The 144,179-nt window shown below is 46.4% G+C and overlaps 1 protein-coding gene across 1 annotated transcript; it reads left to right on the plus strand.

Annotated features, from left to right (window-relative positions):
* Positions 1-4,251: 4,251 nt before the first annotated feature.
* On the plus strand, positions 4,252-97,905 carry LOC115462759. Its single transcript, XM_030192743.1, has 5 exons — positions 4,252-4,742; positions 8,402-8,479; positions 10,830-10,883; positions 85,714-85,767; positions 97,131-97,905. The coding sequence occupies exons 1-5, from the start codon at positions 4,424-4,426 to the stop codon at positions 97,532-97,534; spliced, it is 909 nt and encodes a 302-aa protein (XP_030048603.1). The 5' UTR covers positions 4,252-4,423; the 3' UTR covers positions 97,535-97,905.
* The last annotated feature ends 46,274 nt before the right edge of the window (positions 97,906-144,179 follow it).

A 144,179-nucleotide genomic window follows, 5' to 3' on the forward strand; every position in this document is an offset into this window, starting at 1 on the left:
CCTAGGGGGTGATGCGCCCAGAGGAGGGGGGTGGGGTAATTGAAATCTGCAAGGGGGGTACAGGGCAGCTGCACGGCTGTGGGCTCCGCCAGTTCCCTGCTCCCTCTGACGTTGCTTCCTGTTCCAGGGCAGGGAACCGGCAGAGCCGACAGCTGCATGACTGCTCCCTGCAACCCTAGGGGGTGATGCGCCCAGAGGAGGGGGGTGGGGTAATTGAAATCTGCAAGGGGGGTACAGGGAGCAGTTGCACGGCTGTGGGCTCTGCCAGTTCCCTGCTCCCTCTGACGTTGCTTCCTGTTCCAGGGCAGGGAACCGGCAGAGCCGACAGCTGCGTGACTGCTCCCTGCAACCCTAGGGGGTGATGCGCCCAGAGGAGGGGGGTGGGGTAATTGAAATCTGCAAGGGGGGTACAGGGAGCAGCTGCACGGCTGTGGGCTCCGCCAGTTCCCTGCTCCCTCTGACGTTGCTTCCTGTTCCAGGGTAGGGAACCGGCAGAACCGACAGCTGCGTGACTGCTCCCTGCAACCCTAGGGGGTGATGTGCCCAGAGGAGGGGGGTAATTGAAATCTGCAAGGGGGGTACAGGGAGCAGCTGCACGGCTGTGGGCTCCGCCAGTTCCCTGCTCCCTCTGATGTTGCTTTCTGTTCCAGGGCATGGAACCGGCAGAGCCGACAGCTGCGTGACTGCTCCCTGCAACCCTAGGGGGTGATGCGCCCAGAGGAGGGGGGTGGGGTAATTGAAATCTGCAAGGGGGGTACAGGGAGCAGCTGCACGGCTGTGGGCTCCGCCAGTTCCCTGCTCCCTCTGACGTTGCTTCCTGTTCCAGGGCAGGGAACTGGCAGAGCCAACAGCTGCGTGACTGCTCCCTGCAACCCTAGGGGGTGATGCGCCCAGAGGAGGGGGGTGGGGTAATTGAAATCTGCAAGGGGGGTACAGGGAGCAGCTGCACGGCTGTGGGCTCCGCCAGTTCCCTGCTCCCTCTGACGTTGCTTCCTGTTCCAGGGCAGGGAACCGGCAGAGCCGACAGCTGCGTGACTGCTCCCTGCAACCCTAGGGCGTGATGCGCCCAGAGGAGGGGGGTGGGGTAATTGAAATCTGCAAGGGGGGTACAGGGAGCAGCTGCACGGCTGTGGGCTCCGCCAGTTCCCTGCTCCCTCTGACGTTGCTTCCTGTTCCAGGGCAGGGAACCGGCAGAGCCGACAGCTGCGTGACTGCTCCCTGCAACCCTAGGGGGTGATGCGCCCAGAGGAGGGGGGTAATTGAAATCTGCAAGGGGGGTACAGGGAGCAGCTGCACGACTGTGGGCTCCGCCAGTTCCCTGCTCCCTCTGACGTTGCTTCCTGTTCCAGGGCAGGGAACCGGCAGAGCCGACAGCTGCGTGACTGCTCCCTGCAACCCTAGGGGGTGATGTGCCCAGAGGAGGGGGGTGGGGTAATTGAAATCTGCAAGGGGGGTACAGGGAGCAGCTGCACGGCTGTGTGCTCCGCCAGTTCTCTGCTCCCTCTGACGTTGCTTCCTGTTCCAGGGCAGGGAACCGGCAGAGCCGACAGCTGCGTGACTGCTCCCTGCAACCCTAGGGGGTGATGCGCCCAGAGGAGGGGGGTAATTGAAATCTGCAAGGGGGGTACAGGGAGCAGCTGAACGGCTGTGGGCTCCGCCAGTTCCCTGCTCCCTCTGACGTTGCTTTCTGTTCCAGGGCAGGGAACCGGCAGAGCCGACAGCTGCGTGACTGCTCCCTGCAACCCTAGGGGGTGATGCGCCCAGAGGAGGGGGGTGGGGTAATTGAAATCTGCAAGGGGGGTACAGGGAGCAGCTGCACGGCTGTGGGCTCCGCCAGTTCCCTGCTCCCTCTGACGTTGCTTTCTGTTCCAGGGCAGGGAACCGGCAGAGCCGACAGCTGCGTGACTGCTCCCTGCAACCCTAGGGGGTGATGCGCCCAGAGGAGGGGGGTGGGGTAATTGAAATCTGCAAGGGGGGTACAGGGAGCAGCTGCACGGCTGTGGGCTCCGCCAGTTCCCTGCTCCCTCTGACGTTGCTTCCTGTTCCAGGGCAGGGAACCGGCAGAGCCGACAGCTGCGTGACTGCTCCCTGCAACCCTAGGGGGTGATGCGCCCAGAGGAAGGGGGTAATTGAAATCTGCAAGGGGGGTACAGGGAGCAGCTGCACGGCTGTGGGCTCCGCCAGTTCCCTGCTCCCTCTGACGTTGCTTCCTGTTCCAAGTCAGGGAACCGGCAGAGCCGACAGCTGTGTGACTGCTCCCTGCAACCCTAGGGGGTGATGCGCCCAGAGGAGGGGGGTAATTGAAATCTGCAAGGGGGGTACAGGGAGCAGCTGCACGGCTGTGGGCTCCGCCAGTTCTCTGCTCCCTCTGACGCTGCTTCCTGTTCCAGGGCAGGGAACCGTCAGAGCCGACAGCTGCGTGACTGCTCCCTGCAACCCTAGGGGGTGATGCGCCCAGAGGAAGGGGGTAATTGAAATCTGCAAGGGGGGTACAGGGAGCAGCTGCACGGCTGTGGGCTCCGCCAGTTCCCTGCTCCCTCTGACGTTGCTTTCTGTTCCAGGGCAGGGAACCGGCAGAGCCGACAGCTGCGTGACTGCTCCCTGCAACCCTAGGGGGTGATGCGCCCAGAGGAGGGGGGTGGGGTAATTGAAATCTGCAAGGGGGGTACAGGGAGCAGCTGCACGGCTTGGGCTCCGCCAGTTCCCTGCTCCCTCTGACGTTGCTTCCTGTTCCAGGGCAGGGAACCGGCAGAGCCGACAGCTGCGTGACTGCTCCCTGCAACCCTAGGGGGTGATGCGCCCAGAGGAAGGGGGTAATTGAAATCTGCAAGGGGGGTACAGGGAGCAGCTGCACGGCTGTGGGCTCCGCCAGTTCCCTGCTCCCTCTGACGTTGCTTCCTGTTCCAGGGCAGGGAACCGGCAGAGCCGACAGCTGCGTGACTGCTCTCTGCAACCCTAGGGGGTGATGCGCCCAGAGGAGGGGGGTAATTGAAATCTGCAAGGGGGGTACAGGGAGCAGCTGCACGGCTGTGGGCTCCGCCAGTTCCCTGCTCCCTCTGACGTTGCTTCCTGTTCCAGGGCAGGGAACCGGCAGAGCCGACAGCTGCGTGACTGCTCTCTCCAACCCTAGGGGGTGATACGCCCAGAGGAGGGGGTGGGGTGTGGAGGTGACGCGCTGGGGGTAATTGAAATCACTATTCACTCAAAGTTCTACACACCATACACCATAATCCCCTCTCAACCCCTTGTATGGTGTGTAGAACTTTGAGTGAATAGTGGTAATTGAGATTCTACATATTCCATATAAACTAGTTGGTAATTGAAATCACTCGTTATTATCATGTTGCCCAGTTTGTTAGCCTCCCTAATTTCTGATAACATTTCTACATCTGTCCAGGTGGACAGTAGCAGTGGCGTACCAAGGGTTACTTCCTGTTCCGGGGCAGAGGGAGCTGCAGCGAACGAGCAAGTTAGCGAACTCGGACAGGCGTGTGCCGCGGCACCCCCCCCCCCCAGCGGCGTGCACCCGGGAGGGTGTCATTTCGCCGGAGGGGGGAGGTGTCATTTAGCGGGGTGGGGGGGGGGGCACATCGGTGATCCGCCCCGGGTGCCATCCAGGCCAGGAACGCCACTGGACAGTAGTACACTCCTATCTCTATCCTTTTTCCCCTTAACACATGGAATTTCAATCCATAGGGATTCCAAGATGTGTTTTGTGTCCTGCACAATTTTTAGTCTAATTCGATTCAAGGCCCTCTTTAACATACAATGCTACCTCTCCACCCATTTGATCAACCCCTATCCCTGTGTTTTGCGCCCTTTATCTTCAGCACTGTGGGCCAGAGTCTGGCCCTGCCTTTCTTCTTACCCCCTTACTCGTTTGGGAAAAGGAATATGTTTATTGTGCTAGACTTTTCCACCCTGGTGTTTTGTTCTTAATGTTGTTTTTGTTACGTGTGCCCTGGATGTAACTTGGTTTTGTACAGCACCCTCTTTGATATCCGGGAAGAAATATATCAAATGTCAGCAAACGTTAAAATAACTAAATAAATACAGAATAGTTGCTTGGTATTGCTATAATTCTTTCTACCAGTATTTTTTCTTTCTTGCTTCATGCTTTCTAATGTTTAGCTGCACGAATGAATGTGTGCTGGGGGTGGAGAATATATGTAAGAAGGAAGGAGCATTTCCTATTGTGAGGGTGGAGCTCGGAGGCTGCACCTTTGCCAGTTGTTGAGTGAGCAGATTTTACTCACCCAGGCAGACTCCTCAAAGGCACAGCCCGAGCAGTGAGTCTAGTCCCTATCTACTTATCCTTTCTATAGCGCTAAAGGCATACGCAGCGCTGTACACCATAAGCAGAAGACAGTCTCCCTGCTCAAAGAGCTTACTGACCTGGAGACTTGGCAGTCGACTCCGCAGAATGGTCCAGGCTCAGCGATGGCAACAGCAGGAGGTAGCCACCTTGCTGGACTTGATCCACGAGTCTTCCAAATGTCGGGAGATGATGTTTCGTTGCAAGAAACCCCAGAACCTCTTGCGGAGCATCAGGAGAGAGCTGAAAAACAACGGCTACCAGCGCACCATGAAGCAGTGCGGGAGGAAGTGGCAGGAGCTGAGGCTGAAGTTCTACGAGACGAAGAGTGGGCAGCGAGGGGGACCCCTGACCTCCACCCAGGCCAAGAAGATCAAGGAGATCTGGGAGAAGGCAGGGCAGCCTCTGTTCAACAAGTGGCTCCCAGGTGAGAAGCGGCGCAAAATGCAAAGAGGGTGCAGGCGGCCCGGTGGGTGGGGGGAGGGGGGCTCCACTCCTGCAGATAGGCTGTGGGCACTGCTTATCAACCGAGGAGCAAAGCAAATACTCTTTGCTTGGGTTGTGTAAGTGACACCTGGGTCAGAGATGACTTAAACCAAAAACTTTCTTGCCAGTTTTCTGCATGACTTTTTGTTGTTGTTGTTGTTACATTTGTACCCCGCGCTTTCCCACTCATGGCAGGCTCAATGCGGCTTACATGGGGCAATGGAGGGTTAAGTGACTTGCCCAGAGTCACAAGGAGCTGCCTGTGCCGGGAATCGAACTCAGTTCCTCAGTTCCCCAAAATCAGAAGGTGCAACTAGTTTATTGCTTCAGATGAAACTGTCGTATTACCTCTGTCTACCATTCTTACACAGATCTTAATACATTTTAGGGACGAGCAGAATTTTCCTATTGTAGCTGTAGTCCTTGGGATTGTCAGACTCGGCATCAGCATAATTGGCACAAATTCATAATTCATCCATAAAACAAAAGCAGGCAAAGTTCCCACCACAAACCATTTATCTCTTTTGATCTAGGCTCAGTCAGGAAAAATAAAAAGATTTTACTTCTCCCCCGGGACTCAACCTAAAATCATGTTTAATGTGGGATATAAATGTTGTAAATAAGTAAATAAATAGATAGACTTGGAATGATTTACCGAGAAAAATCTCTTCACGATACAACACATGCCAGCCTGGTGTCTCTATAACCAGCCCCTCCAAATGCCACGCTGATAATGATTTATAACAAACTAGGAAAAAAAAGCCCATTTCTCATTGAAATGAAACGAGCGCTAGCAAGGTAATCACCTTATCCCATTAATGTTTTTAGGGGAATTGTTTGGAGAAATATGCTTTGATGGTAATAATTAATTTTCTGTAGTATATTTTAAGTACTATCATACTGCATAATGTGATCTATATTGTTTGATTTAGTGGTATTCTTTTATGTGTGTTAGTGAATTTTATGTATAGAATATTTTAAAAGGTATACAGTATACATATTTTCATAAAGTTTTATTCTGACCATAATTGGTTGTGTGTGTGGGTGTGAGTGACAGATGCTGATTCTCCATGGTTAATCTTGTGTGTTTATTTAGGAGGGGGGAGTGTGTGGGTGTGACTGAGAGACAGATATCTCCATGGCAGAGTTTGTGTATTGTATTTATTTATTTGTTACATTTGTATCCCACATTTTCCCACCTATTTGCAGGCTCAATGTGGCTTACATAGTACCGTACAGGCGTTCGCCATCTCCAGCAGAGAAACAAATACAAAGAGTTATAGTGGTCGAAGAAGGTTCACATGTTATAGACACGTTGGGGATTCATAGAGAGGAAGAGTTATGCAATGTCTGTTTCAGGCTTTGGTTTCGTTGTGTTGCAAGGCTTAGGCATCTAGGTTGGGTCGATGGGGTAGGCCTTTTTGAACAGGTTGGATTTTAGTGATTTCCGGAAGTTTAGGTGGTCGTACGTTGTTTTCACGGCTATTGGTAGTACGTTCCACAGTTGTGTGCTGATGTAGGAGAAGCTGGATGCAAAGTTAGTTTGTAATTGACTCCTTTGCAGCTTGGGTGGTAGGAGATTTAGATATGTTCGGGCTGATCTGATTGTATTTCTTGTTGGTAGATCTATCACTTGTATATGTGAGGGGATATAAGTACATAAGTAATGCCACACTGGGAAAAGACCAAAGGTCCATCGAGCCCAGCATCCTGTCCACGACAGCGGCCAATCCAGGCCACCTGGCAAGCTTCCCAGACGTACAAACGCTCTATACATGTTATTCCTGGAATTGTGGATTTTTCCCAAGTCCATTTAGTAGTGGTTTATGGACTTGTCCTTTAGGAAACCGTCTAGTCCCGTAAGATTCTGATGACTTCTATGGCACTACTAGAGACGTACGCAGTGCTGTACACTTGATGAGTGCAGCGAAGAGCATAAGTTGGTTTATAAGGAATCAACAAGTTAGAGGAATGGTGCATAGCCAGAGTAAAAGAATTGATGTACCAGCATAAGGGTCTTGAAAGGAATGTGGTAGACTATTGGAAGCCAGTGGTCTTTAATGGGGTGACTCTCAAATTTTTTGGCACCATAAAGAGTTTGATGTAAGTATTATTATTATTTATTATTTGTAGCATTTGTATCCCACATTTTCCACCTATTTGCAGGCTCAATGTGGCTTACATTGTTCCGTAATGGCGATCGCCAATTCCGGAATGAGAAATACATAGTTATAATGCAGGTGACAGGGTGGATTAGGCAGTCAAGTAAATAGAATTCATTTTCGTAATGCGAAATAAAAAGGTGTTACGTTAGATTTCAATCATGATAGCTTAACTTAAGCAGTCAAGAATAGAGAGTTCCGTTTTGTATAGTTCTGGTGTTTAGGATGGATCATATTTGAACAAGTTGGAACTTTCTTATTTGAACCTGGGGCAAGTCTTGATATAGGGAGTTACAGTAGTCTAAACATGATAATACTAAAGAATGAATTAGAAGATGAAGTGCAGAAGAAGACAAATAGTATGTAGTTGTCTAATTTTGCAATACTAGAAATTTGTGCATTACTTAGTAACATAGTAGATGACGGCAGAAAAAGACCTGCACGGTCCATCCAGTCTGCCCAACAAGATACACTCATATGTGCTACTTTTTGTGTATATCTTAAAAGTTAAATGAGAATCCTGGATTTCTCCCAGTACTTTGGTGTCCTTTAATTGAATTGTGTTGTTTTTAATAACAGGAGCGATACATTTGAAGATTTTCTCTGCACAAAACCCCTGAACATGGACCGTGTCGAATCTATTTAATAAAGCACTGATTTGACACCCCCTATTCTTGTACTTCACAGACTTAATTAAAAGCAATTTCCAAGCACACCTTGATAAATTGCTTATATGTGTTGCATCTTATGAACTTCGGAAGGAAGTTCTCTTTCGCATGACGCAAGTACTATGGTGAACACTAGCAGTACTGTTATGGTATGTGGAAAATATACCCAGTTATGTATTACCATCTAACAGCTTTATGGAGATAGGTATTAAAGTAAAATGCTCAATGTGATGTAGAAACATTGCTTCAAACAGAAATCCGCAATAGCGGAGAACTCAATGATCCCATGTGGATACACAAGACAACAGGTGAAAGTAGGAAAAGGATTCCAGAAGCAAAAGAGACAAATCTCGAGTTGTAAATGTTTATTGATTTTAAAAACTCAACACAACACTGTGTTTCGGCCACAAGACCTGCCTCAGGAATCTTACTATTTGTGGAATATACGTCAAGATTTCTGAAATGAAGCACTTCCAAAAGAATCAGATAAAAAGTGGTCTTGACAAAGACCTTTTGGGATAAGAAATGCGCTTCTTCTTGTCTAGTGAGAATAATGTAGAGAAACGTTGCTAACAAATGGTCATTTGAAAAATTCAATCTTCCTGTAAAGGTCTCCGTCAGCACAATGACTCCTCTAGGAAGGCAGAATTTACTCATCCAGGCAGTTGAGACTTATGTTATCTCCCCTCATGTCTCCTTCATATTATACAATCCTCAAGTTTGATTGCCAATTTCCCATAAGAAATGCAAATTCACTTTTTCATTTTCAGAGCACACTGTTGGCCAAGAAACAGCAGAAGCTTGTACTTCACCAACACATCCTCACGTGAAGAATCAATTTCAGTCTTGTAAGTAACACTAACTCTGAACCAGATGTATTTTACACTTTTGTGTCCATAGGAATAAAGCTTAGTTATGAATGCGTCAGCATATCAAGGCTTGGTTTTCTGTTAACCTTAGAAGTATTTGCAAAGGGGGCAATTCTATAAATTTTACCAAGATGTAGGCGCCACAGTGGGGCATGTTTAGTGCCAATTCTATAATGGAGTTATAAAGAGGCATTATAATATTCTTGGCATTATAATATTCTTGGTCTTATTTACCATCCCTTTCCTAATAATTCCTAGCATTTTCTTTGCTTTTTTGACCGCTGCCGCACACTGGTCAAAAGATTTCAGTGTGTTGTCTACAATGACACCTAATTCTTTTTCTTGAGTGCTAACTCCTAAGATAACTATGATTCGGATTATTCTTCCCAATGTGCATGTTTAGTAATACGCCCATGCTCCACCCACATGTATGTTCCCCTTGCAGTTACGCACTAAGTGATTTTGGTGTGTACTTTATAGAGAATAGTGCCTAGCACTTAGGTGTGTAAATGTCAATTATTGGCGCCTCTGATGCGTGTAAATATTCTATAACCTACGCTCGCACTTGTTGCCCGACATTAGGCGCCAAGGTCTAGAATGAGAGGGAAAGCAAGTGACTGCTCTGACCTCCTGAATACAATCACAGGAGACTTGTGCCCTTTACAGCCGCACCCTCAAATAGTCAACACACTTTCTATCGAGTCAACATTTTTCTTCTAAATCATCTCCTGCATCCTGCTGTAGGTTGGAAGACTCTCAAATACCACACAGCTATAAGAACTGCTTTGGACTTTATAACTGAATTGTCTTTTGAAAATTGTCATTAAATCTGTACTTACAGTTTTTATAATTGTTGAACTGGATTTTCTATGTGTTTATTATTTTCTCATGTACTAATTTCTACTTTTTCTATGGTCATACAATTGATCAGTTTGAGATCTGAAATTAGTAGTTAAAATTAAATTTACTTTGGTCAGACTTATGTTTGCCTTTTAATTTATAATCCCATCTGTAGACCCATGCCACACCCTGTTTTTTTAATTCCCAATTTTTGAGAAAGTTAGCAGTGCATATCCAAAGTCTAAAGAGTAAGAGCAATGCCCCCACTTGCTCCTTGCAGCTCCAGACTGCTATGATTCTGCTGCTAGAAGTCATGGCAGCCATAGCTATGATGGGCAGGAGCAAGTCAGCATTGCTTCTGCTCTTAAGAGAAATGGGACTTCAGATACCGCCTTTCTGAGGTTTTTGCAACTACATTCACAGCGGTTTACATATATTCAGGTACTTATTTTGTACCAGGGGCAATGGAGGGTTAAGTGACTTGCCCAGAGTCACAAGGAGCTGCAGTGGGAATTGAACTCAGTTCGCCAGGATCAAAGTCCACTGCACTAACCACTAGGCTACTCTTCAACTCATTCCACCAATAAGAGCCAACCTCATCAGTGATGTCACAATGGCTTGATTGCCTGATACTTGGCTCACTTCTGATATTGTGATGTCATAAGGGAAAGGGAAATGGGACTTGACATACTGCCTTTCTGAGGTTTTTGCAACTACATTCAGAGTGGTTTACATATATTCAGGTACTTATTTGTACCAGGGGCAATGGAGGGTTAAGTGACTTGCCCAGAGTCACAAGGAGCTGCAGTGGGAATCCAACTCAGTTCCCCAGGATCAAAGGCCACTACACTAACCACTAGGCTACTCCACTAGCAACAGTCCACTAGCAGGACGTCAGACTCACAGAAACAGAAGCCTGTGCAGCCGCGTTGCTGATCTACAAGGGCCGGCTTCTACATGGAATGTTGCTAGTGGAATAGCAACATTAACATTCCATGTAGAATCTCAAAAAGGGAAAGGGAACTTGGACTTGACATACCGCCTTTCTGAGGTTTTTGCAACTACATCCAAAGTGGTTTACATATATTCAGGTACTTATTTTGTACCAGGGGCAATGGAGGGTTAAGTGACTTGCCCAGAGTCACAAGGAGCTGCAGTGTGAATCAAACCCAGTTCCCCATAATCAGAGTCCACTGCACTAACCACTAGGCTACTCCTCCACTCCAGGACCACTTAAATCACCAGGGCTATCAAAGGTAGGCCTGGGAGGAACTATAAGGGATGGGGGAGTGGGGGTCCGGTCAGGCTCCACCCATGAACTGCCTCAGCAGGGGTGCAGGGTGGTTAGTGCTAATATTCAGCAGCAATGTCTGAATATCAGCAGATTGGCAGGCACATGCAAATTAACCAGGAAGGAGGCTCTACTGCCAGCTAAATTGCTTTAAATATCAGGCTCTGAATTTTAATTCCTGTTTTTGATTTTTTGCAGTCAGATACTTAACAGAGATGCCAGAGGATCGGGATGCTGCCTCTCCTCTCCTAGGTAAGAATAGCAGCTCGGGAGAGCCCCTGTTTCTTTCCAGTCTCCTGAACCCCTACTGCCCTCCCAGGCCTCTCAGGTCTTCCCAGCTTGATCTACTCAACGTTCCCTCTTTCAGAGCCCTTGCTCATGCCATCATGCCACTGTCCCACTATCTACCATTTTATCTTTTCGGTACAGGGCCCGGATCTTTGGAACAAATTGCCCCAGCATCTCAAATTCTGTTCCTCCCTTCAGCAATTTAAGTCAAAACTTGAGACACATCTCTGTTCAGATGCCTTTAGCTGACCCCTGTCTCATTTTGGGATTCTTGACAGCTTGCCTGAAATAGACCTTTTCCACCACCCCCTGCTTTCCTATCAATTATTCTAGTTTCACCCCTTCCCCGCCCCCCCCCCCCCCCCCCCCCCCCCCCCCCCCATCCTCCTACCTATCTTACTTTCTTTTTTTTAAATTTGTATGAAGTCTTTATTGTTCATTGAAACAACACAAAGAATGCAAAATACTATCCATCAAGTCACATTTTCCTATGACTAATACAATATTCCGCTAATGCTTCATACAGTATAACTCGTCATAGTTTCAACTTTCCAATATCAACATCATTGAACTTCAACGTTTTTTTCAACTTTTTAGTAAAGCAAAGGTTACCCTCCCTCCCACCCCCCTACCCCACCCCACCAAGAGATCACCGCTGAGCACTACCTTTTTTTTTTTTTTTTTTTAAATAAATAAACACTCTCTTTTCAGACATACTAGTTCGTCAGAGCGTCTATAGGAATGTACTTCCAAACAGAATGCCATTTCCCTATTTGTTGTGTATGCTCAGCCACCAGTCTCTCCATTTCACGTACATACCTCAACTTATTAAGCCACTTAGCTAGCGGGGGAACTCCCTCCCTCCTCCATTGTGAAGCTACAACCACCCTTGCTGTACCAACCACATGCTTAGCCAAAATTTGTTGACAGGATAATAGGCCTGCGATCCTAGCAGAAAACAGGAACACCTCGGGGGCCCAGGGCACTGTACACCCTATCCAGGCCTGCAACCTATAGTGTACCGCCTTCCAAAAGGCACGAATTTTAACACAATTCCACCATATGTGCCCCATGGTGCCCTCTTGGCCACATCTTCTCCAACACATGCCCGAGGCAGTCGGAAAAATCCGCCGCAGTCGAGCAGGCGTAAGGTACCACCGATATAATACTTTCACAGCATTCTCCTGCAGGGGTACATGGGTTGACACCTTCACAACTGCTTTTTCTATGCTCTCCCACCCAGGGTCTCCCAAGCTCACCCCCAGCTCTCGCTCCCAGCTTCTCCTATGTACCCCGTAACCGGGCGCCTGTTTGCTTATATTATGGTACAGGGAACCTATCAGTCCCCTAGAGGAAGCATGTCGCTCACATATCTCCTCCAGTTCTAATTTCTCACGCTGCATCACCTCCCTCACCGCCTTACTTTTAAGGAGAGATACCAATTGACGATAGGCAAAGTCACCTCCCTCCACCCCTGGGTATCTATCCAGCAATGTGTCAAAAGATACCAGGGTATCAGCTTCAAATAATTGGCCCCAGGTTCTCACCCCTATCTCATACCATTTAGTAAAAATCCCCGTTACCGTCCCAGGTAAAAATAAAGGATTAAAGGCTATTGGAGTATACCGGGTCAATATACATTGTCTCTTAGGGAACATACTATCCCAATAATGGAGCGTTACAGCTATGGAGGGACAAGCTCTTTCAGTCATACTTCTAAAAGACTTTGGCAACCACATTAGTGCACTCAATGGTTTGTCACCCACTGAATGTTGTTCTATTTGCACCCATTGGCGATCCGGGTATTCTTGGTACCATTCAAGTGCTGCTTTCCCCTGCGCTGCCCTATAATACCATGCGAGATTAGGTACCCCAAGTCCTCCCCTTTTCCTTTCCTTATATAGGAGCGATCTCGCTAGCCTAGGACGTTTTCCTGCCCAGACGAATCGCACCAGTTTATCTTGTAAATTAGCTAAGAATCGCCTGGGCATTATCACAGGCAGCACCTGAAAAAGGTATAACAGTCGTGGCAAGACATTCATTTTAAGAATAGCTATTCTGCCAAACCATGATGTTCCCAAATCTCCCCACCTCTCTAGATCTTCCATAATAATTTTGCCCAGCCCCTTATAATTTGCATTAAAGAGCTCCGAAGGATCCCTAGTCAGATTCACCCCCAAGTATTTTAAATGTTTGTGAGCCCACCGAAAGGGAGATGAAATCTTTAAAGACTCCACCACGTCCTCCGGAATTGTCACGTTCAGGGCCTCAGATTTTGCCACGTTGACCCTAAATCCGGACACTGCAGAGTACTGCTGTATCATTTGTTCTAAGTGCGGGAATGTGGTCAAGGGTCGAGTGACAAACGGCCATTTTATGAGTTCTATCCGCTATCTTGGCTCCCGAGATATCAGGATCAGACCGCACACGGGCTGCAAAGGGCTCCATCACCATTGCAAATAATAAGGGAGACAAGGGGCAGCCCTGCCTAGTGCCTCTATGTAGAGTGAATAATTCTGAATTTCCACCATTGACCCGGACACAGGCCTTGAGGAACTCGTAGAAGGCCCGAATCCAGCTACGAAACTGTATTCCAAACCCCATATTTTCCATCACCCTATACATGAAGGGCCAGTGAACCCGGTCAAAGGCTTTTTCCGCGTCAAGGCTTAAGAGACATAACGGCTTCTGGTTGTTTTTTGCCAAGTTTATTATATCCACCGCCCTTCTAATATTGTCCATCGCCTTTCGATACTGTACAAAGCCCACTTGGTCTGGGTGAATAAGTACTGGTAAAATAGGGGCCAGACGATTTGCCAGTACCTTAGCCAATATTTTGACATCTGCATTAAGCACAGATATAGGTCTGTAGGATCCGCATTCAGAGTGATCTTTACCTGGTTTAGGCAGGACCGCTATCCATGCCTCCATCATTGACTGAGGTAATGACCCCCCTCTCCCCACCTGATTAAACAGATCTGCTAGGAGCGGAGCTATCTCAGGGGCAAACTTCCTATAGAACTCATTGGGCAATCCGTCGAGCCCGGGCGATTTATGTGAGGGGAGACTACTAATTGCCTCCTGGATTTCCCCAGGGGTGATTGGCTCATCTAACATTGTCTGCTGCTGGTGACTCAGAGAGGTAAGCTCACTATCCTGTAAGTAATGATCTATCAGGTCCATCGAAGGGTTGAGCTCCTGGGCATATAGTTCTTTATAAAATTCCCCAAATCTGTTTCGTATTTGTTCGGACGTACTTAAGGTACCTCCTCCAACATCTCGTATCTTTATGATATTCCGCTCAACTTTTTGCCTGCGCAGCTTTATGGCGAGAAGGCGCCCTATTTTGTTAGCGTATGCATAGGAGCTCACCCTATTCTTTGCCTGTAGCATGCTTAGGTGCTCCGAATATATGGAGTCAAGGCGCATTCTCTGGGAACTAAGTTCTCTCAGAACCCTAGCTGAGCCATTGGCCTTATGCTGTTCCTCTAGCAAGCGAATGCTTTCCAGGCAATTCGCGATCTGCGCCCTACGAGCTTTCGATTGTCTACTGGCCAGTTGTAAAAAATATCCCCGGGTCACCGCCTTCATAGCATCCCATATTGTGCTAAGCGAGGGCCCTGAGCCTAGATTAAATTCAAGGTACTCTTTCAACATTTGTTTATAGCCATCCACCACTGCCCCCTCCCGCAGAAGACCAACATTCAGTGTCCATCTTTTATTTTTTTTTTCGGCCCTAATATTTGGTAGAGTCACCCATATTGGAGCATGATCCGACAGAGTCACATTACCTATCCCTGCTTCAGGACCATGCTCCACCAGGGTTGCATCCACAAACATATAGTCAATGCGTGAATAAGAATTATGTACAGCAGAGTAAAATGTATAGTCTCGTACCCTCTGGTGTTTCACCCTCCATAGGTCCACTGTGCCCAACGAAAGCGCCAAAGACCTCAAGGCCAAAGAGTCCCTCTGACCCTCGCCTCTGGGGAGCCCTGAACGATCTAGGCTTGGGTTCATCACTGTATTAAAGTCCCCCCCTATTACAAGTGAGCCCTGCGCAAAAGTGGCCAAGGAGTTTCTAACCTTCTCCAGGAACCCAGCCTGTCCTGTGTTAGGCGCATATATAGAGGCCAAGGTTAAATCCACATTGTCAATCGTGATATGCATAAAAATATAGCGTCCACCCATATCCCGCTTTACCTTAAGAACCTGCACCCCAACCGCAGCATGAATCAAGATCGCAACTCCTCCTTTCTTTGACCCAGCTGCTGATGCAAAATACACCACTGGGTACTCTGGGTGAGAGAGAAGCCTTTCATGCCTACCCACCAAGTGCGTCTCCTGCAGGAGAACCACGTGTGGGCTATGCTGCTTTATTTCCTTATAAAACTTTTGCCTCTTCTGGGGCATGTTCAGGCCCTTTACATTATACGAGAGTATTTTTAAGTCTGTATTCATCTCCATAGATTGTAATAAAGCTGTTCTATCGCACCCCTACGTGATATCTCTATACAGTGCCATAGTGCAAAATGTGCGCCCTTCATACCCAGCAGTGCCCCGCTCTCTCCCTTATTTTCCCATATCCCACTATCCCCCCTCCCTCCCGCCCCCCCCCCCTCCCACCCCCTCCATTCACACCAGTTGAAAGACCAATGTCCTCCAAGTGGGTCTTTAGGAAGTTATTCACCCACCACACAGTTCCCAAACCCACATCTATCCCTCCCCATCTATATCAGCTTACACACGATCCCGCATACCCCTATCCCTTACATGCTTCATTACTATTCCCTCCTTTCAGTTTACCGTTTCAACACTCTTCAAGGTCCTATAGTTTAGGGCTGTTGTCAACCCTAACATCAGTGTTCAAAGTCAAATGGCACATGCAGCTATGCCTACCCATCAAGGTAATCTCCTGAGAGCATATCTCCAGTGTCCCGATCCAGCCTGATTCAACGCTTCTGGTTGTTGTGCTTTGCGGGTCCCGGGGTTCTCTGCCATCGCTGAAGCCTCGTCTTGGTAGCTGGCGCCACCACTCCAGGTGCAGTCTTTGCGGACACCATCTCAACAGCGTGCAAGGCTTCCCATGCCTCTTGAAGAGTTTGCACCCGATATTTGGTGCCTTTCAGAGTGAAGTTTAATGAGAAGGGGAAGCCCCATCTATATTGTATCTGCTGTTTGCTCAAGACTTCCAGCGCCGGTCTCATCTGCCTCCTCATCTTGAGCGTGTATAGCGAGAGGTCCTGATAGACCTGAACCGGGGCTCCACCGTACTCCAGGCTCTTTGTCTTCCTAGCTGCGGCTAAAACTCTCTCCTTAATCTCATATTTGTGAAATCTCACAATGATGTCCCGTGTCTGCTGCTCTTTTCGCGCTCCAAGAGCTCTGTGCGCTCTGTCCAGCTCACATCTCATTTCATCTGCCTCAGGGCCCAACAAGGTAGAACATAATGTGTGCACTATCTCTGCCGCGTTCTCCGTGTCTCCGCCCTCTGGAACTCCTCGGAAACGGAGATTATTTCTTCGTCCCTTGTTTTCAAGATCATCTAGTTTGTATTGCAGGAGCTCATGTTTTTGTTCCATCATCTGCAACATGTTAGTATGCTTATCAAGCAGTTCGGCGTGCTCATCTATTTTTAACTCTGCCTCCTCCACTCTGCCGCCCAATTCTCTGAGATCCGCGCTGAGCGTATCCATGTGCTCTAAAATTTCCTCTTTTGACTGCTTAATCTCCGACTGGATCGTAGCAGATAACTTACGGAGCTCAACGGACAATCCTTTCTTGGAAGGGGGGGCTCGCGCCTCAGACATAGATAGCGCTGAGTCCGAATCCGACGGAGACCCGCGCTCCGGGGACTCACGGTGTCTGGAGGCCTTACTCGCCGTGCTTTTCTCTGTTTTTTCCGTCTCTTTTTTCCGGGTCGAGGCCGCTTTACTCATAGCGTCTGTGTGTCAGGAGGTAATTTCTTACAATTTCGCGATTTTTATCGCCGTTTGGATCGGAGTGTTTCCAATTTTGCAGCTTTGGGAAAGGGAGCTGTGAATTCAGGCTGCCATGCTGTCGGCTGACGTCACTTCCTCCTACCTATCTTACTTTCTTCTCTCATCCCTTTGATTATTATGTAGCCGCTCAGTTATTGCCATTGAATGGGCGGGGTAGAAGTCTTCAATAAACCACCACCATTTCTTACCCTGCTTAAACTCATGGCTTCTTTGCCCCCGACGAGAGCTTCCCAACAGGCAGCTTCCACCACAAGAGGCTCCTTCAATGTCACTGCAGCAGGCAGACGCACCGGGGAGTTGAAGACCGGGGGGAGACAAGGCCACCTCAAGCCCCAAAGGGTCGGGGCTGTCCTTCACCCGAATCCAACGTGGAGACCATCTTCCTGGAAACCTGTAATGGGGTTTTGGTGGCATACCTCCAGATTGATGGCTGCATGGGGGAATAAGTCTTAGTCGCTGGGGAACAATCATGACTACCCCCTTCTGTTTCTTTCAGGGAGAGAAAACTAACAGCTTATAGCAGCAGCAGCTTCAGAGAACATTTTCCATCTCACAGATAGGCTGCAGAGAATACCTTCTCCTGCTTTAGACTTAGTCCCACCCACCCAACCCCTCTACCCACCCACCCCTAGAGTGACATGTCTTATAATAACCTCCCTATCAACCCAATCATTACTTTTACCTCACCCATTTCTATTCTTCTATCACCTTCTCCCACTATTCCAGCCAGAGTTACACCTGATCACACTGACCACCCTTCAACATCTTCGGTCCTTCTGTTACTGTTCTACTACTACTACTACTACTACTACTTAACATTTCTAAAGCGCTACTAGGGTTACGCAGCGCTGTACAATTTAACATAAAAGGACAGTCCCTGCTCAAAGAGCTTACAATCTAAAGGACAAGTGAATAGTCAGTTCGATAGGGGCAGTCAAATTGGGGCAGTCTGGATATCCTGAAGGTAAGAGTTAGGTGCCGAAGGCGGCATTGAAGAGGTGGGCTTTAAGCAAAGACTTGAAGATGGGCAGGGAGGGGGCTTGACGTAAGGGCTCAGGAAGGTTGTTCCAGGCATAGGGTGAGGCGAGGCAGAATGGGCGGAGCCTGGAGTTGGCAGTGGTGGAGAAGGGTACTGAGAGGAGGGATTTGTCCTGTGAATGGAGGTTTCGGGTCATCTTTGACTCTTCTCTCTCCTTCTCTGCTCATATCCAGCAGATTGCCAAGACCTGTCGTTTCTTTCTTTACAACATCCGTAAAATCCGCCCCTTTCTTTCCGAGCACTCTACCAAAACCCTCATCCACACCCTTGTCACCTCTCGTTTAGACTACTGCAATCTGCTTCTTGCTGGCCTCCCACCTAGTCACCTCTTCCCTCTCCAATCGGTTCAAAACTCTGCTGCCCGTCTCGTCTTCCTTTCTATAGCGCTACAAGGCATACGCAGCGCTGTACACCATACGCAGAAGACAGTCTCCCTGCTCAAAGAGCTTACTGACCTGGAGACTTGGCAGTCGACTCCGCAGAATGGCCCAGGCTCAGCGATGGCAACGGCAGGAGGTAGCCACCTTGCTGGACTTCATCCATGAGTCTTCCAAATGTCGGGAGATGATGTTTCGTTGCAAGAAACCCCAGAACCTCTTGCAGAGCATCAGGAGAGAGCTGAAAAACAACGGCTACCAGCGCACCATGAAGCAGTGCGGGAGGAAGTGGCAGGAGCTGAGGCTGACGTTCTTCAAGACGAAGAGTGCACGTGCAGGACGTCAGACTCACAGAAACAGAAGCCTGCGCAGCCTTCTACATGGAATGTTGCTAGTGGAATAGCAACATTCCATGTAGAATCTCCAATAGTAGCAACATTCCATGTAGAATCTCCAATAGTATCTATTTTATTTTTGTTACATTTGTACCCTGCGCTTTTCCACTCATGGCAGGCTCAATGCGGCTTACATGGGGCAATGGAGGGTTAAGTGACTTGCCCAGAGTCACAAGGAGCTGCCTGTGCCTGCAGTGGGAATCGAACCCAGTTCCCCAGGACCAAAGTCCACCACTCTAACCACTAGGCCACTCCTCCACTATCAACATTCCATGTAGAATCTCCAATAGTAGCAACATTCCATGTAGAATCTCCAATAGTATCTATTTTATTTTTGTTACATTTGTACCCTGCGCTTTTCCACTCATGGCAGGCTCAATGCGGCTTACATGGGGCAATGGAGGGTTAAGTGACTTGCCCAGAGTCACAAGGAGCTGCCTGTGCCGGGAATCGAACTCAGTTCCTCAGTTCCCCAAAATCAGAAGGCGCAACTAGTTTATTGCTTCAGATGAAACTGTCTTATTACCTCTGTCTACCATTCTTACACAGATCTTAATACATTTTAGGGACGAGCAGAATTTTCCTATTGTAGCTGTAGTCCTTGGGATTGTCAGACTCGGCATCAGCATAATTGGCACAAATTCATAATTCATCCATAAAACAAAAGCAGGCAAAGTTCCCACCACAAACCATTTATCTCTTTTGATCTAGGCTCAGTCAGGAAAAATAAAAAGATTTTACTTCTCCCCCGGGACTCAACCTAAAATCATGTTTAATGTGGGATATAAATGTTGTAAATAAGTAAATAAATAGATAGACTTGGAATGATTTACCGAGAAAAATCTCTTCACGATACAACACATGCCAGCCTGGTGTCTCTATAACCAGCCCCTCCAAATGCCACGCTGATAATGATTTATAACAAACTAGGAAAAAAAAGCCCATTTCTCATTGAAATGAAACGAGCGCTAGCAAGGTAATCACCTTATCCCATTAATGTTTTTAGGGGAATTGTTTGGAGAAATATGCTTTGATGGTAATAATTAATTTTCTGTAGTATATTTTAAGTACTATCATACTGCATAATGTGATCTATATTGTTTGATTTAGTGGTATTCTTTTATGTGTGTTAGTGAATTTTATGTATAGAATATTTTAAAAGGTATACAGTATACATATTTTCATAAAGTTTTATTCTGACCATACTTGGTTGTGTGTGTGGGCGTGAGTGACAGATGCTGATTCTCCATGGTAAATCTTGTGTGTTTATTTAGGAGGGGGGAGTGTGTGGGTGTGAGTGAGAGACAGATATCTCCATGGCAGAGTTTGTGTATTTTATTTATTTATTTGTTACATTTGTATCCCACATTTTCCCACCTATTTGCAGGCTCAATGTGGCTTACATAGTACCGTACAGGCGTTCGCCATCTCCAGCAGAGAAACAAATACAAAGAGTTATAGTGGTCGAAGAAGGTTCACATGTTATAGACACGTTGGGGATTCATAGAGAGGAAGAGTTATGCAATGTCTGTTTCAGGCTTTGGTTTCGTTGTGTTGCAAGGCTTAGGCATCTAGGTTGGGTTGATGGGGTAGGCCTTTTTGAACAGGTTGGTTTTTAGTGATTTCCGGAAGTTTAGGTGGTCGTACGTTGTTTTCACGGCTATTGGTAGTACGTTCCACAGTTGTGTGCTGATGTAGGAGAAGCTGGATGCAAAGTTAGTTTGTAGTTGACTCCTTTGCAGCTTGGGTGGTGGAGATTTAGATATGTTCGGGCTGATCTGATTGTATTTCTTGTTGGTAGATCTATCACTTGTATATGTGAGGGGATATAAGTACATAAGTAATGCCACACTGGGAAAAGACCAAAGGTCCATCGAGCCCAGCATCCTGTCCACGACAGCGGCCAATCCAGGCCACCTGGCAAGCTTCCCAGACGTACAAACGCTCTATACATGTTATTCCTGGAATTGTGGATTTTTCCCAAGTCCATTTAGTAGTGGTTTATGGACTTGTCCTTTAGGAAACCGTCTAGTCCCGTAAGATTCTGATGACTTCTATGGCGCTACTAGAGACGTACGCAGTGCTGTACACTTGATGAGTGCAGCGAAGAGCATAAGTTGGTTTATAAGGAATCAACAAGTTAGAGGAATGGTGCATAGCCAGAGTAAAAGAATTGATGTACCAGCATAAGGGTCTTGAAAGGAATGTGGTAGACTATTGGAAGCCAGTGGTCTTTAATGGGGTGACTCTCAAATTTTTTGGCACCATAAAGAGTTTGATGTAAGTATTATTATTATTTATTATTTGTAGCATTTGTATCCCACATTTTCCACCTATTTGCAGGCTCAATGTGGCTTACATTGTTCCGTAATGGCGATCGCCAATTCCGGAATGAGAAATACATAGTTATAATGCAGGTGACAGGGTGGATTAGGCAGTCAAGTAAATAGAATTCATTTTCGTAATGCGAAATAAAAAGGTGTTACGTTAGATTTCAATCATGATAGCTTAACTTAAGCAGTCAAGAATAGAGAGTTCCGTTTTGTATAGTTCTGGTGTTTAGGATGGATCATATTTGAACAAGTTGGAACTTTCTTATTTGAACCTGGGGCAAGTCTTGATATAGGGAGTTACAGTAGTCTAAACATGATAATACTAAAGAATGAATTAGAAGATGAAGTGCAGAAGAAGACAAATAGTATGTAGTTGTCTAATTTTGCAATACTAGAAATTTGTGCATTACTTAGTAACATAGTAGATGACGGCAGAAAAAGACCTGCACGGTCCATCCAGTCTGCCCAACAAGATACACTCATATGTGCTACTTTTTGTGTATATCTTAAAAGTTAAATGAGAATCCTGGATTTCTCCCAGTACTTTGGTGTCCTTTAATTGAATTGTGTTGTTTTTAATAACAGGAGCGATACATTTGAAGATTTTCTCTGCACAAAACCCCTGAACATGGACCGTGTCGAATCTATTTAATAAAGCACTGATTTGACACCCCCTATTCTTGTACTTCATAGACTTAATTAAAAGCAATTTCCAAGCACACCTTGATAAGTTGCTTCTATGTGTCGCATTTTATGAACTTCAGAAGGAAGGAAGTTCTCTTTCGCATGATGCGAGTACTATGGTGAACACTAGCAGTACTGTTATGGTATGTGGAAAATATACCCAGTTGTGTATTACCATCTAACAGCTTTATGGAGATAGGTATTAAAGTAAAATGCTCAATGTGATGTAGAAACATTGCTTCAAACAGAAATCCGCAATAGCGGAGAACTCAATGATCCCATGTGGATACACAAGACAACAGGTGAAAGTGGGAAAAAGACCACGGATTCCAGAAGCAAAAGAGACAATCTCGAGTTGTAAATGTTTATTGATTAAAAAAAACTCAACACAACGCTGTGTTTCGGCCACAAGACCTGCCTCAGGAATCTTACTATTTGTGGAATATACGTCAAGATTTCTGAAATGAAGCACTTCCAAAAGAATCAGATAAAAAGTGGTCTTGACAAAGACCTTTTGGGATAAGAAATGCGTTTCTTCTTGTCTAGTGAGAATAATGTAGAGAAACGTTGCTAACAAATGGTCATTTGAAAAATTCAATCTTCCTGTAAAGGTCTCCGTCAGCACAATGACTCCTCTAGGAAGGCAGAATTTACTCATCCAGGCAGTTGAGACTTATGTTATCTCCCCTCATGTCTCCTTCATATTATACAATCCTCAAGTTTGATTGCCAATTTCCCATAAGAAATGCAAATTCACTTTTCATTTTCAGAGCACACTGTTGGCCAAGAAACAGCAGAAGCTTGTACTTCACCAACACATCCTCACGTGAAGAATCAATTTCAGTCTTGTAAGTAACACTAACTCTGAACCAGATGTATTTTACACTTTTGTGTCCATAGGAATAAAGCTTAGTTATGAATGCGTCAGCATATCAAGGCTTGGTTTTCTGTTAACCTTAGAAGTATTTGCAAAGGGGGCAATTCTATAAATTTTACCAAGATGTAGGCGCCACAGTGGGGCATGTTTAGTGCCAATTCTATAATGGAGTTATAAAGAGGCATTATAATATTCTTGGCATTATAATATTCTTGGTCTTATTTACCATCCCTTTCCTAATAATTCCTAGCATTTTCTTTGCTTTTTGACCGCTGCCGCACACTGGTCAAAGATTTCAGTGTGTTGTCTACAATGACACCTAATTCTTTTTCTTGAGTGCTAACTCCTAAGATAACTATGATTCGGATTATTCTTCCCAATGTGCATGTTTAGTAATACGCCCATGCTCCACCCACATGTATGTTCCCCTTGCAGTTACGCACTAAGTGATTTTGGTGTGTACTTTATAGAGAATAGTGCCTAGCACTTAGGTGTGTAAATGTCAATTATTGGCGCCTCTGATGCGTGTAAATATTCTATAACCTAGGCTCGCACTTGTTGCCCGACATTAGGCGCCAAGGTCTAGAATGAGAGGGAAAGCAAGTGACTGCTCTGACCTCCTGAATACAATCACAGGAGACTTGTGCCCTTTACAGCCGCACCCTCAAATAGTCAACACACTTTCTATCGAGTCAACATTTTTCTTCTAAATCATCTCCTGCATCCTGCTGTAGGTTGGAAGACTCTCAAATACCACATAGCTATAAGAACTGCTTTGGACTTTATAACTGAATTGTCTTTTGAAAATTGTCATTAAATCTGTACTTACAGTTTTTATAATTGTTGAACTGGATTTTCTATGTGTTTATTATTTTCTCATGTACTAATTTCTACTTTTTCTATGGTCATACAATTGATCAGTTTGAGATCTGAAATTAGTAGTTAAAATTAAATTTACTTTGGTCAGACTTATGTTTGCCTTTTAATTTATAATCCATCTGTAGACCCATGCCACACCCTGTTTTTTTAATTCCCAATTTTTGAGAAAGTTAGCAGTGCATATCCAAAGTCTAAAGAGTAAGAGCAATGCCCCCACTTGCTCCTTGCAGCTCCAGACTGCTATGATTCTGCTGCTAGAAGTCATGGCAGCCATAGCTATGATGGGCAGGAGCAAGTCAGCATTGCTTCTGCTCTTAAGGGAAATGGGACTTCAGATACCGCCTTTCTGAGGTTTTTGCAACTCCATTCAAAGCGGTTTACATATATTCAGGTACTTATTTTGTACCAGGGGCAATGGAGGGTTTAGTGACTTGCCCAGAGTCAGAAGGAGCTGCAGTGGGAATTGAACTCAGTTCCCCAGGATCAAAGTCCACTGCACTAACCACTAGGCTACTCCTCCACTCATTCCACCAATAAGAGCCAACCTCATCAGTGATGTCACAATGGCTTGATTGCCCGATACTTGGCTCACTTCTGAAATTGTGATGTCATATGGGAAATGGGACTTGATATACCGCCTTTCTGAGGTTTTTGCAACTCCATTCAAAGCGGTTTACATATATTCAGGTGCTTATTTTGTACCAGGGGCAATGGAGGGTTAAGTGACTTGCCCAGAGTCACAAGGAGCTGCAGTGGGAATCCAACTCAGTTCCCCAGGATCAAAGGCCACTACACTAACCACTAGGCTACTCCACTAGCAACAGTCCACTAGCAGGACGTCAGACTCACAGAAACAGAAGCCTGTGCAGCCGCGTTGCTGATCTACAAGGGCCGGCTTCTACATGGAATGTTGCTAGTGGAATAGCAACATTAACATTCCATGTAGAATCTCAAATAGGGAAAGGGAACTTGGACTTGACATACCGCCTTTCTGAGGTTTTTGCAACTACATCCAAAGTGGTTTACATATATTCAGGTACTTATTTTGTACCAGGGGCAATGGAGGGTTAAGTGACTTGCCCAGAGTCACAAGGAGCTGCAGTGGGAATTGAACTCGGTTCCCCAGGATCAAAGTCCGCTGCACTAACCACTAGCCTACTCCTCCACTCCAAAAGGGTAGGTCATTGCAGAACTTTGCATATGATTTTTGCTCTTTTTTTCGTTCTTTTTTTTTTTTTAAGGTAGGTTTGTTTGTTTTTTCTTAAATTAGAGATGAAAATGTCTTATCGCCCCTAAAATTCTCACACTAAATGTTAGTACTTATTAGAGAAGAGAACAAACTTTCCATTGTAGCCATCGGGATTTTGAAACTCTGTGATAAGATTGTAAACTGGGTCAGAGAAAATGTCCATAGATGAGCCCTGGATCTTGTCTCAGACAGTGGCCATGATTGGCTCTTTGGTGGCTTTACTGGATTCCCCTGTTCTACTACTACTTAACATTTCTAGAGCGCTACTAGGGTTACGCAGCGCTGTACAGTTTAACAAAGAAGGACAGTCCCTGCTCAAAGAGCTTACAATCTAAAGGACGAAATGTCAAGTTGTGTTATGGTGTCTTTATGGTGGGTGGGCGGTGGTCAGTTGTTAGAGACGCCCATCTCAGGGCTGCTGAGACTGCTTGCATAGCCTAGAAGCCTCACCAATCTGTAGTTTCTCAGATCATCTTTAGAACACTTTTTAAAAATTGGTATTATGTTGACACTTTCCAATCTTCAGATGATTTTAACAATGGTGAACAGATTTCCAATCATAGATCTGCAATTATTTCTTTTTCAGTACCCTGGAGTCTATATTATTCGATCCAGGTCTTTAGCTTATTAATTTGGAGGGGGATAATCGAACGGGGGCGCCCATCTCTAAGGACGGCCCTGTAGAGGGGTGGGGCAACCTGTATTATCGAAACAAGATGGACGTCCATCTTTCCTTTCGATAATACGGTCGGGGATGCCGAAATCATTAAATTTAGGTCAACCTTAGAGATGGTCATCCCCGGTTTTCGCCGACAATGGAAAGTGAGGACGCCCATCTCAGAGGAAAGGAACGGGCATGCATGAAGGAAATTGCATGCAAATGAGCTGCTCACTGTTAGCTCATTTGCACACGATTTCCTTCCTAAGGAGGGGAAGCGACGGCAGTTGAGGACGTCCAAAATCGGCTTTCGATTATGCCGATTTGGGCGACCTTAGAAGAAGGACGCCCATCTCCCGCTTTGTGTCGGAAGATGGGCGCCCTTCTCCTTCAAAAATAAGCAGGCTGGTCTCTTACATCTTCCAAGATTTGTTTCAGTTCCTCAGTATCATCACCTTTAAATACCGTCTCTGGCATCGGTAGCTCCTTTCTAAGAAGGAAAGCCTGAAGCAAAGGATTCATCTAGTCTCTTCATTATGGTCTTGTCCTCCATGAGTGACCCTTTTACTCTTTGATGATCCACTGGTCCAACTGATTCTTTTCAGAGGTTTTCTGCTTCTAATGTGCCTGATAAAGTGTTTGTCTCTTTGAGAAATTTCTTTTCAAATTCTCTTTTAGCCTTCCTTATCAGTGCTTTGCATCTAACTTGCCAGTGCTTATGCTGCTTCCTGTTTTCATTTGGTTGCTTTTTCTATTTTTTTAAAGATCTTCTTTTAGCCTCTTTTACCGCACCTCTTAACCATGCTGACTGAAATATATTTGGTGTGGGCTTTCCTTATCAGTGCTTTGCATCTAACTTGCCAGTGCTTATGCTGCTTCCTGTTTTCATTTGGTTGCTTTTTCTATTTTTTAAAGATCTTCTTTTAGCCTCTTTTACCGCACCTCTTAACCATGCTGACTGAAATATATTTGGTGTGGGCTTTCCTTATCAGTGCTTTGCATCTAACTTGCCAGTGCTTATGCTGCTTCCTGTTTTCATTTGGTTGCTTTTTCTATTTTTTTAAAGATCTTCTTTTAGCCTCTTTTACCGCACCTCTTAACCATGCTGACTGAAATATATTTGGTGTGGGCTTCCAAGATGGTATTTTGAAACAATGTCCATGCCAGCATTAAGCTCTTAATCTCTGCAGCTGCACCTTTTAGCTTCTTGCTTTACCATTTTCTTCATTTTATTATAGTTGGTCTTTTGGAAGCTACAGGTTCTGGATTTCTTACAAGATGGCCTAGAAAAAAGTCTGGCCTTGGCTTTGCTTTAGGTTCAGCTGGTGGCTTTGGCTTCTTTTCGGGAGCGATTGAAGGGCAAGCCCTTGAGTAGTCATCTGGACGTGGTTAGGTTCTTTGAGGTGTAAATGTTCTGCGTCCGCCCCAGCGGCCTCCCTTTCCTTCTTGGCATGTTAGTCTGGTCCTCTTGGCGCTCATTCATTCTCCTTTTGAGCTGTAAGTTTCTATTTCCATCAAGGACGTACCTTGAAGGCAGTGTTCTTTGTAGCTATATTGTTGGCGAGGAGAGTGTTGAAATTGCAGGCTTTGTCCTGTAGAGAGCCCTTTTTGGAGTTCCTGGCAGATCCTGTAGTTTTGAGACCGGTTCCCTCATTTCTGCTGAAGGTTTTGTCATCCTTTCATGTCAAACCAACTTCTTATCCAGTCAAAGTCTTCACCCATTCATTTACGCAGATGGTGTCTTCTGTAATACTACTATCTCGTATTCCTAATGTCTGTCAATGTCTTCTGTAATGCCACTTATCTTGTACTTCATGACCATGTAACCCAAAATCCTTCTGTAAAACCAAATGTATATCTCTTGCTATTTCCATTATCCATGATATATCGTAAGCCACATTGAGCCTGCAAAGAGGTGGGAAAACGTGGGATACAAATACAATAAATAAAAAAATAAATAAATAAATGTTGGTGCAGTTGATTTCTATAGTGTGCTTTCTCCATTTATTAACTCAAATTTGTTCATGTTATGATCACTGTTGCCAGGCGGATTCGACACTGCATTCCACTAAGGACCAGCTATAAAATAATTCCTCGTCTTGTTGTTTCCTGAACCAGCTGCTCCATGAAGGCAATTATTTATTCATCTAGGAACTTTTCCTCCCTAGCATTTTCTTTTTTTTTTTTCTTTATAACACACCTCTTTAACAAAGCTTACAGTAACCACCCTCAATGATACAATTCATTCCCCAAATCACCCAAACACACCTAAAACATTTCTCACACAACCTACCCAACATCAGCCCATCTATCACCTCTCTTACCTCAGCTTATGATCAACTGTATTTAAATCCTGTACTGACTTTATCATAACCTTACTCAGACCACATTGAGCCTGCAAAAAGGTGGGATAATGTGGGGTACAAATGCAATAAATAAATACATTTAAATTTTTACAAGCGATAAAACAACTTGCTGGAAAATACAGAGAAAGTAATATGTAGGAATTATTTCAGTCGGGTAATTCTATTCTCTTCCTTAGACCACTAAATAGGGAGAGTGAAACAGATAAGGAGATCAATTAAACAGTAAACAGACAAAAGAAACCGTGGTATTAACCTGATTATCCCCAGATATTACTCGTCTAATTCATTATTCCACATTGATCATCTGGTTGGCTTCTTCAAGGCCAATACGGTGTACAGTCAAATCATTTCATTGAAAACATACTTATTGTCCAATATTAGTTAGAAATAATACATCTGATTACATTCTTTCTCTTTTAAAAACCAGAAGTTATTTAACAATACATATACTTAAGTCTCTAATTCAAATCCCACTGATTAAAGTAATCCCAGTTTTCACAGGCTTCACTCCTTTTAAAGTAATAATTTGAGGAAATATTTCTGAGGAAAACTTTAGGAGTCATACCTGGAACTCTGGGAAAAACAATAATCTCGATATTAATTATTCAAAATTTCTGGTCTATTATCATAACCACTTCTTGCTCATGTAGAATCATTTGTTATATCAATTTTTTACTCTCAAAGGGTTCAGTTGAATTGTCCATGTAACTCTCTAATTATATCTGAAACAAAATTATTTACTGCCACCGTTAGATCCCGAAGCGCCTTCCAGATGGTATTCAATGTAACCTCCATGGGAGCTAAAAACTCCAAGTTGATTTCTCTTAGGTGTTTAGGAGTGGTTCCGCCGATTCGGGTTCTGCTGTAAATGTCCTCCGTTTCAGCATATGCCTCTAACTCACTCCTCCACTCCTTTGGACATGGTGGTTAAATAATTTGGGAGCGATGGAGTTGTTTTTTCCAGGTCCAAGAGCATCGACACTCCTTCGCCGACGCTAATCAAAGGACTCGCCCACCCTTTCATCTGTGGGCAGTTCGTCGCGCAGCGGTCCCACACTTGCTGCTCAGGGGACAAAGCGCTGGCCATCGGCGGCTGACCGCTGGTTGTCCCCTTCCTCTCAGTTAAGGTAACTGCAATTGCAGAGAGGAAATTTACGTAAAGAAGACGAAACTTCAAAGGGCAGCTGGGCCGTTGGGCATACGAACTTCAGGTCGCCATCTTACCACTCTCCCAGTTTGGGACACTCTTTGTCTGGCTTCTCCTCAGAGGCCTGTCTGATATGGGTAACCCTTCAGCATAGCCCTTTGAGTCATAGGAGTGGCCTAGTGGTTAGGGTGGTGGACTCTGGTCCTGGGGAACTGAGGAACTGAGTTCGATTCCCACTTCAGGCACAGGCAGCTCCTTGTGACTCTGGGCAAGTCACTTAACCCTCCATTGCCCCATGTAAGCCGCATTGAGCCTGCCATGAGTGGGAAAGCGCAGGGTACAAATGTAACAAAAAGAAAATAGATACTATTGGACATTCTACATGGAATGTTGCTACTATTGGAGATTCTACATGGAATGTTGCTATTCCACTAGCAACATTCCATGTAGAAGGCTGCGCAGGCTTCTGTTTCTGTGAGTCTGACGTCCTGCACGTACATGCAGGACGTCAGACTCACAGAAGCAGAAGCCTGCGCGGCCACATTGGTGATCTACAAGGGCCGACTTCTACATGGAATGTTGCTAGTGGAATAGCAACATTCCATGTAGAATCTCAAATAGTAGCAACAGTGGAGGAGTGGCCTAGTGGTTAGGGAGTGGCCTAGTGGTTAGGGTGGTGGAGGAGTGGCCTAGTGGTTAGGGTGGAGGACTTTGGTCCTGGGGAACTGAGGAACTGAGTTCAATTCCCACTTCAGGCACAGGCAGCTCCTTGTGACTCTGGGCAAGTCACTTAACCCTCCATTGCCCCATATAAGCCACATTGAGCCTGCCATGAGTGGGAAAGCGCAGGGTACAAATGTAGCTAAAATAAAAAAATCAAAACACTCCCTAGCATTTTCTGATGTGGTATTTATCCAGTTAATACTGAAGTAATTTTACCCACTGGCTTTGCAGGTATTTGTAAGGGGGTGTTCACAGGGGTGGAACACAGGCAGGGCTCCCACTTACTTGAGTAACTTACACAGTACTGTAAATTATGCACATCCGTACTGCGTCTAGATGCCCACAACTATATCCGCTCTATTGGTGGCATTAAGTGCGGGCATTAATATGTTGGACACACTGATACCAGGTTACGCTTGTATTCTACTGCATAACAGAACTGGGATCATATGTGCCCATTTATCAATCTGTCAACTGGTTCCCAGTTAGCAAAGAACAGAATTTAAAATGAATTGTATAGTGCATAAGACAGTGGCGTAGCGGGTGAGAGATCCAAGATGGCGTCGTTGTGAATTGCTACACCGGACGCCCTCAGATTCGAGCTGGGGAGGATTCCAGAACCCCATTGAGAAATGGGGAAGAGGCGAGGAAAAGTAAAGGGGCTTCCCTCAACCCCTGCTGGGACTCACCCTTCACAGCAGTCGACACTGGAACGATTTGGAGTGACGACCGGACCTGTTTTGACCTCTTCCCCTGCTATCAGTGCTGACCTGGTCGAGTCAGCCGGCAGTGTTTATCTGAGCCCTGTCGAATGTGCGGCTCCCCCACAGCCAGGAGGAGGAGGAGGCATGGTATCGGAGCCTGCCGTTCGACTCTCAGAAGAAGAGGAGCCAACTGAGCAGGGGGGGGGGAGGGACCTGACTATGCCTGGTACAGAGGTGGAGAGAGGTCTGGTAGGACAACAATTTTCTAATTTTCTACTATGATAGTTGATAATTTGAACCAGATCCTCAAAACCCCTCCCCTCCTGACTTTACATTGGGCTTAATAAGTAAACCAGCCATAGTGACAATGGAGTCACTCTGGGATCTAAGATTCAACTTGCATTCTTCTTTGCAAACTCTGATTTCAAAAAATACGTTGGAAATTAAAGTTTTGTCTGAGACAATCCTGACCCAGGAACGAATAAACACCCAACAGTACTCTGAAGTTAAACAGATTGGGGAAAAGCTTTGTAAATTGGAAAATTTAAGCCAAGTCTCAATTAAGGAAAATAACTTTACCTTACGTAGGATAGAATATCTAGAAAAACAATTTCAGACTACCTAATTTTCCAAGATCTCCGTTGATATCAACTGTGGATATGGTTATAAGATATATGGTTGAGGTCCTGGGGATGTCGAGTGAATCACTGCCTCCTGTATATTTTCAGAATGTAAAATCTGGAAATGGAATAGATTGACCTCAAATGGGAGATGGTATGAACTTAACATCCTTTTTGGAATCGTCAATAGAAGTTATTACTCAAAGAAGTACTGCTGTAGTGACTTTTGCCCCTGGAGATGGATAAAGATGCCGTTATGAGACTATTCTTCAGACATTTGGACTCACTGTTCTTTGGTGCTAAGATAAGAATTTACCCAGATTTATCTAGGGAGACGCAGGAGAGGCGCAAGGCCTTTTTGGCATTGTGTCAACGGACTTTACCTTTAGGGGCTAATTTTGTCCTTAAATTTCCATGTATATGTCGACTATTATATCAATCAAAAAATTTTCAATTCTGAATGTGTGATTAACAGAAAGGGCACTGCATAAGGTAGCTTGGAGGAATGAAATAGGGTGGTGGCAATTGCCGTGTAGATTAGTCTAATTATATATATACAGTGGGGGAAATAAGTATTTGATCCCTTGCTGATTTTGTAAGTTTGCCCACTGACAAAGACATGAGCAGCCCATAATTGAAGGGTAGGTTATTGGTAACAGTGAGAGATAGCACATCACAAATTAAATCCGGAAAATCACATTGTGGAAAGTATATGAATTTATTTGCATTCTGCAGAGGGAAATAAGTATTTAATCCCTCTGGCAAACAAGACCTAATACTTGGTGGCAAAACCCTTGTTGGCAAGCACGCGGTCAGACGTCTTCTGTAGTTGATGATGAGGTTTGCACACATGTCAGGAGGAATTTTGGTCCACTCCTCTTTGCAGATCATCTCTAAATCATTAAGAGTTCTGGGCTGTCGCTTGGCAACTCGCAGCTTCAGCTCCCTCCATAAGTTTCAATGGGATTAAGGTCTGGTGACTGGCTAGGCCACTCCATGACCCTAATGTGCTTCTTCCTGAGCCACTCCTTTGTTGCCTTGGCTGTATGTTTTGGGTCATTGTCGTGCTGGAAGACCCAGCCATGACCCATTTTTAAGGCCCTGGCGGAGGGAAGGAGGTTGTCACTCAGAATTGTACGGTACATGGCCCCATCCATTCTCCCATTGATGCGGTGAAGTAGTCCTGTGCCCTTAGCAGAGAAACACCCCCAAAACATAACATTTCCACCTCCATGCTTGACAGTGGGGACGGTGTTCTATGGGTCATAGGCAGCATTTCTCTTCCTCCAAACACGGCGAGTTGAGTTCATGCCAAAGAGCTCAATTTTGTCTCATCTGACCACAGCACCTTCTCCCAATCACTCTCGGCATCATCCAGGTGTTCACTGGCAAACTTCAGACGGGCCGTCACATGTGCCTTCCGGAGCAGGGGGACCTTGCGGGCACTGCAGGATTGCAATCCGTTATGTCGTAATGTGGTTACCAATGGTTTTCGTGGTGACAGTGGTCCCAGCTGCCTTGAGATCATTGACAAGTTCCCCCCTTGTAGTTGTAGGCTGATTTCTAACCTTCCTCATGATCAAGGATACCCCACGAGGTGAGATTTTGCGTGGAGCCCCAGATCTTTGTCGATTGACAGTCATTTTGTACTTCTTCCATTTTCTTACTATGGCACCAACAGTTGTCTCCTTCTCGCCCAGCGTCTTACTGATGGTTTTGTAGCCCATTCCAGCCTTGTGCAGGTGTATGATCTTGTCCCTGACATCCTTAGACAGCTCCTTGCTCTTGGCCATTTTGTAGAGGTTAGAGTCTGACTGATTCACTGAGTCTGTGGACAGGTGTCTTTCATACAGGTGACCATTGCCGACAGCTGTCTGTCATGCAGGTAACGAGTTGATTTGGAGCATCTACCTGGTCTGTAGGGGCCAGATCTCTTACTGGTTGGTGGGGGATCAAATACTTATTTCCCTCTGCAGAATGCAAATAAATTCATATACTTTCCACAATGTGATTTTCCGGATTTAATTTGTGATGTGCTATCTCTCACTGTTACCAATAACCTACCCTTCAATTATGGGCTGCTCATGTCTTTGTCAGTGGGCAAACTTACAAAATCAGCAAGGGATCAAATACTTATTTCCCCCACTGTATATATTATATGATTGTATAATTATATGATTTTATTTTATTTTTCTTTCTTGGATCTGGTAGGGTTCTTTCCCTATGTTGTGGTCGATGAGATTTAGATTATTTCACCGTATGTAAAGGGAACTATTTGAATGTAATATTACAAATTTCCATTTATTCATCTGTGCTTGAGTTGTATAAGTCATAAAAATTTAATAAATGAAAAAAAAAGACAGTGGCTCAGCCTGGGCCCCCCAAATTTGCTTTGGGCCCCTGATTGGCTGGTGGGGATCCCCAACCCCCACAAGCTGAAGATTTCATCCAGCGCTGATCTGCAGTGATGCTGCCGCATTGCCTGCTCTGCTGTCTCTTCTCCTCACGTTGGGCATGCTCAGTTTCAATAAAACAAGCATGCTGGACATGAGGGGAAGAGAGAGCAGGGCAGGCAATGCAGCGGTGCTGGAGACCAGTGCTGGACGAAGTCTTCAGCTGTCAGGGGTTGGGGGACTCCCCTCCCCCCCCACGCCAGGCAAGGTATTTGCAGCGGCGGTGCTTCAGCTGGTGGGGGTTGGGGACTCCCACCAGCCAAGATGTACAGCGGCGGCAGCGGAGGGGGGCGACGGCAGGGTGGTGACCAAAATGTGCCTCCTCACCTCCTGGCCCCCTCCTACCTCAAGGTCTGGCTACGCCCCTGGCCATAGGCGACCGGTATAAGAGGCTTGGGGAGGCTTACAAACAGCAGCAGGATGGCTCTTGGATCCGCAGTTTCTCATTTTCCGTCGCCGTCTTTGTTCTTTTCCGTTCTTGCTGCCTGCGTCCGTCGCGGTTTCTCCTCTTTCCCTCCCCCGCGCCTTCAGGGCTGCGCTGCATGATCGAGTCCTGTGCTGAGTGCTCCCGAGTCCCGCCTTTATCGCTAGCGGTACTGTAGTAAATAGCAGTCGTCGTCATCTGCTTCGCCTCAGGCTCAGCCAGTCAGAGTTAGCCTTCCCTACAAGGGCTCCCGACTCGTCATGATGCAACTTCCTGCATAGGCGGGAACGCGCGGGCGGGACCATTACTGAGTAGGGAAGTCTCAAGGCTGGCTAAGAGTGGCTGTCTGAGGTGTTCCCACTTCCTTCCCAGACCAGAAAAGGAAATTGTGGCACGCAGCGCACGTTGGATTTCAGGAGAGGTAGGTGCTGACTCTGAGGCAGGTTTTAAGTCAAAATAAAAAAATAAATATTTAGTTTCATGCAGATCTCAGCCCATTTGAGTCTCTTAGTCTTACATAAACTAATGGGCTATAACTATAAGCCCCTAATGCAGTCCATTGGGTTTCTTTTCTTTCTTTTTTTAATTATTTATTTAAATTTTCCCGTGCAAGCAGGCTGCTCTCCATAATGAAAGGTCCAGACCTGCTGTAAAATTTTGCATGTTAAAGGTAGGCGCTCACAGTCTGTAGCTTGCATTGGGTTTTCGGTAGCTGCTACAGGGATCAGTAAAAGGGATGCAAACCCCCTTTGTGTATTTCACGCTAAATAACGTTTGCTTTACACTGGCTACAACCAGTATAAAGCAAACATTGCCAGCATGGTAACCTTTGTGCATCGGGCCCTCAGTCAGCGGACACATATGCTACTGCTGGATGGACCGTCATTTACTACTATGTTACTATCCAGCTTATAATCGAAAGAGAAAAACGCCTATATTGCTACCCAAATCGGGAGATAGACGTTTATCTCCCCAAAACGAATAAATCGGTATAATCGAAAGCCGATTTTGGACGTTTTCAACTGCACTCTGTCGCGGATGCGGACAAAGTTGATGGGGGCGTGTCAGAGGTGTGGCGAAGGCGGAACTGGGGTGTGGTTATCGGCCGAACAGAGATGGGCGCATTTCACCGATAATGGAAAAAAAGTATGCGTTTTTAGCTAGAATTTAGGACACTTTTCCTGGACCCTGTTTTTTCACGAATAAGGCCCCAAAAAGTGCCCTAAATGACCAGATTACCCCCAGAGGGAATCGGGGATGACCTCCCCTGACTCCCCCAGTGGTCACTAACCCCCTCCCACCACAAAAAATGATGTTTCACAACTTTTTATTTTCACCATCAAATGTCATACCCACCTCCCTGGCAGCAGTATGCAGGTCCCTGGAGCAGTTGTTAGGGGGTGCAGTGGACTTCAGGCAGGTGGACCCAGGCCCATCCCCCCCACCTGTTATACTTGTGCTGGTAAATGGGAGCCCTCCAAACCGCCCCCCAAACCCACTGTACCCACATGTAGGTGCCCCCCTTCACCCCTTAGGGCTATAGTAATGGTGTAGACTTGTGGGCGGTGGGTTTTGAGGGGGATTTGGGGGGCTCAACACCTAAGGGAAGGGTGCTATGCACCTGGGAGCTCTTATACCTTTTTTGTTTGTTTTTTTAAAGTGCCCCCTAGGGTGCCCGGTTGGTGTCCTGGCATGTGAGGGGGACCAGTGCACTACGAATCCTGGCCCCTCCCACGAACAAATGCCTTGGATTTATTCGTTTTTGAGCTGGGCGCTTTCATTTTCCATTATCGCTGAAAAACAAAAACGCCCAGCTCACAAATTGTCGAATAAAACATGGACGTCTATTTTTTGCGAAAATACGGTTCGGTCCGCCCCTTCACGGACCCGTTCTTGGAGATAAACGCCCATGGAGATAGACGTTTTCGTTCGATTATGCCCCTCCACGCTTTCTTTAGAATCCAGCTGATGTGAATCCTAAGTCTGGCTACTTGGTGTTGCTGTTCGGCAATGACCAAAAGACGGCCCTACCCCAGAAGAGGCTGCACCTGTATATTGAACACAAATCCGCTGAGCCACTGGGCCATCCTTTACAATACATCAGTGCCAATGTTGGCTTCAGCCTGTCGAAGCTGCTAATCTATTGCTAAAATGCTCCCTAACCTACCCATTCGAGGTGCTCTTCATTATTAATCATTGATTTACATTTCTGTTTCCAGGTTTCATAAACCAAGTGACCCAAATAGAGCCACAAGAAACCAGCTCCAACAGAACATCAGAAGTGATTGTGATTCCAAGCGGGACAGACAGCGAGAGAGATTGCTTAGCCGAGGAGCTGCCTTCTACCAGTAATGAGCAAGGTAACATAGTAACATAGTAGATGACGGCAGAAAAAGACCTGCACGGTCCATCCAGTCTGCCCAACAAGATAATTTCACGTGTGCAACTTTTTGTGCATACCTTACCTTGATTTGTATCTGCCATTGTCAGGGCACAGACCGTGTAAGTCTGCCCAGCACTATCCCCGTCTCCCACCACCAGCCCCGCCTCCCACCACTGGCTCTGGCACAGACCCTATAAGTCTGCCCAGCACTATCCCCGCCTCCCAACCACCAGCCCCACCTCCCACCACTGGCTCTGGCACAGACCCTATAAGTCTGCCCAGCACTATCCCCGCCTCCCCAAACACCAGCCCCACCTCCCAACCACCGGCTCTGGCACAGACCGTATAAGTCTGCCCAGCACTATCCCCGCCTCCCAACCACCAGCCCTGGCACAGACCGTATAAGTCTGCCCAGCACTATCCCCGCCTCCCAACCACCAGCCCTGGCACAGACCGTGTAAGTCTGCCCAGCACTATCCCCGTCTCCCACCACCAGCCCCGCCTCCCACCACTGGCTCTGGCACAGACCCTATAAGTCTGCCCAGCACTATCCCCGCCTCCCAACCACCAGCCCCGCCTCCCACCACTGGCTCTGGCACAGACCCTATAAGTCTGCCCAGCACTATCCCCGCCTCCCAACCACCAGCCACGCCTCCCCCCACCAGCTCTGCCTCCACTGCATAGAATACAGCATTGCAAGTAACAAAACAGCTTCTGGAGCACTGACAAATACATTTTGAAAATAACCCTACCCCCTTCACAGACCCTCAAAAATTCCACCGGCCCTCACAGCTCCTCTTAGATCTTCTTCCCCCCCCCCCCCCCCCCCCCCACCCCCCGACCCATCTCCTATCAAGAGATAATGCAAATCTACTTTGCTATTGCTTTTGAGAAACAGAGATAGGTGCTTCAGGGGGAACGGTCTTCAACTTTATTGTCATACCGTCTCCTGTGAACTAAGACAAGTGCAAAGTGATGCACGTGGGAAGGAGAAACCCGAATTACGGCTATGTCATGCAAGGTTCCGCTTTAGGAATTACGGACCAAGAAAGGGATCTGGGAGTCATCGTGGATAGAATGTTGAAATCTTCCGCTCAATGTGCTGCGGCGGCTAAGAAGGCGAACAGAATGTTGAGTATTATTAGAAAAGGGATGGAAAACAAGCATGAGGATGTTATAATGCCGTTGTATCGCTCCATGGTGCGACCGCACCTGGAGTATTGTGTTCAGTTCTGGTCGCCTCATCTCAAAAAAGATATAAAGGAATTGGAGAAGGTGCAGAGAAGAGTGACCTTATGAGGAGAGGTTAAGAAGGCTAGGACTCTTTAGCCTGGAGAAAAGGCGGCTGAGGGGTGATATGATAGAGGTCTACAAAATAATGAGCGGGGTAGAGCTAACAGATGTGAAGCGTTTGTTGACGCTTTCTAACAATAATTGAACCAGGGGACACAAGATGAAATTAGAATGCGGTAGGTTTAAAACAAATCGGAGAAAGTTTTTCTTTACTCAGCGCGTGGTTAGACTCTGGAACTCATTGCCGTAGAAGGTAGTGACGGCAGCTGGCCTTGCTGAGTTTAAAGGGGGTCTGGACAGATTCCTGAGGGAAAAGTCCATTGATGGTTATTAAATTTTGGGTTTTTTGCCAGGTTCTTGGGGCCTGGATTGGCCGCTGTCGGAGACAGAGTGCTGGGCTTGATGGACCTTTGGTCTTTTCCCAGCGTGGCGGTGCTTATGTACTTATGTACTAAGATAAGCTCATGCCATGTGCCTTCATTTACTACTACTTATCATTTCTATAGCGCTACTAAGGTGAGCAGATGCAGGTAGAAAGGAAGCACAGGTAGTGAGCTGAAGGAATGTGCGTACTGGTAAGAGGTGAGTAAGGAGAAGGGTGAGTACCCCACCCTACGCTCACTTACTCTCACCCTTGTGGGAGATAACCAAACTTACAGCACTGTCAGCAACTTCATTGTTTATTGTCTCTTGCAAGAATAACAGCAATATCTATAAGCAGCCTATAATAGAAAGAATAGGTTATGGGAGAACCTCTCCTGGCTACCCAGGGAAGGCAGATCCCCCTCCCCCCTTTTTTTCAGGTTTCTTTTCTCTTTTATAGAGGTGTGCAAACAACTTATCATGTGATAACAGTTACTATACAATGGCCTTCCTCAGGGGTCTGACTGTAGCAGTTACAGTTCACACTAAGGTGGTGAAAACAAATGCAGTTGGGTTTCACTTCTTCCCTGCCCATTTTACTTCCCCGTTAAATGCCGATAAAATATATTTGATCGCTCAGTGGAATTGGAGCAAAGGCAATCCCTCTTTCTCAAGTTCATAAGTCTTAATTCACAACCTGTTAGGCCCCTGACGCAGGCGCTGTGCACCGAAACATGGCCCCAGTTGGGTCACTAAGGGAAGAATCGATGTTCAAGTTACATGATTAAAGAAATTGTGTCCCGATCTTGAAGCCTCCTGGTGATAAGTATTTAAGTACCATATGTCCCTTCCCCAGAGAGCTTACTTTCCTGGTGACTACCTAATGCAATGGAAGATAAAGTAGTTTGCCCAGTGTTACAAGCAGTGTTTGTGGTGAAAGTGGTATTTGAATCCTGGCTTTAGTGGTTCTCGGCCCAGGTCACTAAGAAAGTAGGATGTGTCACAAATTTATTTAACATGGTAACATAGCAGAAAAAGACCTGAATGGTCCATCCAGTCTGCCCAACAAGATAAACTCATATGTGTGTACCTTACCTTGATTTGCACCTGTCTTTTCCAGGGCATAGACCGTATAAGTCTGCCCAGCAGGATTCCCCGCCTCCCAACCACCAGTCCTGCCTCCCATCACCGGCTCTGGCACAGACCGTATAAGTCTGCCCTCCACTATCCTCGCCTCCCAACCACCAACCTCTCTTCCCCCACCTGCTCCGCCACCCAATTTCGGCTAAGCTTCTGAGGATCCATTCCTACTGCACAGGATTCCTTTATGCATATCCCACGCATGTTTGAATTCCGTTACCGTTTTCATCTCCACCACCTCCCGTGGGAGGGCATTCCAAGCATCCACCACCCTCTCTTTTTTGAGTCTGCCCCCCTTCAATCTCATTTCATGTCCTCTCGTTCTACTGCCTTCCCATCTCCGGAAAAGATTTTTTTGCGGATTAATACCTTTCAAGTATTTGAACGTCTGTATCATATCACCCCTGTTCGTCCTTTCCTCCAGGGTATACATGTTCAGGTCAGCAAGTCTCTGCTCATACGTCTTGGAACGCAAATCCCATACCATTTTCGTAGCTTTTCTTTGCACCGCTTCCATTTTTTTAACATCCTTCGCAAGGTACGGCCTCCAAAACTGAACACAATACTCCAGGTGGGGCCTCACCAACGACTTGTACAGGGGCATCAACACTTCCTTTCTTCTGCTGATCACACCTCTCTCTATACAGCCTAGCAACCTTCTCGCTATGGCCACCGCCTTGTCACACTGTTTCGTCGCCTTCAGATCCTCGGATACTATCACCCCAAGATCCCTCTCCCCCTCAGTACCTATCAGACTCTCACCGCCTAACACATAAGTCTCTCGTGGGTTTCTACTCCCTAAATGCATCACTTTGCATTTCTTCGCATTGAATTTTAATTGCCAAACCTTAGATCATTCTTCTAGATTTTGCTGTTTGTATTCTATGAGTAGGGTTAAATGATCAGTATTCTCAATGGAGAAGGGTAGTTAGTGGGGTTTCCCAGGGGTCTGTGCTGGGTCCGCTGCTTTTTAACATATTTATAAATGACCTAGAGATGGGAGTAACTAGTGAGGTAATTAAATTTGCTGATGAAACAAAGTTATTTAAAGTCGTTAAATCGAGGGAGGATTGTGAAAAATTACAAGACGACCATTACGAGGCACTGGGAGACTGGGTGTCTAAGTGGCAGATGATGTTTAATGTGAGCAAGTGCAAAGTGATGTATGTAGGAAAGAGGAACCTGAATTATAGCTATGTCATGCAAGGTTCCACGTTAGGAGTCACGGACCAAGAAAGGGATCTAGGTGTCGTTATTGATGATACGTTGAAACCTTCTGCTCAGTGTGCTGCTGTGGCTAAGAAAGCAAATAGAATGTTATGTATTATTAGGAAAGGAATGGAAAACAAAAAGGAGGATGTTATAATGCCTCTGTATCGCTCCATGGTGCGACCGCACATCGAATATTGTGTTCAATTCTGCTCGCCGCATCTCAAAAAAGATATAGTGGAATTAGAAAAGGTGCAGAGAAGGGCGACGAAGATGATAAAGGGGATGGGACGACTTCCCTATGAGGAAAGGCTAAAGCGGCTAGGGCTCTTCAGCTTGGAGAAAAGGCGGCTGAGGGGAGATATGATAGAGGTCTATAAAATAATGAGTGGAGTTGAACGGGTAGATGTGAAGCATCTGTTCATGCTTTCCAAAAATACTAGGACTAGGGGGCATGCGATGAAGCTACAATGTAGTAAATTTAAAACGAATCGGAGAAAATATTTCTTCACTCAACGTGTAATTAAACTCTGGAATTTGTTGCCAGAGAATGTGGTAAAGGTGGTTAGCTTAGCGGAGTTTAAAAAAGGTTTGGACGGCTTCCTAAAGGAAAAGTCCATAGACTGTTATTAAATGGACTTGGGGAAAATCCACTATTTCTGGGATAAACAGTATAGAATGTTTTGTACATTTTGGGATCTTGCCAGGTATTTGTGACCTGGATTGGCCACTGTTGGAAACAGGATGCTGGGCTTGATGGACCTTTGCTCTTTCCCAGTATGGCAATACTTATGTACTTATGAGATTTTATTGTACCACACCTTACGTGACGATTTATTAAATTTGTTTATTTAATCGTCATTTACTATACCGCTGCATCTGATAAAGCAGGGGTAAGCAGTTTACAGACTAAAGTGTGCAATGAAGTTGAAAATTAATAAATAAATTGTCATGTGTGACTTAAAATCTTGCTTTTTTTTTTTTTTTAGCATTCTCTTCGCAGCAAAGAATTAATAATCTCCTGATTTGGTCGAGGTCACTCACTCCTCCAGGTGAGATCTCGTCTCTTCCTTCCCAGTGCTCTCTTATTCCATCTGATTCTCAGATACATCTCTGTCACTCTCACTGTGTCGTTTTGAAATAAGTGCTTAACCTTTCTGTGTCCTGTTGGCAGAGACATTATTGTTTTCACGGGTGATTTTCTGACAGAAAAAACCGCTGGCTTAGGAGGAAGTGAGGGGGGGGGGGGAGGGAGAAGTGCTTGCATCAACTATTTCTCTCCCATCCTATATAATAATTTGCACCTCCGTCTGGATGCCTGGGTTCGTAACACAATTCCCATTGGTCCGCCCTGGGGATGACATCACAGGGCGGACCAATGGGAAGTGAGAGGGAAGGGAACCCAGCAGCAGCCACAGGAGGTGAGTAAACATCGCCCCCCCCCCCAAAGTTCCATGACCCCCCTCCCTCCCTCCCTCCTTCCTTCCACTCCCATCCGTCCGAGTTCCATGGGCCCATTCTAGTCCGACGGCCCCACTCCCGTCCGAGTTCCACGCCTCCCATCTCCTCCGATTTCCGCCGCCCAGCGCCTCCCTCCCTCTGTCTCTGTGGCCTCCGAGTGCAAGGAGCATGTGTGCGGGTGCCCCAGCCCTTTGTAAGTGCCAGCTGTTATTTAAAACGTTTTACCTCCTACTCTGCCGGTTAACAATGAAGTCCAGCACCACGGACGCTGCTTCACACTGCCTTTGCTTTCTCTTCTGTTTCACCTGTTCCTCTGGTCTCGCCGTTCCGCAAACAGGGGCCATAATGCAACAAAACAAAACCGTTCAAAACTAAAACTTAGATGTTTTGAGCTAGACCTGTTTTTATAACAAATAAGGCATAAAAAGGTGCCCTAAATAACCAGATGACCACTGGAGGGAATCAGGAATGACCTCCCCTTATTCTCCCAGTGGTCACTAGGGTGCAGTGCACTGCAGACAGGTGGACCCAGGCTCCTACCTCCCCGTACCTGTTACACTTGTGGAGGAAACTGTGAGCCCTCCAAACTCACCAGAAACTCACTGTACCCACATATAGGTGCCCCCTTCACCTGTAAGGGCTATGGTTGGTGTACAGTTGGGGGTAGTGGGTTTTGGGGGGGCTCAGCACACAAGGAAGGGGAGCAACAGGGCCAGTCTTAGGGCGAGGCGACCGCATAGGCCCTCACGCTCAAGGGGGCCCCGCTTGGCGCGCCTGGTTGCCCCGCCCCGACCGCCCAAACTCCAGTCTCCCCCCCCAACCTCTGAATTTGAAGTTACCTCGTCGTCGATGTCGGAGCGGCCGCCAGGTAGCAGCAGCTGTGAAAAGCGTATGAGCTGCTGGGCGACGCTTCGGGGGCCTTCCTTTCCCTTCCCTCGTTCAGCTCTGGTCCCGCCCTTGTTTTGAGGGCGGGACCAGAGCTGAGCAAGGGAAGGGAAAGGAAGGCTCCAGAAGCGCCGCCCAGCAGCTCGCACGCTTTTCACGGCTGCTGCTACCTGCCACCTGCCGGCCGCTCTGACATCGACGACGAGGTAACTTAAAATTCAGAGGGCAGGGGGCCTTGGAGCTGGTGGGTGGGAGGAAGAGAGAGAGAGACAGAGACCAGCCATCTGGCCTTGGAGCTGGGAGGGAGGGAGCTGGGGAGCCCTGGGGATGGCCCGGGAGCTCAGAGGGAGGGGTGGCCGGCCCTGGAGCTAGGATGGGGGCAGGGCTAGGATGGGGCCCCATCAGATTAGTTTGCATAGGGCCCCACACTTTTTTTTTTTTTTTTTAGTTACATTTGTACCTCACACTTTCCCACTCATGGAAGGCTCAATGCAGCAGGCAATGGAGGGTTAAGTGACTTGCCCAGAGTCACAAGGAGCTGCCTGTGCCTGAAGTGGGAATCGAACTCAGTTCCTCAGGACCAAAGTCCACCACCCTAACCACTAGGCCACTCCTCCACTGGCTTAGACTGGCCCTGGGGAGCAATGGTCAGTTGTGTACCTGGGAGCATTTTATGAAGTCCACTGCAGTGCCCCCTAGGGTTCCCTATTGCTATCCTGGAATGTCAGGGGGACCAGTCTACTAAAAATGCTGGCTCCTCCCACATCCTAATGACTTGATTTTGTGCGTTTGCACTTGGATGTTTTTTTTTTTTTTTAAAGGATCAAAAATCACAAAACGTTGTTCGAAACAGTATTTTCGAAAACAAAAGATAGACGGTTTTTCTTTTTTGAAAATGACCTTCTTTCCTGTTGGATTTTGGATTTTTTTTGCAAACGTCCAAAGTCGGACTTAGACATCATATCGAAAATGCCCCTCCTAGGGACCTTTAGGAATGGGAAAACATTGTAAGTCATTTGTATCTTAACTTGGGAGCAATTTATGACTCCAATATATTATGGATAATCTGATGGTCAAGAGGTGAAGGAGACTATCACAGGGACGATAAACGTTAGTAAACTAACGTATTCTCCTGTAATAATGAAGCTTTTTATGTATTCTTCTGATACTTTGTGTTCAGGATCCCAAATTCCCTATATAAGGAGCTGGCCTTTTTCCAGAATTCAGAAGTACATAAGTATTGCCATACTGGGGAAAACCAAAGGTCCACCAAGCCCTGCATCCTGTTTCCAACAGCGGCCAATCCAGGTCACAAATACCTGGCAAGATCCCCAAAACGTACAAAACATTTTATGCTGCTTATCCCAGAAATAGTGGATTTTCCCCAAGTCCATTTAATAACGGTCTATGGACTTTTCCTTTAGGAAGCCATCCAAACCTTTTTTAAATTCTGCTAAGCTAACTGCCTTTACCACATTTTCTGGCAACGAATTCCAGAGATCAGAGATGAATTACACATTCTCCTTCAAAGGTAGTCAACTAACTCTACCCAGACCCATCCGCTCTATCAAAGACTACCTAGCCTTCAGAAAATCTCTGAAAACCCACGTATTCAAGGAAGCTTACCCAAACGCCATGACCCAACTCTATTACCCATCTACTCATTACCTGATCCTGCAACAACAGCTGTGACTCAGGTCACACCTCCTCCAATCTTTCCCTATACTCACCCCGACCATATCCTCTGTTTATTTCTATCCACCTCCTCCTTCCTCCTTTACCCTTCTCCTCATATCATCACCTATTTACACATCTCCGTTACTTTGCTAAGTTTAGCCTGCTTTTCTCTACACCTTGCTTTGTAATCCTATTACTATGTAAGCCACATTGAACCTGCTATGAGTGGGAAAGTGCGGAGTACAAATGTAAACAAATAAATAAATAATAATAATAAACATTGAGTGAAGAAAAATTTTCTCCGATTTGTTTTAAATTTACTACCTGGTTTGCCATTAAGCCTCGTATGTTCTCATATATCGATATATCAATAAACAATTGTTAAATTGAGCACAGGCCAGTGTTTTTTATTTACACCAAACCTTCTCCTCCTCTTCATCCTATAACCCACTCTCTTAACCAGCCAACCCAGGCCTCCTTCTCCTCTTTTCCTGATATCACCGAAGAGGAAACCGCCCATCTCCTCTCCTCCTCGAAATGCACCACCTGTTCCTCAGACCCCATCCCCACCAACTTACTTAACACCATCACTCCTACTATCACCCCCCCCCCCCCCATCTGTCATATCCTCAACCTCTCTCTCTCCACTGCAACTGTCCCGGACACCTTCAAGCATGCTGTGGTCACACCACTCCTCAAAAAACCATCTCTTGACCCTACCTGTCCCTCCAACTACCGCCCCATTTCCCTCCTACCCTTCCTCTCCAAGATACTTGAACGCACCATTCACAGCCGCTGCATTGATTTTCTCTCCTCTCATGCCATCCTCGATCCGCTTCAATCCGGCTTTCGCCCCCTACACTCGACAGAAACGGCACTATCTAAAGTCTGCAATGACCTGTTCCTCGCCAAATCCAAAGGTCACTACTCCATCCTCATCCTCCTCGACCTATCCGCCGCTTTTGACACTGTCAATCACAACCTACTTCTTGACACACTGTCCTCTTTTGGGTTCCAGGGCTCTGTCCTCTCCTGGTTCTCCTCTTATCTCTCCCATCATACCTTCAGAGTACACTCTCATGGATCTTCCTCCACCCCATCCCACTCTCTGTTGGAGTTCCTCAGGGATCTGTCCTTGGACTCCTTCTTTTTTCAATCTACACCTCTTCCCTGGGCTCGCTGATCTCATCTCATGGTCTCCAATATCATCTTTATGCTGACGACACCCAGCTTTATCTCTCCACACCAGACATCACTGCGGAAACCCAGGCCAAAGTATCGGCCTGCTTATCCAACATTGCTGCCTGGATGTCCAACCGCCACCTGAAACTGAACATGGCCAAGACCGAACTTATCGTCTTCCCACCCAAGCCCACTTCTCCTCTCCCTTTACTCTCTATCTCAGTCGATAACATCCTCATCGTCCCCGTCTCATCTGCCCGCAACCTCTGTGTCATCTTCGACTCTTCCCTCTCCTTCTCTGCGCATATCCAGCAGATAGCCAAGACCTGTCGCTTCTTCCTCTACAACATTAGCAAAATTCGCCCCTTCCTCTCTGAGCACACCACCCAAACTCTCATCCACTCTCTCATTACCTCTCGCCTTGACTACTGCAACCTACTCCTCACCGGCCTCCCACTTAGCCATCTATCCCCCTTCAGTCCGTTCAGAACTCTGCTGCACATCTTATCTTCCGCCTTGACCGATATACTCATATCACCCCTCTCCTCGTCACTTCACTGGCTTTCGATCAGATACTGCATACAGTTCAAGCTTCTCCTACTAACCTACAAATGCACTCGATCTGCAGCCCCTCCTTACCTCTCTACCCTCATCTCCCCTTACGTCCCTACCCGTAACCTCCGCACTCAAGACAAATCCCTCCTTTCAGTACCCTTCTCCACCACCGCCAACTCCAGGCTCCACCCTTTCTGCCTCACCTCACCCCATGCTTGGAACAAACTCCCTGAGCCCATACGCCAGGCCCCCTCCCTGCCCATCTTCAAATCATTGCTCAAAGCCCACCTCTTCAATGTCGCCTTCGGCACCTAACCACTACACCTCTACTCAGGAAATGTAGACTACCCCAACTTGACATTTCATCCTTTAGATTGTAATAGCTCCTTTGAGCAGGGACTATCCTTCTTTGTTAATTTGTACAGCGCTGCCTAACCCTAGTAGCGCTCTAGAAATGTTAAGTAGTAGTAGTAGTATTAGCATTTGTATAGCGCTATCAGACGCACGCAGCGCTGAACACCTGACATACAGAGACAGTCCCTGCTCAATACAGCTTAAACCATTAATCCAGGTCTTCAACTGTCCTATGCAGGGCCACTGAGAGACACAGCTAGGCCTGGGGCAGGACCGGACCCGATCGCTGTGCATGCCCCCCTCCACACTTGAGCTGCTGCCACCATGCCCCCCCCCCCCCCCCGGCTACCGCTCTTGCATGCCTCCTTACCTTTCTGTCTCTGACTGCTGCTCCCTTGATCTGTCTGCTCCTGCTCCTGTGTGCTGGGAGTCAGGACTCGGATGATTGCATTAACAAAATATCGCATTATTGCAATCATCCGGGTCCTGGGCGGCAAGCAGGAGCAGAAGAGAAATACAGACCCGGAAGAAGGCAGGCAGGAGGAAGCATGCCAGCGCCAGGGTCAGGGACTTTTGCCCCCCTCAGAGGCACTGGTCCTATTTTATGTTGTTGTACCACATTTTGCATGACTTGATAAATATATTGTAATATTTGAATGGTAGTCTTACTTATCAACTCTCTCTCCAGAGCAAAGGTGTGAAGACCACCAGGATTGGCAGAGGTCACCCACGCCTCCAGGTAAGATTCCACAAATTTCCAGTAGTAGCAATGCCGGCTGCTTCCTATCTTCCCTTCCCTCTTTCTGACCAGTGCCAGACTCCTTTCTTTCTGTGGCTGGGTGGATGAGCTCTGCTAGCCACCTCATCTCTGCACCCTCCAGCTCTGCAAGCATTTTAAAACCTCAGTCTGGCACTTCCCCACTGCTGATCTCACTATATATGACAGCAGAAGTCTGGCAGTGATGACGCACCAGTTTGGAAAATTCTCATGTGCCTTAAAATTTGCCAGTGTGACTCAACAGAATATCACCACAGATTCATATTCAGATACCTTTATGGGCATGACAATTTTACATGTGTTGCCAGAGTAATACATTTAATGGTAGATGGAGAAACAAAAAAGAAAGAAGGAGATAATTTGTGAAGTAATAGTAAAATAAAGTTATGTACAGAGAAGCCAATAACAAGAGCAATTTCCAGTTTTTTTTTTTGGTTACATTTGTACCCTGCGCTTTCCCACTCATGGCAGGCTCAATGCGGCAATGGAGTGTTAAGTGACTTGCCCAGAGTCACAAGGAGCTGCGTGTGCCTGAAGTGGGAATCAAACTCAGTTCCTCAGGACCAAAGTCCACCACCCTAACCACTAGGCCACTCCTCCACTGTTGCTACTATTTGAGATTCTACATGGAATGTTGCTATTCCACTAGCAACATTCCATGTAGAAGTCAGCCCTTGCAGATCACCAATGTGGCCACGCAGGCTTCTGCTTCTGGACGTCAGACTCACAGAAACAGAAGCCTGCGCAGCCTTCTACATGGAATGTTGCTACTATTGGAGATTCTACATGGAATGTTGCTAGTGGAATAGCAACATTCCATGTAGAATCTCCAATAGTAGCAACATTCCATGTAGAAGGCTGCGCAGGCTTCTGTTTCTGTGAGTCTGACGTCCAGGACCGACTTCTACATGGAATGTTGCTAGTGGAATAGCAACATTCCATGTAGAATCTCCAATAGTAGCAACATTCCATGTAGAATCTCCAATAGTAGCAACATTCCATGTAGAAGGCTGCGCAGGCTTCTGTTTCTGTGAGTCTGACGTCCAGGACCGACTTCTACATGGAATGTTGCTAGTGGAATAGCAACATTCCATGTAGAATCTCCAATAGTAGCAACATTCCATGTAGAATCTCCAATAGTAGCAACATTCCATGTAGAAGGCTGCGCAGGCCTCTGTTTCTGTGAATCTGACGTCCAGGACCGACTTCTACATGGAATGTTGCTAGTGGAATAGCAACATTCCATGTAGAATCTCCAATAGTAGCAACATTCCATGTAGAAGGCTGCGCAGGCCTCTGTTTCTGTGAGTCTGACGTCCAGGACCGACTTCTACATGGAATGTTGCTAGTGGAATAGCAACGTTCCATGTAGAATCTCAAATAGTAGCAACATTCCATGTAGAATCTCCAATAGTAGCAACATTCCAAGTAGAAGGCTGCACAGGCTTCTGTTTCTGTGAGTCTGGCGTCCAGGACCGACTTCTACATGGAATGTTGCTAGTGGAATAGCAACATTACTAGATAAATACTACAGCCTAAATTGTTAGTGTTGTGTTGGTGTTGGCAGAGAAAGCCCTCAGAAACCGCTGGCAAAAAATGTCTGCGGTTTAGTGCAAGGTTATATATGATTCAATTCATAACTCATGCAGCGTTTCTATCATTGGGCAAAAAACTCTGTCACCACAGGGCTGTATATACACAAGCCTCAACTGAAATTATGCTGACTGACAGCAATGGTTTTAAATTATCAGGCCCCACTCATGACCCGAAACAAATCAGCAAAAAAAGACTTAGCTTTTGAACTGAAATCGAGCACTCGTCTTTGTCCGTTCGACGGGGATCACCGTTTCACCTAAGAACGCGGCTTCATCAGGAACGGAGTGCTAATGTGCTGAAATCTGAAACAAACATTACATATAATCATAAATGTTGTCAAAGGAAAAAATATAAGAATATAAAACACAAAGAAAATCACACCACGGACAGACATACTGAATTGAAGGCGTGAACTTTTTCAAAATGGCGCCTCAGCGTTCACGTTCAGACAGCTGATTAAAATACTGTCGTCACCATGACGTGTTGAACGTCAGTAGAAATTGAACCAATCAATTGAATTGTTCAGCCCATTTGGCTCTAAAGTGTCCCATTCAAAAATCAGCTTTGCTTCTTTCCTTGCTAATGTTAGCTTGCGGTTACCACCTCGATGTGGCAGTTTGATCCAATCAATTGCGACGCATTGCAAATCCTCAAATTTATGTTTGTGCTGAATGCAATGTTCAACAATGGGTAGTGACTCTAATAGGCAGAAGACTTTTTTAGGGAACAGACAGGGAAGAGCAAACAGAAGAGGGAACACGGGACAACGGAACAGACCACGAACACGATCTCAGAAATAAATTCTGCTGTTATCAATCTATCTAACAGAATATTAACTCCTGTTGAAAAATCTGTACTATTAAAGGGTCTGTCTTATGTCCCCTCAACGCACTTCAATGATTTTCAGTTCCATGTTGACTTAGAGAAATTTATTAGAAAATTAGAAATCAAATTGTTCTTTGATAACCAGGAGGTCACATATGACAGAACCATCATTAAACCTAAGAGCATTTGGAGACCCCCCGTTTTACCAATTCCAGCACTGCATACATTCAAAACCATGATTCTCAACGATTTGGAGAAACACAAACGCAATAACAGTTTCTTGCATTCTAAAAAATTCAATACCACAAGAGAAGAAATGCAAGCACTTAAACTACTGAAAGATGACAATGGCATTATTATTAGGAAGGCAGACAAGGGCGGCGGCATTGTGGTACAAAACCGTAGTGACTATATTAATGAGGCTTTAAGACAATTGAATGATAGTAAATCTTACAAAAGGCTTATGCTGAATCCAACTCATAGACTTAAATCCCTCATCAACCGTATCACCACCAAAGCTTTGGAAGAAGGTTTTATCACCCCCAAAGATAAAAAATTTCTATGCCGCAGCTCTCCAACCATTCCAGTTATGTACTTCTTACCAAAAGTACATAAGAGTCTTACCAATCCACCAGGGAGACCCATTCTTTCGGGAAGAAATTCGGTTTTAGAACCATTATCCTCCTTCATTGACACTTTCTTAAGACCTGAAGTGTCCAAATATCCATCACACATCAGAGACACTACTCACTTTCTTGAAAAAATCGGGGAGTTTGAATCTGAATATCAAGATGCCCTTATGGTCACATTGGACGTGTGTTCATTATACACGTCCATTCCTCAGGATGAAGCATTGAACAACATCAGGAGTATTCTTGACAATAGAACAAGACCACATTGCATACCCACAGATTTTCTTTTCACGCTTGCAAGAATTGCAATGAAAGAGAATTACTTTCTTTTTCTGGACAAATTCTACCTGCAAACGAGCGGGGTAGCGATGGGGGCCACATTCGCCCCATCCATTGCCAATTTATACATGTCCCAGTTTGAGTCAACATGGATTGATAAATCTCCATTTCAGGAGGTCATTGCACAGTGGTGGAGATATATTGATGATATCTTCATGATATGGACAGGTACCGTGACAGACCTACACAAATTCATGATATGGCTCAACAGCTGTGATGACAATATTCAGTTCACTGAACAACATTCATTTGAATGCATCCATTATTTAGATGTAGAAGTTAACAGCACATCAGATGGATTTGTCACCAAAGTTTACAAAAAGGAGACAGACAAGAACACCTTTCTACACAGCTCTAGCTGTCACCCTACACATTTGAAAGAGAGCCTTCCTTTCTCACAAATGCTGAGGATCAGACGCATTTGTTCGGACTTCCACACTTTCAAAATTCAAGCCAACAACCTCATGTCAAATTTATTGGACAGAGGCTACGGCAGATCCATATTGAAGAAAGCATATCGGAGGGCAAGATACAACAACAGGAGTTTGCTTCTCTCTAAGCACATGAAACATCAAGAAGATGGTAAATTCACCATGGTAATGCAACATAGTGAGCACAGTGAATATCTAGCAACAATGATCAAAAAGAGATGGGAAATCATGAAGACCACACATACCTTTGAAAATTTAGACTTGCGGGTAGCCTTCTCGAGGACAAGAAATATCAAAGAGATCCTCAGTCCTGCAGATATTAGACTATCAATTCACAAAGATTCAACTAAAATACGTGGTCACTTTAAATGTGGCCACTGTCAGATCTGCAGTATCACCACTCAAACCAAACAAATTATGAATCCTAAGACCAAAAAAATCTATGATTTAATGCATTTCACCAATTGCCTTTCTGACCATGTAGTATATTGTCTGACGTGCCCCTGTAACAAAAAATATATAGGGATGACCACGAGACCTTTAAAGGTTAGAATTCTTGAACACCGGTCTAATCTCAGAAGGTCAGCGATCAAGGAACCCATTGTTGAACATTGCATTCAGCACAAACATAAATTTGAGGATTTGCAATGCGTCGCAATTGATTGGATCAAACTGCCACATCGAGGTGGTAACCGCAAGCTAACATTAGCAAGGAAAGAAGCAAAGCTGATTTTTGAATGGGACACTTTAGAGCCAAATGGGCTGAACAATTCAATTGATTGGTTCAATTTCTACTGACGTTCAACACGTCATGGTGACGACAGTATTTTAATCAGCTGTCTGAACGTGAACGCTGAGGCGCCATTTTGAAAAAGTTCACGCCTTCAATTCAGTATGTCTGTCCGTGGTGTGATTTTCTTTGTGTTTTATATTCTTATATTTTTTCCTTTGACAACATTTATGATTATATGTAATGTTTGTTTCAGATTTCAGCACATTAGCACTCCGTTCCTGATGAAGCCGCGTTCTTAGGTGAAACGGTGATCCCCGTCGAACGGACAAAGACGAGTGCTCGATTTCAGTTCAAAAGCTAAGTCTTTTTTTGCTGATTTGTTTCGGGTCATGAGTGGGGCCTGATAATTTAAAACCATTGCTGTCAGTCAGCATAATTTCAGTTGAGGCTTGTGTATATACAGCCCTGTGGTGACAGAGTTTTTTGCCCAATGATAGAAACGCTGCATGAGTTATGAATTGAATCATATATAACCTTGCACTAAACCGCAGACATTTTTTGCCAGCGGTTTCTGAGGGCTTTCTCTGCCAACACCAACACAACACTAACAATTTAGGCTGTAGTATTTATCTAGTATTGTTTCATACGTTTTTACTACAGCACACTGCATTTTGTTCTGGCTATTACTTGGAATAGCAACATTCCATGTAGAATCTCCAATAGTAGCAACATTCCATGTAGAAGGCTGCGCAGGCTTCTGTTTCTGTGAGTCTGACGTCCAGGACCGACTTCTACATGGAATGTTGCTAGTGGAATCTACTGTAGCAACAGTGGAGGACTGGCCTAGTGGTTGTTAGGGTGGCGGACTCTGGTCCTGAGGAACTGAGCTGGATTCCCACTTCAGGCACAGGCAGCTCCTTGTGACTCCGGGCAAGTCACTTAACCCTCCATTGCCCCAAGTAAGCCGCATTGAGCCTGCCATGAGTGGGAAAGCGCAGGGTACAAATGTAACAAAAATAAAATAAGAGGATCTATAGAGTGCAGTAAAAACAAAGAAAACTTAAATGCAAGGAAAATTAAGTAAAACATGTAAGGGTTAAGAGGAAAAGGCCCCAAATGGAGAAAAAGAGCAAAACCGGGGAAAAAAATCCCGCAGGGAAGGCACAAAAAATCCTGCAAAAAAAGGAAACCGCATCAAATGCAGTGAGAGAGCCGCGAAACAGCATGTCCTCTCCTAACAGCGGATGGAAGAAGACTTCAGGTTCTGCACTCTTGCGGCGGGTGGGAAGGCACGCTTGCGCAGTGGGAACGTTACGTTTTCTGTTTTAAAAGCTGTAATACACTATTAAGCGTTCCACACCAGGCGACGTGGATGACGTCACCCACGTGTGAGAATATGGCATGTTTGTCCTTGAAGAAGCTAACATACTTTTTTTTTTACCTTTGTTGCCTGGTCATTGTATTTTTCTAACTGTGTTGGTTCGAGCTCCGGTTTCTGCTTTCCTTCCTCTTCTCATGTCATTTTTCTCTTTCCTCCTTTCCTTTCATCTTTCTTCCATTTTTTTTTTTTGCCTCTCTGGCCGCATTTAATTCATTCTTATTATCCAATCTTAAATTTCCCTCTTTTTATTGTACCTGCCTACAGCTTTCCAGTTCTTTCCCTTTCCCCAGTTGTCCTATTGTCTTTCCTCTTACTTCCTAGTCTTTCACCAACTCTGTTCTTTTCCATCCAGCATCTCCTCTCTTCCATCTGGCATCTCTTCTCTTTTCCTCCCCTCTTCCATCCTCCGAGTTACTTCCGCCCTCCTCCCACTCTCAATCCCTCTCTCACACCCTGAAGAGAAAAAGAAATCCTGACCAGACCTCCACCCTAACCACCTACTGGAGCCCCCCCACCCAGGCCTACCTTTAATAGTCTGGTGGTCTAAGGGGTCCGAAGAGTAAGAGCGATGCCCACTCGCTCCTGCTCTTTGCAGCTCCAGCCTCAAAATGGCTGTTACGATTCTGCCACTAGAAGTCATGGCGGCCATTATGAGGCCAAAGCTACGATGGGCAGGAGCAAGTCGGCATTGCTTCTGCTCTCAAGACCACTTAAGGCATAAAGTATAAAATACTACATGCATCAACCTTCTCCTACAAGAGCACGCAACTCTGGAACGCACTGCCACGCGGCCTGAGAGCGGTCTATGAGTTGACAGACTTCCGCAAACATACCGCAAGGATCAAAACATATAAATCCCATATACATCATAACAATGCCTCAAGACATTACCTCACGTACTCCACGTTCCCGTACTCTCTCCCATTCAACAATCTACCCACAGATAAAAACTGTTTACCCCATCGCTCTCTTGCTATTATTCGATCACCGTAGTAATTCCCCAACGTCATATCCTATAGTTTCTACACCCCAAAGGTGATTGATCTGACTCTGTCTTCCTTAACTTTTCACAATGTAACCCATAATCGTAATGTAACAAACTGTATTTCCATTATTTACAATGTATTGTAAGCCACACTGAACCCGCAAATAGGTGGGAAAATGTGGGATACAAATGCAATTAAATAAATAAAATTAAATTAAATCACCAGTGGAGGCTCATTTTCAAAGCACTTAGCCTCCCAAAGTTCCATAGAAACCTATGGAACTTAGCCTCCCAAAGTGCTTTGAAAATATGCCTCACCTGCAGGGCTATCAAAGGTAGGTCTGGGAGGAACTATAAGGGATGGCGGGGGGTCCGGTCAGGCTCCACCCATGGACTGCCTCAGCAGATTGGCAGGCACATGCAAATTAACCAGGCAGGAGGCTCTACTGCCAGCTAAATTGCTTTAAATATCAGGCTCTGAATTTTAATTCCGTTTTTTTTTATTTTTTGCAGCCAAATACTCAACAGAGATGCCAGAGGATTGGGATGCTCCCTCTCCTCTTGTAGGTAAGAATAGCAGCCCTGTTTCTTTCCAGTCTCCCCCTACTGCCCTCCCAGGCCTCTCAGGTCTTCCCAGCTTGATCTACTTAATGTTCCTTCTTTCAGAGCCCTTGCTCATGCCATCATGCCACTATCCACCGTTCTATCTTTTCGGTACAGGGCCCGGATCTTTGGAACAAATTGCCCCAGCATCTCAAATTCTGTTCCTCCCTTCAGCAATTTAAGTCAAAACTTGAGACATACCTCTGTTGGGGTGCCTACAGCTGACCCCTGTCTCACTTTGGGGTTCTTGACAGCTTGCCTGAAATAGACCTTTTCCACCACCCCCTGCTTTCCTATCAATTATTCTAGTTTCACCCCTTCCCCCCCCCCCCCCCCCCATCCTCCTACCTATCTTACTTTCTTCTCTCATCCCTTTGATTATTATGTAGCCGCTCAGTTATTGCCGTTGAATGGGCGGGGTAGAAGTCTTCAATAAACCACCACCATTCCTTACCCTGCTTAAACTCATGGCTTCTTTGCCCCCGACGAGAGCTTCCCAACAGGCAGCTTCCGCCACAAGAGGCTCCTTCAATGTTGCTGCAGCAGGCAGACGCAGCGGGGAGTTGAAGACCGGGGGGAGACAAGGCCACCTCAAGCCCCACAGGGTCGGGCTGTCCTTCACCCGAATCCAATGTGGAGACCATCCTCCTGGAAACTTGTAATGGGGTTTTGGTGGCATACCTCCAGATTGATGGCTGCATGGGAGAATAAGTCTTAGTCGCTGGGGAACAATCATGACCACCCCTTTCTGTTTAGTATGTGGCATAACTCAGGAGAGATCAAAGAAAAACAGCAGCAAACTCCAATACTCAGGTTGCACCGCCAGCTCACACCGCCAGTTAGGCCAACTCCCACCAGCTGTGCCTTTTAAATTTGTGATGTCACTTTTCTCCCCAGGATAATCTACTACTCTTACAATCTGTGGTGTTAAAATGTCACCAGGATTCACCATTGCTCTTGTCAATCTCATCGGAGTTACGGGTTATGGGTTAATTTATTTGTTATACTTCCTGTAAGGAATAGTAAGAACCTACCCAAACGACAGTGAACTAATTAAAATGACATGTGAAAAATGTTTTGAAATGGTGGAAATTCATCAGTAAGGACTCACCTGAACCCGAGAGCTTAACATAACACTGCCAAAATCAAAGGCACTTCAATGTGCTCTCCTTACATCACAGAAATTTCCACTTGCTTTAAAATGTCAATGAAATGTGTCCATAATTGAAAAACAGAGAAGGGCGACAAAGATGATACAGAAGATGGGACGACTTCCCTATCAGGATAGGTTGAAGAGGCTGGGGCTCTTCAGCTTGGAGAAAAGGTGGCTGAGGGGAGATATGATAGAGGTCTATAAGATAATGAGTGGAATGGAACGGGTCAATGTGGAGCGTCTGTTTACGCTTTCCAAAAATACTAGGACAAGGGGGCATGCGATGAAGCTGCAGTGTGGTAAATTTAAAACGAATCGGAGGAAACTTTTCTTCACTCAACGCGTAGTTAAACTCTGGAATTCGCTGCCGGAAAAGGTGGTTAAGGCAGTTAACTTAGCGGACTTCAAAAAGGGTTGGACGGCTTCCTGGAGGAAAAAGCCATAGAACGTTATTGAATGGATGATGGAATAATACAGTATTTCTAGGATGGGCCTCCCAACCACCGGCTCTGGCACAGACCGTACAAGTCTGTCCAGCACTCTCCCTGCCTCCCAACCACCAGTCCCGCTTCCCACCACCGGCTCTGGCACAGACCGTATAAGTCTGCCCAGCCCTATCCCCGCCTCCCAACCACCAGCCCCGCCTCCCGATCTTGACTAAGCTCCTGAGGATCCATTCCTTCGGCACAGGATTCCTTTATGCTTATCCCACGCATGTTTGAATTCCGTTACCGTTTTCATTTCCACCACCTCCCGCGGGAGGGCATTCCAAGCATCCACTACTCTCTCAGGCAAACATTACCTGTAGTTCCTCGATCGACACCAGCGGACGAAATAAATGCTTGCCTAAAATACTCTACTTGCCTAAAATACTCCAGCTGCAAAACGATCAATTAGCTCAGATATTCTCACATCAATTGCTGAAAATGGGGAACGGAAAGGTGCCGGTTGATCTGACCTGAGGACGAATTTCATTGCCTCAAAACTTCTGCAATTTACTGACCTCAAAAGAACAATTGGTTGAAAAAGTATTTCCCAATATTCAAACCAATTATAAGAATCACGAATCGCTGAGTGAACGAGCTATTCTTGCGGCCAAGAACAAAGACGTCTACGAACTGAACAATATTATTCAGTCTAACATTCAAAGCGAGCCACTCACACACAAGTCCGTCGACACTGTTCTGGAAGCGGAGAAGCGCTTAATTATCCAACAGACTTTTTCAATTCACTCGATCTGCCAGGGATGCCACCGCACGTACTGCAATTGAAAATCGACGTGCCAATTATCATGTTGCGAAATATCAACCAGCCAAACCTTTGCAACCACACGTGGCTTGCAGTAAAAAAATGAATGAGCAATGTCGTACAAGCAACAATCTTGACAGGACCTTTCAGAGGTGAACATGTCCTCATTCCTCGCATTCCTATGATTCCAACGGATATGCCATTTCAATTTAACAGATTGCAATTCCCAATTTGATTGGAGTTTGCAATCACCATCAACAAAGCTCAGGGCCAATCTTTAGAATTCACCCGTTTACATCTACACACGGATTGCTTCTCACATGGACAATTATATGTTGCATGTTCTACAGCCGGCAAACCAGACAATCTCTATCTCTGCACACACAATGGAACAACAAAAAATATTGTATACCCACAAGCATTGTGAAATTAAACATATTAGAAACGTGCGCTTCCTCTTTTCTTTCTTTTCCATTTAACCAGACTGAGCCACAGCAACGCGTGGCCGGGTAGAGCCGGGTTTTCTCTTTCAAAAAATACTAGGACTAGGGGGCATGTGATGAAGCTACAAAGTAGTAAATTTAATAAGAATCGGAGAAAATGTTTCGTCACGCAACGTGTAATTAAACACTGGAATTCATTGCCAGAGCGTGTGGTACAGATTGTTAGCTTAGTGGGGTTTAATTCTTTTTCTTGAATGTTAACTCCTAAGATAACTATGATTCGGATTATTCTTCCCAATGTGCATGTTTAGTAATACGCCCATGCTCCACCCACATGTATGTTCCCCTTGCAGTTACGCACTAAGTGATTTTGGTGTGTACTTTATAGAGAATAGTGCCTAGCACTTAGGTGTGTAAATGTCAATTATTGGCGCCTCTGATGCGTGTAAATATTCTATAACCTACGCTCGCACTTGTTGCCCGACATTAGGCGCCAAGGTCTAGAATGAGAGGGAAAGCAAGTGACTGCTCTGACCTCCTGAATACAATCACAGGAGACTTGTGCCCTTACAGCCGCACCCTCAAATAGTCAACACACTTTCTATCGAGTCAACATTTTTCTTCTAAATCATCTCCTGCATCCTGCTGTAGGTTGGAAGACTCTCAAATACCACATAGCTATAAGAACTGCTTTGGACTTTATAACTGAATTGTCTTTTGAAAATTGTCATTAAATCTGTACTTACAGTTTTTATAATTGTTGAACTGGATTTTCTATGTGTTTATTATTTTCTCATTTACTAATTTCTACTTTTTCTATGGTCATACAATTGATCAGTTTGAGATCTGAAATTAGTAGTTAAAATTAAATTTACTTTGGTCAGACTTATGTTTGCCTTTTAATTTATAATCCCATCTGTAGACCCATGCCACACCCTGTTTTTTTAATTCCCAATTTTGAGAAAGTTAGCAGTGCATATCCAAAGTCTAAAGAGTAAGAGCGATGCCCCCACTTGCTCCTTGCAGCTCCAGACTGCTATGATTCTGCTGCTAGAAGTCATGGCAGCCATAGCTATGATGGGCAGGAGCAAGTCAGCATTGCTTCTGCTCTTAAGGGAAATGGGACTTCAGATACCGCCTTTCTGAGGTTTTTGCAACTCCATTCAAAGCGGTTTACATATATTCAGGTACTTATTTGTACCAGGGGCAATGGAGGGTTTAGTGACTTGCCCAGAGTCACAAGGAGCTGCAGTGGGAATTGAACTCAGTTTGCCAGGATCAAAGTGCACTGCACTAACCACTAGGCTACTCCTCCACTCATTCCACCAATAAGAGCCAACCTCATCAGTGATGTCACAATGGCTTGATTGCCCGATACAGTTCCCCAGGATCAAATCCACTGCACTAACCACTAGGCTACTCCTCCACTCATTCCACCAATAAGAGCCAACCACATCAGTGATGTCACAATGGCTTGATTGCCCGAGCTCACTTCTGTTATTGTGATGTCATAAGGGAAAGGGGAAAAGGGAAATGGGACTTGATATACCACCTTTCTGAGGTTTTTGCAACTACATTCAAAGCGGTTTACATATATTCAGGTACTTATTTGTACCAGGGGCAATGGAGGGTTTAGTGACTTGCCCAGAGTCACAAGGAGCTGCAGTGGGAATTGAACTCGGTTCCCCAGGATCAAAGTCCGCTGCACTAACCACTAGCCTACTCCTCCACTCCAAAAGGGTAGGTCATTGCAGAACTTTGCATATGATTTTTGCTCTTTTTTTCGTTCTTTTTTTTTTTTAAGGTAGGTTTGTTTGTTTTTTCTTAAATTAGAGATGAAAATGTCTTATCGCCCCTAAAATTCTCACACTAAATGTTAGTACTTATTAGAGAAGAGAACAAACTTTCCATTGTAGCCATCGGGATTTTGAAACTCTGTGATAAGATTGTAAACTGGGTCAGAGAAAATGTCCATAGATGAGCCCTGGATCTTGTCTCAGACAGTGGCCATGATTGGCTCTTTGGTGGCTTTACTGGATTCCCCTGTTCTACTACTACTACTACTTAACATTTCTAGAGCGCTACTAGGGTTACGCAGCGCTGTACAGTTTAACAAAGAAGGACAGTCCCTGCTCAAAGAGCTTACAATCTAAAGGACGAAATGTCAAGTTGTGTTCTGGTGTCCTTATGGTGGGTGGGCGGCGGTCAGTTGTTAGAGACGCCCATCTCAGGGCTGCTGAGACTGCTTGCATAGCCTAGAAGCCTCACCAATCTGTAGTTTCTCAGATCATCTTTAGAACACTTTTTAAAAATTGGTATTATGTTGACACTTTCCAATCTTCAGATGATTTTAACAATGGTGAACAGATTTCCAATCATAGATCTGCAATTATTTCTTTTTCAGTACCCTGGAGTCTATATTATTCGATCCAGGTCTTTAGCTTATTAATTTGGAGGGGGATAATCGAACGGGGGCGCCCATCTCTAAGGACGGCCCTGTAGAGGGGTGGGGCAACCTGTATTATCGAAACAAGATGGACGTCCATCTTTCCTTTCGATAATACGGTCGGGGATGCCAAAATCATTAAATTTAGGTCAACCTTAGAGATGGTCATCCCCGGTTTTCGCCGACAATGGAAAGCGAGGACGCCCATCTCAGAGGAAAGGAACGGGCATGCATGAAGGAAATTGCATGCAAATGAGCTGCTCACTGTTAGCTCATTTGCACACGATTTCCTTCCTAAGGAGGGGAAGCGACGGCAGTTGAGGACGTCCAAAATCGGCTTTCGATTATGCCGATTTGGGCGACCTTAGAAGAAGGACGCCCATCTCCCGCTTTGTGTCGGAAGATGGGCGCCCTTCTCCTTCAAAAATAAGCAGGCTGGTCTCTTACATCTTCCAAGATTTGTTTCAGTTCCTCAGTATCATCACCTTTAAATACCGTCTCTGGCATCGGTAGCTCCTTTCTAAGAAGGAAAGCCTGAAGCAAAGGATTCATCTAGTCTCTTCATTATGGTCTTGTCCTCCATGAGTGACCCTTTTACTCTTTGATGATCCACTGGTCCAACTGATTCTTTTCAGAGGTTTTCTGCTTCTAATGTGCCTGATAAAGTGTTTGTCTCTTTGAGAAATTTCTTTTCAAATTCTCTCTTAGCCTTCCTTATCAGTGCTTTGCATCTAACTTGCCAGGCTTATGCTGCTTCCTGTTTTCATTTGGTTGCTTTTTCTATTTTTTTAAAGATCTTCTTTTAGCCTCTTTTACCGCACCTCTTAACCATGCTGACTGAAATATATTTGGTGTGGGCTTTCCTTATCAGTGCTTTGCATCTAACTTGCCAGTGCTTATGCTGCTTCCTGTTTTCATTTGGTTGCTTTTTCTATTTTTTTAAAGATCTTCTTTTAGCCTCTTTTACCGCACCTCTTAACCATGCTGACTGAAATATATTTGGTGTGGGCTTCCAAGATGGTATTTTGAAACAATGTCCATGCCAGCATTAAGCTCTTAATCTCTGCAGCTGCACCTTTTAGCTTCTTGCTTTACCATTTTCTTCATTTTATTATAGTTGGTCTTTTGGAAGCTACAGGTTCTGGATTTCTTACAAGATGGCCTAGAAAAAAGTCTGGCCTTGGCTTTGCTTTAGGTTCAGCTGGTGGCTTTGGCTTCTTTTCGGGAGCGATTGAAGGGCAAGCCCTTGGGTAGTCATCTGGACGTGGTTAGGTTCCTGAGAGGTGTAAATGTTCTGCGTCCGCCCCAGCGGCCTCCCTTTCCTTCTTGGCATGTTAGTCTGGTCCTCTTGGCGCTCATTCATTCTCCTTTTGAGCTGTAAGTTTCTATTTCCATCAAGGACGTACCTTGAAGGCAGTGTTCTTTGTAGCTATATTGTTGGCGAGGAGAGTGTTGAAATTGCAGGCTTTGTCCTGTAGAGAGCCCTTTTTGGAGTTCCTGGCAGATCCTGTAGTTTTGAGACCGGTTCCCTCATTTCTGCTGAAGGTTTTGTCATCCTTTCATGTCAAACCAACTTCTTATCCAGTCAAAGTCTTCACCCATTCATTTACGCAGATGGTGTCTTCTGTAATACTACTATCTCGTATTCCTAATGTCTGTCAATGTCTTCTGTAATGCCACTTATCTTGTACTTCATGACCATGTAACCCAAAATCCTTCTGTAAAACCAAATGTATATCTCTTGCTATTTCCATTATCCATGATATATCGTAAGCCACATTGAGCCTGCAAAGAGGTGGGAAAACGTGGGATACAAATACAATAAATAAAAAAATAAATAAATAAATGTTGGTGCAGTTGATTTCTATAGTGTGCTTTCTCCATTTATTAACTCAAATTTGTTCATGTTATGATCACTGTTGCCAGGCGGATTCGACACTGCATTCCACTAAGGACCAGCTATAAAATAATTCCTCGTCTTGTTGTTTCCTGAACCAGCTGCTCCATGAAGGCAATTATTTATTTCATCTAGGAACTTTTCCTCCCTAGCATTTTCTTTTTTTTTTTCTTTATAACACACCTCTTTAACAAAGCTTACAGTAACCACCCTCAATGATACAATTCATTCCCCAAATCACCCAAACACACCTAAAACATTTCTCACACAACCTACCCAACATCAGCCCATCTATCACCTCTCTTACCTCAGCTTATGATCAACTGTATTTAAATCCTGTACTGACTTTATCATAACCTTACTCAGACCACATTGAGCCTGCAAAAAGGTGGGATAATGTGGGGTACAAATGCAATAAATAAATACATTTAAATTTTTACAAGCGATAAAACAACTTGCTGGAAATACAGAGAAAGTAATATGTAGGAATTATTTCAGTCGGGTAATTCTATTCTCTTCCTTAGACCACTAAATAGGGAGAGTGAAACAAGATAAGGAGATCAATTAAACAGTAAACAGACAAAAGAAACCGTGGTATTAACCTGATTATCCCCAGATATTACTCGTCTAATTCATTATTCCACATTGATCATCTGGTTGGCTTCTTCAAGGCCAATACGGTGTACAGTCAAATCATTTCATTGAAAACATACTTATTGTCCAATATTAGTTAGAAATAATACATCTGATTACATTCTTTCTCTTTTAAAAACCAGAAGTTATTTAACAATACATATACTTAAGTCTCTAATTCAAATCCCACTGATTAAAGTAATCCCAGTTTTCACAGGCTTCACTCCTTTTAAAGTAATAATTTGAGGAAATATTTCTGAGGAAAACTTTAGGAGTCATACCTGGAACTCTGGGAAAAAAAATAATCTCGATATTAATTATTCAAAATTTCTGGTCTATTATCATTTTCAAAATCATAACCACTTCTTGCTCATGTAGAATCATTTGTTATATCAATTTTTTACTCTCAAAGGGTTCAGTTGAATTGTCCATGTAACTCTCTAATTATATCTGAAACAAAATTATTTACTGCCACCGTTAGGTCCCGAAGCGCCTTCCAGATGGTATTCAATGTAACCTCCATGGGAGCTAAAAACTCCAAGTTGATTTCTCTTAGGTGTTTAGGAGTGGTTCCGCCGATTCGGGTTCTGCTGTAAACATCCTCCGTTTCAGCATATGCCTCTAACTCACTCCTCCACTCCTTTGGACATGGTGGTTAAATAATTTGGGAGCGATGGAGTTGTTTTTTCCAGGTCCAAGAGCATCGACACTCCTTCGCCGGCGCTAATCAAAGGACTCGCCAACCCTTTCATCTGTGGGCAGTTCGTCGCGCAGCGGTCCCACACTTGCTGCTCAGAGGACAAAGCGCTGGCCATCGGCGGCTGACCGCTGGTTGTCCCCTTCCTCTCAGTTAAGGTAACTGCAATTGCAGAGAGGAAATTTACGTAAAGAAGACGAAACTTCAAAGGGCAGCTGGGCCGTTGGGCATACGAACTTCAGGTCGCCATCTTACCACTCTCCCAGTTTGGGACACTCTTTGTCTGGCTTCTCCTCAGAGGCCTGTCTGATATGGGTAACCCTTCAGCATAGCCCTTTGAGTCATAGGAGTGGCCTAGTGGTTAGGGTGGTGGACTCTGGTCCTGAGGAACTGAGTTCGATTCCCACTTCAGGCACAGGCAGCTCCTTGTGACTCTGGGCAAGTCACTTAACCCTCCATTGCCCCATGTAAGCCGCATTGAGCCTGCCATGAGTGGGAAAGCGCAGGGTACAAATGTAACAAAAAGAAAATAGATACTATTGGACATTCTACATGGAATGTTGCTACTATTGGAGATTCTACATGGAATGTTGCTATTCCACTAGCAACATTCCATGTAGAAGGCTGCGCAGGCTTCTGTTTCTGTGAGTCTGACGTCCTGCACGTACATGCAGGACGTCAGACTCACAGAAGCAGAAGCCTGCGCGGCCACATTGGTGATCTACAAGGGCCTCCCAACCACCAACCTCTCCTCCCCCACCTGCTCCGCCACCCAATTTCGGCTAAGCTTCTGAGGATCCATTCCTACTGCACAGGATTCCTTTATGCATATCCCACGCATGTTTGAATTCCGTTACCGTTTTCATCTCCACCACCTCCCGTGGGAGGGCATTCCAAGCATCCACCACCCTCTCTTTTTTGAGTCTGCCCCCCTTCAATCTCATTTCATGTCCTCTCGTTCTACCGCCTTCCCATCTCCGGAAAAGATTTTTTTGCGGATTAATACCTTTCAAGTATTTGAACGTCTGTATCATATCACCCCTGTTCGTCCTTTCCTCCAGGGTATACATGTTCAGGTCAGCAAGTCTCTGCTCATACGTCTTGGAACGCAAATCCCATACCATTTTCGTAGCTTTTCTTTGCACCGCTTCCATTTTTTTAACATCCTTCGCAAGGTAAGGCCTCCAAAACTGAACACAATACTCCAGGTGGGGCCTCACCAACGACTTGTACAGGGGCATCAACACTTCCTTTCTTCTGCTGATCACACCTCTCTCTATACAGCCTAGCAACCTTCTCGCTACGGCCACCGCCTTGTCACACTGTTTCGTCGCCTTCAGATCCTCGGATACTATCACCCCAAGATCCCTCTCCCCCTCAGTACCTATCAGACTCACCGCCTAACACATAAGTCTCTCGTGGGTTTCTACTCCCTAAATGCATCACTTTGCATTTCTTCGCATTGAATTTTAATTGCCAAACCTTAGATCATTCTTCTAGATTTTGCTGTTTGTATTCTATGAGTAGGGTTAAATGATCAGTATTCTCAATGGAGAAGGGTAGTTAGTGGGGTTTCCCAGGGGTCTGTGCTGGGTCCGCTGCTTTTTAACATATTTATAAATGACCTAGAGATGGGAGTAACTAGTGAGGTAATTAAATTTGCTGATGAAACAAAGTTATTTAAAGTCGTTAAATCGAGGGAGGATTGTGAAAAATTACAAGACGACCATTACGAGGCACTGGGAGACTGGGTGTCTAAGTGGCAGATGATGTTTAATGTGAGCAAGTGCAAAGTGATGTATGTAGGAAAGAGGAACCTGAATTATAGCTATAGCTATTTCCTGAAGTTACTATTGAGGAAACTACACTTCTCCTTTCTTCCTCAAAATGTACCACCTGTTCCTCTGATCCCATTCCTACCCACCTTCTTAATGCCATCTCTCCTACTCTTATTCCTTTTATCTGTCACATTCTCAACCTCTCACTTTCCACTGCAACTGTCCCTGCTGCCTTTAAACATGCTGTGGTCACACCTCTCCTTAAGAAGCCTTCACTTGACCCTACTTGTCCCTCTAATTACCGACCCATCTCCCTCCTTCCTTTTCTCTCCAAATTACTTGAGCGTGCTGTTCACCGCCGCCTTGATTTTCTCTCCTCACATGCTATTCTTGACCCATTACAATCTGGTTTTCGCCCTCTCCACTCAACCGAAACTGCGCTTACTAAAGTCTCCAATGACCTATTACTGGCTAAATCCAGAGGTCAATATTCCATCCTCATTCTTCTTGATCTTTCCGCTGCTTTTGACACTGTCGATCACAGCATACTTCTCGATACCCTGTCCTCACTTGGATTCCAGGGCTCTGTCCTTTCCTGGTTCTCTTCCTACCTCTCCCTCCGCACCTTTAGTGTTCACTCTGGTGGATCCTCTTCTACTTCTATCCCTCTGCCTGTCGGCGTACCTCAGGGTTCTGTTCTTGGTCCCCTCCTCTTTTCTATCTACACTTCTTCCCTTGGTTCATTAATCTCATCCCATGGCTTTTCCTACCATCTCTATGCTGATGACTCCCAAATCTACCTTTCTACCCCTGATATTTCACCTTGCATCCAAACCAAAGTTTCAGCGTGCTTGTCTGACATTGCTGTCTGGATGTCTCAACGCCACCTGAAATTAAATATGACCAAAACCGAGCTTCTCATTTTCCCCCCCAAACCCACCTCCCCGCTCCCCCCGTTTTCTGTTTCTGTTGATGGCTCTCTCATTCTCCCTGTCTCCTCAGCTCGAAACCTTGGGGTCATCTTTGACTCTTCTCTCTCCTTCTCTGCTCATATCCAGCAGACCGCCAAGACCTGTCGTTTCTTTCTTTACAACATCCGTAAAATCCGCCCCTTTCTTTCCGAGCACTCTACCAAAATCCTCATCCACACCCTTGTCACCTCTCGTTTAGACTACTGCAATCTGCTTCTTGCTGGCCTCCCACTTAGTCACCTCTCCCCTCTCCAGTCGGTTCAAAACTCTGCTGCCCGTCTCATCTTCCGCCAGGGTCGCTTTACTCATACTACCCCTCTCCTCAAGACCCTTCACTGGCTCCCTATCCGTTTTCGCATCCTGTTCAAACTTCTTCTACTAACCTATAAATGTATTCACTCTGCTGCTCCCCAGTATCTCTCCACACTCGTCCTTCCCTACACCCCTTCCCGTGCACTCCGCTCCATGGATAAATCCTTCTCATCTGTTCCCTTCTCCACTACTGCCAACTCCAGACTTCGCGCCTTCTGTCTCGCTGCACCCTACGCCTGGAATAAACTTCCTGAGCCCCTACGTCTTGCCCCATCCTTGGCCACCTTTAAATCTAGACTGAAAGCCCACCTCTTTAACATTGCTTTTGACTAGTAACCACTTGTAACCACTCGCCTCCACCTACCCTCCTCTCTTCCTTCCCGTTCACATTAATTGATTTGATTTGCTTACTTTATTTATTTTTTGTCTATTAGATTGTAAGCTCTTTGAGCAGGGACTGTCTTTCTTCTATGTTTGTGCAGCGCTGCGTATGCCTTGTAGCGCTATAGAAATGCTAAATAGTAGTAGTAGTAGTAGTATGTAGGAAAGAGGAACCTGAATTTCATGCAAGGTTCCACGTTAGGAGTCACGGACCAAGAAAGGGATCTAGGTGTCGTTATTGATGATACGTTGAAACCTTCTGCTCAGTGTGCTGCTGTGGCTAAGAAAGCAAATAGAATGTCATTTAAGAAGGAGATAGAGCAGCTTTTAAACTAGAAATGGGGGGAAGGCCGACAGTCGCTCAAAAGAGCATGGTTCGGGATAAGGTATCTTTCAAAGATATCACCATAACAGGGAAGATAGAGTATCCTGATAGTGAGGTTGCAAAAGAGATTGTAGTAGATCGGGTATCTTTAAATAACAATAAAAATCAGACAAAAGATTGCCAATTAATACTGTCAAGTACTAAGCATGATGTACTTAGGAACAACAAACATAGCTTGAAATGTCTATACGCGAATGCCAGGAGCCTAAGAAATAAGATGGGGAGTTAGAATATATTGCACTAAATGAAAAATTAGATATAATAGGCATCTCTGAGACCTGGTGGAAGGAGGATAACCAGTGGGACACTGTCATACCGGGGTACAAATTATATCGTAGTGATAGGGTGAATCGGATTGGTGGAGGGGTAGCATTGTATATTAACGAGAGCCTTGAATCAAATAGATTGAAAATTCTGCAGGAAACAAAACACTCCTTGGAATCACTGTGGATTGAAATTCCATGTGCAAAGGGGAAAAGGATAGTGATAGGAGTGTACTACCGTCCGCCTGGCCAGGACGAACAGACGGATGCGGAAATGTTAAAGGAAATCAGGGACGCAAACAAACTGGGCAACACAATAATAATGGGGGATTTCAATTACCCGCATATAGACTGGGTTAATGTAACATCTGTACACGCAAGGGACATAAGATTTCTTGATGAAATCAAGGACAGCTTCATGGAACAGCTAGTTCAGGAGCCGACAAGAGAAGGAAAAATACTAGACTTAGTCCTTAGTGGTGCTCATGATCTAGTGCAGGGGGTAACGATACGAGGGCCGCTTGATAACAGTGATCATAATATGATCGGTTTTGATATTGGCATTGAAGGAAGTGAAACTAGGAAATCAAGTACGCTAGCCTTTAACTATAGAAAAGGTGATTACGACAAAATGAGAAAAATGGTGAAAAAAAGACTGAAAGGAGCAGCTCGCAGAGTAAAAAACTTGCATCAGGCGTGGATGCTGTTTAAAAACACCATCCTGGAGGTTCAGGACAAATATATTCCACGTATTAGAAAAAAGGGAAAAAAGACTAAACGTCAGCCGGCGTGGCTAAACAGTAAGATAAAGGAAATCATTAGAGCCAAAAAACAATCCTTCAGAAAGTGGAGAAGAGAACCAACTGAAAGTAACAGGATAGATCATAAGGAATGCCAAGCCAAATGCAAAGCGGAGATAAGGAGGGCAAAAAAGGACTTTGAGAAGAAATTAGCGTTGGAAGCAAAAATACATAGTAAAATTTTTTTTAGATACATTAAAAGCAGGAAACCGGCCAAAGAGTCGGTTGGGCCGCTGGACGAAAATGGTGTTAAAGGGGCGATCAAGGAGGACAAAGCCGTAGCGGAGAAATTAAATGAATTCTTTGCTTCGGTCTTCACCGAGGAGGATTTGGGGGGGACACCGGTGCCGGAAAGAATATTTGAAGCGGGGGAGTCAGAGAAACTAAACAAATTCTCTGTAACCTTGGAGGATGTAATGGGTCAGTTCAGCAAGCTGAAGAGTAGTAAATCACCGGGACCTGATGGTATTCATCCCAGAGTATTAATAGAACTAAAAAATGAACTTGCGGAGCTACTGTTAGAAATATGCAATCTGTCCCTAAAATCGAGTGTAATACCGGAAGACTGGAGGGTAGCCAATGTTACTCCGATTTTTAAGAAGGGTTCCAGAGGAGATCCGGGAAATTATAGACCGGTGAGTCTGATGTCGGTGCCGGGCAAGATGGTGGAGGCTATTATTAAGAATAAAATTGCAGAGCATATACAAAACATGGACTGATGAGACAAAGTCAGCACGGATTTAGTGAAGGGAAGTCTTGCCTCACCAATCTAATGCATTTTTTTGAGGGGGTAAGCAAACATGTGGACAATGGGGAGCCGGTTGATATTGTATATCTGGATTTTCAGAAGGCGTTTGACAAAGTGCCGCACGAAAGACTCCTGAAGAAATTGCAGAGTCATGGAATCGGAGGTAGGGTACTATTATGGATTAAGAACTGGTTGAAAGATAGGAAGCAGAGAGTAGGATTGCGTGGCCAGTATTCTCAGTGGAGGAGGGTAGTTAGTGGGGTCCCGCAGGGGTCTGTGCTGGGTCCGTTGCTTTTTAATGTATTTATAAATGACCTAGAGATGGGAATAACTAGTGAGGTAATTAAATTCGCCGATGACACAAAATTATTCAGGGTCGTCAAGTCGCAGGAGGAATGTGAACGATTACAGGAGGACCTTGCGAGACTGGGAGAATGGGCGTGCAAGTGGCAGATGAAGTTCAATGTTGACAAGTGCAAAGTGATGCATGTGGGTAAGAGGAACCCGAATTATAGCTACGTCTTGCAAGGTTCCACGTTAGGAGTTACGGATCAAGAAAGGGATCTGGGTGTCGTCGTCGATGATACGCTGAAACCTTCTGCTCAGTGTGCTGCTGCGGCTAGGAAAGCGAATAGAATGTTGGGTGTTATTAGGAAGGGTATGGAGTCCAGGTGTGCGGATGTTATAATGCCGTTGTATCGCTCCATGGTGCGACCGCACCTGGAGTATTGTGTTCAATACTGGTCTCCGTATCTCAAAAAGATATAGTAGAATTGGAAAAGGTACAGCGAAGGGCGACGAAAATGATAGTGGGGATGGGACGACTTTCCTATGAAGAGAGGCTGAGAAGGCTAGGGCTTTTCAGCTTGGAGAAGAGACGGCTGAGGGGAGATATGATAGAAGTGTATAAAATAATGAGTGGAATGGATCGGGTGGATGTGAAGCGACTGTTCACGCTATCCAAAAATACTAGGACTAGAGGGCATGAGTTGAAGCTACAGTGTGGTAAATTTAAAACGAATCGGAGAAAATTTTTCTTCACCCAACGTGTAATTAGACTCTGGAATTCGTTGCCGGAGAACGTGGTACGGGCGGTTAGCTTGACGGAGTTTAAAAAGGGGTTAGATAGATTCCTAAAGGACAAGTCCATAGACCGCTATTAAATGGACTTAGAAAAATTCCGCATTTTTAGGTATAACTTGTCTGGAATGTTTTTACGTTTAGGGAGCGTGCCAGGTGCCCTTGACCTGGATTGGCCACTGTCGGTGACAGGATGCTGGGCTAGATGGACCTTTGGTCTTTCCCAGTATGGCACTACTTATGTACTTATGTACTTATGTAATGTTATGTATTATTAGGAAAGGAATGGAAAACAAAAAGGAGGATGTTATAATGCCTCTGTATCGCTCCATGGTGCGACCGCACCTCGAATATTGTGTTCAATTCTGCTCGCCGCATCTCAAAAAAGATATAGTGGAATTAGAAAAGGTGCAGAGAAGGGCGACGAAGATGATAAAGGGGATGGGACGACTTCCCTATGAGGAAAGGCTAAAGCGGCTAGGGCTCTTCAGCTTGGAGAAAAGGCGGCTGAGGGGAGATATGATAGAGGTCTATAAAATAATGAGTGGAGTTGAACGGGTAGATGTGAAGCATCTGTTCATGCTTTCCAAAAATACTAGGACTAGGGGGCATGCGATGAAGCTACAATGTAGTAAATTTAAAACGAATCGGAGAAAATATTTCTTCACTCAACGTGTAATTAAACTCTGGAATTTGTTGCCAGAGAATGTGGTAAAGGCGGTTAGCTTAGCGGAGTTTAAAAAAGGTTTGGACGGCTTCCTAAAGGAAAAGTCCATAGACCGTTATTAAATGGACTTGGGGAAAATCCACTATTTCTGGGATAAACAGTATAGAATGTTTTGTACATTTTGGGATCTTGCCAGGTATTTGTGACCTGGATTGGCCACTGTTGGAAACAGGATGCTGGGCTTGATGGACCTTTGCTCTTTCCCAGTATGGCAATACTTATGTACTTATGAGATTTTATTGTACCACACCTTATGTGACGATTTATTAAATTTGTTTATTTAATCGTCATTTACTATACCGCTGCATCTGATAAAGCAGGGGTAAGCAGTTTACAGACTAAAGTGTAATGAAGTTGAAAATTAATAAATAAATTGTCATGTGTGACTTAAAATCTTGCTTTTTTTTTTTTTTAGCATTCTCTTCGCAGCAAAGAATTAATAATCTCCTGATTTGGTCGAGGTCACTCACTCCTCCAGGTGAGATCTCGTCTCTTCCTTCCCAGTGCTCTCTTATTCCATCTGATTCTCAGATACATCTCTGTCACTCTCACTGTGTCGTTTTGAAATAAGTGCTTAACCTTTCTGTGTCCTGTTGGCAGAGACATTATTGTTTTCACGGGTGATTTTCTGACAGAAAAACCGCTGGCTTAGGAGGAAGTGAGGGGGGGGGGGGAGGGAGAAGTGCTTGCATCAACTATTTCTCTCCCATCCTATATAATAATTTGCACCTCCGTCTGGATGCCTGGGTTCGTAACACAATTCCCATTGGTCCGCCCTGGGGATGACATCACAGGGCGGACCAATGGGAAGTGAGAGGGAAGGGAACCCAGCAGCAGCCACAGGAGGTGAGTAAACATCGCCCCCCCCCCCAAAGTTCCATGACCCCCCTCCCTCCCTCCCTCCTTCCTTCCACTCCCATCCGTCCGAGTTCCATGGGCCCATTCTAGTCCGACGGCCCCACTCCCGTCCGAGTTCCACGCCTCCCATCTCCTCCGATTTCCGCCGCCCAGCGCCTCCCTCCCTCTGTCTCTGTGGCCTCCGAGTGCAAGGAGCATGTGTGCGGGTGCCCCAGCCCTTTGTAAGTGCCAGCTGTTATTTAAAACGTTTTACCTCCTACTCTGCCGGTTAACAATGAAGTCCAGCACCACGGACGCTGCTTCACACTGCCTTTGCTTTCTCTTCTGTTTCACCTGTTCCTCTGGTCTCGCCGTTCCGCAAACAGGGGCCATAATGCAACAAAACAAAACCGTTCAAAACTAAAACTTAGATGTTTTGAGCTAGACCTGTTTTTATAACAAATAAGGCATAAAAAGGTGCCCTAAATAACCAGATGACCACTGGAGGGAATCAGGAATGACCTCCCCTTATTCTCCCAGTGGTCACTAGGGTGCAGTGCACTGCAGACAGGTGGACCCAGGCTCCTACCTCCCCGTACCTGTTACACTTGTGGAGGAAACTGTGAGCCCTCCAAAACTCACCAGAAACTCACTGTACCCACATATAGGTGCCCCCTTCACCTGTAAGGGCTATGGTTGGTGTACAGTTGGGGGTAGTGGGTTTTGGGGGGGCTCAGCACACAAGGAAGGGGAGCAACAGGGCCAGTCTTAGGGCGAGGCGACCGCATAGGCCCTCACGCTCAAGGGGGCCCCGCTTGGCGCGCCTGGTTGCCCCGCCCCGACCGCCCAAACTCCAGTCTCCCCCCCCAACCTCTGAATTTGAAGTTACCTCGTCGTCGATGTCGGAGCGGCCGGCAGGTAGCAGCAGCTGTGAAAAGCGTATGAGCTGCTGGGCGACGCTTCGGGGGCCTTCCTTTCCCTTCCCTCGTTCAGCTCTGGTCCCGCCCTTGTTTTGAGGGCGGGACCAGAGCTGAGCAAGGGAAGGGAAAGGAAGGCTCCAGAAGCGCCGCCCAGCAGCTCGCACGCTTTTCACGGCTGCTGCTACCTGCCACCTGCCGGCCGCTCTGACATCGACGACGAGGTAACTTAAAATTCAGAGGGCAGGGGGCCTTGGAGCTGGTGGGTGGGAGGAAGAGAGAGAGAGACAGAGACCAGCCATCTGGCCTTGGAGCTGGGAGGGAGGGAGCTGGGGAGCCCTGGGGATGGCCCGGGAGCTCAGAGGGAGGGGTGGCCGGCCCTGGAGCTAGGGTGGGGGCAGGGCTAGGATGGGGCCCCATCAGATTAGTTTGCATAGGGCCCCACACTTTTTTTTTTTTTTTTAGTTACATTTGTACCTCACACTTTCCCACTCATGGAAGGCTCAATGCAGCAGGCAATGGAGGGTTAAGTGACTTGCCCAGAGTCACAAGGAGCTGCCTATGCCTGAAGTGGGAATCGAACTCAGTTCCTCAGGACCAAAGTCCACCACCCTAACCACTAGGCCACTCCTCCACTGGCTTAGACTGGCCCTGGGGAGCAATGGTCAGTTGTGTACCTGGGAGCATTTTATGAAGTCCACTGCAGTGCCCCCTAGGGTTCCCTATTGCTATCCTGGAATGTCAGGGGGACCAGTCTACTAAAAATGCTGGCTCCTCCCACATCCTAATGACTTGATTTTGTGCGTTTTGCACTTGGATGTTTTTTTTTTTTTTTTAAAGGATCAAAAATCACAAAACGTTGTTCGAAACAGTATTTTCGAAAACAAAAGATAGACGTTTTTCTTTTTTGAAAATGACCTTCTTTCCTGTTCGGATTTTGGATTTTTTTTGCAAAACGTCCAAAGTCGGACTTAGACATCATATCGAAAATGCCCCTCCTAGGGACCTTTAGGAATGGGAAAACATTGTAAGTCATTTGTATCTTAACTTGGGAGCAATTTATGACTCCAATATATTATGGATAATCTGATGGTCAAGAGGTGAAGGAGACTATCACAGGGACGATAAACGTTAGTAAACTAACGTATTCTCCTGTAATAATGAAGCTTTTTATGTATTCTTCTGATACTTTTGTGTTCAGGATCCCAAATTCCCTATATAAGGAGCTGGCCTTTTTCCAGAATTCAGAAGTACATAAGTATTGCCATACTGGGGAAAACCAAAGGTCCACCAAGCCCTGCATCCTGTTTCCAACAGCGGCCAATCCAGGTCACAAATACCTGGCAAGATCCCCAAAACGTACAAAACATTTTATGCTGCTTATCCCAGAAATAGTGGATTTTCCCCAAGTCCATTTAATAACGGTCTATGGACTTTTCCTTTAGGAAGCCATCCAAACCTTTTTTAAATTCTGCTAAGCTAACTGCCTTTACCACATTTTCTGGCAACGAATTCCAGAGATGAATTACACATTCTCCTTCAAAGGTAGTCAACTAACTCTACCCAGACCCATCCGCTCTATCAAAGACTACCTAGCCTTCAGAAAATCTCTGAAAACCCACGTATTCAAGGAAGCTTACCCAAACGCCATGACCCAACTCTATTACCCATCTACTCATTACCTGATCCTGCAACAACAGCTGTGACTCAGGTCACACCTCCTCCAATCTTTCCCTATACTCACCCCGACCATATCCTCTGTTTATTTCTATCCACCTCCTCCTTCCTCCTTTACCCTTCTCCTCATATCATCACCTATTTACACATCTCCGTTACTTTGCTAAGTTTAGCCTGCTTTTCTCTACACCTTGCTTTGTAATCCTATTACTATGTAAGCCACATTGAACCTGCTATGAGTGGGAAAGTGCGGAGTACAAATGTAAACAAATAAATAAATAATAATAATAAACATTGAGTGAAGAAAAATTTTCTCCGATTTGTTTTAAATTTACTACCTGGTTTGCCATTAAGCCTCATATGTTCTCATATATCGATATATCAATAAACAATTGTTAAATTGAGCACAGGCCAGTGTTTTTTATTTACACCAAACCTTCTCCTCCTCTTCATCCTATAACCCACTCTCTCAACCAGCCAACCCAGGCCTCCTTCTCCTCTTTTCCTGATATCACCGAAGAGGAAACCGCCCATCTCCTCTCCTCCTCGAAATGCACCACCTGTTCCTCAGACCCCATCCCCACCAACTTACTTAACACCATCACTCCTACTATCACCCCCCCCCCCCCCCCCATCTGTCATATCCTCAACCTCTCTCTCTCCACTGCAACTGTCCCGGACACCTTCAAGCATGCTGTGGTCACACCACTCCTCAAAAAACCATCTCTTGACCCTACCTGTCCCTCCAACTACCGCCCCATTTCCCTCCTACCCTTCCTCTCCAAGATACTTGAACGCACCATTCACAGCCGCTGCATTGATTTTCTCTCCTCTCATGCCATCCTCGATCCGCTTCAATCCGGCTTTCGCCCCCTACACTCGACAGAAACGGCACTATCTAAAGTCTGCAATGACCTGTTCCTCGCCAAATCCAAAGGTCACTACTCCATCCTCATCCTCCTCGACCTATCCGCCGCTTTTGACACTGTCAATCACAACCTACTTCTTGACACACTGTCCTCTTTTGGGTTCCAGGGCTCTGTCCTCTCCTGGTTCTCCTCTTATCTCTCCCATCATACCTTCAGAGTACACTCTCATGGATCTTCCTCCACCCCATCCCACTCTCTGTTGGAGTTCCTCAGGGATCTGTCCTTGGACTCCTTCTTTTTTCAATCTACACCTCTTCCCTGGGCTCACTGATCTCATCTCATGGTCTCCAATATCATCTTTATGCTGACGACACCCAGCTTTATCTCTCCACACCAGACATCACTGCGGAAACCCAGGCCAAAGTATCGGCCTGCTTATCCAACATTGCTGCCTGGATGTCCAACCGCCACCTGAAACTGAACATGGCCAAGACCGAACTTATCGTCTTCCCACCCAAGCCCACTTCTCCTCTCCCTTTACTCTCTATCTCAGTCGATAACATCCTCATCGTCCCCGTCTCATCTGCCCGCAACCTCTGTGTCATCTTCGACTCTTCCCTCTCCTTCTCTGCGCATATCCAGCAGATAGCCAAGACCTGTCGCTTCTTCCTCTACAACATTAGCAAAATTCGCCCCTTCCTCTCTGAGCACACCACCCAAACTCTCATCCACTCTCTCATTACCTCTCGCCTTGACTACTGCAACCTACTCCTCACCGGCCTCCCACTTAGCCATCTATCCCCCTTCAGTCCGTTCAGAACTCTGCTGCACATCTTATCTTCCGCCTTGACCGATATACTCATATCACCCCTCTCCTCGTCACTTCACTGGCTTTCGATCAGATACTGCATACAGTTCAAGCTTCTCCTACTAACCTACAAATGCACTCGATCTGCAGCCCCTCCTTACCTCTCTACCCTCATCTCCCCTTACGTCCCTACCCGTAACCTCCGCACTCAAGACAAATCCCTCCTTTCAGTACCCTTCTCCACCACCGCCAACTCCAGGCTCCACCCTTTCTGCCTCACCTCACCCCATGCTTGGAACAAACTCCCTGAGCCCATACGCCAGGCCCCCTCCCTGCCCATCTTCAAATCATTGCTCAAAGCCCACCTCTTCAATGTCGCCTTCGGCACCTAACCACTACACCTCTACTCAGGAAATGTAGACTACCCCAACTTGACATTTCATCCTTTAGATTGTAATAGCTCCTTTGAGCAGGGACTATCCTTCTTTGTTAATTTGTACAGCGCTGCCTAACCCTAGTAGCGCTCTAGAAATGTTAAGTAGTAGTAGTAGTATTAGCATTTGTATAGCGCTATCAGACGCACGCAGCGCTGAACACCTGACATACAGAGACAGTCCCTGCTCAATACAGCTTAAACCATTAATCCAGGTCTTCAACTGTCCTATGCAGGGCCACTGAGAGACACAGCTAGGCCTGGGGCAGGACCGGACCCGATCGCTGTGCATGCCCCCCTCCACACTTGAGCTGCTGCCACCATGCCCCCCCCCCCCCCCGGCTACCGCTCTTGCATGCCTCCTTAACTTTCTGTCTCTGACTGCTGCTCCCTTGATCTGTCTGCTCCTGCTCCTGTGTGCTGGGAGTCAGGACTCGGATGATTGCATTAACAAAATATCGCATTATTGCAATCATCCGGGTCCTGGGCGGCAAGCAGGAGCAGAAGAGAAATACAGACCCGGAAGAAGGCAGGCAGGAGGAAGCATGCCAGCGCCAGGGTCAGGGACTTTTGCCCCCCTCAGAGGCACTGGTCCTATTTTATGTTGTTGTACCACATTTTGCATGACTTGATAAATATATTGTAATATTTGAATGGTAGTCTTACTTATCAACTCTCTCTCCAGAGCAAAGGTGTGAAGACCACCAGGATTGGCAGAGGTCACCCACGCCTCCAGGTAAGATTCCACAAATTTCCAGTAGTAGCAATGCCGGCTGCTTCCTATCTTCCCTTCCCTCTTTCTGACCAGTGCCAGACTCCTTTCTTTCTGTGGCTGGGTGGATGAGCTCTGCTAGCCACCTCATCTCTGCACCCTCCAGCTCTGCAAGCATTTTAAAACCTCAGTCTGGCACTTCCCCACTGCTGATCTCACTATATATCACAGCAGAAGTCTGGCAGTGATGACGCACCAGTTTGGAAAATTCTCATGTGCCTTAAAATTTGCCAGTGTGACTCAACAGAATATCACCACAGATTCATATTCAGATACCTTTATGGGCATGACAATTTTACATGTGTTGCCAGAGTAATACATTTAATGGTAGATGGAGAAACAAAAAAGAAAGAAGGAGATAATTTGTGAAGTAATAGTAAAATAAAGTTATGTACAGAGAAGCCAATAACAAGAGCAATTTCCAGTTTTTTTTTTTTGGTTACATTTGTACCCTGCGCTTTCCCACTCATGGCAGGCTCAATGCGGCAATGGAGTGTTAAGTGACTTGCCCAGAGTCACAAGGAGCTGCTTGTGCCTGAAGTGGGAATCAAACTCAGTTCCTCAGGACCAAAGTCCACCACCCTAACCACTAGGCCACTCCTCCACTGTTGCTACTATTTGAGATTCTACATGGAATGTTGCTATTCCACTAGCAACATTCCATGTAGAAGTCAGCCCTTGCAGATCACCAATGTGGCCGCGCAGGCTTCTGCTTCTGTGAGTCTGACGTCCTGCACGTACGTGCAGGACGTCAGACTCACAGAAGCAGAAGCCTGCGCAGCCTTCTACATGGAATGTTGCTAGTGGAATAGCAACATTCCATGTAGAATCTCCAATAGTAGCAACATTCCATGTAGAAGGCTGCGCAGGCTTCTGTTTCTGTGAGTCTGACGTCCAGGACCGACTTCTACATGGAATGTTGCTAGTGGAATCTACTGTAGCAACAGTGGAGGACTGGCCTAGTGGTTGTTAGGGTGGCGGACTCTGGTCCTGAGGAACTGAGTTGGATTCCCACTTCAGGCACAGGCAGCTCCTTGTGACTCCGGGCAAGTCACTTAACCCTCCATTGCCCCATGTAAGCCGCATTGAGCCTGCCATGAGTGGGAAAGCGCAGGGTACAAATGTAACAAAAATAAAATAAGAGGATCTATAGAGTGCAGTAAAAACAAAGAAAACTTAAATGCAAGGAAAATTAAGTAAAACATGTAAGGGTTAAGAGGAAAAGGCCCCAAATGGAGAAAAAGAGCAAAACCGGGGGGAAAAAATCCCGCAGGAAAGGCACAAAAAATCCTGCAAAAAAAGGAAACCGCATCAAATGCAGTGAGAGAGCCGCGAAACAGCATGTCCTCTCCTAACAGCGGATGGAAGAAGACTTCAGGTTCTGCACTCTTGCGGCGGGTGGGAAGGCACACTTGCGCAGTGGGAACGTTACGTTTTCTGTTTTAAAAGCTGTAATACACTATTAAGCGTTCCACACCAGGCGACGTGGATGACGTCACCCACGTGTGAGAATATGGCATGTTTGTCCTTGAAGAAGCTAACATACTTTTTTTTTTACCTTTGTTGCCTGGTCATTGTATTTTTCTAACTGTGTTGGTTCGAGCTCCGGTTTCTGCTTTCCTTCCTCTTCTCATGTCATTTTTCTCTTTCCTCCTTTCCTTTCATCTTTCTTCCATTTTTTTTTTTTTTGCCTCTCTGGCCGCATTTAATTCATTCTTATTATCCAATCTTAAATTTCCCTCTTTTTATTGTACCTGCCTACAGCTTTCCAGTTCTTTCCCTTTCCCCAGTTGTCCTATTGTCTTTCCTCTTACTTCCTAGTCTTTCACCAACTCTGTTCTTTTCCATCCAGCATCTCCTCTCTTCCATCTGGCATCTCTTCTCTTTTCCTCCCCTCTTCCATCCTCCGAGTTACTTCCGCCCTCCTCCCAATCTCAATCCCCTCTCTCACACCCTGAAGAGAAAAAGAAATCCTGACCAGACCTCCACCCTAACCACCTACTGGAGCCCCCCCACCCAGGCCTACCTTTAATAGTCTGGTGGTCTAAGGGGTCCGAAGAGTAAGAGCGATGCCCACTCGCTCCTGCTCTTTGCAGCTCCAGCCTCAAAATGGCTGTTACGATTCTGCCACTAGAAGTCATGGCGGCCATTATGAGGCCAAAGCTACGATGGGCAGGAGCAAGTCGGCATTGCTTCTGCTCTCAAGACCACTTAAGGCATAAAGTATAAAATACTACATGCATCAACCTTCTCCTACAAGAGCACGCAACTCTGGAACGCACTGCCACGCGGCCTGAGAGCGGTCTATGAGTTGACAGACTTCCGCAAACATACCGCAAGGATCAAAACATATAAATCCCATATACATCATAACAATGCCTCAAGACATTACCTCACGTACTCCACGTCCCCGTACTCTCTCCCATTCAACAATCTACCCACAGATAAAAACTGTTTACCCCATCGCTCTCTTGCTATTATTCGATCACCGTAGTAATTCCCCAACGTCATATCCTATAGTTTCTACACCCCAAAGGTGATTGATCTGACTCTGTCTTCCTTAACTTTTCACAATGTAACCCATAATCGTAATGTAACAAACTGTATTTCCATTATTTACAATGTATTGTAAGCCACACTGAACCCGCAAATAGGTGGGAAAATGTGGGATACAAATGCAATTAAATAAATAAAATTAAATTAAATCACCAGTGGAGGCTCATTTTCAAAGCACTTAGCCTCCCAAAGTTCCATAGAAACCTATGGAACTTAGCCTCCCAAAGTGCTTTGAAAATATGCCTCCCTGCAGGGCTATCAAAGGTAGGTCTGGGAGGAACTATAAGGGATGGCGGGGGGGTCCGGTCAGGCTCCACCCATGGACTGCCTCAGCAGATTGGCAGGCACATGCAAATTAACCAGGCAGGAGGCTCTACTGCCAGCTAAATTGCTTTAAATATCAGGCTCTGAATTTTAATTCCGTTTTTTTTTATTTTTTGCAGCCAAATACTCAACAGAGATGCCAGAGGATTGGGATGCTCCCTCTCCTCTTGTAGGTAAGAATAGCAGCCCTGTTTCTTTCCAGTCTCCCCCTACTGCCCTCCCAGGCCTCTCAGGTCTTCCCAGCTTGATCTACTTAATGTTCCTTCTTTCAGAGCCCTTGCTCATGCCATCATGCCACTATCCACCGTTCTATCTTTTCGGTACAGGGCCCGGATCTTTGGAACAAATTGCCCCAGCATCTCAAATTCTGTTCCTCCCTTCAGCAATTTAAGTCAAAACTTGAGACATACCTCTGTTGGGGTGCCTACAGCTGACCCCTGTCTCACTTTGGGGTTCTTGACAGCTTGCCTGAAATAGACCTTTTCCACCACCCCCTGCTTTCCTATCAATTATTCTAGTTTCACCCCTTCCCCCCCCCCCCCCCATCCTCCTACCTATCTTACTTTCTTCTCTCATCCCTTGATTATTATGTAGCCGCTCAGTTATTGCCGTTGAATGGGCGGGGTAGAAGTCTTCAATAAACCACCACCATTCCTTACCCTGCTTAAACTCATGGCTTCTTTGCCCCCGACGAGAGCTTCCCAACAGGCAGCTTCCACCACAAGAGGCTCCTTCAATGTCACTGCAGCAGGCGGACGCACCGGGGAGTTGAAGACCGAGGGGAGACAAGGCCACCTCAAGCCCCAAAGGGTCGGGGCTGTCCTTCACCCGAATCCAACGTGGAGACCATCTTCCTGGAAACCTGTAATGGGGTTTTGGTGGCATACCTCCAGATTGATTGCTGCATGGGGGAATAAGTCTTAGTCGCTGGGGAACAATCATGACCACCCCTTTCTGTTTAGTATGTGGCATAACTCAGGAGAGATCAAAGAAAAACAGCAGCAAACTCCAATACTCAGCTTGCACCGCCAGCTCACACCGCCAGCTAGGCCAACTCCCACCAGCTGTGCCTTTTAAATTTGTGATGTCACTTTTCTCCCCAGGATAATCTGCTACTCTTACAATCTGTGGTGTTAAAATGTCACCAGGATTCACCATTGCTCTTGTCAAGCTCATCGGAGTTACGGGTTATGGGTTAATTTATTTGTTATACTTCCTGTAAGGAATAGTAAGAACCTACCCAAACGACAGTGAACTAATTAAAATGACATGTCAAAAATGTTTTGAAATGGTGGAAATTCATCAGTAAGGACTCACCTGAACCCGAGAGCTTAACATAACACTGCCAAAATCAAAGGCACTTCAATGTGCTCTCCTTACATCACAGAAATTTCCACTTGCTTTAAAATGTCAATGAAATGTGTCCATAATTGAAAAACAGAGAAGGGCGACAAAGATGATACAGAAGATGGGACGACTTCCCTATCAGGATAGGTTGAAGAGGCTGGGGCTCTTCAGCTTGGAGAAAAGGTGGCTGAGGGGAGATATGATAGAGGTCTATAAGATAATGAGTGGAATGGAACGGGTCGATGTGGAGCGTCTGTTTACGCTTTCCAAAAATACTAGGACAAGGGGGCATGCGATGAAGCTGCAGTGTGGTAAATTTAAAACGAATCGGAGGAAACTTTTCTTCACTCAACGCGTAGTTAAACTCTGGAATTCGCTGCCGGAAAAGGTGGTTAAGGCAGTTAACTTAGCGGACTTCAAAAAAGGGTTGGACGGCTTCCTGGAGGAAAAAGCCATAGAACGTTATTGAATGGATGATGGAATAATACAGTATTTCTAGGATGGGCCTCCCAACCACCGGCTCTGGCACAGACCGTACAAGTCTGTCCAGCACTCTCCCTGCCTCCCAACCACCAGTCCCGCTTCCCACCACCGGCTCTGGCACAGACCGTATAAGTCTGCCCAGCCCTATCCCCGCCTCCCAACCACCAGCCCCGCCTCCCGATCTTGACTAAGCTCCTGAGGATCCATTCCTTCGGCACAGGATTCCTTTATGCTTATCCCACGCATGTTTGAATTCCGTTACCGTTTTCATTTCCACCACCTCCCGCGGGAGGGCATTCCAAGCATCCACTACTCTCTCAGGCAAACATTACCTGTAGTTCCTCGATCGACACCAGCGGACGAAATAAATGCTTGCCTAAAATACTCTACTTGCCTAAAATACTCCAGCTGCAAAACGATCAATTAGCTCAGATATTCTCACATCAATTGCTGAAAATGGGGAACGGAAAGGTGCCGGTTGATCTGACCTGAGGACGAATTTCATTGCCTCAAAACTTCTGCAATTTACTGACCTCAAAAGAACAATTGGTTGAAAAAGTATTTCCCAATATTCAAACCAATTATAAGAATCACGAATCGCTGAGTGAACGAGCTATTCTTGCGGCCAAGAACAAAGACGTCTACGAACTGAACAATATTATTCAGTCTAACATTCAAAGCGAGCCACTCACACACAAGTCCGTCGACACTGTTCTGGAAGCGGAGAAGCGCTTAATTATCCAACAGACTTTTTCAATTCACTCGATCTGCCAGGGATGCCACCGCACGTACTGCAATTGAAAATCGACGTGCCAATTATCATGTTGCGAAATATCAACCAGCCAAACCTTTGCAACCGCACGTGGCTTGCAGTAAAAAAATGAATGAGCAATGTCGTACAAGCAACAATCTTGACAGGACCTTTCAGAGGTGAACATGTCCTCATTCCTCGCATTCCTATGATTCCAACAGATATGCCATTTCAATTTCACAGATTGCAATTCCCAATTCGATTGGAGTTTGCAATCACCATCAACAAAGCTCAGGGCCAATCTTTAGAATTCACCCGTTTACATCTACACACGGATTGCTTCTCACATGGACAATTATATGTTGCATGTTCTACAGCCGGCAAACCAGACAATCTCTATCTCTGCACACACAATGGAACAACAAAAAATATTGTATACCCACAAGCATTGTGAAATTAAACATATTAGAAACGTGCGCTTCCTCTTTTCTTTCTTTTCCATTTAACCAGACTGAGCCACAGCAACGCGTGGCCGGGTAGAGCCGGGTTTTCTCTTTCAAAAAATACTAGGACTAGGGGGCATGTGATGAAGCTACAAAGTAGTAAATTTAATAAGAATCGGAGAAAATGTTTCGTCACGCAACGTGTAATTAAACACTGGAATTCATTGCCAGAGCGTGTGGTACAGATTGTTAGCTTAGTGGGGTTTAATTCTTTTTCTTGAATGTTAACTCCTAAGATAACTATGATTCGGATTATTCTTCCCAATGTGCATGTTTAGTAATACGCCCATGCTCCACCCACATGTATGTTCCCCTTGCAGTTACGCACTAAGTGATTTTGGTGTGTACTTTATAGAGAATAGTGCCTAGCACTTAGGTGTGTAAATGTCAATTATTGGCGCCTCTGATGCGTGTAAATATTCTATAACCTAGGCTCGCACTTGTTGCCCGACATTAGGCGCCAAGGTCTAGAATGAGAGGGAAAGCAAGTGACTGCTCTGACCTCCTGAATACAATCACAGGAGACTTGTGCCCTTTACAGCCGCACCCTCAAATAGTCAACACACTTTCTATCGAGTCAACATTTTTCTTCTAAATCATCTCCTGCATCCTGCTGTAGGTTGGAAGACTCTCAAATACCACATAGCTATAAGAACTGCTTTGGACTTTATAACTGAATTGTCTTTTGAAAATTGTCATTAAATCTGTACTTACAGTTTTTATAATTGTTGAACTGGATTTTCTATGTGTTTATTATTTTCTCATGTACTAATTTCTACTTTTTCTATGGTCATACAATTGATCAGTTTGAGATCTGAAATTAGTAGTTAAAATTAAATTTACTTTGGTCAGACTTATGTTTGCCTTTTAATTTATAATCCCATCTGTAGACCCATGCCACACCCTGTTTTTTTAATTCCCAATTTTTGAGAAAGTTAGCAGTGCATATCCAAAGTCTAAAGAGTAAGAGCGATGCCCCCACTTGCTCCTTGCAGCTCCAGACTGCTATGATTCTGCTGCTAGAAGTCATGGCAGCCATAGCTATGATGGGCAGGAGCAAGTCAGCATTGCTTCTGCTCTTAAGGGAAATGGGACTTCAGATACTGCCTTTCTGAGGTTTTTGCAACTCCATTCAAAGCGGTTTACATATATTCAGGTACTTATTTGTACCAGGGGCAATGGAGGGTTAAGTGACTTGCCCAGAGTCACAAGGAGCTGCAGTGGGAATTGAACTCAGTTTGCCAGGATCAAAGTGCACTGCACTAACCACTAGGCTACTCCTCCACTCATTCCACCAATAAGAGCCAACCTCATCAGTGATGTCACAATGGCTTGATTGCCCGATACAGTTCCCCAGGATCAAATCCACTGCACTAACCACTAGGCTACTCCTCCACTCATTCCACCAATAAGAGCCAACCTCATCAGTGATGTCACAATGGCTTGATTGCCCGAGCTCACTTCTGTTATTGTGATGTCATAAGGGAAAGGGGAAAAGGGAAATGGGACTTGATATACCACCTTTCTGAGGTTTTTGCAACTACATTCAAAGCGGTTTACATATATTCAGGTACTTATTTGTACCAGGGGCAATGGAGGGTTTAGTGACTTGCCCAGAGTCACAAGGAGCTGCAGTGGGAATTGAACTCGGTTCCCCAGGATCAAAGTCCGCTGCACTAACCACTAGGCTACTCCTCCACTCATTCCACCAATAAGAGCCAACCTCATCAGTGATGTCACAATGGCTTGATTGCCCGATACTTGGCTCACTTCTGATATTGTGATGTCATAAGGGAAAGGGAAGTGGGACTTGACATACTGCCTTTCTGAGGTTTTTGCAACTACATTCAGAGTGGTTTACATATATTCAGGTACTTATTTGTACCAGGGGCAATGGAGGGTTAAGTGACTTGCCCAGAGTCACAAGGAGCTGCAGTGGGAATCAAACTCAGTTCCCCAGGATCAAAGGCCACTTCACTAACCACTAGGCTACTCCACTAGCAACAGTCCACTAGCAGGACGTCAGACTCACAGAAACAGAAGCCTGCGCAGCCGCATTGCTGATCTGCAAGGGCTAGGGTTACCATATGGCTGCAGAAAAAGCAATGGAAGTCAAACCCGGCTGGCTCAATCCGTCCTCCTTTTTCTGGAGCCATATGGTAACCCTAGCAAGGGCAGGCTTCTGTTTCTGTGAGTCTGACAACCTGCACATACGTGCAGGACGTCAGACTCACAGAAACAGAAGCCTGTGCAGCCGCGTTGCTGATCTGCAAGGGCCGGCTTCTACATGGAATGTTGCTAGTGGAATAGCAACATTAACATTCCATGTAGAATCTCAAATAGGGAAAGGGAACTTGGACTTGACATACCGCCTTTCTGAGGTTTTTGCAACTACATCCAAAGTGATTTACATATATTCAGGTACTTATTTTGTACCAGGGGCAATGGAGGATTAAGTGACTTGCCCAGAGTCACAAGGAGCTGCAGTGGGAATCGAAATCAGTTCCCCAGGATCAAAGTCCACTGCACTAACCACTAGGCTACTCCTCCACACCAGGACCACTTAAATCACCAGGGCTATCAAAGGTAGGCCTGGGAGGAACTATAAGGGATGGGGGAGTGGGGGTCGGGTCAGGCTCCACCCATGAACTGCCTCAGCAGGGGTGCAGGGTGGTTAGTGCTAATATTCAGCAGCAATGTCTGAATATCAAGCAGATTGGCAGGCACATGCAAATTAACCAGGAAGGAGGCTCTACTGCCAGCTAAATTGCTTTAAATATCAGGCTCTGAATTTTAATTCCTGTTTTTGATTTTTTGCAGTCAGATACTTAACAGAGATGCCAGAGGATCGGGATGCTGCCTCTCCTCTCCTAGGTAAGAATAGCAGCTCGGGAGAGCCCCTGTTTCTTTCCAGTCTCCTGACCCCCTACTGCCCTCCCAGGCCTCTCATGTCTTCCCAGCTTGATCTACTCAACGTTCCCTCTTTCAGAGCCCTTGCTCATGCCATCATGCCACTATCCACCGTTCTATCTTTTCGGTACAGGGCCCGGATCTTTGGAACAAATTGCCCCAGCATCTCAAATTCTGTTCCTCCCTTCAGCAATTTAAGTCAAAACTTGAGACACATCTCTGTTCAGATGCCTTTAGCTGACCCGTCTCACTTTGGGGTTCTTGACAGCTTGCCTGAAATACACCTTCATCTGTCACTCTGTCTATTCCCCCCGCCCCCTGCTTTCCTATCAATTATTGTAGTTTCACCCCTTCCCCCCCCCCCCTCCATCCTCCTACCTATCTTACTTTCTTCTCTCATCCCTTTGATTATTATGTAGCCGCTCAGTTATTGCCATTGAATGGGCGGGGTAGAAGTCTTCAATAAACCACCACCATTTCTTACCCTGCTTAAACTCATGGCTTCTTTGCCCCTGACGAGAGCTTCCCAACAGGCAGCTTCCACCACAAGAGGCTCCTTCAATGTCACTGCAGCAGGCGGACGCACCGGGGAGTTGAAGACCGAGGGGAGACAAGGCCACCTCAAGCCCCAAAGGGTCGGGGCTGTCCTTCACCCGAATCCAACGTGGAGACCATCTTCCTGGAAACCTGTAATGGGGTTTTGGTGGCATACCTCCAGATTGATGGCTGCATGGGGGAATAAGTCTTAGTCGCTGGGGAACAATCATGACTACCCCCTTCTGTTTCTTTCAGGGAGAGAAAACTACCAGCTTATAGCAGCAGCAGCTTCAGAGAACATTTACCATCTCACAGATCTGCTGCAGAGAATACCTTCTCCTGCTTTAGACTTAGTCCCACCCACCCAACCCCTCTACCCACCCACCCCTAGAGTGACATGTCTTATAATAACCTCCCTATCAACCCAATCATTATTTTTACCTCACCCATTTCTATTCTTCTATCACCTTCTCCCACTATTCCAGCCAGAGTTACACCTGATCACACTGACCACCCTTCAACATCTTCGGTCCTTCTGTGACTGTTCTACTACTACTACTACTACTACTACTTAACATTTCTAAAGCGCTACTAGGGTTACGCAGCGCTGTACAATTTAACATAAAAGGACATTCCCTGCTCAAAGAGCTTACAATCTAAAGGACAAGTGAGTAGTCAGTTCGATAGGGGCAGTCAAATTGGGGCAGTCTGGATATCCTGAAGGTAAGAGTTAGGTGCCGAAGGCGGCATTGAAGAGGTGGGCTTTAAGCAAAGACTTGAAGATGGGCAGGGAGGGGGCTTGACGTAAGGGCTCGGGAAGGTTGTTCCAGGCATAGGGTGAGGCGAGGCAGAATGGGCGGAGCCTGGAGTTGGCAGTGGTGGAGAAGGGTACTGAGAGGAGGGATTTGTCCTGTGAACGGAGGTTTCGGGTGGGAACGTAAGGGGAGATGAGGGTACAGAGGTAGTGAGGGGCAGCAGACTGAGTGTATTTGTAGGTAAGAAGGAGAAGCTTGAACTGAATGCGGTATCGGATTGGAAGCCAGTGAAGTGACCTGAGGAGAGGGGTGATATGAGTATATCGGTTCTGGCGGAATATAAGACGTGCAGCAGAGTTCTGAACAGATTGAAGGGGGGATAGATGGCTAAGTGGGAGTCCGGTGAGGAGTAAGTTGCAGTAGTCAAGTCGGGAGGTAATGAGAGCGTGGACGAGAGTTCGGGTGGTGTGTTCAGAGAGGAAAGGGCGAATTTTGCTGATGTTGAAGAGGAAGAAGCGACAGGTCTTGGCTATCTGCTGGATGTGTGCCGAGAAGGAGAGGGAGGAGTCGAAGATGACTCCGAGGTTGCGGGCAGATGAGACAGGGAGGATGATTTCCGGAAGTTTAGGTGGTCGTACGTTGTTTTCACGGCTATTGGTAGTACGTTCCACAGTTGTGTGCTGATGTAGGAGAAGCTGGATGCAAAGTTAGTTTGTAGTTGACTCCTTTGCAGCTTGGGTGGTAGAGATTTAGATATGTTCGGGCTGATCTGATTGTATTTCTTGTTGGTAGATCTATCACTTGTATATGTGAGGGGATATAAGTACATAAGTAATGCCACACTGGGAAAAGACCAAAGGTCCATCGAGCCCAGCATCCTGTCCACGACAGCGGCCAATCCAGGCCACCTGGCAAGCTTCCCAAACGTACAAACGTTCTATACATGTTATTCCTGGAATTGTGGATTTTTCCCAAGCCCATTTAGTAGCGGTTTATGGACTTGTCCTTTAGGAAACCGTCTAACCCCTTTTTAAACTCTGCTAAGCTAACCGCCTTCACCACGTTCTCCGGCAACGAATTCCAGAGTTTAATTATGCGTTTGGTGAAGAAAAAGTTTCTCCGAATTGGTGCACATTGGGCATGCCTGGCTGCCTACGCAGCTTAGTAAAAGGCCCCCTGGATAGCAGTAAGGGGTCCCTCAGAAATGCCCGTGTGGCAAGTGTTTCCTTTTTCGGGCTTTTTTCCCCACTTCTGTAAAAGGGGCCTTGGAGCGTGACAAATCCACGCGCAGACACTACCGCAAGTTCTTTTTAGCACAGCTTGGTAAAAGGATCCCTTAAGGGCCCTTTTACTAAGCCGTGTAGGCGCCTAGGCGTGCCCAACATGTGCCAATTCGGAACTACTGCCCGGCTACTGCGTGGCCCGGGTGGTAATTTCATTTTTTACTTATGCCCAATACGAGCGCCAGAAGATATTTTTTATTTTCCGGCGCGTAGCGCTTACTGAGCAGTCATTGGCATGTTACGCGTGCAGACCATTACCACTCGGTTAAAGCGTGAGACCCTACCGCTAGGTCAATGGGTGGCGGTAAGGTCTGAGACTGAAAATGGACACATGCCAATTTTTATTTTGCCGCACGTCCATTTTCGGCCAAAATTTTTAAAAGGCATTTTCTACAGGTGTACACGCGCCTGCACTAGCGCAGGCCATTTTTCAGCGCACCTTAGTAAAAGGAGTCCTTAGTGCGGTAGCCTCATCCCTTTGAAACACTTTGCTCTTGGGCATTCATTTAGAGACATCACTCAGGAAATTCAGAATAGCTTTGAGAAAATGCTATTTTGTCCAGGCTTTCCCAGATTAGCTTTGCCATTTATTGGGCTTCATTGCTTTACAGATTCCAACAATTGTTTGGTATTTTTTTTTTTTTTAAATTAATGTTTATTGTCACCGATACAAGCTGCGGTTACACACCACCATATCCATAATATAGTGAAAAAACAAACAATAAAGCCATATGACCATCAAGTACAAATGAACTAACATCATAGTCGTTGTGCCCCGCCTTGCACCGGCTTTTTCCATATACCCCCATCACCCAATCATCTCATCCATCCCCTTCCATTCCTCACCAACTCGCATCATCCATACCACACACACTCTCCTTACCCTTTGTCCATAGGCGCCCGGTATAAGAGGCTTGGACAGGCTAAGCCTCCCCTGCTGTGCTCTGAGAGATTTAAATTGTTGATTTACCTCCATCCTCACAGCAGGAGCTGCAGTGAAAGCCCTCTAGCCTTGTGTAGCCAATTGTAGAAATTGGTTTATGGTTTGTTTAGCTTACTGCTGGGGAGGGGGGGGGGGTTGGCTGGAGGTGTCCTGGGTTGCCAGGGAGATATTTAAGGAGGATGACTTCCTGACGTGCACTGAGGACAGATAGCAGCAGAATCAGAAAAACAAAGGTAGAAAAGATCATTTTATTTTCATTATAGTGTTTGGAATATGTCCACTTTGAGAATCGGGTGCTCAACTTTAAAAGTTTATATTTATTTACTTATTTATGGCATTTTATCCCACATTAAACATTAATTGGGGTGTTTTGTGGCTCTACATGAGAATTGTGATATTATGATCCCTTGTTTCATATTGTTGACGGTCTGCATTTTCCGTATGGGTGGTATATTGGTGTATTAGGTTCTGCCCAGTGTAATATTTAAGGTACAGTAAGGTTCTGAGTGTGTTTTTGCACAAAGTTGTGCATAGTGTTTTGCAGTTGAGCGATTGTGGTTAGAATATACTTTGAGCAACCACTTTATTCTTTGACATATGATACATATCTAATATCTAAATTTAATAAAAGGTATTAATTGTGACTTTTATTTTTATTTATTTTTTCTATGTGTTATCAGACAATTATGGATTTAAGCTCCACCCCTTTCCCACCCCTAACCCCGCCCCTTTAGCCTCCCCAAACATTCGGGCCACCGACCGCCTATGCCTTTGTCCCCTTGTCCCCTCCCCTCCCCCTGCACTTAACCATTGTAAACAGTCTGTCCACACCTTTGAGTATTGTTTGTTAGCTAATTTTAGTGACGTGGCATAGAGCTGGCTCTCATATTTACCAACCACTCTCATCCTTGCTCTCCAAGCATCCATGGGTATGTTATCAGAGGATGTCCAGAATTGCAATATAGTTTTTTTGACTAATAGGAAGGTCATATATATAAATCTCCTATGTGGATGCGAGAGCTTCTGAGCCAACAGGAGATTTTGGTCCCCTAAAAGTAAAGTTGCGTAATCCCACTCTATCTGTCTTTGAGTGACCTGCTGGATCACTCGAAACGCCTCATTCCCCAGTGAGAGGCTCGGGCACTCCAGAAAGGAGTGAATAAAGGTTCCCTTTCCCCTCTGGCATCTAACACACTGTGCATCTCCCCATAGACCCATCACTGCCCCTTTAGATTTAGTAATATAGGCGCGATGTAAGATCTTATATTGCATCTCCTGTAAATCCGCTGCTTTAGTCAGGTCATAGAGGGTGACAAAGAGCCTACAGAACTCCCGAACTGTGTAGGTCGTACCCAATTCAGCGTTCCAGTGACCCACCAGTCTCTCCGTACCCCCCTCCGGCAAATGCATTTGCAAGATCTTATATCAGGTAGAAAGGCTATTTGCTTTATATGGCAATTTCAGCAGAATCTGATCGAGAGCTCCCCACATCCATCGTTCCCCGTGTGTCCCCCTCAAAGTAGAATAGTAGTGTCGGACTTGAATGTACTGCAACAGATTATTGTTAGGGACGTCCCATCTGTCCTTTATCTGATCAAAGGTTTCCATAGTATCCCCTCCTTGGACTAAGAGATGACCCAAAATCCTACACCCCTGTTGTTTCCACTGAGTGAACACTGAGTACCCCACGCCCGCCGGGAAGTCCACATTACCCACCATACCCATAAAGGGGGTAAAGGGGGACGCGTCTGGTGTTCTCTGTTGTCTCTCCCTCCACCATACCCATGCCCTTCTCATGGATCTCAAAAAGCTTATTCCCCCCCCCCCCCCCCCCATCTGGTAATTAGTACTGGCCTGCATATGTATTAAGTTTATAAAAGACCAAGGTCGGCACCAATCCTCCAGCCCTCCACTGGGCAAGAACCGATAATGGTCCGCCAGCCCTTCGAAAATGAAACGCAGTGCTGCAACATTATACATCCCGCTCCCTTGTTATGAGATAACCTTTGGTGTCCAATTCTGGCCCCTTTCCCCCTCCATATAAAAGAGCATATGATAGAACAAAATAATCGCTCCTCCCTCCTTAGGATCCATATAGGTGCCACTTGTATGGGGTAAAGAATTTTGGGTAACAATCATTTTCACTAAAGCTATTCTCCCCATCAAGGATAGCGGCAGATCCTTCCACCTAGCACACAGCTGCCTGATTGTATCCATAGGTTCCAATATGTTCTTCTGATAAAAAAAATTCTAGTACTTGTACTGAGGAAAATGCCCAAGTATCACATGTGCACATGTGGAGTATGGTATCGGCAGTCTTTCGACTCCCGGTTCTTCCCTGCGTCCCGATAGTAACACCTCTGATTTAGATCGATTTACCCGCAGCCCTGACAGATCTCCAAATTCATTCATTATGGCCAATGCTCTCGGCAAATCCCGGGAGGCATGTGCCACCTACAGTAATATGTCGTCAGCAAACAAATTTAACTTAAATTCCCTATAGCCCACCCGTAGTCCTCGGATCTCTCTGCTGCTTCTTAATTTTATAGTCAGCGGTTCTACGGCCAATAAGAGGAGCGGCGAGAGGGGACATCCCTGTCGAGTACCCCTATGGAGTGAGAAGCTCTCTGTGAGTTTTCCATTGACCAACAGCCTTGCCGTCGGCAACGTATATAGAGCCTTAATCCAAGCTATACATATCCCTGTTATACCGAACCGCTCTAATGTCCAAAATAGATATTGCCAGGGAATGCTATCAAAAGCTTTTTCCATATCCAATCCCACCACAGCTTCCCTCCCTCCACTCTCTTTGTGTTCCTGTATTGCCAACATGGCTCTCATGATATTCATAGATGTATAGCGCCCCGGGACGAATCCCACCTGGTCCTCATGTACCAGAGTCGGTATTACCTCATTCATTCGCTTAGCCATTATGGCTGCCAACAATTTAATATCCTGATTCAGGAGTGATATGGGTCTGTACGATCCCACCTGCGTAGCATCTTTTCCAGGCTTAGGCAACATTACCACATGGGCTACCTTACGTTGTATGGACAACCCCTCTGTCACTATCCCATTAAACCATGCTTTCAGAGGCTCCACCACCAGATCTACCAATATGCGATAATATTCGGGACCAAACCCATCTGGGCCTGGAGCCTTAGTCAGCTTCAGGGATTTAATACCCTTCCTAATTTCTTGGTCTGTGATGGGTGCATTCAAATCCCGCAGCTGACCCTCTGTAGGCTGTGGGAGGTGTATCGATTGAAAGAACCTCTCACAAGCCGCTATATCAAACTCCCGGCTATTGTAGAGAGAGCGATAAAAATTTATAAATTGTTGCATCACCTGGGCCTCTTCTGTATACACCCTCCCCGCCGAATCCTTAATATTAGTGACAACTTGCCGTTTCCTGGGCGGTCGGACCAGATTAGCTAGTAGTTTTCCCGCTTTGTTGCCTCATTTCACTCTGGTGGATCCTCTTCTACTTCTATCCCTCTGCCTGTCGGCGTACCTCAGGGTACTGTTCTTGGTCCCCTCCTCTTTTCTATCTACACTTCTTCCCTTGGTTCATTAATCTCATCCCATGGCTTTTCCTACCATCTCTATGCTGATGACTCCCAAATCTACCTTTCTACCCCTGATATCTCACCTTGCATCCAAACCAAAGTTTCAGCGTGCTTGTCTGACATTGCTGTCTGGATGTCTCAACGCCACCTGAAATTAAATATGACCAAAACCGAGCTTCTCATTTCCCCCCCCCTCCAAACCCACCTCCCCGCTCCCCCCGTTTTCTATTTCTGTTGATGGCTCTCTCATTCTCCCTGTCTCCTCAGCTCGAAACCTTGGGGTCATCTTTGACTCTTCTCTCTCCTTCTCTGCTCATATCCAGCAGATTGCCAAGACCTGTCGTTTCTTTCTTTACAACATCCGTAAAATCCGCCCCTTTCTTTCCGAGCAGTCTACCAAAACCCTCATCCACACCCTTGTCACCTCTCGTTTAGACTACTGCAATCTGCTTTTTGCTGGCCTCCCACTTAGTCACCTCTCCCCTCTCCAGTCGGTTCAAAACTCTGCTGCCCGTCTCATCTTCCGCCAGGGTCGCTTTACTCATACTACCCCTCTCCTCAAGACCCTTCACTGGCTCCCTATCCGTTTTCGCATCCTGTTCAAACTTCTTCTACTAACCTATAAATGTACTCACTCTGCTGCTCCCCAGTATCTCTCCACACTCGTCCTTCCCTACACCCCTTCCCGTGCACTCCGCTCCATGGATAAATCCTTCTTATCTGTTCCCTTCTCCACTACTGCCAACTCCAGACTTCGCGCCTTCTGTCTCGCTGCACTCTACGCCTGAAATAAACTTCCTGAGCCCCTACGTCTTGCCCCATCCTTGGCCACCTTTAAATCTAGACTGAAAGCCCACCTCTTTAACATTGCTTTTGACTCGTAACCACTTGTAACCTCTCGCCTCCACCTACCCTCCTCTCTTCCTTCCCGTTCACATTAATTGATTTGATTTGCTTACTTTATTTATTTTTTGTCTATTAGATTGTAAGCTCTTTGAGCAGGGACTGTCTTTCTTCTATGTTTGTGCAGCGCTGCGTACACCGTGTAGCGCTATAGAAATGCTAAATAGTAGTAGTAGTAGTAGTCATTTATATAATTGGAAGCGCTGAAAGTACATATCCTTTACCGCCCTTTGAGCCAAGATATCATCAATTTGTTGCCTAACCCGCATCATCTGGGCTTTGCATGCTATGGTTAATTGTTTGGTATTATCATAACTGTATTACAGCCCCTCCTGATGTGTCTTCTTGTTATCACTTTTGTAAATATTTATTATTGTATCTTAGGCCTCTTTTCTTTTTCTGTTTTTCACCCTCTCATATTTTTTTAGCTGTAAACTATTTAGATACACTATTAAATTAGCAGTATATCCATTAAAGGTCCTGTTTACAAAAGCACGCTAGCGTCATAGGCGCCCAGTATAAGAGGCTTGGGGAGGCTTAGCCCAAGCGTCTCTCTCTCTCTCTCATCCCCCCCTCCCGATGCACCGTTTATTCCTCGCATTCCCTCCCTGCAGTCTGTATAATTAGCATCTCGCTCTATCCCTCTCACTCCCTCCAGTGTGCTTTAGATCGTCATCGCCCATCGCTGCCGGTAGCGGCACACCAGCCTTATTACAGCTTGCTTTGGGGCTTCGGCCTGACGCTGACGGCATGATGTGCCCCGCCTCCTCTGACCAGCCTTCCATATGATGCGTCCAGCCCTCGCGGAAGCAGGAAGGCTGGTCAGAGGAGGCGGGGCACGTCATGCCGTCAGCGTCAGGCCGAAGCCCCAAAGCAAGCTGTAATAAGGCTGGTGTGCCGCTACCGGCAGCGATGGGCGATGACGATCTAAGCACACTGGAGGGAGTGAGAGGGATAGAGAGAGATGCTAATTATAGGGACTGCAGGGAGGGAGTGCGAGGGATAAACGGTGCATTGGGGGGGGGGGAAGAGAGCCTGTCTGTAAAGGGGGGGTGGGCTCGTTTAAAGGCAGGGCTACAGAAATTATAGTGGGACTTAGACGGACAGACTGGAGGGGGTTGGCAGAAGAGAGCTTGCTTGCTGAATCTTTGGGGGAGAGAAAGATGAGGCCTTCAGCTCTCTCCCAAAGGTTCAGCTTGAACCTTTGGGAGAGAAAGAGAGCTGAAAGTGCTGCTCTGATAGTCCTGGGTGGGGTAGGGAAGGAGGGCAGGCAGGCAGGAGGAAGAAAAAAATATGTAAGACCCTGGAGGGGGAGACAAGTTATAGATGTGGACTGGGGGGGGGCGGAGGGGGAAAGAGAGCTTGCTGAACCTGTGGGGGAGAGCTGATATTCAGCCATGGTGGTAATATTTGATTTAAAGAGAGAAAAACTGCACAAGGAGGAAGAAAATAGGCAGAAGCTGGATCCACTGGACAGTCAAGTCTGTGGAGGACCCAGCTTTTACTTACGGATGTAGGGCAAGAAATGAAGAAGAAAGGCGGAAAGTAAAGAAATAAATGGAAAGGAAGCCCTGGAAACGGAGTTAAGAGGACAGATAGCAGCAGAATTGGATACTGAGCCAGCATGATCAGAAAAACAAAGTCACCAGACAACAAAGGTAGAAAGATCATTTTATTTCATTATAGTGTTTGGAATATGTCCACTTTGAGAATTAGGTGCTCAACACTAAAAGTTTATATTTATTTACTTATTTATGGCATTTTATCCCACATTAAACATGAATTAGGGTGTTTTGTGGCTGTACATGAGAATTGTGATATTATGATCCCTTGTTTCATATTGTTGACGGTCTGCATTTTCCGTATGGGTGGTATATTGGTGTATTAGGTTCTGCCCAGTGTAATATTTATGGTACAGTAAGGTTCTGAGTGTGTTTTTGCACAAAGTTGTGCATAGTGTTTTGCAGTTGAGCGATTGTGGTTAGTATATGCTTTGAGCAACCACTTTATTCTTTGACATATGATACATAGCTAATATCTATCTAAATTTAATAAAAGGTATTGAGACTTTTATTTTTATTTTTTTTTCTGTGTGTTAGACAATTATGGATTTAAGCTCCACCCCTTTCCCACCCCTAACCCCACCCCCTTTAGCCTCCCCAAACAATTGGGCCACCAACCGCCTATGGCTAGCGTTGTTAGTGCGTGCTAACCATGTAGCCGCCCATAGGAATATTATGGACATCTACATGTCAGGCTGAGCAGGAATAGTGAGCCCTTGGGCCAATTACTGGCAGCAGTAGGCAAAACTCCCCACTACAGGAAGCGAGGCAAAACACAGACAGGCTGGAACAACAAAACAGGAATAAGCAGGACTGGAGAAGCCGAACTGGAGTGAAGCTGTAGGCAGTAAGCAGGAGAATAGTCCAGGAACCAAGCAGGTAGGCAGCAAGGTAGAGGGGAAACCAGGAACCAAACAGAGTCTATAGGCAGCAAACAGTAAAACAAACCAGGAATCGAGCAGGGACTTGGGCAGGCAGCAAACAGTAGAACAAACCACGAATCAAGCAGGGTCTTCAGCAGGCAGCAAACAGTAGAGGGTAATCCAAGAATCAAGCAGGGTCTTGGGCAGGCAGCAAACAGTAGAGATTAATCCAGGAGCAAACAGAGTCTTACGGCAGGCAACAGGGCAGAGAGTAATCCAGGAGCAAACAGAGTCTTTAGGTAGGCAGCATGGCAGAGAATAATCCAGGAACAAACAGAGTCTTTAGGCAGGCAGCAGGGTAGAGAATAATCCAGAAACAAAGCATGGTAAAGAGGAGCTGAGACCATGCAGGGCCAGAACTGAAACAATCACAGACCAGAACTCATCCGAAGACCTTTGGTGTTGCAAAGGCCCTGCTGAAAGGGCCAGGTGCCTCATAAAGGCAGTCACAGCTGAGATTATGAATAAGGGGGAGGCTTGATTGCAGGAACAGCAGAGCAGGCTGGGCTAGAACAGGATCCAGGAACGGATTTGACTTAACTGGATTGGAATTCAGGATTTTCACAGAGGCTTCAGGATTTACAAACAGGCTTGGCTTGGCTGGAGGAACCCCAAAGCAAGTCCAACAGGGAAAATAGTCACAACCGTGACACTACATTAACTATGTACGCTAATTTTTAGTGAGCGCTAAAAATGCTAGCTCGCCTCTGTAAACAAGGCCCTAAATTTAAAATAAGAAACGTGAAGCTTTTACAGCAGTGAATCATTGTTATCAAAGTGGCAGTTACGTACGATGTGTGAGATGAGATGTGTCAGTGTGCTTGATATAATTCTCATTTGCACTGTCTACAGGGGCACCACAGGCAAGCACATCCAGGCAGCAGGATTCAGCACCACCTCAGAGGCAGCAGAGAGAGGCACAATCAGTATCCTTTTCCATCAGTGAGGCCTCAGAAGAGGAGGAGGAGGAGGAGAATGATGAGGAGACTGACAACTTGGGGATGAGGAAAAAGATGGAATTGACCATCTCCCAGCTGAAGGAGGAATTGGAAGCCATGAAGAACTGTCTGGCCCAGTCTGAGGACAAGAATGAGGCCCGATATAGGGAGCTGCTGGACCTTATTAATTCCAACTATAAGTTACTGCAGAAGCAAAATAAGACCCAATTTCAGGCCCTGCAGGACCAAAATAAGATCCAATTTCAGGCCCTATTTCAAGCCGTTCTGACCCACAAGAGAACATCGTCCCAACACTGATGCCTCCCAGTAGCAGTTAATATCATACTGGTTCCCAAAGCTTTGTCAGATACTAAATACAAAAATAATCAGGCTAATTTTCAGAAGCACTGAGATGTTCAGAGCTGTGCTGAATGTTTTAAGTGCTTGAAAAAAAAAACAATTTTTACTGAATTTGTAGCATTTAAAATACAACCTATATCGAAGAGCATTGGAGGACAAACCACACTTCAAAAATTGAAAATACCTCCAATGAAAAAAAAACAAACCAGCACTTAAGGGTCTGTCTTTTCCAAACAAAATATTTCATAAAGAGAGATTAAATATGGAGGAAAAAGCCTCAGAGCTTACAGGGGCACTGTTTTAACTTTATAGTGCTCACGTCTTCAATCATTGGCATAAAAATACCTCCATAATATACATATACATAGTAACATAGTAGATGACGGCAGAAAAAGACCTGCATGGTCCATCTAGTCTGCCCAAGATAAACTCATATCTTGAATTTGTACCTGTCTTTTTCAGGGCACAGACCGTATAAGTCTGCCCAGCAGCATTTCCCGCCTCCCAACCACCAGTCCCGTCTCCCATCACCGGCTCTGGTACAGACCGTATAAGTCTGCCCTCCCCTATCCTAGCCTCCCAACCACCAACCCCTCTTCCCCCCACCTGCTCTAGTAACTTATACTATGTTACTATGCGCGTGTTCTGTTTTCACACATGTGCCAATGTCAGCCGCTCATAGTAACATAGTATCATAGTAGATGACGGCAGAAAAAGACCTGCATGGTCCATCTAGTCTGCCCAAGATAAACTCATATCTTGAATTTGTACCTGTCTTTTTCAGGGCACAGAACGTATAAGTCTGCCCAGCAGTATTTCCCGCCTCCCAACCACCAGTCCCGTCTCCCATCACCGGCTCTGGTACAGACCGTATAAGTCTGCCCTCCCCTATCCTAGCCTCCCAACCACCAACCCCTCTTCCCCCCACCTGCTCTAGTAACTTATACTATGTTACTATGCGCGTGTTCTGTTTTCACACATGTGCCAATGTCAGCCGCTCATAGTAACATAGTATCATAGTAGATGACGGCAGAAAAAGACCTGCATGGTCCATCTAGTCTGCCCAAGATAAACTCATATCTTGAATTTGTACCTGTCTTTTTCAGGGCACAGAACGTATAAGTCTGCCCAGCAGTATTTCCCGCCTCCCAACCACCAGTCCCGTCTCCCATCACCGGCTCTGGTACAGACCGTATAAGTCTGCCTCCCCTATCCTAGCCTCCCAACCACCAACCCCTCTTCCCCCCACCTGCTCCGCCACCCAATTTCAGCTAAGCTTCTGAGGATCCATTCCTGCTGCACAGGATTCCTTTATGCATATCCCACGCATGTTTGAATTCCGTTACCGTTTTCATCTCCACCACCTCCCGCGGGAGGGCATTCCAAGCATCCACCACCCTCTCCGTGAAAAAATACTTCCTGACATCTTTTTTGAGTCTGCTCCCCTTCAATCTCATTTCATGTCCTCTCGTTCTATCGCCTTCCCATCTCCGGAAAAAGATTCGTTTGCGGATTAATACCTTTCAAGTATTTGAACATCTGTATCATATCACCCCTGTTCCTCCTTTCCTCCAGGGTATACATGTTCAGGTCAGCAAGTCTTTGGTCATACGTCTTGGAACGCAAATGCCATGCCATTCTCGTAGCTTTTCATTGCAACGCTTCCATTTTTTTAACATCCTTCGCAAGGTACGGCCTCCAAAACTGAACACAATACTCCAGGTGGGGCCTCACCAACGTCTTATACAGGGGCATTAAAACCTCCTTTCTTCTGCTGGTCACTCCTCTCTCTATACAGCCTAGCAATCTTCTAGCTATGGCCACCGTCTTGTCACACTGTTTTGTCGCCTTCAGGTCCTCAGATACTATCACCCTAAGATCCCTCTCCCCCTCAGTACCTATCAGACTCTCCCCGCCTAACACATACGTCTCTCGTGGGTTTCTACTCCCTAAATGCATCACTTTGCATTTCTTCGCATTGAATTTTAATTGCCAAACCTCAGACCATTCGTCTAGCTTCCTCAGATCCCTTTTCATGCTTTCCACTCCCTCCCGGGCGTCCACTCTGTTGCAAATCTTAGTATCATCCGCAAATAGGCAAACTTTACCTTCTAACCCTTCAGCAATGTCACTCACAAATATATTGAACAGAATCGGCCCCAGCACCGCCACCACAGTTGCAGGTGCTGCTATCTCTATTATCCTTCAACCTGTCATCCCAGGTGCTGTTATACCTGTTCCTCCTCTCGTTCTTCCTCAACCTGTACCCCTGCCAAGGGTCCCTACTACTGCAATCCCTTCTAGCTCTGGACCAGAATCCCGGCTCCAGACCCGCCCTTCAGTCCCGAGATCTGTCACCTTTAAACAACCCTCTAAAACAGTAGAATTTAAACAGCCATCTACACCAGTGAACCCCTTGTCACTCCCTATCACTTCGGGCAATGCTAATCTAGGTCAGTTACAAATTAACTCTGTGTCTACCCTTGACAAAATAGACAAAGCTCCCAATGTCTTGCGACAACCAGAAGTTGCCAGCCTAGATTGTGGCGAGCATGTTAGGTGTGGGCGCTGTCATAGGTTGGGCCATTTTTCTGCCATATGTCGACAGTCTTTTCATAAGCATGCCCGGCGTAATAATCCCCCTGTCCAGCAATCATTCCCTTTGTGGAACCCGGACCAAAGCCATTCTCAATAACTAGGCGTGGACCGTACCTGAGCAAATTATTTGGACCCTACAATCACTTTGCTCAACTGTACTATTGTGAAGAACAATGCTTATACTATTAGATTAAAGATTAGAAGTTATCCTGAGTGTGTTTGGTAATATTCTAGTTTTAGTAGTCCTACTGTCTCTTCTGACTTAATTCTAAATAGTGGTTACTTCCTACACTGTCTTGAATTACTGTATTATCCATATTTGTTTTTTTTACCATACCTTGTGCTAACATGCCATGGTTTAATGCCATTACTTTATCTGATATTTACTTAGGAATAAAATGGTCCCAGTTCATCAGGCTTTTTAACTCCAGAATCCCCTGTAATAGATTTATTTTTGGCTAACTTTTTAAATATATTGTGCAACTCATTCTTAGAGAAAAAATACAACAGAATGGTCTTGTGTCCATCTGGTTTGATCCCGAGTTACTCAGACCTACAAATGCATTCTTCTGTGCTTCGTGCTTAAAGCTGCATCTCTGCTTTTCTCTGTGTAAACGCTGACAGTTTCATTTTTCTGTACTTCAAGGTTATGCTGAGTACTCTTCCCCCTCCCCCTCCCCTAGTAGAAGTGCCGCTACTTCCAAAACCTTATTACCTGATTGAGACAGAATTCTACGGCGCTTCCCCCTAAAGCCACCGGAAGCCCTAGCCTGGTTCTTTAAACATTCACTATGAACTCCCGCAAACTAGTGGTTTACAGATAGAGTTATCTATTCTGTTACTTTTTTCCTTACCTTGTTATTCACAGACTGGAAACAAAAAGGGAAAAAGAAAAAATGTGATCCTCTGTTTATTTTTTTCCTTTATTACACACATCTGAATAATGAAGTCTCACTGTTCACTGCCTTCTGTCTAACTTTCTTTTGCTTAACAGCTGTATTTTCTTCTGCTACTTGTCTGTAGCACTGAACAGTTTTCTTTAAACTTTTAAAGATAAGCAATGCCGCTGGCAAGATAAAACTCATTATTTCTCACTTTTGATTTTTAATAAATTCCCACCGTTTACTGCTTTCTGTTCAACTCTCTTTTGATTTATATTTGTATTTTCTGCTACCGGAGAACTTTAAAGGAAATTCTTTCCCTTCCATTTTCTCTCTGAAGTCACTGTGTGTGTAAAGATTTATGAACTGTCTTTCTGTTCGCAAGCGCAGATTCGTCTGCCTACAAATTAACTATTTTCTGTTTCACAGCTACTGAATTACAGGACAGAGGAATATTTTAAAATGCACTGCACTTTTTCATGTCCAAATTCTAGACTCTTCTATGCTTGATCTATATTATAAAGATCACTCATCCAATACCCTAATAACAGCAATTTAGCTGATGACCTGGCACGCCAGGTAACAGCATGTCAGGTGTCCTTTGGTCCTGATCTCACCCTGCCACTGCGCACACCGGATGCATTAACCCCACCCCATACTCCACCTCTACCCCCTCCTTCCTATCCCCCATCAGCCCCCCCTTCCCCCTCAGCCCTCCCTTCCTCTCCCTCCATAGCCCCCCCTCTTCCCCCTCAGCCCTCCCTTTCTCTCCCTCCATAGCCCCCCCTCTTCTCCCTCAGCCCTCCCTTTCTCTCCCTACACAGCCCCCCCTTCCCCCTCAGCCCTCCCTTTCTCTTCCCTCTCGGCCCTCCCTTCCTCTCCCTCCATAGCCCCTCCTCTTCCCCCTCAGCCCTCCCTTCCTCTCCCCGCATGGCCCCTCCTTCCTCTATGCCTCCTACCCCCTCCCCCTGACGTCCCCTCCACCCCCCTTCACAAGATTTTTTTATTTTTTCTCTATTTTGCAGTCTTCAATTACACAAGCAGAACTTATGCAATGGAAATGAACAGGCTGCTTTCTCGAGCCTGATCATTTACTCAGTCCATACTCTCTTTTCTACTGCACTCATTCCATATGACCAAGTTGATGGGTTCAAAGCCTGCCATTCAACTTTATTTATTTATTTTTAATTATTTTTATTTTTCTGACTTTGCAAATTGTTTTTTTTCCTTCTTTTTAGCCACCATGGGGGCTACCATGATACAATTTTCCAGTATAGTTTTGATTAAGTTGCGGAGGAAGGTAATTGGATGTGAGAATCCCATTCATTTTTGGGATAATTATAAAGGTTATAAGGAAATGATATTTTCAAATATGATAGGTTTCAGAAATGTTTGCAATGTAAAATAGTCTAGCTGTTCATGTATCATTGGATGTGCTTTCTGTAAGTGCACATAAGTAGACATTCGCATGACAGACCCTTAAGAAAGAATATCGCAAGTCGAGTGGGTGCAGAGAAAAGTCGTAGAAGGTCCAGAGGAATTTTGAAAAGTTTGAATGTGGTAATGTATCTGCTATCCTCTGTGCTCTATTTATGTGTGGCCTTCTAGTCTACCTAAAGCTTTTTGAGTTATAATGCTTTTTGTCTGTCTACACAATAACAACAAACAGTGTTATGCCCATATAATATCTATATCTTGTTTCTATTTCTCTGTATATGCTCTCAAACAGATCATATTTATTTACACACAACAATAGTTGAAGTCTCTACCAGGGGCGTAGCCAGCCTTCCGTGGGAGAGGGGTCCAGAGCCCGGGGGGAGGGGGCACATTTTAGCCCTCCCCCCGGCGCCGCCCCCCCACCGCCGACATTGCCGCCCCCCCTCCCGCCGCGAACCCGCCACCGCTGCAGCCTACCTTTACTTTTGCTGGCGGGGGATCCCACTCCCCGCCAGCCGACGTCTTCTTCTTAGTCGCTTCCCGCTCTTCAATTTGTTTGCTGACGTCCTGCACGTTGTACGTGCAGGACGTCAGACTCAGAGAACAGAACTGTTCTCTGAGTCTGACGTCCTGCACGTACAATTACGTGCAGGACGTCAGCAAACAAATTGAAGAGCAGGAAGGACTGAGAAGACGTCGGCTGGCGGGGAGTGGGATCCCCCGCCAGCAAAAGTAAAGGTAGGCGGCGGCGGGGGCGGGTTCGCCGGGAGGGGGGTCCTGGGGTGAATCTGCGGGGGCCCCGGCCCCCTCAGGCCCCACGTAGCTACGCCGCTGGTCTCTACACAAACTGCTTATTTCTTTTTGATAATAATAAGTACCCTTTCCTGGATTAGGTATTTCACAAGAAGGGGTATCCCTTAGAATTTACCCAATACTGAATTTCCCTAATTCTCTAAATTTTTCTGTTCAAAATGCTTTTCTGTTTCTCAGGCAGTATATCAGAATTACTGGCAACAAATTTGAATACCACATGAGCAAGCTTCTCTATCTCATGTCATTCCAGATCAGTGTATCATCTGCTGTATACCTACTGGTCACTTGTGCAAGGGCCCGGCCTATACTGATTTTACAGATATGCAGATACCTGTCAAAGTTAAAAGGTACCTGCTTGTCTGAGTAGATGCTTTCTAAAAAAAATTTTAAAACTAAATAATAATAATAATAAATAGAAACTTATCCTTGCATTAAAGAGATTATTCCCATATTTGGCAATCCCTGCAAAATTACTACAGACAATGGTTTTCATTTTTGATGAGTTCCTAAAGTCTTTTTATTCCTGTACTAAGTATTTCACATCATACTATTTGTATTTACAAACCTACTAGCAATGGCCTAGTTGAGCACTACAATGCCGCTTGCCTTGTTAGCTCTTCAAGCCACCCCATCTGGCTTTTTAAAGCCAATCCTGATAACAACTTGCCTGCCAATATTCTGTTTATTATCATTACTTTTTCTGTCTTCAATTTTCACAGGAAATCTCAGTCAGAAGAGGGGAGGGGTAATGATAACCCTTCCCCTGCCACCGGTTATCCAAAAGCTCTCAAAGTTGGAGATTTGGTTCACCGGAAGAACTACATCCCTATTTACGTAGGACCCTTCCAAATTAGTCAAGTTGCAAGACCACACATCCTGGGTCCACCTAACAGACATCTGCATCTACAAGGCTCCTGATTCAGTCCCTTTCAAGCCATCACCACCAGCTCAGCAGTTACCACTGGTTCTGCAGCCTTCGCCACCACTTCAAGTTCATGAACTAAAAGAACATTTTCCAAGCATCTGACAACTACAGACGTTACCACCTTACCTGAATCAAAGAGAGCCTACTACTGCACTTGCCATCTTTCCAGTGGAACCGTGTGATGCAAGTCCACCTATCCACAAGAGGACACTGTACTCTGTACTCCACCAACTGTATTGGGACTTGTTGTACTTATATTATTCCTAATTTTGTTTCCAGGACTAATCTGCTATACATTTGAAAAGACTCACAGGTTTTTTCAGTATACATAGTAATAATCACAAGAATCTACCCTAGGTATCCCAACAGTTGACTTACCCTGTTTTAATTGAAACCCTATATCTAATCATGACTTGCCCTTTTTAATTCTATTTAATTTTATAATTCCTGACAATACCAATCATCATTTGTTTTGTTTTATTATTTTCTTTTGACTTTACATTCCATACTTTTTGCATTACACCTGCCTAGCTATTAAATGGCTGGTGCTCACTCTAATGAGCCTCTGAACGGTACCTGTCCCACTCACCCCCTAAATTGGGATCCTGGAATGGATGATGATCCTAACTGAGACCCTTTAACTAGATTAAATATTTTCTGTTACCCTATATTTGATACATGGACTACCAGATCTAAGAGGTCCATGTTTGATAACTTTGAAATTTTTCAGGGATGTGGACAAATTACAATTGAACAGATTACACATCCAACAATCAGACCCTCTAACAGAGAACCTGTATATTTTTGGTATGCCACTTATTGCATTGATTAAAGTGGGTGGCATCCTTGGTTTTTCATCCTCTATTGTCACTATCAAGAGGGGTAATTGATTAATTTAAAGCCAGAAATCATTGTTATACTTACATTCCCAGTAATACTGACACTGATGATTCCTTTATAAAGGCATTACAAGACCTTTCTGCCTGAGTCTACAAAATTAGCTACTAAATCAGGTGTTGATACTGTTGTCTGGTGCATTATTTCCTATGTTCAGAGGTTTGTTTTAAGCCTCCTTGTAACTACTCTCAGTTCAAGACAAACTACATTTCCACCATAAATGTAGGACCACTGCTATTTATTTTACTTATTTTACTCTTATTGCCTGTAACGCAAGTATACCTCTTTTATTAAGGAAGATATTTATTCTGCTTATGCTGTTTAATCGAACTATCATATGTTTCTTTTCAGTTTGTTACATTTTGCTAATTTGTATAGACAGGTCTAGATTGTTTTCTCTCTATTTTTAAATTGTTGTACCTTTCATCACTATACCTCAAATAGTAACTAAGCAGACTGTTTTCTACTGTTGATGATTTCTTAATCATCAAGTGAAAGTGAAGCAGATCAATTCATTTAACACATATTTGCTTCATATTCTGTATAAAGGAACAAGAAGATTATGTTCCTATGTATGTTCCAAAAACACTATAACTCAACAGTGCCTTCATGTATGATCTAGATCCATTACACCTAGCAGTAAGATAATTACAAAACTATTATCTTGCCCATAATTATAAGACTACTGCAGGTTAAGCAGCAGGCCCTTCATATATAATGTAGGCCTATGACACCCATAGCTTAGCCTTTGCAATACTTGTAATGCTCCTGAATTTGCAGTAGTTATTCATTATTTGGCCAATATTAATCCTTTTTCAATGCTAAAATGAAATATTTGTTCCCTATTAACACCAGTTTTAGCTATATTTACACATTCAAAGTTTGACTAATGATAAACTTTGATTGAAAGTTTTCTTTCCCCCGCCTTCCAACATCAGCTTTGTAATCATGATATATTAATCAATCACAATCATATGCACTTGACCTTATTGATTCCATTGTATGGTACCTAGACTTAATTGACTTCACATGTTTCCAAGTCTAGCTCCGCCCTAGAGGGGTGGGTGTAAGAAAGTTGGGCCCCTTAGGTTGGTTATGATAAAAGGGGAAACCTAATGCTGCATTTCATCCAGCATATAATTATGTATCCACATACTGACTCTTGCTATGGCCTTGTTCCTTATTGTGCCAGAGCACCCATGTCACCTCAATCCTATACATTCCCCCCCACAGAACTCTATGAGCCCTCTGGAAAGGACGGCCACACCCACTAGTAGTCATGTGTGCCAGCCCCCTCTGAGGGGTCTGGCAAGAGGGGAATGAAGAGTTATGCTAGCCCTTGCTCTCAGTAAAATACAGGCCAATGGCTCATAATAAGAGCTAGGCTTCTTTAAATCAGAATCATCTCTGATACAAAACAGAGCTAGCTTGTAAAAATCAGAGATCACCTTTGACACAGTTACATTTCACTGTGGCAAGTGCTGAACTGGCAAGGGTGGGGGCAATCTACTCTATAAACAATCCTGAGATTGGCACCTGCAAGACGTCATAAGCAAGAGTTGCTATGGTTACGTAGAGATAGTGCTGGGTCAGCTGCACCCCAGATGGGACCATCCAAAGGGGGGGCTACAGGAAGGTTTGGGAATATGTGAAGTCATTCTGATCAACTGATAAGGACTAGGAGCCCAGTTGAGACAGCTGGGGTCCATTGAAATGAATAGGGCCAAAATTGTATATAAGCAGCAGTTTGAGGAGTATTAGTTCAGATGAGATGAGACGAGACAAGAAGAAGAAGGAGATGAGAGGAGAAGACGAACAGAAAAGGGAGACTCCAGAAGGCTAGAGAGAGAGGACGTGCCATGATATGCGGTTCCATTATGTGAATGCTTAACCTACCTGTATTACCATTGGTAAGATTGTAATAAACTATCTTATTATATCTACTACATACTGGGTTCCTTTCTAATTACAAGAGTCCATACTGCCTGACGGTGTAAGCCTGTCATGAGCAGATTCAAGGTTGAGAAAGCTAGATATTTGGAGGGCATATGTAACTTTGCCCAGAGAGAGATGAGACGGGCCACTGCTTCCAGTGCTTGATTAGCAAAGGCAGATTCTGAGAAAATAAACACCCTTCAGCAATGTCACTCACAAATATATTGAACAGAATCGGCCCCAGCACCGATCCCTGAGGCACTCCGCTACTCACCTTTCCCTCCTCCGAGCGAACTCCATTTACCACCACCCTCTGTTGTCTGTCCGTCAACCAGTTCCTAATCCAGTTCACCACTTCGGGACCTATCTTCAGCCCATTTAGTTTATTTAAGAGCCTCCTGTGAGCAGGGGCGTATCTGCGTGGGGCCTCAGGGGCCTGGGCCCCCGCAGATTTCGCCCTGGACCCCCCTACCGCTGCCAACCCTTCCCCTCCGTTGCTCGCCTACCTTCGCTGGCGGGGGACCCCAACCCCCGCCAGCCGAGGTCCGCGTCCTCCTGCCGCTGCCGGCTGCCTTTGGTCCTTTAATTTTTCCATTTAAGCTGGCGCCGACGAAAGTTTCTTTTGAATCTGACGTCGCTGCACGTTGTACGTGCAGGACGTCAGACTCAGAAATTGTTTCTGAGTCTGACGTCCTGCACGTACAACGTGCAACGTGCAGCGACGTCAGATTCAAAAGAAACTTTTTCGTCGGCGCCAGCTTCAATGGAAAAATGAAAGGACGAAAGGCAGCCGGCAGTGGCAGGAGGACGCGGACCTCGGCTGGCGGGGGTTGGGGTCCCCCGCCAGCGAAGGTAGGCGAGCAACGGAGGGGGAGGGTTAGCAATGGCAGCGGCTGGGGGGAGGGATATCGGCAATGGCGGCGGCGGCGGCGGCGGCGGGGGGGGGGGCTATAATGTGCCCCCTCACTCTGGCCCTGGCCCCCCCTACCGCCGCAGTTCAGATACGCCCCTGCCTGTGAGGAACCGTGTCAAAAGCTTTGCTAAAATCTAAGTAGATTACGTCTATAGCACGTCTATGATTCAATTCTCCAGTTACCCAATCAAAGAATTCAATGAGATTCGTTTGGCACGATTTCCCTCTGGTAAAACCATGTTGTCTCGGATCTTGCAGCTTGTTTGCTTCTAGGAAATTCACTATCCTTTCCTTCAGCATGGCTTCCATTACTTTTCCAATAACCGAAGTGAGGCTTACCGGCCTGTAGTTTCCAGCTTCTTCCCTATCACCACTTTTGTGAAGAGGTACCACCTCCGCCGTTCTCCAGTCCCTCGGAACCTCTCCCGTCTCCAAGGATTTATTAAACAAATCTTTAAGAGGACCCGCCAGGACCTCTCTGAGCTCCCTCAATATTCTGGGGTGGATCCCGTCCGGTCCCATGGCTTTGTCCACCTTTAGCTTTCCAAGTTGTTGATACACACTCTCTTCCGTGAACGGTGCTATATCCATTCCATTCTCAGGTGTACTTTTGCCAGTCCCTCGCGGTCCTTCTCCAGGATTTTCTTCAGTGAAAACCGAACAAAAGTATCTATTTAGCAAATTGGCTTTTTCTTCATCATTATCTACATAGCGGTTCGCTGTATCTTTTAGTCTCACAATTCCCTTTTTAGTCCTTCTTCTTTCACTAATATACCTGAAGAAATTTTTGTCGCCCCTCCTTACATTTCTAGCCATTTGTTCTTCTGCTTGTGCCTTCGCCAGACGTACCTCTCTCTTGGCTTCTTTCAGTTTCATCCGGTATTCCTCCCCGTGTTCCTCTTCTTGAGATTTTCTATATTTCTGGAACGCCAACTCTTTAGCCTTTATTTTCTCAGCCACTTGCCTGGAGAACCATATCGGTTTCCTTTTCCTTTTATTTACTCTCCTTACATAAAGGTCTGTGGCCCTATTTATTGCTTCTTTCAGCCTGGACCACTGCCCTTCCACTTCCTGTTCGTCCTCCCAGCCCATCATCTCCTTCCTCAGGTATTCCCCCATTTTACTAAAGTCAGCACGCTTGAAATCCAGGACTTTGAGTTTAGAGTGGCCGCCCTCCACTTCAGCTGTTATATCAAACCAAACCGTTTGATGGTCACTGTTTCCCAGATGTGCACACACTCGCACATTTGACACACTATCCCCATTTGTGAGCACCAGATCCAGCATCGCTCCCTCCCTCGTGGGTTCCGTCACCATCTGTCTGAGCAGAGCACTTTGGAAAGCATCTACGATCTCTCTACTTCTTTCCGATTTGGCAGACGGAACCTTCCAATCTACATCCGGCAGATTGAAATCTCCCATCAACAGAACCTCTTTTTTCTTTCCTAATTTTTGAATATCTGCAATCAGATCTTTATCTAGTTCCTCTAATTGTGTGGGGGGTCTGTAGACAACACCCATGTGGACAGAAGTTCTATCCTCTCTTTTTAAGGTGATCCATATCGCTTCTTCTTTTCCCCAGGTCCCTGTCATTTCAGTTGCTGCGATATCATTTCTCACATACAGAGCTACTCCTCCACCTTTACGACCCTCTCTATCCTTCCTAAATAGATTATAGCCTGGTATGCTTGCATCCCATTCGTGGGAACTGTTGAGCCATGTCTCAATATATCTGTAGCTACGTTTTCAGCTCTAAATTAATTGCTATACAGTTTCTATCAGTGAATCATACAATTTTGTATTTAACACAAGGAACTTAGTTGTTTTTAATAATTCCCATCCATCCTTCCTATTTGTACAGTCCACTGATAGCAACTGTATAGCGACTAAGACTCATTTAACTCTGGAGAAAAAAAAAACACAGTTACAAGCCTAACCAAAACCCCAATCAGAAGAATAATCAAGCTTTTATCTCCTGCAAAATTTTATTAAGGTGGTCAGATCGTAAAAGGAAAACTTTGTTCCCTGGTAAGTACTACTACTTATCATTTCTATAGCGCTACTAGACTTACGCAGCGCTGTACACTTGAACATGAAGAGACAGTCCCTGCTCGACAGAGCTTACAATCTAATCAGTACAGACAAACAGGACAAATAAGGGATAAGGACAAAGAGTAGCAAGATTCCGGGCGGAATCGCAAAGAACAGCAAGAGTCTGTGCAGAATCCGAAAGAGTAGCAAGATTCCGGAATCCCGATGACTACTACTACTACTACTTATCATTTCTATAGCATTACTAGACGTACGCAGTGCTGTACACTTGAACATGAAGAGACAGTCCCTGCTCCACAGAGCTTACAATCTAATTAGGACAGACAAACAGGACAATTAAGGGATATAGGAATTACTTAAGATGGGAATGAGAAAACAGACATGGGTACTGAACAAGTGAATAGGGGCTAGGAGCTAAAAGCAGCATCAAAAAGGTGGGCTTTTAGCCTAGATTGGAAGATGTCCAAAGCTGGAGCTTGACGTACTGACTCAGGAAGTCTGTTCCTTTTGAGTTAGCAGTGGAGAAGGGTACAGATAAGAGAGATTTACCCAATGAATGGAGTTCAGGGAGAGATAAGAGTAGAGAGGAACTGAGGAGCTGCAGAGTGAATGCACTTGTAAGTCAATAAGAGGAGTTTGAACTGTATGCGGAAACGGATAAGTGACTACTGGCCTCATTTTTAAAACAGAAAAACATCTAAAAAGTGGCACAAAGCAGCAGATGGACTTTTTAAAAATTTTTGCCAAAATGTCCAAATTGTTATTTTTTTTTAACCCGTTTTATAAGACATTGTTCTATGCAATTTGTACGCAGTGTGTCCAAATCAGAAGGGTGTGTGTCAGGGGCAGGATTTGGGCGTTCCCAAAACTTGGACGTTTTTCTGCCATAATGGAACAAAGCAAAAAATTCCAGGGCTAAAAGTTAAGCCGTTTTGGTCTAGACCTCTGAAGTCCACTGCAGCACCCCCTAGGGTGCCCCACTACTCTGCTGGGACATCTGTGTGGTCATTCTACTAAGAATGCTGCCCCCCCCCCCCCCCAAATGGCTTGTTTTTCTGAATTTTTCCCTTTGACTTTTTCTAAAAAGATAGACACACTAAGAACAAAAATATCTATCAAATGGCCATTTCTGAAACAAAAAGATGGACATTTTTATGGTTCGAAAATCGCTATGTTCGCACTTGATTTTTGGACGTTTTCAGCAAAACATTCAAAATCAGACTTAGGCATCATATCGAAAATGCCCCTCCATACATTTACAATTTATAAAGGGTAAATTTGCTATGGGATGATATTTGGGAACCTCATTAATATTCATAGTAGGGTCCTTTGTTCAAGGTCAAATATAGGACAGCTTCCATTGTATGGGAACTGTTCCAGACTGTAATGATGAGGTCACCATTGTATATATATGGCAAGAACAGTATAAAGAATTTCTTTAATAGAGTAGTAGGGATGGGGGTCATGTGGGGGCAGTAGTGATGTTAAGTTGTGTCAATGCTTTTTCTATATCTGTAACTGAAGGAAGATTACAAGAAGCTAGAGTTCTTTGATCAACAGTTGGATATTGTGCTGTAATGAGTGTTGGGCCAAGTGAAACATTATGAAATGAAGCATAGTGTTGAGCTTAGTTCTAAAATATAGTGCTACATCCATAGCTGTAGGAAGAGAAGCATATATTGTCTATGTTGTGGGTTCTGTTGACTTAGTAAGAGAGCAGAGAATTTGAAGGAGCCCAGATGTATTTGGGGCCCAAGTCTATTAAGGTAGAATCTCGTAACCTGTTGAAGTGTAGATTTATGACTTTGTTCCATTTCTCTGACTCCCGCCAGCCAAGCTACCTTCGCAGTGGCAGTGGGGGACGGGGGCGGCAGCAGGGGGTAGAAGCGGTGGCAGGAGGGTGGCGGCTTGGAGGCGGGACAGGATGTGCTCCCCACTTTGGGTTCTGGCCCCCCTCCCGTCAAGGTCTGGCTACGCCAAAGTGGAGATCGCTTGCTGCACCAGTGCTGCAGGCGCAACCTTAGGTTGTTCACCCAAAACAATTTGTTTATTTGAATTACATCCTCATTACTGAATATTATTATTATTGAATACTATATCTTGTCTTGATATCATTATGTTATGTTTTATCTATTTATCCACTTCCATTCCTACGTGATATACTGATGCACCTTTATTTGTAATAATTGCCATGATATTCTTATGCACCTTTTCTGTATCTATATTCTGAAATTCTTATTCTATTAATGTGAATGTCGTTGTAACATTTTGTAAGCCACATTGAGCCTGCAAATGGGTGGGAAAATGTGGGATACAAGTGCAGTAGATAAATAAATAAATAAAATATGCCTGAGAAGCCTCAGTGGTACCATATTTGTGCCGCAGTCGTTCTTTTTGACATAATTTCCTCTTGAAAAGATGGAGTTTAGAGGAATTTCAAGGCCCATTTTTCTGTTTATTGGACTGTATCACTTTTAGCGGAGCAATTTAGTCCAGTGCTGTTCAGGTGAGTAATTTGGTCTTCCAAGGGAAGAGATGAGAAGACGGTCACTTCTATTAGAAAAGAGCTAATGACATGTGGAAATTAAAATACATTTGGAGTTGGGTAGCTCTGATTTCAATACATCTTTAAAATATCACTTGAATATAATCTCAGGAAACAAACAGTGACTAACATTCTGTGCTTGAAATTGATTCTCTAAAGCTTCCATCTTACCGTGCAAAGATAAACTATCCTTTATCCTGATACACCTGTCATCTGTAAAGTGGCAACCTGTGACTCCAAGGTCTTAACCCTAGAGTCCATATGGAGTGTTTGACCATCTGAACTAGAAAGATTTTCAACCACTTGATAAGAAAAAGTACATATCTTGCTCACAGGTCCTTGTAATTGGTTCTCAGTTCAAGAGACCACACACCTGGGGAACTGAGTTTGATTCCTACTGCAGCTCCTTGTGACTCTGGGCAAGTCACTTAACCCTCCATTGCCCCAGGTACAAATAAGTACTTGTATATACTGTGTAAACCACTTTGAATGTAGTTGCAAAAACCACAGAAAGGTGGTATATTAAGTCCCATTCCCTTTATATCCTGCAAGGAAATGTTGACCAGTCTCCTCCTAAATGGATATGGTAGCCAAGTCTGTTGGTCATGGGACAGCTTTGACAGTAGAAGCCTCTTGCACTCTAGATTCCATCTCAGAGGACACCATACCAGATTCATAATTCAAACCTCCTTGCAAGTGTTAAAGATACTCCTCTGCTCTACATCAACCAGAGGGGAAACTGGACGTATCAATGGAAAAGGAATAGCTCTTCCCCCACCAGTATTGATAGAAGCATCCGAGTCAGGAAAGCTCAAACCCAAACCCTGAGTAGATGATTGCTCTGAAGGCAACTGTAGTAAATATTCTCCAGAGGACCAGTAACAATGGAAGCCCCCCTCCTTGAATTTTATTCTTGATTTTATATGTTTCCCTATTGTCAAAGTTCCTTAAATAATATAATTTCTCCAAGTGCAAATGATGTTTCATCTAGGGCTCCTCCAGGTTTCCACAGGGGTTCAATAGAGGCATTCCCCTTTGGTCATGCCCCCAAAGCCACACAACTACGGCCACACACCATGACCATCCAGTGGGTGATGCATGATGGAAAAATCTTGGCTATGATAGGGACATAAGATGACATTTCTAAAGTACTTTTAAACCACATATTTTTTGCCCCTGTTAAGAGAGATTTCCCAAACTGGTACAAAAACATGTTTTTCTTGCATATTTCTCTTATCAGCATTGCCTAGAGTGAGCAGACATTGCTAGACACAGTAAGGGGAAAAGATCTTCATCTCCCCTCCTGGTTCCCATACCAGCTTGCACACCTATCCTATATAATAATTCTCACCTCCAACGTTCTAATGTGCCTGGTACCGTGGCTCCCTCGGAGGTGGTCTGCTAGGCAGTTTAGAATGCACTGACGTCAGTGATGTCACTGACAGCTGATTCCAAGGCAAGGGGTGTTTCCCTATTCCTCCCCCTGCCTGGGAAACAGCTGTCACTGCCCTCCCTCCGCGCAACACCCAAGCCCCTGCCTTGCAAAACCGCGAGCCAGGCAGGGGGAGGAGTAGGCCTCCCCCTGCCTACCAATCAGCTCTCAGTGCCCCCCCCCCCCTTGGCGCAACACCCAAGCTCCTCCGCCCCGGTGCAGCACCCAAGCCCCTACCCCCCTCGACGCATCACCCAAGCCCCTCCCCCCGGCGCATCACCAAAGCCTCTACCCCCCCCGTCTCAGGCACATCAACTGCCTCGCCACCCGCAGCTGCCAATACTAACGCTGTCCGGCCGCCGCTGCTGCTTCTCCTGTGGAGCAGCAGCGGCCGGTACAAAAAGAAAAAAGCCAAAAAAAGATTTTTAACCTGAAACGCTGCTCCATAGACAGCCATCTGGCATTGGCTGTCGTCACTGCAGCCGCTCCTCCTCTCCCCTCCACGTCACTGCCCCTGCAGGAAGACCCCGGAGGAGCGCAGCGACGTCAGAGGGGAGAGGAGGAGCGGCTGCAGAGATGACAGCCAATGGCAGATGGCTGTCTACGGAGCCGTGTTTCAGGTTTAAAGTCTATTTTTGGCTTCTTTCTTTTTGTACCGGCCGCTGCTGCTCAACAGGAGACGCAGCAGCGGCCGGACAGCGTTAGTATTGGCGGCTGCGGGTAGCGAGGGGGTTGATGTGCCCGAGGGGGGGCAGGGGCTTGGGTGATGCGCTGGGGGGGTAGGGGTTTGGGTGATGCACCGAGGGGGGAGGGGAGGGTCGCTGGACATGGGTGGCTGGAGGGGGGCAGGGGGAGGGGAGGGTCGCTTTAATATGGGTGGCTGCAGGGGGAGAGGAAGGTCGCTGGACATGGATGGCTGTGGGGGGGGGGGCAGGGAAGAGGGAAGTGGGGAGGGGGTCCTGAGACCAGATGGGTGGCTGCAGGGGAGGGCAGGGGAGACAGAAGGGACGCTGCAGGGGGGCAGGAGGAGAGGAGGGTCACTGGACATGGGTGGCTGCAGGGGCGGCAAGGGGAAAGGAGAGGAGGGTTGTTGGACATGGGTGGCTGCAGGGGGGCAAGGGAGAGGAGGGTCACTGGACATGGGTAGCTGCAGGGGGAGAGGAGGGTTGGTGGACATGGGTGGCTGCGGGGGGGGCAGGGGGAGAGGAGAGTCGCTGGACATGGGTGGCTGCAGGGGGAGCAGGGGAGAGAGGAGGGCCGCTGCACATGCATGGCTGCAGGGGCCGAGGAGGGTTGGTGGGGAGGGGGTCCTGAGACCAGATTGGTGGCTGCAGGGGGGGCAGGGGAGACAGGAAGGATGCTGCGGGGGGGGGGGGGATTACCTTGCTAGCGCCCGTTTCATTGCCTACCGAAACGGGCCTTTTATACTAGTTTCTTCATAATTTTGTGTTTCCTCATTGGCTATAGTAGTCAGTGCCTCCTGAATACAGAGAGTAAAATGATAAATGTATCTTCTCATTTTGTTTGGAGCAGTGGCGTAGCCAGATCTCGGTGGGAGGGGGGGCCACAACCCAAAGTGGGGGGGGGGGCACATTTTAGCCCACCTCCCCCGCCGCCACTTTGGACTGCCACCGCCATGTCGGACCCCCCCCCCCCCACCGCTGCCATTTCCACCACCGCCACCCCCCTGCTGCCGTAAGGTACCTTTGTTGGTGGGGGTCCCCAACCCCCGCCAGCTGAAGCATTTACCTGTGCTGTGCTAGTCTCGCACTTGTTTCTTCTCCTGTTTTCAGCGCGCCATGCACTGCGCACTCATTTTAAGGAAACCGAGCATGCACGACACGACTGGCAACAGGAGAGAGGAGGCAAGTGCGAAACCAGCGCAGGACAGATATACACTTCAGCTGGCAGGGGATGGGTTTGGGGACCCCGCCAGCCAAACCAGGGGCCACAGAGTCAATTTGGGGGGCCCCCCCATAGCTACGCCATTGGTTTGGAGTCAGTTTGGGACATTGTGTTGAAACATCTGGCACGAAGACTGTGAAAATGGAATCTTGTGATTTCGGATCTGGTGTTTGTGATATGCTGTTGTTCTAGAATTCCCCAGAGCTGGGTAAAGTGAGGGTCCCCACTGTTCCTGGTTCTCTAATTGTTCTCTGATGAATAACAGATGCACCTGAGTGTTTACCCCATTGCTTGATTCCTTTCACAAGTTATCAGTCCCTGAAGAAAACATACAACACCTGCTGAATTTAGTTAACACAGATGAGACAGTTAGTGTTTGTTTAAGAAAAAGTGCAGGAGACATGTCCCGTTGAGGCAGCCTGAACAGAGAAATCATATTTGTTAATTCTGTTTAAGTTTGGTTCAGTCCTGGAAAGTGGTAGAATGCCATCTGGTTTTGATTACTCAAATGTCTAGCTTTTGCTAGACTAGAGGTTAGAAAGGTCAGAGAGAAATGAAACTTTCTTTGTCCCTTTTTGAGTGATGGATTGTTAAGGCTAGTTAATATAAACCACATCTGGATGCCATTGATTAGCAAGCAAGCTGTTTTAAAAGATTAGACTGAACGCTGTTTAGAAGAAGATGATTTAGATTTTGTCTTATAAGGAATTCTGATTTTTGCTTATTTTAAAATATGTTTTATTCTGTTTAATTAATAAGTTCTATTTCTATGTAGAATATCTTTTCAATTCAGTGTTACATCTTTGTCTGACTTTTCAAGTGAGATTTGTCTGCAGTTTAAGAGGTCATCATCTGGTTTGAATTATCCACAGTCCTAGCTAGTTCTGTGTATGAAGCTAATAGGTGAAAGAGGTCAGGAAAAGTCTTCTCCTTGATTGATTAGCTAAGTGTAGGACTGGTCTCCTGAAAGTAATAACAAACCATGTCTGTGTGCCATTAAGCAAGATTGGCCCCTTGGCCCCTTGACCCCTTAATGAATGCCAGAGTCCGGTTAGTATTTTAAGCTATAACTGGGAATCTGAGAATTTAATAATAATAATAAAATGCAGGAGATAGGTGCCACATTGTCTAGTTTGAGAGGCCCCAGGTCATAGGTCAGTTTAGGAAATATCTCAAACCTATGTAACTGATATTTTTGAGTAAATGTACAGAGATAATTAGTTCAAGACAGGGTAATCAATCTATTCTTTACCATCTGGTGAGAAAGGGGGGCTAGAGGGGTTTAGGACCCTATATAAAGGAGAGCAGAAGCAGCTTACATTACAGAAGGAGCTGAGACGAGAAGGAACTAAGACAGGAGACGCAGGACACAGAGAGAAGACATAGAGAAGGAGAGAGCTAGCGCTGATGTTCTACTTTGCTGGAAAATAAAGAAGACTTTTCTCTCATTCTGGTGTGTGGTGTTGACTCCTGAAGTACCACAGATTCTGCTAACAATAGTGGTAATTCCTGCAACACTGTGACACAAATTGAGAGAAACCTTGCAAATGGGGCTCCAGTTGTCATCCTTTCCACCCAGCAAAATTGAACAGTACTGCCAGCTGAGGAGATATACAGAGAAAGGACAGATGATCTAGGAATCGCTGCAGATGGATCTTGTCAAACCTGCTTTGAGTCCTTTGTAATAATTGTGTTGAATCCTACCTTGTGTGAGGCTGAACAAGAGACAGTTTTCACTGAGGCAGGAGAAGCCATCTTGCAGCATCAAGGAAGAGATGAAGTGACATCAAAACGCTGAAACCAATTAGGTCAGTCTGAGCTTTCCTTCCCCGAGCAGCCGTCATCCCCTTATACTCAAAACAAAGCAAGCAAACCTATGAGCTGCTGCATCTACGTTGTCATTCTTTATTGTTCGTAGCAATTTTTATTTAATTTCACTTCTATTTTCAAACACGCCGGCCTGTGCAGCATACGGATGTACACAGAGAAAGCATAAAAATGGGATAACTTTTCATAGAGTAGTAATTTGTTATGAATCTTAATCGTTGGTCAGTTGGAGGGGCTGGTTACAGGGACACCCTAGCACGTGTTATATTCGTGCAGAGATTTTTTTTTTCTCCTGGTAATGGGCCACTAAAACAGACATCATGTTATGAGAATCAGGTGCTTAACATTCAGAGTTTGTCTATTTATTTATGACATTCATATTCCACATTTAACATTTATTAGGTGCAGAGAAGGGCAACAAAAATGATAGTGGATGGGACGACTTCCCTATGAGGAAAGGCTGAAGCGGCTAGGGCTCTTCAGCCTGGAGAAAAGACGGCTGAGGGGAGATATGATAGAGGTCTATAAAATAATGAGTGGAGTTGAACGGGTAGACTTGAAGTGTCTGTTTACTCTTTCCAAAAATACTAGGACTAGGGAGAATTCGATGAAGCTACAAAATAGTACATTTAAAACGAATCTGAGAAAAATGTTTCTTCACTCAACATGTCATTAAACTCGAATTCATTGCCAGAGAATGTGGTAAAGGCTTAGCGGAGTTTTAAAAAGGGTTTGGACGGCTTCCTAAAGGAAAAGTCCATAGACCATTATTAAAATGGACTTGGGGAAACTCCACTGCTTATTTCTGGGATAAGCAGTATAAAATGTTTTGTACTTTTTGGGATCTTGCCAGGTATTTGTGACCTGGATTGGCCACTGTTGGAAACAGGATGCTGGGCTTGATGGACCTTTGGTCTGTCCCAGTATGGCAATAATTATGCACTTATGAAATCTGCGAGCATTTGAAAGCTTTTTTTTTTTTTAAACTTGTGCCTAGATGGTTTGTGGGAACTTGCTTCTTCTGTTTTGAAGAATGCAGTGGTATATTATAAAAATGCACTTAATATTGTTTATTACTATTATTTACTACTGGTTGATATACAGCAGAAGTTAATCCAAGTCAACTTCATGCTTTGTAATATAATTTTTAATAGCATTTTTCTCAGTCATTACCCAAATACAAATCCTATATAATAATTCTCACCTCCAACATTCTGAGGCTGCCTGGAACCGTGGATCATGTTGGAGTAGATAATAGTGATGTCACACAACCAGTGTTGCCAGCTACCCGGTCCCCAAACCCGCCCAAAAAATTTACACCCCCATCCCTGCCGTCATCAACCCCGCCCCCGGCATCATCAACCCCGTCTCTGCTGTCATCAGCTCCGCTCCCACTGTCCTCAACCCCGCCTCCGCCATCATCAACCCCGCCTCCTCCATCATCTGCCCCGCCTCCTCCGTCACCGGCCCTGCCCAAAACGTCACCAGCCCCACCCAAAATGTCATCAAACCCCGCCCAAAACATCATTAGCCCCGCCCCCCATGGCCTGAAAAACTGCACAAAAAACAGCAATAAAACCCCAAAAATAGCCCAAAAAACTGCGACCCGCAGCAGACAAAAATTTCCCGCAGCGGGTCGCAGAAAACCGCCCAATTGGGTGGGAAAACCACCCACCTGGCAACCTTGCACACAACCCACACCAGATTGGCCAGTAGAAGGGAGAGGGGCGGAGCCACGATACAGGGAGCAGCGAATCAGCACAACACGGGGAATGCACAGCAGCAGGAACAGAAGCCTCTCTCTCACAGTTACTCTCACATACACTCTCTCAAACATACACACTCAGAGGAAAACCTTGCTAGCGCCCGTTTCCTTTCAAACAGAAACGGGCCTTTTTTACTAGTTAAATTATAATGTTAATTATACGACTGTGTCTGCCTCTTATGGTAGTTTTTGTTAATTAAAGCCATGTCAGAAAAATATTTGCAAGTGCGATTTTATTATGCAGGCAAACCGTACACTGCCAAAATACAACATAGCAAGCAGGATAGTATTAGTGGCCAAGTTTATACAAAGTTGATTATTTTCAGTGGAAAATAAATCAGTTGGCTGCCTGCTATGTGAATATTCCATCACTATTTAATTATTGCTACCAAGTATTACATATTTAGGGCATATTCCTTAAACATAGATTGTTTAAATTTGTTTATCTAGACCTTACATGCACATGGTATTGCTTATTAAACCCGAAGGCAAAACCAAAATGTAGTTAAACAATTTGGTATAAACTGTGTTGTTTATGACTTTTTATGAGATGCTTAGAGTCCTACTGATCTGTACATCTGTTGTGTTATTTTGGCGGGTGGAAACAGTCAGCTGGGCTTATAGGGAGGGAGGGGAGTACGGGAGGGGAAGGGTTCTTGGGGTAAATGTAAAAGTTTTTTTAATTGTGCCAAGTTGGATGGTTTACTGTTTTTTCTTGCTCTGTATGAAGCTTACCAACCAACATGTTTTGCTTTTAATAAAGATGATTAAAACAAAAAATAAGTTTTGGATGTTACTGAATTCTATTATTCTGTCTCACTGTATTTCCAGTTTTGGCACAGTATAAGCAATCACAAGAACAAAATATAGGAAAACATATAGACTGCATTAGGGAAAGGGAAACAGGACTTAATATACCATCTTTCTGAGGTTTTTGTAACTACATTCAAAGTGGTTTACATATATTCAGGTACTTATTTTGTACCAGGGGCAATGGAGGGTTAAGTGACTTGCCCAGAGTCACAAGGAGCTGCAGTGGGAATCGAACCCAGTTCCCCAGGATCAAAGTCCACTGCGCTAACCACTAGGCTACTCCTCCACCAGGTTTATAGCCCATTTAGTTTTGTTTCAACAAAAGAGAGATCTGCTTTGACAGAAAATAGTTTTATTATTTTGACTTATAAACCACTTGTCCCTGAAACATGCTCAAACAACAGACTAATAAGGTGCCTGAACTGACCAGATGACCACCGGAGTGAATCGCGGATGACCTCCCCTTACTCCCACAGTGGTCACTAACCCCCTCCCACCCTAAAAAAAAACAACTTTAAAAATATTTTTTGCCAGCCTCAAATGTCATACCCAGCTCCCTGACAGCAGTATGCAGGTCCCTGGACATGAAATGAGATTGAAGGGGGGCAGACTCAAGAAAAATGTCAGGAAGTATTTTTTCATGGAGAGAGTGGTGGATACTTGGAATGCCCTCCCGCGGGAGGTGGTGGAGATGAAAACGGTAACGGAATTCAAAAATGCATGGGATGAACATAAAGGAATCCTGTTCAGAAGGAATGGATCCACGGAAGCTTAGCGGTGATTGGGTGGCAGAGCCGGTGGGGGGAGGCGGGGCTAGTGCTGGGCAGACTTCTACGGTCTGTGCCCTGAAAATGGCAGATACAAATTAAGTCAACACCTACAAATCAAGGTCAGGTATACACATAAAGTAGCACATATGAGTTTGTCTTGTTGAGCAGACTGGATGGACCGTACAGGTCTTTCTCTGCCATCATCTACTATGTAATCCATTTGTGTATCTAAAAGGCAAACTTCTACTACTACTACTACTACTAATAGCATTTATATAGCGCTACCAGACGCACGCAGCGCTGAACATTTGACATAGAACAAGCTGAAGATGTGATTCCATGTGCCCCAATGAAAGGAGAGTTTAATTTTACTTCCAATCTTTACAACACCAGGCTTCCCTAGGCAGATTACAACAACATTTAAGATGAACCCATCAGGAAGCAGGATGAAATTTGGCCATCTGTATTGTATTCAGTGTATTTAATTAGTTTTTAGTGTAGAAAAATGAGCACAAAGTACAGAGTTTTAAAATTGCTGTTTCTAACAGTTATAATAAATTTTTAAAGCTGTTTTAGTGATATTCAATTGTTATTTCATGATGATATTTATATCTACATATGGGAAGCTTTCAAATAAATTAAAAAGTTGTCCAATAAGTAAAAAAAAAAAAAAACACCAACAACAACAAAACTTTTGTCCTCCACCTTTTAAGGCACTGTCTATCCAACTGAAACAGCTTTAGACTTGTTACAGATGGACCAACAATAAAAAAAACCCCGACAATGTGGATGCAGCAGCTCATAGGTTTGCTTGCTTTGTTTTGAGTAAACGGGGATGACGGCTGCGCTGGTAAGGGGAAAATCAGACTGTCCTAATCGGCTTCCTTGCTTACAGTGGACTAGATAGGCTCACTTCCACTCCTGTCTATTAAACCTCCATGCAGCAGCTCATAAGTTTGCTTACTTTGTTTTGAGTGTATAGCAATGACGGCTGCGCTGGGAAGGGGAAACTTAGATTGTCCTAATTGGCTTCCTTGCTTACAGTGGACTAGATAGGCTCACTGCCACTCCTGTCTATTAAACCTCCTTGTAGCAGCTCATAGGTTTGCTTGCTTTGTTTTGAGTGTACTGGATGACGGCTGCACTGGGAAGTGGAAACTTAGATTGTCCTAATTGGCTTCCTTGCTTACAGTGGACTAGATAGGCTCACTTCCACTCCTGTCTATTAAACCTCCTTGCAGCAGCTCATAGGTTTGCTTACTTTGTTTTGAGTGTATAGCAATGACAGCTGCACAGAGGAGTGAAACAGAGATTAACCAAATTGGCTTCCTTGTTTACAGTGGACTAGATAGGCTCACTTCCATTCCTGTCTTAAACCTCCTTATACAGCATCAGGTCCCACAGTTTGAATTAGAAGTCATAGCCAGGAACCCAGTGTGAGATAGGGTTGCTTTTTTTTGTTTTGTTACATTTGTACCCCGCACGGGCGCGCCGCACTTGGCAGGCTTAGGGTTACCATATGGCTCAAGAAAAAGGAGGACACATTGATCCAGTCCGGGTTTTGCTTCCATTGAAAGCAATGGAAATAAAATCCAGACTGGCTCAACCTGTCCTCCTTTTTCTGGAGCCATATGGTAACCCGCAGGCTCAACACGGCTTACATAAGGGCAATGGAGGGTTAAGTGACTTGCCCAGAGTCACAAGGAGCTGGTGCCTGAAGTGGGAATTGAATGTAGTTCCTCAGGACCAAAGTCCACCACCCTAACCACTAGGCCACTTTCATTTTAAAATCACTGTGTTGGCAAATTTGCTGGAATCCTTCTACCTATTGGTAAAATACGGGGGAAAATGTGAATGTCCTATTCTGAATATCTCAATTCCCATCTCAGCAACCTAAAATGGGCTTTCACATCTTTGTAGCCTAATGGTTAGTGCAGTGGACTTTGATCCTGGGGAACTGGGTTCGATTCCCACTGCAGCTCCTTGTGACTGTGAGCAAGTCACTTAACCCTCCATTGCCCCAGGTACAAAAATAAGTACCTGTATATATGTAAACTGCTTTGAATGTAGTTGCAAAATGCCAGAGAAAGGCTGTATATCAAGTCCCATTTCCCTTGCCCTTTGTATGGTGAGGATTGCTTTAATTTTCTGTCAGCCTCCTGCTGCTGTATCTTCCCATCTGTATTTGCAGTAAGGAGAATGTGTTGAATATAGCTGGGAAAGTCTGCCATCTAGTGAGATTTGTTGAAGATGGGAAAGATCAAGATTTCCCGAGACAACACGAGGAAGGAAAATGTAGGTACATGAACAATCCTACAACTGTACAAAGTGGCATTTCAAGTACTTCAGCTCAAAAGAGCAGTGAGATGGGGTTTTTTTTTGCACTTCTAAGAAGACATCAGGTAACCTGCACCAAGCATCATTCACAGCCCACTGGGGTTGTTATCTGCTGTCATTTACTATGTTAAGGGGTCAGAGCTCACAGAGCCATAGCTAAGGGCTTCCTAACACAAACCGAATGCAACAATTTAGCTCTCCAATGCAGTACCAAATAGTATGCAAACAGGGTTTTAATTAAAATGTGACCTAGTTGCTTCCTTGAGACAGTCATTTGGGGTTTTTGTATGGGGGGAATGGTAGGCTTTGCTCAACTTACTTAGCTATTGCAAAGATTCCTACCCATCATTGTAATTGTATTAACTATGTAAGCCGCATTGAGCCTGCAATGTGTGGGAAAGCGTGGGGTGCAAATGTAATAAATAAATAAATAAATAAATAAATACAATCATAGTTCACTAGGGGAACTACTGCATAAAAGACCATGGAATATTGTACAAGAAGCTTGACAGAGCCCCGGCAGTTTCTCCCATCATGAAAGTATTCTCCAGTACTGAGTTACCTGAATATCGCTGCCAACAGGCCACCTCCTAATGGGTTAGGTTAGGGGCCGGCCAGGGTCAGAGCATCTACTTAGCCAATTAGTAGTGATTTTCGGTTTCTTCAGCTAAGTAACCACATGAAGTTAGGACAGCAAAAAGGCTGTCTTAACTGGGCAACCAGTATGAATATTGGCCAGTGCCCAGATAACTTCTGGGTGACTGCTAAAACCTGGATATTTTTTTGTTACATTTGTACCCCGTGCTTTCCCACTCATGACAGGCTCAATGCGGCTTACATATTTGTACCTGGGGCAATGGAGGGTTAAGTGACTTGCCCAGAGTCACAAGGAGCTGGCCATGCCTGAAGTGGGAATCGAACTCAGTTCCCCAGGACCAGAGTCCACCACCCTACCAGTGAGTGGCTCAGATGCCGCTTACTGCCACAGGCTGAATATCTGGCATCCGGTACTTTGTTGAGGGGAGGAGACAACAGTTGAAGCTGATCATAGAAGCCGAGATGAAGCCTGTCTTTTTTCTTCTATCTTGTAACTTAAGCACATGATGGGAGGGGGCAGGTGTTACCCAGCAGGCAATGAAGCCTGAGTCTGAGCCAATAGAAAAGGCCCATAGTCATTGGGGGTAGGGAACATGTGCCCAGAAAGGACCAATAATAGCAGAACTTGGTCCAGTGTCATTAAGCTCATATTAGCCCTCTCCTCAAGTCACTTCACTGGCTTCCTATCCGTTTCCGCATACAGTTCAAACTCCTCTTATTGACCTATAAGTGCATTCACTCTGCAGCTCCTCAGTACCTCTCCACTCTCATCTCTCGCTACATTCCTCCCCGGGAACTCCGTTCACTGGGTAAATCTCTCTTATCTGTACCCTTCTCCTCCACTGCTAACTCCAGACTCCGTTCCTTTTATCTTGCTGCACCATATGCCTGGAATAGACTTCCTGAACCGGTACGTTCTTTACCCCCCCACCTCAGCCCCGTCCAACTCTAACCACTACCTCCAGGAATCTCCAGGCTATTGACCCTCCCACCTTATCCTCTTGTATCTCCAATCTCCTCCCCTCCATCTTGTCCTCTGAGTCTGTCGACAAGGCTGTCTCCGCATACAATGCCACTCTCTCCTCTGCTCTGGACACCCTCGTTCCATCCACCTCCCGTCCCACAAAGCGTACTAATCCCCAGCCTTGGCTGACCCCTTGCATCCACTACCTTCGTTCTTGCACCCGATCTGCCGAACGCCTCTGGAGGAAATCTCGCACCCATTCAGATTTCCTTCACTACAAATTCATGCTATCCTCCTTCCACTCCTCCCTATTCCTTGCCAAACAGGACTATTACACCCAACTGACCAATTCTCTCAGCTCCAACCCCCGTCGTCTCTTCGCTACCCTTAACTCCCTCCTCAAAGTGCCCTCCGCTCCTACCCCCCCTCACTCTCTCCTCAATCACTGGCCGATTACTTCCGCGACAAGGTGCAAAAGATCAACCTTGAGTTCACTACCAAACCATCTCCTCCTTTTCACCCTTCAACTCTCGACCAACCAACCCAGGCCTCTTTCTCCTCCTTTCCTGACATCACCGAGGAGGAAACCGCTCGCCTTCTTTCCTCCTCAAAAAGTACCACCTGTTCCTCTGATCCCATCCCCACCAACTTACTTACCACCATCTCTCATACTGTCACCCCCTCCATCTGTCATATCCTCAACCTCTCTCTCTCCACTGCAACTGTCCCTGACACCTTCAAGCACGCCGTAGTCACACCTCTCCTAAAAAAACCATCACTTGACCTTACCTGTCCCTCCAACTACCGCCCCATCTCCCTCCTACCCTTCCTCTCCAAAATACTTGAGTGTGCAGTTCACAGCCACTGCCTTGATTTTCTCTCCTCTCATGCCATCCTCGATCCACTTCAATCGGTTTTCGCCCTCTACACTCGACAGAAACAGCACTCTCTAAAGTCTGTAATGACCTGTTCCATGCCAAATCCAGAGGCCACTACTCCATCCTCATCCTCCTCGATCTATCCACCGCTTTTGACACTGTCAATCATGATCTACTCCTTGCCACACTGTCCTCATTCGGGTTCCAGGGTTCTGTCCTCTCCTGGTTCTCCTCCTATCTCTCCCACAGCACCTTCAGAGTTCACTCTCATGGATCTTCCTCCACCCCCATCCCGCTATCTGTTGGTGTTCCCCAGGGATCTGTCCTTGGACCCCTTCTCTTCTCAATCTACACCTCTTCCCTGGGCTCCCTCATCTTATCTCATGGCTTCCAGTATCATCTCTATGCGGACGACACCCAGCTGTATCTCTCCACACCAGACATCACCGCGGAGACCCAGGCAAAGGTATCGGCCTGCTTAACCGACATTGCTACATGGATGTCCAACCGCCACCTGAAACTGAACATGTCCAAGACGAGCTCATCGTCTTTCCACCAAAACCCACTTCTCCTCTTCCTCCACTTTCTATCTCAGTTGATAACACCCTCATCCTCCCCGTCTCATCTGCCCGCAACCTCGGAGTCTTCGACTCCTCCCTCTCCTTCTCGGCACACATCCAGTAGATAGCCAAGACCTGTCGCTTCTTCCTCTTCAACATCAGCAAAATTCGCCCTTTCCTCTCTGAACACACCACCTGAACTCTTGTCCACGCTCTCATTACCTCTCGCCTTGACTACTGCAACTTACTCCTCACCGGACTCCCACTTAGCCATCTATCCCCCCTTCAATCTGTTCAGAACTCTGCTGCACATCTTATATTCCGCCAGAACCGATATACTCATATCACCCCTCTTCTCAGGTCACTTCACTGGCTTCCAATCCGATACCGCATTCAGTTCAAGCTTCTCCTTCTTACCTAAAAATATGCTCAATCTGCTGCCCCTCACTACCTCTCTACTCTCATCTCCCCTTATGTTCCCACCCGAAACCTCCGTTCACAGGACAAATCCCTCCTCTCAGTACCCTTCTCCACCACTGCCAACTCCAGGCTCCGCCCATTCTGCCTCACCTCACCAGGGCATACATGTTTAGGTCATCAAGTCTCTCCATGTACGTCTTGCTACACAAACCCTATACCATTTTTGTTGCTTTTCTCTGAACCACTTCAAGTGGTTTCTTCTTTCTGCTTGCAGTTCTTTTCTGGGTTTTATGATTTTGTTCTTTGTTAACTGCTCTGATTGTGTTGTGAAGGGAGGTATATCAAGCACCAATAAACTAAACTTAACTAAACAATTCTTCTCTCCTGAAAGCAGATGATGGGAGAAGGCAGAAGTTACCCAGTAGGCAATGAAGCCTGAATCTGAGTCAAGAAGGTTAAATTGAGACAGGAGACGGCATGATGTCAAAAAGCTGAAGCCAAGGAGGATAGTCTCCCCTTCCCTCTCCCCTGCACAGCCATCATCCCCATACACCCAAAACAAAGTAAGCAAACCTATGAGCTGCTCTGTCCACATTGTGGTTCTTTATTGTTAGTAATTTGATCTCACTTATACTTTAAAACATGCCAGCTTGTGCAGCATACGGATGTACAAAGAGGAAGTATTGGTATCACTGGTTAGAATAGTAGTTACTTCTAAATTGTAAATCGTTGTGCCATTTGGAGGGGCTGGTTATAGGGACTCCCTGTATGGGTGCAGAGATGTTTTCACCTAGTAAAGGGCCAGCAAAATAGACATCATGTTATGAGAATAAGGTGCTCAACATTCAGAGTTTCTATTTATAAGTACAGAGGTTTTTCTTGTGGAGGAGTAGCCTAGTGGTTAGTGCAGTGGACTTTGATCCTGGGGAACTGAATTCAATTCCCACTGCAGCTCCTTGTGACTCTGGGCAAGTCACTTAACCCTCCATTGCCCCTGGTACAAAATAAGTACCTGAATATATGTAAACTGCTTTGAATGTAGTTGCAAAAACCTCAGAAAGGCGGTATGTCAAGTCCAAGTTCCCTTTCCCTATTTGAGATTCTAAATGGAATGTTGCTACTATTGGAGATTCTACATGGAATGTTGCTACTATTGGAGATTCTGTTGCTACTATTGGAGATTCTACATGGAATGTTGCTATTCCACTAGCAACATTCCATGTAGAAGGCTGCGCAGGCTTCTGTTTCTGTGAGTCTGATGTCCTGCACGTACGTGCAGGACGTCAGACTCACAGAAGCAGAAGCCTGCGCGGCCACATTGGTGATCTGCAAGGGCCGACTTCTAGTGGAATAACAACATTCCATGTAGAATCTCAAATAGTAGCAACAGTGGAGGAGTGGCCTAGTGGTTAGGGTGGTGGACTTTGGTCCTGAGGAACTGAGTTGGATTCCCACTTCAGGCACAGGCAGCTCCTTGTGACTCTGGGCAAGTCACTTAACCCTCCATTGCCCCATGTAAGCCGCATTGAGCCTGCCATGAGTGGGAAAGTGCAGGGTACAAATGTAACAAAAATAAAATAGATACTATTGGAGATTCTACATGGAATGTTGCTATTCCACTAGCAACATTCCATGAGGAAGCCTGCCCTTGCAGATCAGCAACGCAGCCACGCAGGCTTCTGTTTCTGTGAGCCTGCGCAGCCGCATTGGTGATCTGCAAGGGCAGACTTCTACATGGCATGTTGCTAGTGGAGGAGTAACCTAGTGGTTAGTACAGTGGACTCTGATCCTGGGGATCTGAGTTTGATTCCCACTGTAGCTCCTTGTGACGCTGGGCAAGTCACTTAACCCTCCATTGCCCCTGGTACAAAATAAGGACCTGAATATATGTAAACCTCATAAAGGCAGTATATGAAGTCCCATTTTCCTTCCCCTTTAAACATTAATTAGGTTGAAATCTGGGAGCATTTAACATCTTTTTTTCCTGTGCATCCATCAAAAGAAAGAATTAGCCCTGTGCATCATATTCCTCTCCAAAAGAGAAATTGCACTGATGCACCACTTCAAGGGGACCAGGATGTCAGAAGTATTTTACATTTTAATTGTATTTCTTAGATATCTTTCTCATGAGTGTGGCTATGAGGTGTCGGGAGATAATCCCAGCAGGACAAAGAATCACTGCTGCTATCTGTAGACCTCCTGCAACCACCCTTCCCTTTGGATTCTTGAGCAAAGTCACTTTACCTTCCTGTGCAAAGGCCAGGACTATGCTTCAGGAAGTGCTCAACAGTCAGTTTGGCACCTTTACGAAAAGATGTGACGGATAATTCTATAGCCTGGTGAAAATTGTGCTCATAAGATATGGAAGAGCACTTTTACACACGTGATTGGAGTCACTAATTGCATTTATGGGTCTGAGTGCCAGGCACTATTGTATGAGCTATGCACCAAAATGGCTTATCATTTAAATGTGAGGGGGGCGTAAACGTGGGTGGAGTATTGTTGGGTCATAGGAGTGTTGCAGGTAGGCATAGGGTTACCATATGGCTCCGGAAAAAGGAGGACACATTGATCCAGTCCGGATTTTGTTTCCATTGAAAGCAATGGAAGTAAAACCCAGACTGGCTCAATGTGTCCCCCTTTTTCTGGAGCCATGTGGTAACCCTAGGTAGGCACATACCTTATAGGGGGTACTGAGTACCGGCACCTTTTCCATTGTCTGCTAAAATTGACCCATGGACCCCAAGTTTTAATGAAAGAGCTCAGGCTCTACACACCAATTCTGCCTTGTCATAAGGTTCTGTGACTGGTTGCAAGGGGCCTGGCTATTGTGGGGAGGGTCCCTCAGTGATTACCCCCCACCCCTGAAGGGTGGTCTAGCATTTGAGTATGGGCACCTCTTTTGCTAGAACGCATTGGATAAAAGGGACCCATGTGTAGGTGATCAGGCCATTGTGACATCACTGATGAGGTTGGCTGTTAGCCATTGGTGGAATGAGGCATTATGACATCACATTATCAAAAGTGAGCCAAGTATAGAACAATCAAGCTAATTACAGGGGTTAACAGTAAAATAACATGTCTTAACAATAGCTCATGTTGATAAGCCCCCTAAATGAAAGAAAAAAAGAAATGCCTGCAGAAATCAAAATCACTCCTACATGTGATAAAAGCAGGGCTTTTTTGGAGGGTGTACTTGGGGGTACTGAGTACTGGCACCTTTTCCATTGTCTGCTAAAATTGACCCATGGACCCCAAGTTTTAATGAAAGAGCTCAGGCTCTACACACCGATTCTGCCTTGTCATAGATTCTGTGACTGGTTGCAGGGGGCCTGGCTATTGTGGGGTGGATCTCTCAGCGATCACCTCACCCCTGAAGGGTGGCCTAGCATTTGAGTACCGGCACCTTTTTTGCTTGTAAAAACGCACAGACTATAGCTTACGATAAGAAACAGCAAGACTTCCTGGAGGATCATGAATGACACTTGGAAGGTCCCCCTCCCCTCTCCCTCCAGCCTCAGAAATCTGGGCTCTGAAGGTCTTTGGGCAAGGAGGGCGGGAAGCAATCTGTTGCTAGGTTACTGCTTGAAGCTACATCCCTGACTCAGAGCTACTCTCTCCAGTCCCCCCTCCCTCCTCCTCTGCCCAGTAACATAACAGTGAAACTTGATCCAGTTGATTTCAGCACCTTGAGAAGCAAACTTCTCCCTATCCCAGCACAGCCTTCATACCGAACAGCTCTCTCCACCCTAAGAGCCGACCCCTCACTCAATAAAGACAGATAAGCAAACCAGGGCAGGATGGCAGAACTTAATGCCTTACAGACAAGACCAGATGAAGTGTCCCCCCGCACCAGGCGCACAGAAATGGCCAGAGGGCATCGCATTGTTCAAGAGCAGAAGAACTTGCCAGGTAACCCAGAAACTCCTGGAACTTTATCAAGCAAAGCAAGAAAAGTACAGCGAGAAACTAAGCCGTTCCAGCCAATCGACAGCCAGGTCGGCGGCCCTTCAGGCGCGGGTTATGGCACAGGTGGCCAAGGCTCAGTATCCTTACATTGCACAAGAAGCCGCCCTGAGGTTAAAACTGGTTGCGCTGGATGCTGAGGAAGCCCGCAGAAAGACCAAGATGGAGGTTGGAGAAGCGCGCAAAAGGGCGGAGATGGAGGCTGAGACTGTGCGTGAAAAAGCTGGGCGAGACATTATCACAGAAGTGCTCCAGCAAGAGAAAAAACTAGCTTCACTAGAGGCAAAGGCCAAGGCTCTCGAAGCTGCTGCAGATCAGAATGACAGAAAGAAACGACTTAACCGCCTTGTCTCTGAAGATCCTGCGCTAAGAACCAAAGCTCATGCGATGGCAGACACCCCATCACCTACTAGCGCATTAAAGCAATTTGAGTCAGAAGAACCCTCATATACCGAGGAACCTGATCTACTTTCGTCAGAATTTAATGCACCCGAAATGAACGAACCTAAGGCACAGCACACTACGGCGGCAAGCCCGTATGACAGTGACCCACACATAAGCATGCACACGGATGCACTACCACTAGCACTCGCTCCCGAAAGATGCACTAACGGAGACACTCCCTCTCAGCAACAGAGTCTGAGCCTTCACACAGACTGGGGGCAGGAGAGACACGAGCCAGAACGCTCATCGCAAAGTCTGAGCCCTCGCACAGGGCAGAAGCAAAAGGGACACGAGCAGGAACACTCACCGCAGAGTCCGAGCCTTCACGCAGACTGGGGGCAGAAGAGACATGAGCAAGAACACTCACTGCAGAGTCTGAGCCCTCATACAGTGTGGAAGCAAAAGGGAAATGAGCTAGAACGCTCATCACAGAATCTGAGCCCTCGCGCAGGGCGGAAGCAAAGGAGGAACGAGCAAGAACGCTCACCGCAGAGTCTGAGCCCTCACACAGGGCAGAAGCAAAGGGGGAATGAGCGAGAACGCTCGTCGCAGAGTCTGAGCCCTCACATAGGGTGGAAGCGAAAGGGAAACGAGCAAGAACGCTCACCACAGAGTCCGAGCCTTCACGCAGACTGGGGGCAGGAAAGACACGAGCAAGAACGCTCACCGCAGAGTCTGAGCCCTCGCACAGGGCAGAAGCAAAGGGGAAACGAGCAAGAACGCTCACTGCAGAGTCTGAGCCCTCGCACAGGGCAGAAGCAAAGGGGAAATGAGCAAGAACGCTCACCGCAGAGTCTGAGCCCTCACATAGGGTGGAAGCGAAAGGGAAACGAGCTAAAACACTCACCACAGAGTCCGAGCCTTCACGCAGACTGGGGGCAGGCGAGACACGAGCAAGAACGCTCACCGCAGAGTCTGAGCCCTCACACAGGGCAGAAGCAAAGGGGAAATGAGCAAGAACGCTCACCACAGAGTCTGAGCCCTCACATAGGGCAGAAGCGAAAGGGAAATGAGCTAGAACGCTCATCGCAAAGTCTAAGCCCTCGCACAGGGCAGAAGCAAGAGAGATCGGAGCAGTCTCTCTCAAGCAGAATATCGGCTGAACTCCCTTGGTCTAAACCAGAGGGAGCTGGACAGCCACACTCCGCATCAAGTGTTGGAAAGGCGCAAGCCAACCAACTGGCAGTGACGTCAGCTGCTCGACTTAAAGCCACAGCAAGAGATGAGCCAGCAGAGTGTCTGACCAGCAAAGATCTGGGGAGCGCAGAGCTTACCCAGTCCAATGACCGCCCTGAGCGGCACAGGACGGAGAAATCCGATTCCGAGGATGCCATAGCAAGTATGAAGCTTACTCCTAAGCAAGAGAAGCACACGATGCTGCACGGGCTGAGAAAGGAAACAGCCACACGTGTAGAAGAATTGAATTCAGATCATCCTGCCAAAAATGGCAGAGTACCTATCAAGGGTACAGAACATGGCAACGACCAGAGCATCTATGCCGTACACCCAGATGATGCCGAACCTAGTTCTAACCCCGCATCGAATCATGGCGGGGAGACGGAGGAGGAGAAGGCACCAACATTCCAAGCCACTCCGAGATGCACGAAGGTGTGTGAAGGAAACTGCGAAGGTAGATGCCGCACCAAGACATGCTTGACCGAAGTGCACCTTAAAGGACGACGTGACAAAGCAGCCAAAACGTACGTTGTCATAAATGAGCAGAGCAACAGGCCTCTTGCAAGATCAGAGCGCCATGACCTGTTCGACATCCACCAAAACTACGCCCAAGACAGCATCAAAACTTGTGCAAAGGCCGTACAGACGGCAAGGCAAGCAGCAAGCCGTTACGCGATAGAGGCTATGAATGGCGACACCATGCCACAGTCACTCACAAAGTTTGAACGTGACCAGATACCAAATGACAAGGGTGAGAGTCCCACGCTACAGGCTGCCCGGAATCACCCTTACCTGAGGCCCACCACCGACCAGCTTGCATACTTGAATCCAGACGCTGAGATCTCGCTTTTGCCAGACAGAGATGCACCAGAACCCCTGGACATCCATGAATAAAATCGTTAAGAACGTAATTTATTAATACAACTCAAAAAATTACACATAAATACATATATAAAAATTACATAAAATAAATTTCAGAATAACATGTATATATTTATTTTATTATACCCCTCTGATTGCATACATATATATTTATTTACATGTCTTTTTCTTTGTGGAATTTTGGTGCTATATATATATAAATGTGTATATATATATATAATTTCTCGCAAACCTTTGCATGCATTTCACTTTATGTGTGGTTAGTAAGTTTCTTTTTAACTGTGTATACATGTTAATTTATTATGATTTTAGAAGAGCAACTGTATAATAATTTTATTTATGTTATGATTTCTTGTAGCCCCTGAAGCAGCCCCTGCTGGGCGAAACACGGCCTGTGTCGGGCTATTTTTTATTCTTTATATATGTAATTTTTATATATGTATTTATGTGTAATTTTTTGAGTTGTATTAATAAATTACGTTCTTAACGATCTGCTTTGTACATTTTCCATCTTGGAGCTTGCAGACCGTCTGCCTTTGTGCTTTCTTGGACCCATCCATGAATCAAGCAAGAGCCCATGCAGTGCTCCCTATGCACACCCACTCAACTGGGGTGGGACAACAGCAGGCGATGCCTGCCTCAAGCGAACAAGAAAGTCAAATGTCAAGGTACTTCACACCAATGTCCTAGACAGCGGGTGCTCTTCCTTGTTCGAGCCATGTACCAACCACTTAACCACCAAAGAAGCTCCCGCCCAGAAGGAACAGAGCATTGTCCCAACGCTCTACAAAACAGTCTCTCCAGCAGACTTAGAAGAACACCTGGGAAGCTCAGTGTTCCAGAACACCAAAGATGGAGATGAACCAGCCTTCTCCATAAAAGACAAAGAGTTCCTGAGCATGATGAACAAAGAGTTCAGTAAAGATGAGTCATTCCCGTCAGTAGACCATGCCAGAGACCTGAAAGATCTAGACTTGGGTGTGGACACACCCTCGTTTCAACGCCGCCTTGGCCTAAACTGGGAATTCACCCTTTGGGTCTCCACCCAGCTGCACCAGCGCACCCAACGAAGCATCCTGTCTACAGTGAATGGCCGGTATGACCCACCGCCAAGATTTCGCTTCCTGGACCACCCGAAGAAGCACAAGCACAGAGAGTCGCCATCCTCCCATGAAGACCAAGGACTCAAAGACTCTCTCTCTCTCTTGTGTTGTCTAGTGTTGTTGTTGTCTGTCTCTCGTTTCAGCTCCTGTGTGATGAAGAAGATGACCCTACAGCCAATACCACAACTGTGGTCGTGATCCCCCTCTGGTCCACACCTTGTCCTGAGGGTCAGCTGCTGTGCTGGCTACTGTCTGCATGTTTCTCTCCTGTGTGTGTCAAGCCTCACTTTGGGTTCTGTGTATTTCCTGCTTCTGTCCTGTTTATAAGGAAGCGTAGCACTTCTACCTCGTTCATAGTCTGTGTGCCTATGGGCACTTCTGCCTCTGCTCTTCTCAGTCTGTTTGTGTGCTGGGTTAAACCTTCAGCCGTAGTTCTGTTGTTTGTCTGTGTAGGTCAGATTTGTGTCCTGCCTAGTCAGCCTTGCTTGTTCTAGTTCTCCTCTACCTTAGGTCCAGCCTTAGTCTGTTGTCTGTCTCTAGGTCAGTTTTGTGTCCTGCCTAGCCTGCCTTGTTTGTTCTAGTCCCTCTCTGCCTTAGCTTCAGCCTTAGTCCTGTTGTTTGTCTGTGAGGGCTAGCTTTGTATCCTGCTTGTGTCTATCCTGGTTGTCTTCAGCTCCAGTCCCCTGCCTGCTCGTCTCTGCTTTGTTTGCTTTCAGCTCCCGTTCCTGCCAAGTTTGTTCCAGCATCCTGAATCCTGTTCCCGTCCAGCTTGTTCGAGCATCCTGAACCTGGTTCCAGCATCTTGAATCCTGTTCCTGCTAAGCCAAGTCCGTCCTAGCAACTGGTTCCAGCCAAACCAAGCTTGTTAGTCCAGTCCTGCTCGGGAGGTTTGCCTCCTGCTGCCGTTCGACGACAATAGGTCAAGAACTCACATGGTTCCAGAGTTCGCGACTGTTTGTTTGAAGCCTGGGATCGTGACAGCCGATGGACAGCCTGAACGTCTATCTGTTAGTAAATTATCTGTGATTTATTCAATAAAAGAGACTTCATAAAATAATAGAGACTTCAGGTGATTGCTGTGCCAGGGTTATGCTCCATGATATTGGGGCTTCTAATTACCAAGCTCCAAGAGTCATGACAAACGCACCTGGAATATTGTGTTCAATTCTGGTCGCCACATCTCAAAAAAGATATAAAGGAATTGGAGAAAGTGCACAGAAGGGCGACGAAAATGATAAAAGGGATGGAATGACTCCCCTATGAGGTAAGGCTAAGACGATTAGGGCTTTTCAGCTTGGAGAAAAGGCGGCTGAGGGGTGATATGATAGAAGTCTACAAGATAATGAGCGGAGTAGAGCGGACAGAGGTGAAGCGTTTGTTTACACTTTCAAACCAGGGGACACAAGATGAAGCTAGAATATGGTAGATTTAAAACAAATAGGAGAAAGGTTTTCTTTACTCAGCGTGTAGTTGGACTCTGGAACTCGTTGCCGGAGAATGTAGTGACAGCAGCTGGCCTTACGGAGTTTAAGGGGGGTTTGGACAGATTCCTGAAGGAAAAGTCCATTGAACATTATTAAAAATATATTTTTTTTTGAGGGGGGGGGGGGGGGGGTTGCCATGTTCTTGAAGCTTGGATTGGCTGCTGTCGGAGACAGGATGCTGGGCTTAATGGACCCTTGGTCTTTTCCCAGTATGGCATTACTTATGTACTTATGAGTAAAGCAGCTCTGACCAAACACTTCTCCACTGGCAAAACTGTCACGCATGCACAAATCCTGTTTGCTTAAACTAAACAAATCACCTGTGAACGTAATCAGATTATGCACGCTAGCTCATAGCCACAGTTTCACTAATGCAGATTCAGAACTCAGGAAAACAAATTATGCTTGGTTGCACACTGTCACATCTCAGGAGAAAGATTATTTGTACTGAGATGACAAAGTGAAATTTGTCAGTATGCAGGAGCCTTGGGAGCTCAGAAATACAGGCATGTGATATTGAAGTCAGCATGATTTAACTTCAAATCTGTCATAAGGCTGCTGTCACTGCTCCATGTGAAGTGCAGCTTTAAGGTGTTCTGTCTTCTCCTATATCCAGTGTGGGGGTTTTCCTAGCAAAAAAGTGCCGGTACTCAAATGCTAGGCCACCCTTCAGGGGTGGGGTGATCACTGAGGGACCCACTCCACAGTAGCCAGGCTCCCTGCAGCCAGTCACAGAATCTATGACAAGGCAGAATTGGTGTGTAGAGCCTGAGCATATGAAAAACTGAATTTTCACTATCTGACTCTCAATTCTATCAATGGCCAGGGCTGCTGAGAGACTGGGCTGGGCCCAGGGCAAGGCTGGTCCCGCCGCCACGGCCCCCCCTGAGGTCGTCATCATCGCTGCTGCCTCCCTCCGTCCACCACCAGACTGGGCCCCCCTGAATTCAAATCATAGCGCCTCACCTTGACCTCGCTCCGTGTGAAAGAAGCGCAGCAGCGGCAGTCTGCAGATCGCCTCCCTTCGGGTCTTCCCTCCTTGTGTCCCGCCCTCGCGCAAGTTACGCCAGACGAGGGCGGGACACAGTTCAAAATTCTGCTGCACGACTAATATTCCACCAGGGTCGTTATGCTCATATTAGCCCTCTCCTCAAGTCACTTCACTGGCTTCCTATCCGTTTCCGCAATCAGTTCAAACTCCTCTTATTGACCTATAAGTGCATTCACTCTGCAGCTCCTCAGTACCTCTCCACTCTCATCTCTCCCTACATTCCTCCCCGGGAACTCCGTTCACTGGGTAAATCTCTCTTATCTGCACCCTTCTCCTCCACCGTTAACTCCAGACTCCATTCCTTTTATCTTGCTGCACCATATGCCTGGAATAGACTTCCTGAGCCGGTATGTCAAGCTCCATCTCTGGCCGTCTTCAAATCTAAGCTAAAAGCCCACCTTTTTGATGCTGCTTTTAACTCTTAACCCTTATTCACTTGTTCAGAACCCTTATTCCTCACTTTAATATTCCCTTATCTCTTGTTTGTCCTGTTTGTCTGTCCTAATTAGATTGTAAGCTCTTTTGAGCAGGGACTGTCTCTTCATGTTCAAATGTACAGCTGTCCCGTTTCGGGCCCTTACCGGTGCTCCCGCGGCGGGGAGCGGGGGTCGCTGGGGGCCGCGGGCTCCAGGGACCAGCCGCTGACGGGACCAGCGCTACCGCGGGTCGCTCCGAGGCCGGCGACCGGCGGGAGCGGACGCCGACCTCGAGGAAGGGGAGACGCCGGCCAAGATGGCGGCGCCGGCGTCGTCGTCTCCCCGGGCCGAGCAGCAGCAGACCAGTTCCGCCCACTCGCGCCGGATTGGCGCGTGGTAGGAGAGTCTCCGCCTGGTAGGCAGGACCGCCAATCCGGGCGCTCCTTGCCTATCAGGGCCGGCGGGATTGGCTCCTTTCCCGGAAGAGGAGAGATGGGCGGGGGATTTAAACCCCGAAGCAAGAAGGGCCCAGCGCTTCCGTTTCGTGTGTCAGAAGCCGACGTCGTGGAGTGCAGAGACTGTGTTCCCTTCAGCTAGCCGCCCGTGCTAGCCACCTCCAGTGACTGTCTTCAGCTAGCCGTCCTTGCTAGCCACCTCCAGAGACTGTGTTCCCTTCAGCTAGCCGTCCTTGCTAGCCACCTCCAGTGACTGTCTTCAGCTAGCCGTCCTTGCTAGCCACCCCCAGTGACTGTCTTCAGCTAGCCGTCCTTGCTAGCCACCTCCAGTGACTGTCTTCAGCTAGCCATCCTTGCTAGCCACCTCCAGTGACTGTCTTCAGCTAGCCGTCCTTGCTAGCCACCTCCAGAGACTGTGTTCCCTTCAGCTAGCCGTCCTTGCTAGCCACCTCTAGAGACTGTGTTGCTGGCGTCCAGCCAGGCCGACCGTCACCCCGCAGTTCCAGCAGTCCCGCTGGCCGCCTGCAGCTGGGGGCTCAACCCTCGGTGAACGGCGGTCGCCACGGGTGAAGATCCGGGGTGCGCGGCAGTCCTCTGAGGTCCTCCAGGCCTCAGGGAACCTAAGGGCTCACCACTACCCAGACCCGACAGGAAACGGAAGCCATGAGCTTGCCAACGCAGCCTGATCTACGGGACCTGGCCAAGGTACTTCAGCAGCAGCAGGAGCCGTTGAACGCCCTGTCAGGGGCGCTTCAGAACGTCTGCTCTCAACTTTCAACGCTTCAGGTACAGAACCAGGCCGCTGCGGTCCCGGGGGCCGCAGCAGCTCCCCGTTCGGGAGGGTTCCGCACGGGACCTCGGTTCCCTGAGCCGGCACGATATGATGGGGCCCCCGGAGGTTGCCGGGGGTTCCTCAATCAGTGCAACCTGGCCTTCCGGATGCAACCGGACACATTTGCTTCAGACCAGAGTAAAGTGGGATATATCATGGGCCTATGTGAAGGGAAGGCCCTGGCCTGGGTGGCCCCACTGAATGAACAACAGGACCCCATCCTGGATGACTATAGTGAATTTCAGCGCCGGTTCCGTATGGTGTTCGACCTTCCTGGGAGACCATCTTCTGTGGCGTCGGAACTATTGTGAATTCATCAGGGGGAGGGGACGGTGGCCGATTATGCCATTCGTTTCCGGACTTTAGCCACGGAGCTCCGTTGGAACCCAGAGTCCTTGATGGCAATTTTTATGGAAGGGTTACAAGAACGAATCAAGGACGAATTGGCAGGACGAGAGGTCCCAGGCCAGTTGGATGCCCTGATCTCGCTCTGTATTCGAGTAGATACCCGGTTCCAGGAGCGAGCCCGAGCCCGGGCAGAACGGCAGAAGTGGACGCGGGGAACGTCTTGAACTGCTAAGGGGCTGTCTCCTCGCCGTGGGAACCGGGACTCCAAGGAGAGTGGGGAGGAGCCGATGGTGATGGGCCGGCAACGGCTGGCTCCCTCCGCTAGGAAGAAACGCCTGTGCCACAGACTGTGCCTCTATTGTGGTGAGGCTGGACATTTTATCCGAGCCTGTCCCTCGCGGGCGGGAAACGTCTCCCCCAAGGCACCTTGAGGGGAGGGGTCTTGGGGCATTCCGCTCCCCTACTGGATGCCTTGATCACTCTGCCAGTAACCCTACGATGGCATGAGACCATGATCCAGACCCGGGCCCTGGTGGACTCGGGGTCGGGGGGCAACTTCATCGGGCACGAGCTGCTGCAACAGATGGGCTGGCCCACGCTTCCGCGGCGGCCGGCACTGCAAATAACCTCCATCCAGGAAACGACGTTACCGCAGCCGGTCACGGAGATCACCCCCTATTTGGGGCTACAGGTGGGGGAGGACCACCGGGAGGAGGTCCAATTCCTGATTCTATCCCGGACCATTCATCCAGTGGTCTTAGGACTGCCATGGTTACGGAGACATTGCCCTGTTATTGACTGGACCCGGGGAAGCATCCAGGCTTGGGGTAGCGCCTGTCAGGGGAACTGTTGTAAGGGCCGGACCAGCAGCTGCCCTGCCCTGGCGGTGGTGCCCGGGGGGGTACGGGTAGAGCTGGGCTCCCTGCCTATGGACTATAGAGACTTTGCAGATGTGTTTAGTCCCATGGAGGCGGAGGTTCTACCGCCCCATCGGTCGTTTGACTGCGCCATTAACTTGATGGCAGACACCGTGCCGCCGCGGGGTCGCCTATATACCCTGTCCCGAGGAGAGTCCAAGGTAATGCAGGATTACATCCGGGAGAATCTGCGGAAAGGATTCATCCAGCCCTCTACGTCCCCGGCCGGGGCCGGATTCTTTTTCGTCACTAAGAAGGACGGCTCCTTGCGGCCCTGTATTGACTATCGGGGGTTAAATGCCATCACCGTAAAGGATCGTTTTCCTCTACCGCTCATCCCCGAACTCTTCGGCAGGTTACAAGGAGCCCAAATGTTTACCAAGTTGGATTTGCGGGGGGCCTATAACTTAGTTCGAATTCGGCGAGGGGACGAGTGGAAGACGGCCTTTAACACCCACGAGGGACATTTCGAGTATCGGGTGATGCCCTTTGGCCTGTGTAATGCCCCTGCGGTGTTTCAGCGACTTATCAACTTTGTGCTTGAGGATTTTTTGAACTCCACAGTGATTGTGTACCTGGACGATATCTTGGTGTTTTCCCAAAACCCCACGGACCATGTGGGCCATGTTCGCGCAGTACTGCAACGGTTACGGCAATACCGCCTGTTCACTAAGCTCAGTAAGTGCGCCTTTCATCAGAGGTCGCTACCATTTTTGGGACACATTCTGTTACCCGGGGGCCTACAGATGGAGCCGGACAAACTTCGGGCCATTCGAGAGTGGCCACAGCCGCTGGGATTGAAGGCACTACAACGTTTTTTGGGATTTGCGAACTACTATCGCCAGTTTATTCCTCAATATTCACAACTGACGGCGCCGCTGACAGCTCTTACAAGAAAAAACGCAAATGTCCGGGACTGGCCGCCTGAGGCGCAAGAGGCCTTTCGCCAGGTGAAAGAGGCCTTCAAATCAGCATCCATTTTGCTAGCCCCGGATCCTGAGAAACCCTTTATTGTGGAGGTGGACGCGTCCGCGTTGGGGGCCGGGGAGGTCCTCTCTCAGGTGAACCTCCAGGGCCGGCGCCAGCCTTGTTCGTTCTTCTCCCGTAGATTCTCCCCGGCTGAGTGTAATTATACCGTGGGGGATAGAGAGCTCTTAGCACTGAAATTAGCCCTGCAGGAATGGAGACACCTGCTGGAGGGAGCGGAACATCGGTTCACGGTGATCACCGACCACAAGAATCTACTGTATCTGCAGGAGGCCCAGCGGCTCAATCCCCGACAAGCCCGGTGGTCATTGTTTTTCGCCAGATTTCATTTTCAACTGGTCTTTCGGGCTGCCGCTCAGAATACCCCTGCAGATTCTCTCTCCAGAGCATTTGAGGTTCCAGAGGAGACAAGGGAGATCCAGTCCATGTTGGACCCGGCATGCCTCAGCGCAGCTGTAGGGGAAGTCGCGGCTGTGAAAACACTAGTGCCGGCCGCTGATCGAGCGAAGGTAATGCAATGGGGGCATTCGTCCAGGTGGGCGGGTCATTTTGGGTATCACAAAACCCTGCGTCTCATTGCCAGACAGTATCGATGGCCTCAGATGAGGCGGGACATTCTTCACTTCGTCACCACCTGTCCTGTGTGCGCCCGAACTAAACCGACGATCGGGGCACCCATGGGCGAGTTGCAACCACTGTCCGTACCGACAGGCCCCTGGACGGAGCTTTCCATGGATTTTATCACCGACCTCCCCAGCTCCCACGGACGCACGGTGATCTGGGTGGTGATTGACCGTTTTTCCCGGATGGCCCATTTCGTTCCCCTGCCGGGCCTTCCGTCAGCGGCCGCGTTGGCCCGACTCTTCATCCAACACATTTTTCGACTCCATGGGCTGCCGCTTCGGATTATTAGTGACCGAGGTCCCCAATTTACCTCGCGTTTCTGGAGGGCCTTGTGCTCCGCTTTGGGGGTGAAGACCCATTTTTCCTCAGCATACCATCCCCAGACCAATGGCATGGTCGAGAGGGCGAACCAAACCTTAAAAGGGTTCCTACGAGTGTTTGTCAACAAGTGCCAAGATAACTGGGTCTCCCTACTTCCGTGGGCCGAGTTCGCATATAATCACAGTGTCCACTCGGCCTCGGGAGATTCCCCATTTTTCTTGGTATATGGACGACATCCTCGACTACCAGCACCTTTCCCGTCTGGATCTACGACCCCCATGGTGAATGTAATGTTGGCGGACCTGCAAAGAGTCTGGGAGATGGCCCGAGAGCAACTGCAGAAGGCAGCTGCCAGAAACAAGGTCTTCGCAGATCGTCACCGGAGAGCTGCCCCCGTCTTGCAACCAGGGCAGAAGGTATGGTTAAGCACAAAATACCTCCGACTCCGGGTGCCCTCTCGTAGATTAGGACCTCGGTATATTGGACCGTTTGCAATCCAATCTCGACTGGGAGCTGTGACCTATCGATTGCGATTACCTAGGACCCTGCGGGTGCACAACGCCTTCCATATTTCCTTATTGAAGAAGTTCCGAGGGTCGCGATGGCATTCTCAACAGCAGGAGACCGAAGATCTAGAAGCTGACCCCGATCCGGAGTATGAAGTGGACGAGGTTCTGGACTCCAAGAAACGGCGGGGAAAGCTATATTATTTATTGTCCTGGAAGAATTTTGGTCCCGAGGACAACTCCTGGGAGCCCGCTGCGAATGTACACGCTCCGGAGCTGATCAAAGCCTTCCACACCCGGCATCCGTCCAAACCCGGGCCCGGGGAAAAGGGGGCATCCGGGGAGGATACTGTCCCGTTTCGGGCCCTTACCGGTGCTCCCGCGGCGGGGAGCGGGGGTCGCCGGGGGCCGCGGGCTCCAGGGCGGCAGGGACCAGCCGCTGATGGGACCAGCGCTACCGCGGGTCGCTCCAAGGCCGGCGACCGGCGGGAGCGGACGCCGACCTCGAGGAAGGGGAGACACCAGCCAAGATGGCGGCGCCGGTGTCGTCGTCTCCCCGGGCCGAGCAGCAGCAGACCAGTTCCGCCCACTCGCGCCGGATTGGCGCGTGGTAGGAGAGTCTCCGCCTGGTAGGCAGGACCACCAATCCGGGCACTCCTTGCCTATCAGGGCCGGCGAGATTGGCTCCTTTCCCGGAAGAGAAGAGATGGGTGGGGGATTTAAACCCCGAAGCAAGAAGGGCCCAGCGCTTCCGTTTCGTGTGTCAGAAGCCGACGTCATGGAGTGCAGAGACTGTGTTCCCTTCAGCTAGCCGCCCGTGCTAGCCACCTCCAGTGACTGTCTTCAGCTAGCCGTCCTTGCTAGCCACCTCCAGTGACTGTCTTCAGCTAGCCGTCCTTGCTAGCCACCCCCAGTGACTGTCTTCAGCTAGCCGTCCTTGCTAGCCACCTCCAGAGACTGTGTTCCCTTCAGCTAGCCGTCCTTGCTAGCCACCTCCAGTGACTGTCTTCAGCTAGCTGTCCTTGCTAGCCACCTCCAGAGACTGTGTTCCCTTCAGCTAGCCGTCCTTGCTAGCCACCTCCAGAGACTGTGTTCCCTTCAGCTAGCCGTCCTTGCTAGCCACCTCCAGAGACTGTGTTCCCTTCAGCTAGCCGTCCTTGCTAGCCACCTCCAGAGACTGTGTTCCCTTCAGCTAGCCGTCCTTGCTAGCCACCTCCAGAGACTGTGTTCCCTTCAGCTAGCCGTCCTTGCTAGCCACCTCCAGAGACTGTGTTCCCTTCAGCTAGCCGTCCTTGCTAGCCACCTCCAGAGACTGTGTTCCCTTCAGCTAGCCGTCCTTGCTAGCCACCTCTAGAGACTGTGTTGCTGGCGTCCAGCCAGGCCGACCGTCACCCCGCGGTTCCAGCAGTCCCGCTGGCCGCCTGCAGCTGGGGGCTCAACCCTCGGTGAACGGCGGTCGCCGCGGGTGAAGATCCGGGGTGCGCGGCAGTCCTCTGAGGTCCTCCGGGCCTCAGGGAACCTAAGGGCTCACCACTACCCAGACCCGACAACAGCACTGCGTACGTCTAGTAGCGCTATAGAAATGATAAGTAGTAGTTGTCATGACTCTTGGAGCTTGGTAATTAGAAGCCCCAATATCATGGAGCATAACCCTGGTACAGCAATCACCTGAAGTCTCTATTATTTTATAAAGTCTCTTTTATTGAATAAATCACAGATAATTTACTCACAGATAGATGTTCAGGATACAGAGACTTCTTAATCTGGAGGCTGTGGGAGGTGGAGATCTGAAGAGAGGTAGTTGTATTGCAGGGGGAGGAGAAGGTA

This window comes from Microcaecilia unicolor, chromosome 2, assembly GCF_901765095.1.
Source record: "Microcaecilia unicolor chromosome 2, aMicUni1.1, whole genome shotgun sequence".
Lineage (NCBI taxonomy): Eukaryota > Metazoa > Chordata > Amphibia > Gymnophiona > Siphonopidae > Microcaecilia > Microcaecilia unicolor.

Coding starts and splice junctions, on each gene's coding strand:
- LOC115462759 (XM_030192743.1), top strand. CDS start 4,424: ATGGTCCAGGCTCAGCGATGGCAACAGCAGGAGGTAGCCACCTTGCTG. Junction 4,743..8,401: donor GTTCAACAAGTGGCTCCCAG/GTGAGAAGCGGC, acceptor TTTCATTTTCAG/AGCACACTGTTGGCCAAGAA. Junction 10,884..85,713: donor TGCTGCCTCTCCTCTCCTAG/GTAAGAATAGCA, acceptor GATTTTTTGCAG/TCAGATACTTAACAGAGATG.